The sequence below is a fragment of the Pelophylax lessonae genome (assembly GCF_965119305.1).
Source record: "Pelophylax lessonae genome assembly, chromosome: 4".
Taxonomy (NCBI): Eukaryota; Metazoa; Chordata; class Amphibia; order Anura; family Ranidae; genus Pelophylax; species Pelophylax lessonae.
Genome location: NC_138771.1, coordinates 501,899,900 through 502,044,078, shown reverse-complemented (window position 1 = coordinate 502,044,078; position 144,179 = coordinate 501,899,900). Strand labels below are relative to the sequence as shown.

Genomic DNA, 144,179 nt, shown 5'->3' with positions numbered 1-144,179 from the left:
AAGGGGTCACGCTGGTAATTCTGCATTGAAAGGGGTCACGCTGGTCATTCTGCATGGAAAGGGGGCACGCTGGTTTCTCTGCATTGAAGGGGGGCACGGCATGCTGGTCACTCTGCATTGAATGGGGGCACGGCACGCTGGTCACTCTGCATTGAAAGGGGGCACACTGATCATTCTGCATTGAAAGTGGTCACGCTGGTTATTTTGCATTGAAAGGGGGCACGCTGGTCTCTCTGCATTGAATGGGGGCACGGCATGCTGGTCACTCTGCATTGAATGGGGGCACGGCACGCTGGTCACTCTGCATTGAAAGGGGCACGCTGGTCTGTCTGCATTGAAGGGGGCACGCTGGTCATTCTGCATTGAAGGGGGCACGCTGGTCATTCTGCATTGAAGGGGGCACGCTGGTCTCTCTGCATTGAAAGGGAGCACGCTGGTCACTCTGCATTGAAGGGGGCACACTATACCTTGATTACTGATGGCCCCTTTCAAACTTTTGTGACCTCAAAGTCACGCAATTTTTTACAGCGTTTTTTGCCGCAAAGCAATGCCTATTACATTTTTCTGTTTGCGCCCCCCAAAAGGGGGCATTTGGGGTGGATGGAGCTGGGGTGGGCATATGGGGTGAATGGAGCTGGATGGGGGGGGGTGGATGGAGCTGGGGTGGGCATTTGGAGTGTTTGGAGGTTGGATGGGTGTTTGGGATAGATAGTGCTAGGGTGGGCATTTGGGGTGGATGGAGATAGGGTGGGCATTTGAGGTGGATAGAGCTGCTGGGGGCATTTGGGGTGTATGGGGGGGTGTATGGAGCTAGGTGGGCATTTGGGGTGTATAGAGCTGGGGGGGTGGATGGTGCAGAGTCCGACCCCTGCATTCTGTACATTACACACTCCTGTCTCCTGCATTCTGTACATTACATACTCCTGTCTCCTGCATTCTGTACATTACACAATCCTGCACTATATACACAATACTGTACATTATATACTTCTCACCAAAGTCTTCATTGTCTCAACAGTTGCTGGTTGCTATGCAGTCTCTGACTATTTTAATGAAGTTCTACTTTAAGGTAGACTGAGCAATCAAAGCATATTTTATGAGTACTAGGAAGTCTGGGTTTTGTTTACCCTATCCCCTATCCCTTAAGCCCCTCCCACTGCTAAGCAATTGGCCACACCCACAATTTGCTACGCGCGCCGCAGGTTTGCTTTTTATTATAGTGTCCCTCATTGCAAAGTTCAAAAGTTGGGAGGTATGCACGCATGTATATTGACCCCCCAAAATAATACCTTGCCACCCCTTTGCCACCCCTGTTTTAAAAGTCTAGCTCCGCCACTGTTCCTTGCAAGTTTAGGGCTGCATTTCTGCAAATGGAGTTTGAGGTTTGGTCAGGATCAGTTGTGTCCTCAATGCTGAGAAACACAAACAGTTACTTATCCATCATGCTATACCATTAGGGAGGAATGTGATTGGCCCCAAATTAATTCTGCACCAGGACAAGGACCCCAAACATACATCCAATGTCATTAACAACTATGTTCAGCATAAAGAAGAACAAGGAGTCCTGGAAGGGATGGTTTGGCCCCCACAGAGCCCTGATCCCAACATTATCAAGTCTGTATGGAATTACATGAAGAGACAGAAGGATTTGAGGCAGCCTAAATCCACAGAAGATCTGTGGTTAGTTCTCCAAGATGTCTGGAACAACCTACCCGCCGAGTTCCTTCAAAAACTGCGTGCATGTGTACCTATAAGAATTAATACCATTTTGAAGGCAAAAGGTGGTCATGCCAAATATTGATCTGATTTGAATTCCTCTTCTGTTCATTTACTTTTCATTTTGTTAGTTGATAAAAAAAAAAAATATTAACACTTCTATTTCTGAAAGCACGAAGAGACAGAAGGATTTGAGGCATCCTACATCCACAGAAAATCTGTGATTAGTTCTCCAAGGTGTTTGGAACAACTTACCTGCCAAGCTCCTTCAAAAACTGTGTGCAAGTGTACCTGGAAGAATTGATGCTGTTTTGGAGACAAAGGGGGGTCAGGCCAAATATTGATTTGATTTGGATTTTTTTTTTTTCTGTTCAATTACTTTCCATTTTGTTAATTGATAAAAATAATTTTTGTATGCTGATTTTTTTATGAAACAGGCAAAGGGTTGAGAAAGTAATAATCTCTTCAGCATCATATCATTTGAAATACTTGTCAACAGATTCTACAAAACCTATTGGCCATTAGCAGTGTCTACCTTTTATGGTATATCTGATTTTTGAAGGACTAAGCACATTTAACATGAGGATCTCTCTCTACCTCATGATAATAAATATATCTTAAAAAATATCTTACCAAGACGTGTCTGTCCATGGACAAAGCCAACGAAGGCGAGGAACAAGATGTAACCACTCATTTTCACCAAGGCAGTCTTTCAGTGGTATGAGGATAATTCCTACCTCACTTATGAAACCCTAGGTTTTTATATAACAATAAAAACAAGTTTTAATCTTGAACAGATAAGATATTTTGCAGCCTTGCATACAACACCTGCTAAACAGCCATGACATTAGATAAGTATTATTTCTGACTATGAAGGCAAGATTTAGCTATGTAAACACACAACACAGAAGCCGTTCATGCATAGGTTTTGTTGGACAGGTGTTTCAAACATTCTAGCTGAGAGTGAAGAAACCTTGAGATCATTTTCCCCTACATAAGCTTTAATAAGCTTTACAAGAAAATGTACAAATATGGTATGTGTGGACATCCAACCGTCAAACTCTTACAAAGAAGTAAAGATGGAGAGATAAAACATAATCTGTGTGAGTGAAATATAAGACATGGAGACCTCTCTTACACCTCGCCATAACCCCCAACCCTCTTTCCCCCTCCATTCCTATCCCATACCCCAATTCCTCCATAGACTCCCTCTACACTCCCCCATTTCTTCTTACTTCCTTAGTTCATATGTATCCCCCTCCCGGATTATGAAGCTGGCTATGAGCAGTCACTGAGATCTGCACATAGACCCAGAGGTGACTATGGGACGAGCCACAAGAGGGGACACTTTAGAGGCCTGGAACAGGTTATGAACTTTTTATTTAATACACCAAACATGTGCATGTTCTTTAGGCTAGGTGTTTCTGTTTTCTTCCCCTCCTTCTCCTACAAGTATCATTGATATACATTGATTATACTCAATTTTCAACAGAGAACTCTGTATACTCTTGGTTGTATGATTGTTAGGCAACAATAAACCCATAACAGAGGCACTAATAAACCTTTAATAAGGAAATAGAAAAATGTTTAATAAGGGTGTGCAGGTAAAGAGGGAACTCTTATAGCCCAGAAGAAAGCCAGAAAACAGAAAGCTCTTATAGCCCACCAGAAAGCCCAGCAGAAAGCCACCCTGGGCATGGGTAAATTCCAATTTTCCTAAAGCTTAGAAGATCTGGATTTATTCTTTAAGAATACAGTAAATCCCTGTTATATCGCGGTTCCGTTTTCACGGTTCCGGTATTTTGTGGGGCTTTTTTTTTTCTATAAGATCTATTACTATTGTTTTATTAATTAAATCATTGTTAATTCAATATTTTTGTGTTTTCCATTGCTCTTGCTCTGTCTCTCTGTGTCTTTTATGTGTTTAAATGTGTTTCTATTGTTTTAAAAGTGTGTTTAAAGACCATAAAATGCTTTTAAAAGTACAGGGAAAGTTATAAAAACATGCCTAGGGTGTATTTAAATAGGGTATTTCTATTTTGTTGAGTCTGGAACGTAACCCCCACGATGGAGGGGGGGGGGGTTAATGTATAGGCAATCAGTCCAGGGATACTAAACTCAAATACATTTTACATAGGAATCAGTTAACATAGCCATAAGTTTTTTGTTTATAAGAACACCAGTAAGCCTCTGTTTAACTTCCATGAAATTGATGATGAGCTGTTTCCATGATCTTGTTATTAACATTTGAAGCTTTTTATTTAAAAGAGCCTCCCCAGATTTTTTTGGAAGTCTGGTTGCTGTGCAGAAGGGTTCTAAGGAGATTATAAACTGAAATCCACAATTTCTGCACCTTGAAGCATGTCCACCAAAAATGTTGCATGGATCCAGGAGAGACACAACTCCTAAAGCAGTTGAAGGAAGCGTCAGTTATATATATTGCATTTTTGCAATTCTGTCCTGTGTCATTCTCCCTAAACCTGTTTTCCATTTTGTCATGTAAGTAATTTTTTAAGGGAGTTTACAGATATGAGGTCCTGGTATAGGGATGTGATTAGGCCTGCAGACTGGGGGTTGGCAGACAGCATCCATCCAAAATAATTTTTTAATAAATATTCTCTGGCTCCACATGTGACAAGGCAGCTGGAAGCTCTGGTTAGACTGAAAAACAAATATTTCCGCCTCTATAAAATATTTATTTGTATTCTCTGTGTTATTAAGCTGAAGTACAAAAAAAGCAAAAGCAGATCCAAGGATCTTTCATTGCTTTTTTTTGGAAAGTTGGGGTCTATCTGATTCCCATTGCAGTTGTTTTCAATGCCAGAGAAGAAAAAGTTATAAAACAGAAAAAATAACTCCTTTAGATCTTTGAGCCATTGAATAGGTTTTCCTCTAACTTCCGGCACTCTGGTTTCTTCCCGCACTCCAAAGACATGCAGGTAGGTTAACTGGCTTCTGTCTGAATTAGCCTTAGTATGAGTACGAATGCATATGCTTGTAAGCTTCTTGAAGGCACGGACTGATGTAAATTTACAATAAGTAAAGTGCTATGTAAATTGTCAGCACTATATGAGTACCTGTAATATATAAATAATTAAATACATTTTCACAGTCAACTTTTACCTGTTCTCTGCCCACTCACGTCACGATACATAAATTCCAAATAGTAACTGCACAACCATGAGTCTGAAGATACAAGAAATACTAAGCTTAATCCGGGACTCAACTTCACCAGTGGCCAAAATGTATGTAACTTCCTATCTACTTTAGGCCACAAATATACTTGTTTTGGTTATGAATTAACTAGTATTGCCTGCCCTCCAGTAGATAATCATCTGACAACTATAATCTTTGAAATAGCCACTTTAAAGCAATACAAAAGAGAAAACTGTACTTTAAAAAAAACCTACTTGTTAACTATGACAGATCGGCAAAAAGTAAATTCAGTGTAGGTCCATTCTAAACTGACGATATGCACATTTATTTAGAGTAGAAACCTGTAATCTTAGCCTCTATTTTAGGCCAGTACTTGAATTTCTAATGACTGTTGTCTTTGAAGATTTTTTTCCTAATTTTGATAAATCTATGTGTACTGCTTGAACTGCGAAATAGGGAACACCCCGAAAGCTCATCCTAAAAATTAACTGTTTTTAGGTAAGTGCTAATAAAAAAAGTATCATGAGTAGCACTTAACTGTGTTGTAGCAAACTATTCAGAGACAAGCAAATCAGAAGTTTTAAGGCAGGATTTACTTTTGTGAGATTTCATCATTTGATTTCATCATTTGTGTCTCTGGAAGAGCAAGTGAAGGGTAAACTCACCATCTGGACACAGACAAAAAAAATGACGAGGATAAAAACCTTTTCCCCACTCCATCGAAAACTAAAAAAAAGTTTTGACTGGAGATACACTTTAGAGAGTAATCAACGTGCACTTTATGATTGTACTCATTTTGAGCTTTTAGTACAAAATGTACCAAAATTTGTTTACATAGGTTGTGAAATTCCCTTGATTTCTGTAGCATATATCCATGATCATTTAATACTCAAATGTGTAGGTGCTCCCTCTGGTGCATGTATGTATTTTGAACAGTGCAGTCACCATTAATTCTCAATGCTACTGTGAAAAAAAATAGGGTTAATGACATCAGCCCCCCTAACACACTGTGGAGCAAGTAGAAACTGCAATACTGTTGAGAGCACAAAGATGAATATTATGCACACAACTATAATTCAGTAACAGGAAGTAGACACCAGACTGATTAATGGAACTTAGTATATCGTTATGGATTAAAGTATACTACAGTATGTTCATCAAAAAGTAAATAGAGAACTTTACAATTCGCTAGACAATAGGATCACTAGCTTGTAGCAGTTTGCGGTGGAGTTCTATATAATTGAATTGATCTATTCCTGGTAACTTCCTAATCAGCATAGAATTAAGACATGGATAACATTAACTGCAATAATGAACAGTGTTGTAATATCTTTCCTGCAACCAGTATACTATGCTGCCAGAATGCACTCTAGGGATGACTATGCTAAGACTCAGGTCTACTGTAATGCTACCCCCTACTATAGGTAGCGAGTAAAGTCCTTGCAGTGCAGCTTGTTCGCAAGAGACAGTCCTTTGCACTGTTTCTCCAGACAGCTAGCATTGGGGTCCAGTCTTTACGCTGGTGTATATAAGTACTATCCCAGAAAAGTCTAAATGCAGAGGTAAAGGCTGCTAGTCAAATTTCCAGTCTCTATTCTCTACCACATCAATGGCAGTACTGCCTTATCATCAACCCCAGCAATATGGCAACAACAGTCCAGTTATTCAGATGTGTTCTGGATCAGTCTGCAATAGCTCCGGTCCTTAGCCCACAGGTATATGACACTCTGATCTCTTTCCAGCAAAGGTCTTTGTCCCATCAATAGCTCAGTCCTCAACCACTGCGCACTCCGATCCAGTTTCTCTTCGGTCCCCAGCACACAAGAACCCAATTTCTGGATCAGCTCATGGGCTTGTGTCACGTGGGTACACACCCAGAAAGGCTGGCATTCACTCTAGCGTGTGCTAGCAGTGACCGCTTCCAGAGACCTGATCACTGCTAGCACACACTGGAGTGCACGCCAGCATGCTTGGCCTCCAAAGAAGATAAGTGTGCTGCCACGCAGCTTTAACTGTCTAGCAGTTGTTATTACATGTTATGTTATGCTATGTTATTGGTATCTTCCTAGCACCCCTGCTGTTTCTGGCTAGATGGTTTCTCCCATCTCCATTTTCCTGCTGTAACTGCCATTTTGTTTAGTTGTTATGAGGAGACTGCAGAGTGTGGAAGCTGTGTAACTTCATTGTAAATTTACCTATGGAAAAGCCTCTATGTTTATGCCTTTGCTAACTTGAAGCATAAAGAAGCATTGGAGAACACCTCTGGAGTCTTTATTCATTGAGTAAACTATCTGTTAAAGCCATCATTCAACCTGCTGCACACACTTAGAGACTGGGGGTCTACAAGAAGGTCACAGGTACAATCGATGCTGAGACAGAATAGTAAATTTACAGGAGTACACAGCTTCAAAAAGTAAATTTACAGGAGTACACAGCTTCAGAGAGTAAATTTACAGGAATACACAGCTTCAGAGAGTAAATTTACATGAAGAATTCATCACAGGTATCTCTGCAGCTTAAGAAAAGTAAATTTCCAAGACTCTGCAGCTTCAGAACAGTAAGTACCACACTTGTCTGTGAGTCACCAGAAGCATTACTCTGCATATGAAACCAGCCACCTACTGAATGCTTCATTACTGTTACAGCCTTCTGAGGTGATCCAGTTTGAACTAGTTCCAGCAATAGCTAGCTATTGTATCAAATACCCAGCACCTCAGCCAGCCTGCTTAATAACAGAAGTCACTACTTACAGAGCTGAGCTCTGGCAGATTTCTAACAAGACACCAGAAATACAGTACTTATTATGTCTGACAGAGATCTCACAGAATTACCTGCATTTAGTCAAGATAAAGCAGACTCCTTACTTCATTCTGCTCCTCCTGTCAGAGCCCCTCATCCATCCTTGAAGGCAAGGGAGGTTTATGAAGCAAGTAAGGAAGAAACATCTAGTAACCTGACTGCATTATGGGAAAAGACTTTAAGTTGTATAACAGCCACTAATGAAACTAGAAACAATTCTGAGCAATTGAACACTGCTCTCTCAAGGGTTAAGAAGGCATTTGAGAATTATAAAAGACTTTCTGAGAAGTACTATTCTCTATTGTCACATTCCAACATAGAGGAAGCTGCATTGGAATTAAAGGACTTTACTTCTACTGACCAGCAGAGGCATAGCACATATCTTGAAGCAAAGGCACAGATAGAAGGGAGATTGGCACAGATACATGAGACTACTTCCTGTAACTCTGCTTCTTCAAGACACTCAGGAAAATCTTCTAGGTCTGCCCGCTCATATCATAAATCTTCTTCTAAGTCATTGCGGTCCTGCTCTATAAGGTCAATACTGAGCGACCAAATACTCAAAGCTCGCCAAAAGGTTGCAGTAGCCCAGGTTCAAGCCGCCTGCTCTGAAAAAGAAGCAGCCATCAAGGCAGAAGCTAAATGCAAGGAAGCAGAAGCTAAACGCATTCAGGCAAGAATACAAGCAGAAACAGAGGCTCAGCTAGAAATTCTTCAGAAGAATAGAGAAAAGGAAGTAGCTTTAGCAGAGTTATCTGTCTTGGAACAAGCCCTATTGGAAGAAGAAGGAGCAGCTTGTACCAGCTTGCCTGCTTGTCAAGACCCTGTTGAAAGGACCCTACAGTTTGTCCTAACTCAGAACCACGACAATACAGTCCCACCTACAGTTGGAGATTCTTCTCATAATCATCCAGCAAGTGGATCAGAAGGCAATGTGTCGCCAAAGCAAGCTGGTCAACTAGACGCACCTACTAACAGAGACCCTCCACAACTACCGCACATCACAAAATCAAGTGAATCAACCTACGCAGCTCATGTGCCACCACAACCCTATGTGCATAGAGATTACAAGGGCACAGCAGAAGACTACAGAATGAACTATATACCCCCTTTGATACAGCTCTCTTTGACTTCAAATGCTCAGAGACCTTCAGTCGACAGACCCTTACCTAAATTAAACCCATCTGCAACACCTTTCTCTCTACCTACCAGCCAACATCAGATACCAACCATGGTCCAAGACGGCGCACCATCAGTAGACCCTGTGGCTATAAAAACTGAAAGCACTGACATTGCAGAGTTCAGCAAGTATATGATTCGACGAGAGTTGATTATAACTGGACTGTCTGGATTTGATGACTGCCCAGAGAACTACAGGAGTTGGAGATCTACATTTAAGGCGGTAACCAAGAACTTGGACATTGATCCTCAAGCAGAACTTGACTTACTAATAAAGTGGTTGGGGCATCAATCTTCAGAACAAGTAAAGAGACTTAAATCTGTCTACATTTATAACTTTAAAGCAGGCCTTGATGCTGCCTGGGAACGTCTAGAACAAGACTATGGGAGCCCCGAAGTCATTGAATCTGCCTTATTCCAGAGACTTAACGACTTTCCTAAAATCTCTTTTAAGGACAATCATAAGCTTAGAGAGTTAGGTGACCTCCTTCAAGAACTTGAAATTGCTAAGTTAGATCCTAGTTTACCAGGTCTTAGCTATTTAGACACTGCTCAGGGCGTAAATCCTATTGTAGCAAAGTTGCCTAGTTATCTTCAGGGAAAGTGGACTAGTGTAGGATCAAAGTATAAGTATGAGCATTGTGTTTCCTTCCCTCCCTTTTCTTATTTTTCAGAGTTCGTGCGGAAGGTTGCAAGATCCAAGAATGACCCAAGCTTCTTCTATCCAGATACAACCACCATTCCTTTAAGTACTTCAAGGGGTATTGCCACCAACGGTAAATTCAAGGATTTAAGGCATCCTATTGCAGTGGGGAAGACCGCGATAGCATCCAACGTCTTAGCTACAGACATCAAAGCTAGCAATCTTAATCAACAGTGTCCTATTCATAATGCGCCACACTCTCTCTCCAAATGTCGTGCATTTAAGGACAAGCCTATTGAAGAACGCAAGTCATTTCTCAAAGAGCATAATATCTGTTTTAAGTGTTGTGCATCCTCCGATCATTTAGCTAGAGACTGTAAGATCGCCATCAGATGTTCTCTCTGCAACAGTGACAAACATGTGGACGCTCTTCATTCAGATCTGTTCAAAAGGAAACCTTCACTCGGCAGCAACCCCAAGACTACATCAGATGATGACGGGGAGAGAACTGAGCAATATGCCGACCCCGTAACCACAAGGTGTACAGAGGTATGTGGAGAAGGGCTTCATAGCAAGTCTTGTACCAAGATATGTCTTGTAAGAGTTTTTCCTGAAGGATGTCCACAAAAATCCATAAAAATGTATGCCATACTCGATGATCAGAGCAATCGCTCATTGGCCAGTACAGAATTCTTTGACCTATTCAACATTCAAGGAGAGACCTGGTCTTATACCTTGCAGACATGTGCAGGAAAGGTCAATACTTCTGGAAGAAGAGCCCATGGCTTCGTAGTTGCATCAGAATATGAGGACACAGAGTTTCCTCTTCCAACGCTAATCGAATGTGATCAGCTACCGAACAACAGAGAAGAAATCCCCACACCAGAGGTTGCACGTCATCACCCTCATTTGAGTCACATTGCTAACTACATTCCACCACTTAATAAGGATGTTAAGATTTTGATTCTACTAGGGAGAGACATTCCTAGAGTTCATAAAATAAGAGAGTTATGTAACGGTCCAGATGATGCTCCTCAGGCCCAGAAACTTGATCTTGGATGGGTGATAATAGGAGAAGTCTGTTTAGACCAATCTCACAAGCTCTTGGATGTAGCTTCCTACAAAACTAATGTTACCTGTCAATTGAGGAAATGTCCATCGCACTATTATGTGAAGGAAAGACTTGATTTTAAAAACGAAGTTCCATATCAAGCACTCCAAGGTATTAACTGCAAGCTCACTTCTCAAAAGGACTTTGGTGATTCAGTGTACCAAACTACTCGTGATGACAACAAGATTGCCCATTCAGTCGAAGACAAGGAGTTCATCAAGATTATGGATGAAGAGTTCTTCAAGGACAATTCCAAGAGACCCAAGTTTTTAATGGACCAGTCTTCTACAAACTCAGAAGAAGATATCGATTTCCACCTGGAGGATCCAGATACTGATCCGGAAATCCGGCCTGAAGTTGTAGCATTGAGTTCCAACATCTGCTCAAGAAGAAATTTGGAGGATGAAGATGACTCCACAGATAAGGGGGATGGAACTGATGAATGGATGCAGGCCAAGACTCTGGTTAAGCCTCCGGACCAGCTGGAACTCAGCGAGGCTGAACTTAAGGAGGAATTCACTCGTATCCTGACTGCAAACAACCCTCATGCCCCCCAGAACATTGTGAGGTACAGTTTTAAGGAACGGGCCTACAAACCCATTAGCATCGTGGACCAGCTGACCGTACACTTCTCCCTGGATGGAAACATGTCACACAAAGACTCTAATGAAGCGCGGCGACAAGGGGCGAAGTTGGGAGTCATTGAAGAGACTCAGACCAACGACTCCACAGAGCCGGGAGACAAAGTTACAGATGGGAAGTCTGACGCTCAGGCTAGTGAAGAATGGACAGAAGGTGAGGAAATACCATCCAGGAACAAGAAGGAGAGAAAACTGACCAACCAGTTCAATTATAGCGAGAGAGCATCCCAGAGCATTAACAAACCCCTGCGGGAGCGAGCTTCTCAGACAGAGCCACCTCCAAGGGCCACCTTCTCTGCCACTGAAAACCAGTGGAAATTCAACCCACCACACGCTTCACACATGGGCGGAGCATGGGAACGTATGATTTGGATGGCAAGGCGCATATTGGATTCTATGTTGCTTGATGTGAGTTCTTCACGTCTTACCCATGAAGTACTTACTACATTCCTTGCTGAGGCTGCAGCAATAATCAACTCAAGACCGCTGACAGCTGTATCCACAGACCCAGCATGTCCAACTGTTTTAACTCCAGCTGCATTATTGAGCCGGAAAATTGGACAGATCCCAGCGCCAAAGAGCATCTTTGATGAAAAGGACATATATAAACGTCAATGGAGATATGCTCAATACCTTGCAGATTGTTTCTGGGACAGATGGAGGAGGGAATACCTCACACTTCTTCAAGGACGTAAAAAGTGGCAAACCCAGAAGCCTAACTTAAAGGAAGGGGACCTGGTTCTTCTAAAAGACAAGCAAACCAATCGGAACCAGTGGCCAGTTGGAGTTAATACAAAGGCCATTGCTAGTGATGATGGAAAGGTCCGAAGTGTGGAAGTCAGGATTGTAAAGGACGGGAGCCCAAAAACCTTCCTGAGACCAGTCACTGAGACAGTCCTAATTATGCCTGCTTCCAAAAATTCTGATTCAGTGTTATGCGAAGGAGTCACTTAGATGTCTAGCATAGTTAGCTTAGAGGAGAGGGCTACATAGCATTCTACTGTATGCAATGTTAATTGTATGTTTATGAAAAATAATTGTGTAGTGGTATCTCACGATACCAGGCGGGGAGTGTGCTGCCACGCAGCTTTAACTGTCTAGCAGTTGTTATTACATGTTATGTTATGCTATGTTATTGGTATCTTCCTAGCACCCCTGCTGTTTCTGGCTAGATGGTTTCTCCCATCTCCATTTTCCTGCTGTAACTGCCATTTTGTTTAGTTGTTATGAGGAGACTGCAGAGTGTGGAAGCTGTGTAACTTCATTGTAAATTTACCTATGGAAAAGCCTCTATGTTTATGCCTTTGCTAACTTGAAGCATAAAGAAGCATTGGAGAACACCTCTGGAGTCTTTATTCATTGAGTAAACTATCTGTTAAAGCCATCATTCAACCTGCTGCACACACTTAGAGACTGGGGGTCTACAAGAAGGTCACAGGTACAATCGATGCTGAGACAGAACAATAAGACATAACATACTGCAGCCAGGAGCCCAGGATCATCCAACAGTTATAACAAGTGTGCACACCTGCACTCCCACACAGCCTGCATGTCTCCAATGAGACATCATGAGGCTTCATCTCACCCAAGACTGTCTGAAGCCTTCAAGCTCCAGACCCCGGGATTAAAAAACCCAGAGAAAGCTGTAAAAACAGTTTTCTCCACTCATAATAAATACTCCAAAGTCCCAAACTCTTTGGGAGCTCTAACATGAACCATGGGTAAGACAGGCCTATGCATGAGTATGCTATGGGGGGGGGGGGGATCGGTTAAAGAACTGTGACTAGGGGGACGAGCTGAGATAAGTGGCCTATCACCTATACACATGGTCAAAGTGTGAGTTTAGCAGAAAAAAACAGATATGTGCCTGAGGCTCTGTTTGTTTAGTGAAATACTTTGCTGCACGTGCTCCTCATGTTTATGGTATAGAGTGGACCCACCTACATGCACATCTTCACTTTCCACTCCATCCTCCTTAGCCACTCTAGCTGGTGGGAAAGAGTGGGGCTGTTAGTTCAGAGGGGGCAGCATGATGGGCTGTATCACGTACCTGGTGATGGAGCCTGACATGGAGAGGTAGGCATCTCTTACCCCTCCAAATCAGGGTCCCTGGTCAGGTAACAGCGTAGAGTGGCATGACTGACTGACAGTCCTTGCAGTGATAAGTACAGATGAGTCATCTGTGTGTTTCCAGTTGTAGGCTCGACTGTGATTGCCGAGCAGCAGAGATGAAAGGCTGTGGAGAACATGGTAGAGGCCAGCAAGTCATCAATAGACAGACAGCAGGCACTGGCAAACTAGTAAGTAACCGAGTACAGATTGGCAGGTACAGGCTCTGAGCAGAGAGCAGAGTCTGATGGGCCGAATCAGTAACTTGCAGGCAGGTCAGGTGTAAATGTAAAACAGAAGAGTAGTCAGAGTCCAGGTCAGGGTCGGTAACAGTGAGGCAGATCAGCATTAGGAGATGCAGAGATGTAATCCAGAAACAATCCGGGGTAGTCAAGGACAGATTGGGACAGCAGCAGAAGGTCAGGCACAGTAACGGGTAGCAAATTGTGCAGGAAACATTATAGACCATACAGCAAGGATCCAGTGCATCAGTTCTGCCTAAATAGCACTCTTGGTACCTCTTTTAATGGTGGGCCCGCCCACACATATATACACAAGCACGCGCCCGTGCATGAGCAAGGCTCAATGTAATTCTGCGCTTGCACACATGTATGCACCTAGGCACACAATGCCTTTCCTGACAAGCTGTTCCCTGTCTATTCTGGGGATAAAGAAAAGGCAAATGTATTAAATACCTTCTTCAGCTGTGTATTTAAAGGGGCATGGGGGAGAATAAAGGTGAATGGACATCCACTTGCCCTAAAAGAGCTGAGCTCTGTTTTATCTAAGCCATTGTTTCTAGTTTTTTAGGGACCCTTTAATGACTGGCATAGTACCAATGGATTGGCATAAGGCCAGTGTGGTGCCTTTATTTAACCACTTGTGGACCCCGATATTTTATACATGGCGGGCGTTCCTCTTTCACAAAAAATGGTCCTAGCGGCAGATTCGCAACAGGATCACTTTTATGGGTCGCCCCCACCGCTTCCCAGTCATTTTCCCTGCTTACTGGAGCCGTCCATAGCGGGGAAAATTATCCGATCCTTTTCCTGCCCAGTTGGTCCCTGACTCAGCTTTATGGTCTTGGAGGACCAAAACAACACCATACGTCGCTTTCTCCCAATGGCCTTAAACGGCCCATTTTTTTTTTCTTTTTTTTTTTTCTTTTTTTTTTTGTTGCTTTTTAGTGTAAATGTGAGATCTGAGGTCTTTTTGACCCCAGATCTCACATTAAAGAGGACCTGTCCTGCTTTTTTCTATTACAATGGATGTTTACATTCCTTGTAATAGGAATAAAAGTGATCAAAAACATTTTTTTAAAGGGACAGTGTAAAAATAAAAGGTAAAGTAAATAAAAATAAATAAATAAATTTTAAAGCGCGCAGAAGCGAACGCATATGCAAGTCGCGCCCACTTATGTAAACGGTGTTCAAACCACACATGTGAGGTATCGACACGATCGTTAGGGTGAGAGCAATACTTCTAGCCCTAGACCTCCCCTGTAACTCTAAACTGGTAACCTGAAGAAATTTTTTAAGTGTCACCTACGGAGATTACCGACACCAATATTTGTCTCCATTCCACGAACGTGCGCAATTTTGAAGCATGACATGTTGGGTATCTATTTACTCGACGTAACATTATTTTTCACATTATAGAGAAAGTTTGGGCTATTTTTACTGTTTTTTTATGTTTAATTCAAAAAGTGTATTTTTTCCCAAAAAATTGCGTTTGTAAGACCGCTGCGCAAATACAGTGTGACATATACTCTAGGGTCTCTGCTAAAAAAAAAACATATATAATGTTTGGGGGTTCTACGTAATTTTCTAGCAAAAAATACTTTTAACTTGTAAACAACAAGTGTCAGAAATAGGCCTGGTCCTTAAGTGGTTAAAAATCATCACACTTGTACACAATTGTACACAAGAGCACATAAATACCTTTAACAGTTTAACAGTTATCATCACTGTTAGGGTCCTTTCACATGGCCGCTCCGTGTGTCCGCAAATCATCCCATCCGTTTGCGGATGATTTGCGGACATAATGTAAGTGAATGGCACTGCGGATGTCAGCGGAATACCATCCGCTGACATCCGATTTTCCTCCTGTCAGTTCCGTTTTTTCGAATGGAACAGAACCCCATTTTTTCTTCCGTTTAAAAAACGGAAAGGAAGGAAAATCTGATGTCAGCGGTGTCATCCGCTGACATCCGCAGTGCCATATACTTACATTATGTCCGCATATCATCCGCAAACGGATGGGATGATATGCGGGCACACGGAGCGGATGACAGAAATGTCATCCGCTCCGTGGAAAAAAAAAGTCCCGCAGCGGACCTTTCACACGGAGCGGCCGTGTGAAAGGACCCTTACAAGCAATCGTAGTGGAAAGAAAAATTTGAATCACCTCCCAGAGCTGTACAATGTCACTATGGTGACACTGTACTGCTGTGTTGACAGAATTAAAAAAAAAAAAAAAAAGGTGTAAAAAAAGAAAAAAGTAAAAACAAAAATTGAATAAAAATTATACATTTTTTTTTTTTTACACACTGTTACCATTTCATGTCCCTGATCTCTGCCACACCAAATAGTCAATACTGTAGTGTGATACTGTCTTGTTCTTGTGACAGTATGTAGAAAATAAATGTGAAAAAAACAAAGTTATTTTATGTGCATCATTTCGCACAAAATTTTGGCAAAAAATAACTAAAAGTGATTGTAAAGTCTGTTTTTTTTTTTTCAATAAAAATAACAAACATGTTATACTTACCTCCTCTGTGAAGTTGGTTTTGCACAGAGCAGCCTGGATCCTCCTCTTCTCGGGTCCCTCCTAGGCTCTCCTGGCCCCTCCCTCCCTTTGAGTGCCCCACAGAAACAGCTTGCTATGGGGGCACCCGAGCCGAGTCACAGCTCTGTGTATCCATTCAGACACGGAGCTGTGGTTCGGCTCTGCCCTCACTCTCTCCCCATTGGCTAACTGACTTTGATTGACGGCAGTGGGAGCCAAAAAAAGAGGGGAGTCCCGAAAGGCTGAGACAGTCATTGGCATTGCTGAATCGTGAGGGGGCTCAGATAAGCATTGGGCCGGGGGGGGGGGGACTGCTGCACACAGAGGGTTTTTTTATCTTAATGCAGAGAATGTATTAAGATAAAAAACCTTTTGACTTTACAACCCCTTTACAAAAACTCACAATGCCTCTTAATAAATACCTCAGACTATCTACACTACTGTGCAAAAGTGTTAATAGTATGTTTTTATCAATTAACAAAATGGAAATTAAATGAACGTGTAGCGGGGTCTTCCATTATACAAGTTCTAAAAGACTGCTGCTTGACATTTGAGAGGAACTCGGCTCCATCTAGTGGCCAAAAGGACACATTGCAGCGGCTATGGAATTTCTTTTGATGTTATTTTCCTTTCAGGAAGTTGATGAGCAGTCTTCATCGCCCATAGTGCTTTGAGAGTACCAGGGTGCACTGCTGCACCGCACAGCCTTCTGGGGGAAGCTTTATAAAGGAAGGGAGGAGCCAGGCTCACTCTCTTGGGAAAGACACAGTGAGACAAGCAGGATGCCAGCGCTGTGGGCTGATGCTGCATGCTAGGCCGAAACTCCTGGGCCTTAAGTGACTAAGTTGCAGTGTTTCATCTCCAGTAGAGGATCCCTCCTGGAGGTCCCATCGATGTTCTACAGAGACCAGACTCATCCACCCCAAATACCTAGCGCGGCTGGTGACAGAGGCCGGAGACTGAGACCGCAGCGGAGGCTTCCTGGGAGACAGTCCTGTTGGTGAGAGGGCACCTGCCCAAAAACTGACTCTATCTATCAAAGAAGTAACTTTAGTCAGGATTAGCCTTAGAGTAGTAGAAGGCAATTTACCAGGTGGCCCAGTACATCTCTCACAGAAGTTTTACCGCCAATCCTGCACAGACACCCCGCGGTGATTACTAACTGTTTGCTGCCATTCTCTCTATTGATCACCCATCCTCAATGTGGATTACAAATCGCGAGTGCACCAACGTTGCTAGCGAAGATATAGAGAAGAAACAGCGGACTCAGATAGGTCTGACATTCTGGTACTGTGTCTAACTGAATGCTGAGCCTTATTTCCAAAAGTATAATAGTGATTAAGATGGTGGTCCTATAGGCTCTGAGACATTTCCTGAAACAATTAATGTGCCCTTGAGGAGTGATATCACAGTATTTATCTTATCTTTGATTAATTGATCAGTATATCCTTTTACAAAGTCATATTTTACTGTATCGAAACAGTTTATTTGATTTACAGTAAATAACTTTCCTGTTTAAAAGCAAGCTTGTGTGTGGTCACCTTGTATTACCCAGAAGGACTGCAGCTGGAGAGAGGTAACAGGTCATTATTATTTATTGAAGTGTTATATTCCAATCTGTGTAGCCATTTGGTATTCCAGTCCTATTCTGGGTCAGTTGTGCCTAGGGAGGGTTCGAGCCAATTCTGTGGGTTGTTAGGCAGGACGTAGACCCAATAATCTAATCAGCAGCTCCTGCGGGGGTGGTGCTACACGTGGGGGCTCGTCCGGGATTTCTACAGTCCTGCAACACAACCCTCTCAGCCACAGAATCCCCCTCAACGCAGAAATGGATCCTACCGCTGCAGCCGAGTGGTGCAGGGAAGAGAATGTCATAGTGGAAAATGGCCTGGTGGTTGAAATCAAGGGAGAGGTCTGGACTGAGGAAAAACTTCTCCCAGTTTTAAGGGCACTGTCCACAGACAGGAAATTTTGGGTGACTGACATAAAGACAGACACCACCGTTCCACACACGTATGCATTGTGTGAGTGGAGGAAGGGGGTCCCTGATTACTTTAAGGGAACCAGTGTAAAGACTACTGACCAAACAGAACTTTTCTTAATACATCCAGAAGTCCTTACTGAAGGTCCCTCATCCACCACTCCTGGGGGATCCAGCAAAGAAAAAGGTGTCCAAGAAGGGAGTCCAGAGTCACCACCTTTGTCTACCTTTAGCTCAGAACTGTGTGCTGTTCTCGGGGAAATCGTAGCAAAATGTAGTAACGACTCCCCAAACTATCTGATGACTGGATATAGGAAGCTCAGGACATTCTCTGGGAAACAGCCTGTGCCTTCGACAGAAGATGGGTTTGAAGAGTGGTTAGATACCGCCACTCAGGCTTTGGAAGAGTGGGAGGTACCAGAACAGCACAAGAAACAGAGAATCACAGAAAGTTTAAGGGGACCTGCACTAGAGGCCGTACGTAATCTCAAGCTAAGCAAAAAGAACTGTACTGCACAGGATTATCTAGACATTCTACAAGATGTATTTGGTCGGACTGAGAACGTGGCTGAACTTCTTTACCAGTTAGACCACTGTTACCAAGAAGAGGAAGAGAAGTTGTCCGAATTTATTAGACGCCTGGATAAGATCATCCACCAGATCTTGTTAAAGAAAGGGATAGACCCCCGGAAGGTAGATGAGACTCGTGCACGGCAGGTGCTGAGAGGGGCTCAACCCTTAGATCCCATTGCCATACTGTTGCGAACTCGCCAAGATGGTGGCATTCTGGAATACCCTGACCTGATCCGAATGGTCAGAGAAGAAGAGGTCATGTTGGACAACAAGAGGAAGAGTCGGCAGTTTGACTCAACTGCTCGTGTCAGAGTGATAAGTGCAAAAGAAAGTGACTCGCAAGTTTAACTCCTAAAGACCCAGGTGTCCCAGTTGATAGAAATGGTGTCCATCCTGACTAGTCAGGCATCTACTCTACCTGATGGTAACACGTCAGAGAAGCCGGATAAACCTTCTAACCTTAGAGTAGACCCGGAACCGAGACCTAGGAGATCGCTAACTTGTTTCAACTGTGGGGGAGTAGGACATGTTAGAGGAGTATGTCCCAGCCCAGGAAATGTCGCCTCAGAACCTCGCAAGCCAGCGGAAAAACTTCAGAGGGCACCCGTGAAGGAGTCGACCGGGTGCCCGCCAGTTTCAAGGGAATCCAAGAGACTCAATGATTCAGGGAATCTGAGTCAGGGAGTCAGATCCAGGTACAATGCCCCTAGTTCTATACTCCAGGCTACTGAGAGGAGGAAAATCAATGCACACCGGGCCCAGAGGGGACTGAAGTCCAGAAGAAAAAAAAAGAAGAAAAGAGCCTGGGTGCAGAGAACTGAATCAGACAACAAGGCCACTTCAAGAGAATTCCCAACTAACTTGGTCGGGCCTTCCCCTGTAGTCTCTGTCCAGGTAGAAGGAATTTACACAAGAGCCCTCCTTGACACTGGGGCCCAAGTGACTCTTCTGTATAGAGACTTCTATGATAAACACCTTACCCATCTACCTCTGCAGAAGTTGGAAGATCTGGAGATATGGGGTATCGGGACTCAAAGTTTTCCCTATGACGGGTATCTGCCAATCAAGTTGACCTTTGACCCATCAGTGGCTGGTGAAGCTGAAACCTTCGACACCCTAGCGGTGGTCTGTCCTCGTCCGCCAGGGGCCAACAAAAGCTCTCTCATCGTAGGAACCAACACTGACCTAGTAAGGCGCCTCCTGACACAACTGGTCCAGGGACAGGATGCTCCAGCGCCAAGGATTCATCCCATGCTACGGCAGGCCTATCAACGATTAGTATTGGAGCAAGAGACTCCTGCAGAAGGAGTTGGAAGACTCTGGAAGTTGGACAGAACGGAAAAGGTCTTGCAGCCAGGAGAGGTGGCTTGTCTGAAAGCTTCCGTTAAACTCACATGGAAACAGCCGGGCCCTTTTATCATATTTGAATCAGGTCCACAGGAAGAGGAGAGAGGGATAGAAGTAATCCCTGAAGTGATCCCTTTGAAGGTGTTACAGGAAAACCATGGAAGGGTTTTAGTGAGTGTCAGAAATACCTCTACTACACCGGTGAAGGTACCGACCAGAGTGCTGTTGGGCCAAGTTAACCCGGCTACCCCAGTTGTCCCATCTGATCTTAAAGAGGAGGAAAGGGGTGAAGTTGTCATAGAAGTGCTCTGCTGTGGAAACGCTGCCCTCCCACCGGAATGGGTGAAGAGGGCCAAGGCACAACTTGCTCGATGGCGAGGAATATTTTCTAGGGATGAGTTCGACGTGGGATGCGCCAGGAGTGCCACTCATAAGATCCGCCTGAGTGAGGACAAACCTTTCCGAGAAAGAGTCCGGCGAGTTCCCTTAGGTGACTTAGAAGATCTACGTCAGCAGCTGGCGGAACTCAAGAAGACTGGGGTTATTCGAGAATCCAGGAGCCCATATGCTTCTCCGATAGTGGTAGTCCGGAAGAAAAACGGATCTCTGAGGCTTTGTATCGACTACCGAACCCTGAACAGAAGAACCATCCCAGACCAGTATACCACTCCTCGAATCGAAGACGCCCTACAGAGCCTGTCAGGGGCAAAGTGGTTCAGTGTGATGGACTTAAAGAGTGGGTATTATCAGATCCCCATGCACCCTGAAGATCGGGAGAAGACAGCCTTCATCACCCCTGTGGGGTTCTTTGAGTTCAATCGCATGCCTCAGGGGTTGTCAGGGGCCCCTGCTACCTTCCAAAGGCTGATGGAAAGGACCGTTGGAGATATGAATTTGATAGAGGTACTGGTATACTTGGATGATGTTATCGTGTTTGGCAGAACTTTGGAAGAACACGAGGAGAGGTTGGAAAAGGTCCTGAAGAGGCTACATGAAGAAGGCCTGAAACTTTCTCCTGAGAAGTGCCAATTCTATCAGTCATCGGTCCATTACCTGGGCCACATTGTGTCTGAAGAAGGGGTGGCCACCGACCCGGACAAGCTGAATGCTGTCGCCTCCTGGCCGAGACCTACAAATGTGACCGAACTTCGGTCGTTCCTGGGTTTTTGCTCCTATTACAGGAGGTTTGTAGAGGGGTTCGCCAAGATTGCCCGACCCCTCAATGAGTTACTAAAGAATGAAGAAGATGACGTTCCTGAACTGGTCAAGCCAGTGAAGTCCACCATGGGACCCCGGAAGGCCAAGGAGTCCATCCAGGATCAGTGGACCCCAGAATGTGAAGGGGCTTTCATTCAGTTGAAAAAGAATCTAACCACTGCCCCTGTGTTGGCCTACGCAGACCCCACGAAACCATATGAACTACATGTCGATGCCAGCCGAGATGGGCTGGGTGGGGTACTCTACCAGGAACACGAGGGTCACCTGCGACCCGTAGCCTACGTGAGCAGGAGTCTACTACCTGCTGAAAGGAATTATCCTACCCACAAACTTGAATTCCTGGCCTTAAAGTGGGCAGTGGTCGACAAACTGAAAGATTACCTGTACGGAGCTGAATTCATTGTCAAGACGGATAATAATCCCCTTACCTATCTGTTGACTACAGCCAAGCTGGATGCAACAGGACACAGATGGTTGGCTGCCCTCTCTAGCTTCCACTTCAGCCTGAAGTATCGGCCAGGAATCGGGAACAGGGATGCAGATGCCCTATCCAGAAGGTTGCATGCACCACACGAACCTGATGAAGAATGGACCCATTTGGCTCCAGAAGGGGTGCGTGCCCTATATCAGGGAACTGAACTTCGATCCAGAGGAGGATCAAGAGCCGAAGAGATTGGGATTTCGGCTGTCGGAGTACCCAAATACTATTGCAGGGTGACCCAGGTTGAAGGGGAAGATTTACCCCGGCTGTCCAAAAGGGACTTGAGGAAGGAGCAGCTGGAAGACCCTCTGGGAAAACTTCTTTTGGAAGCCTTGGAGATCCAGCGCCCTGAATTGCTTCTCACCGACTCTCCTCAGGGGGCCCGTCTGTTGCATAGAGAGTGGACCCGGTTACAGATCCGAGAAGGGGTGGCCTACCGAAGAGGCCAATCTGAAGATCTGGAGGAGAAGTGGCAACTGTTCTTACCAGCTAAATACAGGGAGAGAGTTCTGGCTGCTCTTCATGATAATCATGGCCATCTGGGACCTGAAAGAACTTTTCAGCTTGTCAGAGACAGGTTCTACTGGCCCTGTATGAGGGCCGAAGTTGAAGGGTACTGTCATTCTTGTGTCCGATGTATACAAAGGAAGACTCTGCCACGTCAAGCAGCCCCAATGGGCCATCTGCAAAGCCAGGGACCCATGGAACTGGTGTGCATTGATTTCCTTTGCCTAGAGCCTGATCTGAGTGGCCAAGGGAATGTCCTTGTGGTAACAGACCATTTTACCAGATACGCCCAAGCATTCCCAACAAGGGATCAGAAGGCCTCTACAGTAGCCAAAGTTCTTGTAGAAAAGTTCTTTGTACACTATGGGTTACCACAACGCCTCCATTCAGATCAGGGAAGAGACTTTGAAAGCAGACTGATCAAGAGACTGTTAGATCTGTTAGGCATCCAAAAGACTAGAACTACTCCCTACCATCCACAAGGGGATGCCCAGCCGGAACGATTTAACAGGACTCTTTTGGACATGTTGGGGACTTTAAGCTCAGAGAAGAAACAGCATTGGGGCAAACATGTAGCTGCCATTGTGCATGCCTACAACAGTACTGTCAGTGATGCTACTGGATATTCCCCTTATCGTCTAATGTTTGGACGAGAGGCTCGATTGCCAGTGGATTTGGCCTTTGGCATCTCGCCCGATCACACCTCTTCAGCATCGCACAAGGGATATGTGGACCGACTGCGGAAGAGTCTGAAATCGGCCTATGATAAAGCCCAGGCCACATCTGATAAACGTGGACTGAGGAATAAAAGGAATTTCGACTTAAAAGTTCGGATCCAAGACTTGCAACCAGGGGACAGGGTATTGTTGAGGAACTTGGGTGTCCCGGGAAAACACAAGTTGGCAGACCGCTGGAAGTCCCAACCTTATGTTATCTGTAAGCAACTACCAAACCTCCCTGTGTATCAAATTCGGCCTGAAGGAAGTGTGGGTCCATTGAAGACTTGGCATAGGAACCATTTACTGCCTCTCTCTGAAGCAGTTCGCATGCCTCCTGTCGTAGATTCGCCAGAGACCCCTTCGACCTCTCGCCTGTCCAGACCAGTCACCAGATCTCAGTCGACACTCCCAGATGTGAGGGAGGGAAATTCTCCATCTGAAGATCTGGAAGATGAAGAGGAGGTACCTGACTGGATGTGGTCGTCTCAGTTACCAGAACCCACACCTGCCTCCCTGTCTTCATCCGAATTGGCTGACAGAGGAACCCTTCGGGCGGAAGCCCCCGAATTCATACCTTTCCACATGCTTCCAGAAGAAGTAGTTGATGATGAAGATCCTGAGGAGGAGGTTGCACCTTTCTCTGAAGAAGAACTGACCGCTCTTGAAGCATCAGATTCCTGTGTGTTGGAACATGAGGAGGAGGACATTGAAGAATCCCCAGAAGTGGCTGGTCCTAGTACCTCTGAGATCGTGCATCCCAAAGAGCAGAGGGAAAGAAGAGTCATTCACCCACCCAAAAGACTGACCTATAACCAATTGGATGAATGCTCGGAAGAGGCTATCTTTACTTCCAAACGAACTCTTGATCAGCCTAGTTCTTCCACCGCAGATTTGGTGGAGGACAACCCTAGCTCACCCCCAGGCACATCTGTACAAGCCACTCAAGTGTCGGAGGTCTGTGAACAGAATTACCTTCCCTCTCCCAACAATTGGTGGGAGGTTCCTATGTCGAACCTGTGTTGTAATATGCAGTTGTTAAGTTTGAACTCTGCTTATGAAAAGGAAGATGATTCCCTGTTATGCATATGTTAATGTTTTTTTTTTGTGTACTGCCAACATATGCACTGGAGTACATGCTGTTGTCCTCTTTGGGGACCAAAGTTTCTCAAGTGGGGGGAGTGTGTAGCGGGGTCTTCCATTATACAAGTTCTAAAAGACTGCTGCTTGACATTTGAGAGGAACTCGGCTCCATCTAGTGGCCAAAAGGACACATTGCAGCGGCTATGGAATTTCTTTTGATGTTATTTTCCTTTCAGGAAGTTGATGAGCAGTCTTCATCGCCCATAGTGCTTTGAGAGTACCAGGGTGCACTGCTGCACCGCACAGCCTTCTGGGGGAAGCTTTATAAAGGAAGGGAGGAGCCAGGCTCACTCTCTTGGGAAAGACACAGTGAGACAAGCAGGATGCCAGCGCTGTGGGCTGATGCTGCATGCTAGGCCGAAACTCCTGGGCCTTAAGTGACTAAGTTGCAGTGTTTCATCTCCAGTAGAGGATCCCTCCTGGAGGTCCCATCGATGTTCTACAGAGACCAGACTCATCCACCCCAAATACCTAGCGCGGCTGGTGACAGAGGCCGGAGACTGAGACCGAAGCGGAGGCTTCCTGGGAGACAGTCCTGTTGGTGAGAGGGCACCTGCCCAAAAACTGACTCTATCTATCAAAGAAGTAACTTTAGTCAGGATTAGCCTTAGAGTAGTAGAAGGCAATTTACCAGGTGGCCCAGTACATCTCTCACAGAAGTTTTACCGCCAATCCTGCACAGACACCCCGCGGTGATTACTAACTGTTTGCTGCCATTCTCTCTATTGATCACCCATCCTCAATGTGGATTACAAATCGCGAGTGCACCAACGTTGCTAGCGAAGATATAGAGAAGAAACAGCGGACTCAGATAGGTCTGACATTCTGGTACTGTGTCTAACTGAATGCTGAGCCTTATTTCCAAAAGTATAATAGTGATTAAGATGGTGGTCCTATAGGCTCTGAGACATTTCCTGAAACAATTAATGTGCCCTTGAGGAGTGATATCACAGTATTTATCTTATCTTTGATTAATTAATCAGTATATCCTTTTACAAAGTCATATTTTACTGTATCGAAACAGTTTATTTGATTTACAGTAAATAACTTTCCTGTTTAAAAGCAAGCTTGTGTGTGGTCACCTTGTATTACCCAGAAGGACTGCAGCTGGAGAGAGGTAACAGGTCATTATTATTTATTGAAGTGTTATATTCCAATCTGTGTAGCCATTTGGTATTCCAGTCCTATTCTGGGTCAGTTGTGCCTAGGGAGGGTTCGAGCCAATTCTGTGGGTTGTTAGGCAGGACGTAGACCCAATAATCTAATCAGCAGCTCCTGCGGGGGTGGTGCTACAAACAGAAGAGAAATCCAAATCAAATCACTATTTGGTGTGACCACCGTTTGCCTTCAAAACAGAATCAATTTTTCTAGGCACACTTGCACACAGTTTTTGAGGGAACTCGGAAGGTAGGTTGTTCAAATATCTTGGAGAACTAACCACATATCTTCTGTGGACGAAGGCTGCCTCAAATCCTTCTGTCTCCTCATGTAATCCCAGACATACTTAGTAATGTGGAGATCTGGGCTCTGTGTGGGCCAAACCATCATTTCCAGGACTTTTTCTTCTTTATGCTGAAGATAGTTCTTAATGGCATTGGCTGTATGTCTTGGATCATTGTCCTGCTGAAGAATAAATATGGGGCCAATCACACACCTCCTTGATGGTAAGGCATGATGGCAGGGCCGGCGTTAGGGGGGGCAACCTGGGCAACTGCCCAGGGCCCTGAATGTCCAGGGGCCCCCGGGCCCCGTGCCGCCGGCCTTGGGGCCGCTTTCAGATGGAGCCGCTTTAAGATGCGGCCGCTTTAAACATTGGGACCGCTCGCGAGTCGCTGTGATGGCTGGCGGCCGCTGCAGCCCGGTCCCCGCTGCGCTCCAGTGACAGTCCCGGATATATTCATCTACGTCAGCCGCTATCAGCGACATGACGTCACATACGGCGGGAGCGGCTGCGCGGCGGTGGATCATCTGACTGCAAGACTGACCGTCCCACACAGATGCCACGCCAGCAGCAGCATGCATAATCGCAGGTCACTGAGGCTGAGACTGAAGGAGCGGAGCAGAGGCTGAGAAGTGAGCCAGGCAAGGCAAGAGTAAATGGGCTGGGGGGGACCTCGTCCTCTTGCATTTGGGGGGTAGAAGCAGCATATTAGGGCCCCTACTACAATGCTAACCTGCCCCCTCATACAATGCTTATCTGCCACCCCCTCCCTGGGGCCCCCTCCCCCTAATACAATGCTGACCCCCCCCTCGCCCCCCTAAATTTGGGGGGGGGGTCAGCATTGTATTAGGGGGAGGGGGGTTAGCATTGTATTAGGAGAAGGGGGCTGGGGGGGTCAGCAGTGTGTTAGGAGGAGGGGGGGAGTCAGCATTGTATTAGGGACAGTGGGGCGGGGGGGTCAGCATTGTATTAGGGACAGTGGGGCGGGGGGATCAGCATTGTATTAGGGGGGGTCAGGTATATTAGGGGGTGGGAGGGGGATCAGAAGTGCATTAGGGGGAAGGGGCCGGGGAACAGCATTGTATTAGGGGGAGAGTGCCGGGGGGGGTCAGCATTTTTTTAGGGGGAGAGGGCCGGGGGGGGGGACTGCATTGTATTAGGGGGATGGGGGATCAGCATTGTATTAGGGCCCCTAATACAATGCTGATCCCTCCCCCTAATACAATGCAGTTCCCGGCGCTCTCCCCCTAATACAGGGGTGGGGAACCTGCGCCCCCCCCCCCCCCCCGGCACTCTCCCCCTAATACAGGGGTGGGGAACCTGCGGCCCACGGGCCGCATGTGGCCCGCACGATCATTGTGTCGTCCCCCCCCCCCCGTGCCACTGAGCCTGTGTAGCTGTCAGGAGCCGATGGCTCCGTCCTGACAGTGTGAGCCACAGAAAAGCTTCAGAAAAGGGTGGACCACCCATTTGTGTGACAATAGCGAATGAAAATTCGCTATTGTCACACGGATCCTCCTCCTGGCCAATCAGGAAGCGGGTCCGAGACCCGCTCCCTGATTGGCCGAAAGGTGAACTCTTGCCATTGGTCGAAGAGGAGGCGGGAGGACTCGAGGAGAACTGCTGCAGATAAGTGCACTGGCTTTCTGCATTAAAAGGGGGCACGCTGTGGTCAGTCTGCATTAAAAAAGGGCACGCTGTGGTCTCTCTGCATTAAAAGGGGGCACGCTGTGGTCAGTCTGCATTGAAAGGGGGCACGCTGTGGTCAGTCTGCAATGAAAGGGGGCACGCTGTGGTCTCTCTGCATTGAAAGGGGGCACGCTGTGGTCTCTCTGCATTGAAAGGGGGCACGCTGTGGTCAGTCTGCATTGAAAGGGGGCATGCTGTGGTCAGTCTGCATTGAAAGGGGGCACGCTGTGGTCACTCTGCATTGAAAGGGGACACGCTGTGGTCAGTCTGCATTGAAAGGGGGCACGCTGTGGTCAGTCTGCATTAAAAAGGGGGCACGTTGTGGTCAGTCTGCATTGACGGGGCACGCACTGCATGATTTTACCTTTTATGAACAAGAAATCAAAGTTGTGCTGGTATGACGACGCAATGCTATGGGGCTGGTATGTAATTTTTTCCAGGGCTGGTTTTCATACCCAGTCCGGCCCTGGCCCCGTGTCACTGTCAGCAGCGGGCTCCATTTTACACTGTCAGGAGCCGGCTTCATCTTCCAAAGGGCCCCCAGCCGCCCTCTGTCAGTGTCACGCTGCCTCCGCTCCGCTATGTGCCGGCAGGCGGATACAATGCGCTGCGCAGCGCTGTGCTGCCTGTGGCCTTAAGGCCTTGTCTACACTGGATTTTTTCTCGATGAAAAATTCATAGTTGCATTGATTTTTTTATATTTTATTTATTCTATTTAATGGTATTTAATTAAAGCATATTTTCATGTAGTTGTATGTTTTATTTGGCTAAATTGATTAAATGCGTCTATATTTTGTTAGAATATAAAAAAATTTGGGGCCCCACTTTTAGGTTTGCCCAGGGCCACACTTTGTCTAAAACCGGCCCTGCATGATGGATAAGTACCTGCCTATATTTCTCAGCTTTGAGGACACCATTGATCCAAATCACCAACTCCATTTACAGAAATGCAGCCCCAAACTTGCAAGGAACCTCGACCATGCTTCACTGTTGCTTGCAGAGACTCATTATTGTACCGCTCCCCAGCCCTTCAGAGAACAAACTGCCTCCTGCTACAGCCAAATATTTCAAATTTCGACTCATCAGTCCAGAGCACCAGCTGCCATTTTTCTGCCAGAGTTCTTATGTTTTCACAAATAGTTGAGTCCCTTCCCCTTGTTTCCACATCAAAGGCAGGGCTTTTTTGCCGCAATTTTTCCATGAAGACCACTTCTCAGAACAGTAGATAGGTGTCGCTGGGTCCCACTGGTTTCTGCCAATTCTGTGCTGATGACACATCTGGACATCTTCTGATGTCCAAGGTAAGTAAGCATAATGTGTCTTTCATCGGCTGCATTGTTTCCTTGACTGACTGCTGTGTTTACGGACCTCAACGATGCCTGTTTCTTTGTGCTTCTTCAAAAGAGCTTGAACAGCACATCTTGAAACCCAAATATGCTTTGAAGTCATTGCTTGGGAGAGACCTTGCTGATGCAGTATAACTACCTTGTTTTTTTTATTGCCGTGCTCAATCTTGCCATGGTGTATGGCCTGTGACTTGAAACTGTCCTCCACAACCTCACCTTAGTAGCAGAGTTTGGCTGTCCCAGTTTTAAGCCTCCTATACAGCTGTTTCTATTTTATTAATGACTGTGTGTCAACCTACATATGAAATTGATGATCATTAGCACCTGCTTGGGATAATTGATTAATCATATACCTGACACTAATCCTACAAAATCCCTGACTTTGTGCAAGTGTACAAAGTGTGTAAATGTAAGAAATTATGCTGATTTGAAGCCAAATGGTAGTCACACCAAATCATGATTTGATTTAGCTTTTTCCTCTGTTCGCTCACTTTACATTTTGTAAATTGATTAAAAAAAATTAAGAAATAAAATATATATTTTTGAAAGCATTCATTCATTAATTTCAATATTCCTTCATACTAGACATGTGCAGAACAGAAAAAATTGTTTTGATTAGTCTCAGATAGATTCGGTATGTTACTAGTTTTGTTTTTTTGATTCGTTTCTGAATTCGTCTAGTTTAGTTGGGTTTCATGTAATTTAGTTTATTAATTTTCAAATGAATTCCACATTTTTGGAACAAATCGAATTCAGATTGGTCGAAAAATGATCAACCGATTCAAATTCTGTGTGAAGAATAGCTGGTTGTTAAGAAGCAGGCCCTTTGGGTCTGGTATGGATTTTAAGGGGAACCCCACCTCAAATAAAAAAAAAAACGGAGTGGAGTCCCCTTAAAATCTATACCAGACCCTTTTCTGAGCATGCAGCCCGGCAAGCCAGGAAAGGAGGGGGCGAGCGAGTGTCCCCCCTCCTGAACCATACCAAGTCACATGCCCTCAACATGGGGGGGGGCTTTGGGGGGGGGGGCTTTGGGGTGGGGGGCTTTCTCCCCCACTCCAGAGCCCCTTGTCCCCATGTTGATGGGGACAAGGGCCTCTTTCCTACAACCCTGGGCGGTGGTTGTGGGCGTCTGCAAGCGGGGGGAGGGGGAGGCTTATCGATATCTGGAAGACCTCTAACTTTTCACCAAAAAAGTGTAAAAAGTGAGTAAAGACAGAACATGCGTTTTTGATAATTCCTTTATTACAAAAGAAAAAAAAATGTCCCCCAGTGTAGCTCCATCATCAATTTTGCCGCACTGCCGGACCTGGAAAAAAAATGAAAGTCTCGTCGAAGGCTTCCACTGTCTGCCTGCTCCTCCGTCTGACATTTCCTAAATAACTTAGGGCGGAGTCACCCGATGATGGCAGCAAATGATGCCACCCCATTGTGACGTCATCGACCCAGCATGCCTCAGTCCATGACTTCGTAAGGGGCGGGACACCCGTTGACGTCATCAGTTGACACTGCTACTTAGCTATTTATGAAATGTCAGACGGCGGGAGCCTTCAACGACACCGGAGGTTTTTCTTTTTTCTCTTTTTTTCGTATCTGGCGGTGGTGGTGGGAGGCATGATTGACAATGGTTTTATGCCGGAGGGCATTTTCTTTCATTTTTTCTTTCTTTTTCATTTTTTAACCACTTCAATACAGGGCACTTTCACCCCCTTCATGCCCAGGCCAATTTTCAGGTTTCAGCGCTGTCAGACTTTGGATTAAACTTCCACGGTCAAGCATACTGTACCCAAATGACATTTTTTCATTTTTTTAATCATTTTTTCACACAAATAGAGCTTTCTTTTGGTGGTGTTTAATCACAGCTGGGTTTTTTATTTGTTGCTAAAAAAACGACACAAAAGACCGAAAATTTTGAAAACAAAAAGTTTTTTTAGTTTCTGTCAGAAATGTTTGTAAATAAGTAATTTTTCTTCTTCACTGATGTGCACTGATGAGGCGGCACTGATGGGCACTGATGAGGGGGCACTGATGAGGTGGCACTGATAAGCGCTGATGAGGCAGCACTGAAGGGCACTGATTAGGTGGCACTGATGAGGAGGCACTAATATGCCACAGTGATGAGTACTGATAGGCAGCACTGATGTGTAGGCACTGATGGGCACTGAAAGGCAGCACTGATTGGTGTCACTGATGGGCATTGATTGGTGTCACTAATGGACACAGACTGGCATCGCTTGCTGGACACTAATGGGGCTGCACTGTAATCAGGGCACTGATGATCAGTGTCCTGATTACCTGTACAGTTTCCCCTGCAAGGAGATGCCGCTGATCAGCTCTCCTCACCTCACACTCTGTCAGTGTGAGGCGAGGAGGGACGATAAACGGCACTTCTGTGTTTACATGTGTTTTCATGTGAATAGCTGGACATCATCGGCTCTTTACTGAGATTGGGGTCGCGCCGTGTCCCTGAGACCGCCGACACACGAGAGCAGTGACATTGGGGTGATGTCCCAGAATGAGAGAAGATCCCGCCCGCCATTATTTTAGTATACGGAGGGCGGGAGGAGGTTATTCAAGGTATTGTAAAAAAAACTTGTGTTGTATCTTTATTCACTTTTTACAATTTTTTGGTGAATGGGTAGGGGTACAATATACCCCATACTTATTCACATAGGGGGGCAGGGATCTGGGTGCCCCCTTTTTAAAGGGGGCTTCCAGATTCTGATAAGCCACTCGCTTAGAGACCCCCACAACCACTGCCCAGGGTTGTGGAAAAGAGGCCCTTGTCCCCAACATTGGGACAAGGTGCCTTGGGGTGGAGAGGGCAAAGCCCTCCCTGTCTCAATGCACCCCCCATTTTGAGGGCATGTGGCCTAGTATTGTTTAGGATGGGGGGGCAGCTGCCTGGCTGCAGCATGCTCGAATAAGGGTCTGGTGTGGATCTTGGGGGGACCCCACGCCATTTTTTTTTTTTATTTCCCCTTTTAACTTTTTCCTGAAAAACCATGTCTTGGGGGGACCCCCCGCAGTTCAATGGGGCCGTATATTTGCGTATCTGCCTTTGCCTCGCAGCACGCTCCCACCACAGAGACCAGGGTCTCCCTGAGAGCCCCGAGCCCTGTACTAACCATCAGGACCCAAAGCCTCTGATTACGGGTCATCTGAACGCTGATTGCCTCTGATTGGCTATCATAGTGATCAGTCACTTCTGTGAAGCCCACCCCTGTGTTTTCTCTCTCTGAATGGAGGAGAGAGAGAGAGACATTGTATCTCTCTCTCTCTCCTTGCAGAGAGAAAAAAAAACTGTGTGTAGGAAAAAAAATAATAATAATGTAGCAGGTTTTCCAGGCATTGGGCCTGATGTGAGTCTGCCATTGTTACCGGTGACACCTTCAGCCCATTCAATCTGAATACCCAAGTATAAGAGTTGAGACAATGACCATTCCGGCATCTTTGGTTTGTTTTGTTTATATGAAAATGGGGATGGGAGAACGGAATGAGTGGGATACTCCTCAGGCTCAACTAGGTACCAGTGGGAAACTTTGCAGAAAAATACCTGTTAGCGCTGTCATGACGCCAACTGGATGCCGACCAACGCTTACTGGCACTTGAAAAATGCTTTATTACTGAACTGTGCTAGAACTTGACTTGTAACCCGCTGGTTAACTCAGAAGATCCTGGACTGTATTGAGACTTGACACTCTGTTAAGCTCAAAAGTCCTGTGAACAGCTCCCTCCAGCCCTTCACTGACTGAGGTAGCTCCTTGCAACTGCCTGTGCTGCTGCAACTCTCAACACTGTACACTTGACTCTTCAGGGCCCAACCCGACATTTTTTTTTTCTTTCAGGATCTTCTACTAGGCACCCCCTCTGCACTTCAGGGTCCTCTCACTAGGCACCCCCTCTGACACTTCAGGGTCCTCTCGCTAGGCACCCCGTCTTACACCTTAGAGTCCTCTCAGTAGGCACCCCTTCTACCGCTAGCTAGCTCGTGGATCCCTTGGACCTTCATCGGAGCGGTCCCCTCTCAGCTAGGCAGACCCCCAGGGGCAGTTACAGTACTCACAAACTTGGAATGCTTTCCTGAAACTGGGCCCCCTCAACTCCGCTGGTCCTCGGCACACCGGATCCTCTCTGCAGCTCAGCTCAGCTCTCTCTGTACCCTCAGGCAAGCCGCCCGGGACACCTGATCCTTCTGACAGGAAGGAGAGATAGCTCTCCCTCCTGGGACTCTGCTTCCCGCCAAAGACGCTGCGTCATGTCCTCCCCTCAAACTTATACCCACTCCCAGAATGCTGTGCGGCAGAATCTGCCTTCCTTGGGTAGATACAATCTGAATGTGCCACTGATTGGGTTTCCTCCACTGCCCAATGAGAACCCTCTCGTGGAGCTAGTGGGGAGACTCCCCTCTCAATGACAGCACCTGGGAAATATGACAGCCCAGCTGAAAATCAGGGCCCTATTGGTAGGCAGCCAAGGCCCACTATACTTTTGCCTAGCACCTACCTTGTAGGGTGCTACATCAATAATAAAATGAACTAAAAAAATACCTAGATCAAGGTTTGATCCAGGTCAGTGCCACGGTTAGCGTTTGGGTCAGTGTCAAAGGTCAGGGTCAATATTTTGTGGGTGAAGGATTTTTTTTGTCAGTGTCAGTGTGTTTTAGGTAAGATAAAAGAAAATAAATAATAAAAAAAAAAGAAGCAAAATATGCACTATTGAAAATGTTAAAGAAGGGTGCGCTGATAGGTGAAAAGCTGCTACCAGAAATGTGTGGTAATAAATGAATAAAAAATTGGTGTGGTAATTCAAATACTGGTATACATTAAAAAATGTATTATTGTTATATAAAAAACCAACAAAGTGATAAATAAAATATATAACATCAAATGTGTATGGGTGACTCCAGTCACCCATACACATTTGATGTTATATATTTTATTTATCACTTTGTTGGTTTTTTATATAACAATAATACATTTTTTAATGTATACCAGTATTTGAATTAGCGCACCAATTTTTTATTCAAAATGTGCACTATTGTTTCTGGGCTTTAATACGGGTACAAACAACAGCTAACATACACATATGTGGTATGTGTTCATAAAGAGTAGGAGAATAATTTGTTTTGGTTTGTTCTTTGGTGGAAGGTTTTGGTAGTAGGTATACAGCTAAATTTAAAAAAAATATATATTTTTACTATTTTGGGCCAGTTTTCCTTTGATAACAGATAAAATCAGGAGATATCCTTTACCATTCACCACCAAATAAAAAGCCCAATTTCTCCTGAAATTGTTTACCGAAGCCATTGATCCTATAGAGCCTTCTAAAACACACAAATCAAAAGATTTTTCTCAGCTCTAGCAGATGGGGTTGGTATCTGATGTCACGCACACACTACAGAGATAGAGCATAGAGCTCAATGAAACCTGAAGTAAGGGAAAGGATACAGAACTCCTCTTTAAACATTCATATCTGTTACAGCAAAGAAGCTGCCATCTTAAGCCCCGTACACACATACCGATTGTCGGCCGTAAATATTCAGCCGACTACCGATCGGCCAATTGTAGGCTTGTTAGTATGATGCTTCCGACAGCCGACAGCGCATTTTCGGCCGAACAGAATCTGTCGTGCAGGCATTAAAATATTTGTTGGCCAACACCAGAACGGCCGATTGTTCGCCAGTCAGTACAGATTTCGGCCGACAGACAGCAGATTAGCAAGACTGGGCATGCTCAGAAAAGAAAAAAGACAAGGAAAGTTAACCATCACATGACATCACTTCTGCAGTCGGCTGTTGTTGGCCGACAAAATTTGTGTGCAGTCTTTTGCAGTTTTCAACAGACACGACAGCCCTGGACAAAAGACGGCCGATCGGTCGGTCGACGATCAGTACGTGTGTACGGGGCTTTAGTCTCTGTTGATCTGCAGTTGCCATGTACATATGATCAGCTTTGACACCAACCATTTGATGCTTGTCAGTTCTGTTGAGAGCTAACATAAGCACACTAGTAACTGTGCCAGTTATCATTCCAGACATGCCTTTAATGCGGAACTAAACCCATCATTTTAACTGTTTCCAAAAACATTTACATTCAAGGCATGCCATGAGTATTGACTGTCACAGTTGCTTGTACTCTTAACTGAACTGTCAAGCTATTCAAATGGCTGGTGTTATAACCGATCACACATGCAGTTCTATGGTAACTGCAGATCAACCAGAGTCTAGGATGTCAGCTTCCTTGGCTGTAAAGAATAGGGAAGCTTAGTTTAACTCTTCTAGGAAACAGTTGAATCCGTGGGTTTAGTTCCACTTTGCTTTAAAAATGAAAGCTAGAAGCTGATTGGTTGCACAGCTACTCTAGATTCTGCTTACTCCTGTATTTGTAAAAGAAGGATTTTTTATTTTACAAAAACAGTTTAAAAATGTAAATGACTCAAAATCATTTTAGTTTACCTTAAACTCCAATTTTAGCTTGGCCCATGACCCCCATTCACCCCTCCTTCCCCCAGCAGGGCACTCTCATGATATATTTTGCATATATTTTTTTTCTTTAGTTTTTTTTTCTAGAAGTCATCAAGCTGATCATGTGACCTCTTAACCACTTCAGTCCCGGAAGATTTTACCCCCTTCCTGACCAGGCCCTATTTTGCGATTCGGCACTGCGTTATTTTAACGGACAATTGCGCGTCGTGCGACGTTGTACCCAAACAAAATTGATGTCCTTTTTTTCCTGCAAATAGAACTTTCTTTTGGTGGTATTTGATCCCCTGTGCAATTTTTTTGCGCTATAAACAAAAAAACTGCGACAATAAAAAAATAAATTTTTCATATTCTGCTATATAACATTCCCAAAAAAAAAATTAAAAATCTAAAATTTTTAACATTTTAGGCCAATTTGTTTTCTGCTACATATTTTTGGTAAAAAAAAAAATTGCAATAAGCGTATTTTTATTGGTTTACGCAAAATTTATTGCGACTATTAACTTTTTATGTAATTTTTATTGGTTTTTTTTTTTACTAATAATGGCGGCGATCTGCGATTTTTTGCTGGACTGCAACATTGCGGCGGCCGGATCGGACCCCTGACTGACATTTTTGACACTTTTGGGGGTACCAGTGACATTACTACAGTAATCAGTGCTAAAAATATGCACTGTTACTGTAATACTGACACTGGCAAGTAAGGGGTTAACAGTATAGGTGATCAAGGGGTTGAATGTGACCCTGATTCTAACTTTGCGGGGGTGGTGGCAAAAAAGCCGCCCCTCCCTGCACGAACCCCCCCCCCAACCCGGGACCCGGGTACCGGCAATGTTCTGCATCCTTTCCGCGGCCGCCCTCCGCCGCACACAAGCAGTGACAGACAGTCCCAGGCGGCCGGCGGCTTGAAGAAGTAAACACACTTGCGGCTTGTTTCACTACAGTCTGCAGCTGCTGAATGGGCGGCGTTGCGGCGATGTACTTTGCCAGGGGGGGAGGGAGGGGAGGGACAGTGTCACGGTCCCCATAGATGCTTCTCCTAATTTAGGTGGTGGGGCGGAGCCTAATTCTCCCCCCACCCTTCTCCGCGCGGCCGCCATCCCTGCACATCCATTCCCGAGACGAGAGGACGAGGAGAGAGAGAGACAGCACTGCAGGGGTACAAACAGTACCCGGGGGTTTACAACCACTTTCAGGAAAAGCTATAACATAACCTTCAACAATTTGACCCTTTATTCATAAAGTAAAACCTTACAGAATGCCCACGTGCAACATACAAAATTCTCTTTTTATGATGGATAATTAGGTTTCGGGTTAAGATTTATGACAAATTCCAAGCCAGGGTTTCGTTCTTCAAAGCTTCTCGCTACGCCCAAAACCAAAGTGTTTCTCCAGAAATAGGTGATAGAAGAAGATATAACAGGGGGGATGGGGATTTTAATATTTTTTAATATGTACAATGAAATTTGTAACAGTCATTTCACTGGTGGGTGACTCCCCCACTCCAACGCAGCTGTAAAGACTTTAATACTGTCCGAAAGTCCTCAACATCATTCTTTCAACGCCGGTCATCTGGTAGCCATTCTTGTTAGCTGAAAAATGTGAACAGGGTTAGTATCACTGGAGAGTTACATTTTGCACATTTGCTATGTTTCTTGGTGTTTAGTTAGTAATTTGGCCAGAAACCTGAGTATTTGAAGCAGTTTAGATTTTTTTGTTTTCAGGCTTTCTTGAAAGTGTACCAGAAACTTCTATACTAGTAAAACTGTAGACACATGGACCTGTGGCCAAAATTTTTGTTTCATAAACAACTTTATTAAAAGTGTCAAAATGGACAAAATAAAAAATGCCATATATGATGCAGCCTTTCACTAGCATTAGCATATAATAGTGTCCTCCCATAACACAGTTTATTACCTGATGAACTTTCTAATAAATCTGTTAATTATACACTTCCTTTAATCACTTGCCGACCGCCACATGCAGATATACTGCGGCAGGGAGGCTCGGCTGCACAAAATCACGTAGATCTACGTGATTTTGTGCACGCGGTCTCGGCGGCGCGCGCGGCACCGTAGCCGAGCTCCTGCTGTGTTTAGACAGCCGGCCTCCCATGATCTTTAGAGAAACTGACAGAAGACCCGCCTGCTTATGTAAACAAAGCAGGCGAGTCTTCTGTCACACAGGCAGGGAGAGATCAGGAGTTTCAGCTAAGCTGAAACCCCAATCTCTCTGTGCCTGTCACAGAGCCCTTCCCCCCACAGTGAGTAAGCACAGTTAGGCATACATTAACCCCTTTGATCACCCCCAGTGTTAACCCCTTCCCTGCCAGTGTCATTGATACAGTAACAGTGCATATTATTTAGCACTGATTACTGTATTAATGTCACTGGTCCCCAAAAAGTGTCAAAAATGTCAGTTAGGGGTCCGATCTGTCTGACGCAATATCGCAGTCCCGCTAAAAATCGCTGATCGCCGCCATTACTAATAAAAGCAAAAAAATAAAATAAAAAGTCCAAAAATCTATCCTGTAGTTTGTAAACGCTATACCTTTTGCACAAACCAATTAAAATACGGTTTTTGGATTTTTTTTTACCAAAAATATGTAGCAGAATACAAATTGGCCAAAACTGATAAAAAATTTAGATTTTTAAAATTTTTGATTGGGAATGTTTTATAGCAGAAAGTAAAAAATATGGTGTTTTTTTTCAAAATTGATGCTCTTTTTTTGTTTATAGCGCAAAATCTAAAAACTGTGTGTGGGGGGGGGGGGGTTGGCATCAATTGTGTTTGGGTACAGCGTCGCACGATCATGCAATTTTTCTAAACGCAGTGCCGAAATTGCAAAAAATAGCCTGATCATTAAGGGGGTAAAACCTTCCTGGGCTGAAGTGGTTAATAGACCAAACTCTCCAGAAAAAAGTTACAGTTACAGGAGTTGTGACAAACCAAATAACTCTGACAGGGGTACCTTCAATGGTCAGAGAGTTCATTCATGTACTGCAGGTTCAATATTTTTCTAAAATAAAAAACCTTTTGCTGTAACTGCCTATAATCATGTGTTAGCTGGAGTTGGCGCTTTAATATGTTTATTGTTCACTTACAGTCCATGTACAAAGACCTGTCCATCTAAGACTATACTGTCCACAGGGTGGCAACACTGCTTGGTGATTTCACTGCAGAGCAAACAGCGTTGTCACCCTGAGGAAGTGAAAAAAAAAAAAAAACAGATCTATCGGGTGGATCAACTAATAATAAAACGATGTTACCAGGATGCAAAAAAAAAAAAAAACTTGCCATTGACAGGCTGCATCATATATGTCGTTTTTGATGTTGCCTAGAGTAACACTTTAACAGGTGCAGTTCACGATTAACATACCAATGCTTAACATTACTAATTGGACATAAGGGATACTTCATGAATACCAGCACAATTAAGTAGGTGATTGCAGTACGCTAAGTCACAGGGGGCGAGGTTTACAGCCCATCAGCCAATTTGATTGAAAGGGGGGGGGGGGACTGGGTGGACCTAAGGTCATAAAAGCTTTAGGCTCGGTTCACACTTATGCGATGCGGGAAGGCTGCGAATTAAAGAAAAGCAATGGCAGCCCCTATAGTTCACTAAACAATAGCTTCCATTATTTGTGTAAATGTAAAAAACATAAATATCTCACCATAGTATATGCTGCTGAATCCCCACCTGTCCAAGAAACAGAAAATATTCATTAGATTCATTCCTAGATCCTGCATAATATGTCTGTAATTATTTCATAATAAAAAGATGTTTTTTTTTTCTTCTGTTAAAGTGTATGTATAGTCCAAAAATGTTTTTGCTTCGGATAGAGTAGAGAAGAACTGAAAACCTCTCAGTTTATATTTTGCTGTGTGTGTCCCCTTGGAGAGATTTCTCTTCACTTCCTGCCCCAGAGACACCACAGGAAGAAAGAAAAGGCCTCTCCAAAATGAGGGGAATTCTGGAACTGATAGCCCCAAAAGAAGGGTTGATTCTGGTAATATCTGTAAAGTTTTGGATTCTTTATTACTTTCTGTTCCACTAACAGTGGTCACCAGGGTGAAGCTCGCCAGCAATACAAATCTGACAGGGGTTCTAATCCTTCCCTACTCAGCTATACAGTCATCTTCAGTTTGTTACATTTCTTTTCCAAAGCAGAATATATTATTAGTAGCATTACCAGTCCCAGCATCCATTTGGGTTAGACATGTTAGATTTGGCTTGAGGATAGAGGATGATGAGATTATTCAGATCGGCGACCTGGTTGTATCCGGTGTTTCTGGCGTACTTATCACCGAGTTTTTCCCTAAAAAAATAAAATTCATTGTTGAAAAAAAAAAAATCCTTAAAGAACATTGAAACCTTAACTAACAACAAATCAACAGTTGACAATTTTTAAATGGAAAACGTATGTTTTTTTTTTTTTAAGGCAGGTTTCCCGATGGTGACAAAAGTGGACTATGACTATGGCTGTGTGTTGTCCATTTAGGCTATATAGTCCATTTAGGCCCCTTTCACACTTGTGCAACTTGTCATGCGATTTGGGACTGCAAAATCGCATGACAAGCCGTTCTCCATTATTTCCAATCAGTACCATTCATATCTGTGCGACTTGAAGTCACACCGACTTCAAAGTAGTCCCTGCACTACTTTGGCATGATTTTGATGCGTTTTGAGGTCCAAAGACATTCAAGCCCAGTCAAACTTGTATCAAAATCGCGTCAAAATTGTACCAACAAAGCAGCACCAAAATCGCGATAAAATTGTGCGACTTTGAAGTCGCATAAGTGTGAAAGGGGCCTTAAAGAGGTTGTAAAGCCCCCTTAATGACTTGTGACTATAGGTAAGACTATAATAAGGCTTACCTATAGGTACTGTAAATATCTCCTATAACTCGCACCACTTAGGAGATATTTACATTGCATGCAGCTGATGACGTTATCGGCGCATGCGCTCTGAAGGAACGGCCACCTGTGCCGTTCCTTCAGAGCCCTGTGCCGTGAGCGGCGACTCCCGCGCGCATGCTTGGGAGTGATGTCATCGCGCCTCCAGCCATTCAGATGACCGCAGGATGCAAACCAGGAAGTAGGATGGCCGAAAATGTCTGCGGTGTTACAGGTGAGCGGGTCGCACCGTGGGGGCTTCGTTCTAAGGTAAGTATTTCATAATGAGCTAGTATGCGATGCATACTAGCTCATTATGCCTTTGTCTTTCAGGTTTTTCTTATTTAATTTTTTTTTCTGAGGTTTACAACCTCTTTACCATGGTTTCCTGTGGAACACGTTCACATCTATGTGTTTTTCAGCCGCTGTGTTTTTGGAAAGGGTCAGGAACTTTAATGCAACACGTGCATTTTTGGTTTAATAGACTTCAATAGACACGCTGTGGAAACACATGTAGTGCATTTTGCTTTTTTTATGTGTTTTTTAACTTTCCTAACAAAAACATCATGGGCTCTTTCCAGATCATACACCACCAACGCGTTTTGTCCCGCCAACGGGGCTCAATCATGGGGATTAAACTTGGGGTGGTGAAACATGCTGGAGGTGTAGCTTGGACAGAGCTCAGGCTGAGGCTGTTTTTACTTTTTACACACAGGGTTTTGTTGTGCTGCTTTTGGGACTTTTCTTTCATTGCATTGATATCCACAAAGCTGGGACGAGCTGGGTTCCTGCCTGCACTCCTAGTGGCTGACAGCAGATGAGGACCTGTCAGAGCCTTGAGCAATATTCTTAGTTTTGACATAGGTTCATAGATATGCGTGTTTAAATCTCCCTTGCCTCTGATCCAGATGCAGGTCGTATCCACTTCCGGCTTGCACTCCAAAAGCTACTAACAGGCGGCGAGGAAGCGACCTGTTTTAAGACCATTTATGCCAACATTCACGGCACGACCTTGTGAATTTTGCGCGATTGTGGGCGGTGCTTCCCCATTAACTTGCATGTGCAGTGTTCTGCGGGCTTGCCGCCCACTCATTGCTAGATGTCGGGTCAACTGAACCGCAGTTGCGAAGCTTTGCGGGTATGGCATGTAATTATTTCCCTCTGCTGTCTTTGGAAGCCAAAGGGGGCAGTTGGTGGGTGGCAAAAATGTGTCTCAACTACGCATCCACAAGTCTAAGGCTGGGTTTGCATATGTGCTGCGGTGGTTCCCAGCATGGGGTCCAGTGCGTCCCTGTTCGCCAGTTCAGGTGCGAATCAGGTCCAAATTTTTGCCTGAATTCGCACCTGAACCAGACCTAAAGACGCACAGAACCCTTTTGGAATGCAGACCGCAGCCGCCCTGGACCTGTGTGAGTAGATATATATTCGCCAGCACACCAAGGATCTTGCAAAAGCATATGTAAAAGGAAATGAGGTAATTGGCGCTGCCTAAAAGGTGTGTGGAAGATTAAGGTAAAACGAATAGCTTGTGTACAGGAGATCCTCTCAGATATAAAAATAATAATGTAGATATAAATATAAAGTGCAATAATACAAAGCAGTGCAATCACAAATCAATATACAGTGCCTTGCGAAAGTATTCGGCCCCCTTGAACTTTGCGACCTTTTCCCATATTTCATGCTTCAAACATAAAGATATAAAACTGTCATTTTTTTGAAGAATCAACAACAAGTGGGACACAATCATGAAGTGGAACGAAATTTATTGGATATTTCAAACTTTTTTAACAAATAAAAAACTGAAAAATTGGGCGTGCAAAATTATTCAGCCCTCTTAAGTTAATACTTTGTAGCTCCACATTTTGCTGCGATTACAGCTGTAAGTCGCTTGGGGTATGTCTCTATCAGTTTTGCACATCGAGAGACTGAAATGTTTGCCCATTCCTCCTTGCAAAACAGCTCGAGCTCAGTGAGGTTGGATGGAGAGAGTTTGTGAACAGCAGTTTTCAGTTCTTTCCACAGATTCTCGATTGGATTCAGGTCTGGACTTTGACTTGGCCATTCTAACACCTGGATATGTTTATTTGTGAACCATTCCATTGTAGATATTGCTTTATGTTTTGGATCATTGTTTTGTTGGAAGACAAATCTCCATCCCAGTCTCAGGTCTTTTGCAGACTCCATCAGGTTTTCTTCCAGAATGGTCCTGTATTTGGCTCCATCCATCTTCCCATCAATTTTAACCATCTTCCCTGTCCCTGCTGAAGAAAAGCAGGCCCAAACCATGATGCTGCCACCACCATGTTTGACAGTGGGGATGGTGTGTTCAGGGTGATGAGCTGTGTTGCTTTTACGCCAAACATAACGTTTTGCATTGTTGCCAAAAAGTTTGATTTTGGTTTCATCTGACCAGAGCACCTTCTTCCACATGTTTGGTGTGTCTCCCAGGTGACTTGTGACAAACTTTAAACGACAATTTTTATCGATATCTTTAAGAAATGGCTTTCTTCTTGCCACTCTTCCATAAAGGCCAGATTTGTGCAGTATACGACTGATTGTTGTCCTATGGACAGAGTCTCCCACCTCAGCTGTAGATCTCTGCAGTTCATCCAGAGTGATCATGGGCCTCTTGTCTGCATCTCTGATCAGTCTTCTCCTTGTATGAGCTGAAAGTTTAGAGGGACGGCCAGATCTTTGTAGATTTGCAGTGGTCTGATACTCCTTCCATTTCAATATTATCGCTTGCACAGTGCTCCTTGGGATGTTTAAAGCTTGGGAAATCTTTGTATCCAAATCCGGCTTTAAACTTCTCCACAACAGTATCTCGGACCTGCCTGGTGTGTTCCTTGTTCTTCATGATGCTCTCTGCGCTTTAAACGGACCTCTGAGACTATCACAGTGCAGGTGCATTTATACGGAGACTTGATTACACACAGGTGGATTCTATTTATCATCATTAGTCATTTAGGTCAACATTGGATCATTCAGAAATCGTCACTGAACTTCTGGAGAGTTTGCTGCACTGAAAGTAAAGGGGCTGAATAATTTTGCACGCCCAATTTTTCAGTTTTTTATTTGTTAACAAAGTTTGAAATATCCAATAAATTTCGTTCCGCTTCATGATTGTGTCCCACTTGTTGTTAATTCTTCACAAAAAATTACAGTTTTACATTTTTATGTTTGAAGCTTGAAATGTGGCAAATGGTCGCAAAGTTCAAGGGGGCTGAATACTTTCACAAGGCACTGTATATACATATATATATTCTATAAAAACATAAAGTGCAATAGTGCAATACCAGTGCGCACACCACCAAAAATATATATATTTGTTGTATATATAGAAAAAGTGATTGTGATGAGAATAGCCAGTTAAAGGATCTGGCCAGTGAACCAACAAAAAATTAATATAATCATTCCACTGAAATAAATTATTGTGAAACTGTATATTAAAAATAGATAATGAATAAAACAGTGCAATTAATATGGTGAAATCCAAAATAAATAGTGTAAGTGCAATATAATTCCAAACCGACCAAGGATTATGTATAATCAAAAAAGATGTAATAGTAAATAAGTGATACTAAAGTGCTATTAGTGCAAATAGCCCAGGTTTAAAAAGTGCTATTTTTAGGACCTGTGTTCTAAAAAAATATATATATAAGATTATAAGTTAGTCCGTGACAATAATCAGAAAATCAATCGATCAAATGAATAAAAAGAGTCCATCAAAAGTCCAAAGAAAGGTGAGCTGTGGCAATAATCCACTCTGTAGGTGATTTTTTGTAGTGCTCCAATTATTTAAGTGCCGGGTGTGGAGACAGTGCTCCCCTCTTATTCCCACTTTCTCCCGCACTCACCAGATAATAGCACCCCTACAGGGGTAATCAGCGTATAGGACCCAGATCCACCCAGATCCACTATCCGGTCATAAGGTGACGTCACTTCCGCATCGTTGGAACGCAGATCCGGTGGTTGGCTAACTCAGCGTCCCGGAAGCCACCGCTAAAGAGGGTCTTGCGGTCCCTACAGTACCTGTCGCCTGTTTTATCTGCCTAAATGTGAGTACATTATTGATGTTTAATAAAGGTTGTACCTTTCAAAACAATACATCACTATATGAGGCTCTTTTTCCCTATGATACCCTTGACATCTTCCCTATGAGTACATTTGATATACGATTTCCACACGGCTCCAAGAGTATTACACCAGAGGGATCAGCTCATACGAACACCTTATGACCGGATAGTGGATCTGGGTGGATCTGGGTCCTATACGCTGATTACCCCTGTAGGGGTGCTATTATCTGGAGAGTGCGGGAGAAATTGGGAATAAGAGGGGAGCACTGTCTCCACACCCGGCACTTAAATAATTGGAGCACTACAAAAAATTACCTACGGAGTGGATTATTGCCACAGCTCACCTTTCTTTGGACTTTTAATGGACTTTTTTTATTCATTTGATCGATTGATTTTCTGATTATTGTCATGGACTAATTTATAATCTTATATATATTTTTTTAGAACACAGATCCTAAAAATAGCACTTTTTAAACCTGGGCTATTTGCACTAATAGCACTTTAGTATGGTGATCTCATCACAAATTGCATCGATCTTGTATTAGAAATGATTGGGAATCCTCTGAGAGGTGAATAGGGTAATATGTGGAGGCAATGAGGGGAAGAAGAAAAGCAAGGTCACAGTAACAACCCTTAGAAAAGTAAAGCTACCCATACACAGCTCAAATTACTACGGTTTCCCTCTAAACAATGTCTTCTTACCTTGCCTGAAGACAGCCGTGGAATACAATGTGCAGTCTGCATCCTGAAATAAATATAAAAGAGGTCAACAGATTATAAAGATATACTGCACACAGGGCTGCTGTTAGAAATCGTGGGGCCCCGTACAGACTACCTGGCAGGGCCCCCCCAAGAAAATATTAAAGATATATTTAGCTAAAATTACAACAAAATCACTATTAGCAGACACAAATATAACATAACTCGCATAATTCCTGCTAAATCTAAAAAAAAAAACTATGTTGAATAAAAAAGATGAGATGAGAAAAATATACAGGCTGTGCAGTTGGAGCTCAGTGATCAGAGAGACAGAGAGAGAGAAACAAAGTTACAATTTACAAATAAACTCCTGAGCAGAGATAAGTGCTGGAAGGGGAGGGGAGGGGGGGCCCACACAGGGAGGGGGATTAGTGAGGGACAACTGTCTATTTCTCAACAGATAAAAGCTGATAGCAGGGAGACGGACAGATCAGATTCAGGTGCTGGAGGAAGATTTCTGTATTTGTTGTCCATCACTAATCCCCCTCTCTGTGTGGGCCCCCCCCCCGTGAGCTCGGGCCCCCTACAAGAGGGCTGGTGGTCCCCCCCCCTATCAGCGGCCCTGACTGCACGTTCTAAAGCCCCGTACACACGTACCGAATGTCGGCCGAACGATCGGCCGTCTTTTGTCCGGTGCCGTCCTGTCGGCTGAAAAGTGCTAAAGACTGCACACGAATTTTGTCGGCCAACAACAGCCGACTGCAGAAGTGATGTCATGTGATGGTTAACTTTCCGTGTGGTTTTTCTTCTCTGAGCATGCCCAGTCTTGCTAATCTGCTGTTTGTCGGCCGAATTCTGTACTGACTGGCGAACAATCGGCCGTTCTGGTGACGGCCAACAAATATTTTAAAGTCTGCACGACAGATTCTGTTCGGCCGAAAATGCGCTGTCGGCTGTCGGAAGCATCATACTAACAAGCCTACAATCGGCCGATCGGTTGGCGGCCGAATATTCACGGCCGACAATCGGTACGTGTGTACGGGGCTTAAGGCATGCCATAGAATTAGATGATGCAATTTTACTTCCTGCAACCAGTGCCAGGACAAGGTAATCAGGTCATCTAGGCCCAGGACAAACATGCCAAATTGCACCCCCCTCAAGATGTATGAGTATCATGTGTCGGCAATAATTCCACCACCCCCCCAAAAAAAAAAAACTTAGCATTACCCCGTAAGCATAAATTCCCCCTCATCCCAATATAAATCCACCCCATGCTGAAATCCCCTTCCCAGCATTAATCTGCCCCCAACCCCCCAGTTCAAATCCTCCTATTCCTCATATGTCCCCAGCACAAATCCACCCCCCCCCCCACCAAAAAATTCTCCCCAAATCCTCTACCCTTAAATTCCCACCTCAGAGCACAAATCCTCTCCCTCCCACTCGAGATACACCCCCCCCCCCCCAGCACAAATTCTCCTAAATTCCCCCACTTAGTACAAATCTTTCCCCTTCCCAACACAAATCTCCTCAAATCACTATTCCTAGCACATCTCCCCAAATTTTCCCTCTTAGAACAGTTCATATTTTCTGCCACCCCCCCCCCCCCCCAAATTCCCCCTACCAACACAAATCCCTTCCCCCAATTAACCCATGGTTAATTTTTTTCCTTCTTATTTATTTTCCTTTTTAATTTTTCATTTTTACTGTCCCTTTTTTTGTTGATCACTTATCTTCCTATTACAAGGAATGTAATCGTGTAATAGAAATAAACATGACAGGTCCTCTTTATTGAGAGATCTGGGGTCAAAAAGAACCCATATCTCTCATTTACCTTTAAAAGCAAAAGAAAATGATGTCAGAGGTCGTTCCAGTCCTCCAAGGGCATAGAGTGGGGGTCATCTTGCCCTCACTTGACTTCCTGCCCACTGATCGACTGCACCGGATCGTTTCTGGGCTTAACTCAAAAACTACAAGGAAGCAGCAGGAGCACCTCTCCCGCCACCTATAAAAGTGATCCCGTGGCGAATCCTCTGTTGGTAATGCTTCTATCGGAAAGCCAGCAGCCTAACTAAAAAAAGATAAGGGAGTTATGGCAGCTAGCTACTGCCAAAACCCTGATATTTAATGTCAAACTCATGATGTATATTTACAGGTGGTCGGAAAGTGTTCTAAAGATGTTTGAGCTACAGAGAATCTTATGACTCCTCTCATCAGCCTTCCAGTTTGACAGAGAGAGAATACAAGTAAATAGTAAAAAAAAAACTAGTAATTCCTGAGGGGTAAAACTACACAAATTCTACAGTGAACATTTGAATTATTACAGGTGCCCATTGATGGCTGCCTGGTTCTGTTTAGGTTGGCTTGATGGAAGTTGGCAGATTGAACCCTTACTTACTTGTGCCACTCTTGCAGGAAGCAGGAACGTATATATAACCAGCGGTGTCCATGCCATAGGTGGAAGGGACAGCCAGTTTAAAATATTCCGCCTGGTCAAAAAGGATCAGCTGGAAGAGAAACACAGGAGATGAGTGAACGCTATGGTGATAAACAGTAAAGGCTCCTTGTTCTGTCTTTCCCTCTCCCCGTCTGATCATTGCTGTAGACTGGTCAAATGCAGGGACTTACACTGCTTACATTTAACCACTTCTAGACCGGAAGGATTTGCCCCTAATGACCAGGCCATTTTTTGTGATTTTATGGACAATTGCACGGTTGTGCGACGTCGTACCTAAATAAAATCGATGTCCTTTTTTTCCCACAAATAGATCTTTCTTTTGGTGGTACAGTATTTGATCACCTGTGCGATTTTTTTTTTTTTTTTTTTTTTATAAACAAAAAGAGTGACAATGCTAAAAAAAAAAAAAAAAAAAAAAAACATTCAATTCTGCTATAAAACATTCCCAATAAAAAAAATTTCAAAATCAATTTTTTTCATCATTTTAGGCCAATTTGTATTCTGCTACATATTTTTGGTTAAAAAAAAAAACCCCGATAAGCGTATTTTATTGGTTTGTGCAAAAGTTATCGCGTCTACAAACTAGGGGAAAGATTTATGTCATTTTTATTTATTTATTTTTTTACTAGTAATGGCGGCAATCAGTGATTTTTAGCGGGACTGAGACATTGCGACGGAAAGATCAGACTCCTAACTGACATTTTTGACACTTTTGGGGGGACCAGTGACATTACTACAGTAATCAGTGCTAAAAATATGCACTGTTACTGTAATAATGACATTGACAGGGGTGATCAAACGGTTAAATGGGAGCCTAGGGGGTGTTTTCTAACTGTATGCGGGAGAGCTTGTGAAATGATCACAGAGACATGTTATCGTATATAGAATGATTACAGGTGCTCTGTGATCATTTCAGAGAGAACGGTCAGCTGTGTTGCTCTCTCTCAGCGGGGAGTGATCGCGGGTGCCCAGCGCTCCCGCGAGCCGCCGTACAGGTACGGCGATTCGCACAGCCAAGCCAGCCTGCCGCAGTATATATGCGGTGGGCGGTCGGCAAGTGGTTAAAAACAATACAAGTAATAATGTATGTATATATAAATCCTGTATGATAATGATAATGAATGAGTACAGAGTTGCATTAATGTGTGTCTTTTATATACGAGTAAGGCTAAGGCCGAAACGTGTTAGCATTTTACCATGTTGTACACTGCTTCATGCAGGAATAAATCGCATCCAGCATGAAGAATTCATGTGCCGGCTTTTCTTATTATTTGTCTTCTATATATGCCTGTGGTTTAGCTTTAAAAAATAACTCCAGCCAAAAACCTTTTCCTTTTGTTTTGAGCAGGGACATTTTAGATCCTCTGGTTTTTATTGCTATATGTGCCCCAATTCCTGTTCCAGTGGTCACCAAGACAGGATATTGATTTACTGGGGACACATTCAGCAATAAGAACACTTCTGTATACACTCACCGGCCATCTTATTAGGTACACCTGTTCAATTGCTTGGTAGCACAAATTGCTAATCAGCCAATCACAGGGCAGCAACTCAATGCATTTAGGCATCTAGATGCAGTGAAGTTCAAACTGAGCATCAGAATGGGGAAGAAAGGGGATTTAAGTGACTTGGAACGTGGCATGGTTGTTGGTGCCAGGCGGGCTGGTCTCAGTATTTAAAAAAATGCTGATCTACTGGGATTTTCATGCACAACTATCTCTAGAGTTTACAGAGAATGGTCTGAAAAAGAGAAAATATCCAGTGAGCGGCTGTTGTGTGGACGAAAAAGCCTTGTTGATGTCAGAGGTCAGAGAAAAATGGTCAGACTCAGGGCCGGATTAAGAGCATCATGGGCTTGGTGCTGAGGATTTTGAAGGGCCTTAAGGGCCGTGCCTTGCCATGCACCCAGAGGAGGAAGGGTGCAGCCATGCATGCCTAATTCAACATGGGATGCTGTCTCTGAAGCCCATAAACACATCCATGCATCGGCAACTGTCCCTCCTTGTCCGGCCTTCGTGCTGTGTGGGGAGGTTCTGAGGGAGCTGCCTGGGGAAGCGAGCATAGAAGCCAGACTTCTGTGTTTACAAGTGACAGAAGAGCGGTAACAGTGAATATGGCCAACCTGGGGCCTATATAAAGGTAGGGGCCTGGAGCTGCAGCTCCAATAGCCCCTACGTTAATCTGGCCCTGGTCAGACTGTTTGGAGATGATAGAAAGGCAATAGTAACTTATAGAACCACTCGGTACAACCAAGGTATGCAGAATACCATCCCTGAACGCACAACACATGGAACCTTGAAGCAGCAAAACCACACCAGGTGCCAGCCAAGAACAAGAAACTGAGGCTACACACAGGCTCACCAAAATTGGACAATAGAAGATTGGAAAAATGTTGCCTGTTCTGATGAGTCTCCATTTCAGCTGTGACATTCAGACTGTAGGGTCAGAATTTGGCATAAAGGACATGAAAGCATGGATCCTTCCTGCCTTGTATTAACGGTTCAGGCTGGTGGTGGTGGTGGTGTAATGGTGTAGGGAATATTTTCTTGGCACACTTTAGGCCCCTTAGTACCAATTGAGCATCATTTAAAGTATTGTGGCTGACCATGTCTATCTTTATGACTACAGTGCGCCCATCTTCTGATGGCTCCTTCCAGCAGGATAATGCACCATGTCACAAAGCTCCAATCATCTCACCACTGGTTTCTTGAACATGACAATGAGGTCACTGTACTCCAATGGCCTCCACACTCACCAGATCTCAATCCAATAGAGCACCTTTGGGATGTGGTGGAACGGGAGATTCGCATCATGGATGTGCAGCTGGCAAATCTGCAGCAACTGTGTGATGCTATCATGTCACTATGGACCAAAATCTCTGAGGAATGTTTCCAACACCTTGTTGAATCTATGCCACGAAGAATTAAGGCAGTTCTGAAGGCAAAAGGGGTTCCAACCCAGTACTAACAAGGTGTACCTAATTAAATGGCCGGTGAGTGTATACAGTACATGTCTTCACACAAGAGTCACACAACTTTCATTTAATATTCACATAATTGATTCAATTGGGAGATTGCATGATTTCTGGGAAAACATTTGTGTGAATATTGTGTGAAATATTGCGTGAAAACATTTATTAACAGACCCCTTCGAGTGAAAGAGTTGTCCTTTCTGTCAGGTTTTATTTAAAATCTGTGTCCCCATTGGGACATTCTCTCACTTCCTGTTGCTGTGACACTGGTCACTGGGACAAAGTCGGCAAAAAAGACCCAACACACAACAATAAAAACCCAAGATAGGTTGTAATCCTTCCTCGCTCCAAAGGCTCTGTTCACATCTAGGCGTTTTTGGGCAATTTTCTTAACCTTCTAAACCTTAGCTCTAAAAACCCCCAAAAAGACGAATCTTATTCATTTCAATGGCCCCTGTTCACATCTGAGCGTTCTGTCACCTTAGGCAAAATGCCACGCTCAAAAAAGTACATGAGCTTCTTTTTTTGGCAGAATACAGGCGTTTGTTTTTTTTCATTGGTCACTTGTCAACCAAAAAACGCATGCACAAAAACACCTGTAAAACGCCCAAAAAAACGACTGTAAAAATAGCAATGCCTAAATATGAACACTTGCCGACCGCTGCATGACTATTTACTGCGGTGGTCAGCCGCTCCTGGGCAAACCAACGTAGGGCTACGTCACTCGCCCAGGAGCCTGTAGGGGGCGAGCGCGCGCCGCCGGAGGTGCGCTCCCGCCCCCGCTCGTTCAGTGATCTCCGCGCGTGTGACCGGTGGCTCCGATGTCCGCCGGTCACTCGCGATCTCCCGCAGGAGAGGGAGAAAGGCAGACAGCTGATGTAAACAAAGCCACCTGTCATTCTCCCTGATGTAAGTGCAGAGACTATACAATCCTGCTATGTAGGATCGTATGTCTCTGTGGTTACATCACAAGCCACGCCCCCCCACAGTTAGAATCACGCCCCTATGGATACATTTAACCCACTGATCACCAATAAAGTTAACCCCTTCCCTGCAAGTGTCATTTTTACAGTAACAGTGCATATGTATAGCACTGATTACTGTAGTAATGTCACTGGTACTCCCAAAAGTGTCAGGGGTCCGATCTGTCCGCCGCAATGTCGCAGTCCCGCAAAAAAAAAAAAAATCGCAGATCGCCGCCAATACTAGTTAAAAAAAAACAATAAAAATTACATAAATCTTTCCCGTAGATAGTAAACACAATAACTTTTGCGCAAACCAATCCAAAAATGCTTATTGCGATTTTTTTTTTTACCAAAAATATGTAGCAAAAAACAAATTGGCCTAAAATGTTAAAAAATTTTGATTTTTACATTTTTTTTTGAGAATTTCATATAAAAAAATGTGAAAAATATTGTTATGTTTTCAAAATTGTCGCTCTTTTTTTGTTTATAGCGCAAAAATTAAAAATCGCACAGGTGATCAAATACCACCAAAAGAAAGCTCTGTTTGTGGGACATCAATTTAATTTGGGTACAGCATCGCACGACCGCGCAATTGTCCCTTAAACTCATGCAGTGCCGAATCGCAAAATAGGGCCTGATCTTTGAGCAGCCAAATCCTCCGGGGCTTAAGTGGTTAACATAAGCTGAGAAATCCCGATTTTTTTTTTTTGCTTTGTTTGTTTAGTGCGTAGATTACAATGTATCAGAACAGATTTTTAGGTAATTTGAAGCTTGAAATTTTCGCAACCTTCAGCTTCTCAGTATAGTTTGTTTGGTTTACAGTATGATAAGCGTTTTAAATATAGACGGTGAGGGAATCGCCTGGGGAGAGGACGCAAGACATGAGGGAGCTTGTTGTAGTTTAATACCTCTAATAGCATGGATTCTAATCATACAGTTTGGAATACGATTCTATGAAATTTATTTTATACAACCTGTTGGCAAACAGCAATACAAAGCGGATTCCAGACAGAATTTTCTAGCTCTGAGTAACTTTTAGGAAGAGTTAGATCCTTCTTACTGATTTCATTTGTGATATTTTTCTCAAGTCTTAAGGGCCGTACACACGATAAGAAAATTTAGTCCGATGAATGATCTGCTGATTTTCGCTAGCATAGTGCTTTCGACAGCCAATTATGAATTTTCCTATGACGAAAACTGAAGGTGCAGGCTATAAACTTTTTATTGTACGTGGACACAACGTCTGATTTTCGTTTAACCAGATGCCGACCGCCATGGGCGTCCGCAGAACTTTTTTCAGGGGGGGGGGGGCAACATTTTAAGGTCACCCGTCCCTTTTTCAACAATGTAATGAAGGGGAGGGGCTTATTCCGTATACTTATTTTGAGTATTCATTTTTAAAGAGCAAACAGGAGCATTTATTTTTAAAGCATTTGTTAACCTAAAAAAAAAATTGATCCTGTTCCCTTAAAGCATGTTATACAACACAGTGCTTGTGCTGTGTAATTTGGCCCCTTCTATCACCTAAAATACTTGATCCTGCCTGGCTATGTCCTCCTCTCTGTAAACTGACCACGGTATACCATGGTGACTAAGCCCTGACACTGTGGTCAGTTTACGTGCCTCCGTCATCCATAGCTCTCCTGTCCTCCTCTGTCCTCTCCACTGCAGGCAGATGTCAGATGGGGAGAGGAGCGAGACAACGGGTCACGTGAGCGGCCTCAGCCCTCTGAAAACTGGTAAAGAATGGCTTATTTTTTTAAAACACAGACTCTGGGGCAAACAGGATTATTAAAAAGACCAGACAGGATGGTATAAAGTGGCTTAACAATCACTTGAAAGGGGGAAGTTGAGATTCCAGGGGGGGGGGGGCATTTGTCCCCCCTTGCCCCTACCTGCGGACGCCCATGCCGACCGCCCCACGAAGATTTACTGCGGCTACTAGTACTACGTGATAATGAGCGAGCCGCCACAGTGGGAGTCAGGCAGCGGGAGGAGCAGCGGCGCCAGAGAAACTGACAGAAGCGACCCACTCCTGCTGTGATTGGACACAGTGGCTCGCCGGCACCCCACAATCGTTCCCGAGAGAGGCAGAATGGCGGTCTTCCTATGAAAACAAGGCAAATCGCTGTTCTGTGAGGGGGGAAGATGGATATCCTGTGCTTCTGCTAAGCAGGAACACTGATCACTGTATTGGTGTCACTGGTCCCCAAAAAGTGTCACCCAGTGTCAGATTTGTCCGCCGCAATGTCGCAGTCCCGCTATAAAGCGCTGATCACCACCATCACTAGTAAAAAAAATGTTTAAAATTAACAAGTCCATAAAGCTATCACATAGTTTGTAGACTATAACTTTTGCGCAAACCAATCAATATACACTTAATGGGATTTACATTTATCATCCACAATTATGCAGCAGAATATACTGTATATTGGCCTAAAATAATGAAGAAATTACATTTTTTAATTTTTTTTTTTTATTGGGTGGGTTTTATAGCATAAAGTAAAAAATATAGTTTTTTTTCACAATTGTCAGTCTTTTTTAGTTTTTAGCGCAAAAAATAAAAACCGCAGAGGTGATCAAATGCCACCATAGGAAAGCTCTATTTGTGGGGAAAAAAAGGACATCAATATTATTTGGGTACAGCGTGGCACATGCACACAATTGTCAGTTATAATAACACAGTGCCGTATCGCAAAAAATGGCCTGGTCATGAAGGGGGGGGGGCTGAACCTTCTGGGGCTGAAGTGGTTAAAACCAGCCAACATTCGGCCTGTGTGTATGTCAGCCAGTCCGACAGAAGTCTGTTTGTGGTATGAGCATGCTGGAAAACCAGCAGCCGGCCGGCGCTTGTTCAGCGCTCTCGGCCAATGGCTGAGAGTGCACTGCTGACTGAAGTGTTTTAGCGGGGGGGGGGGCAGTTACCCTGTCAGAATACAACAACTCAGTCAAGGGGTCATTAGCACAGGGGTTCTGACTGGAGCCGACAGCTTTTTTTCATTGAACGGAAATAATCTCATAGTGTATACCAGGCTTCAGGCTGGGAGTCTCAAAACTTTCTAAACAAAGGGCCAGTTTACCATCCTTTAGACATTTGTGGGGTTGGACTGTGGCCTGTGGGAGTGGATAATGCCTCAGGCTTGGCAGTGAGTTGAAGTAAAAAAATGACACAGCACCCCTGTTAGGAGGAGGAGGAATAGTGCCCCCCTTGTTGGTGTCAGCAGGGAGAATAGTGCCCCATTGTTGGTATCAGTAAAAGGAAAAGTGCCCCATTGTTAGTGTCAATGGGAGGAATAGCTCCCCGTTGTTGGTATCAGTGAGAGGAATAATGAATAATGCCCCATAGCTGGTGTCAGTGGAGGGAAAGTACCCCATTGCTGGTATCAATGGGAGAAATAGCTCCCAAATGTTGGTATCAGTAGGAGGAATAGTGCCCCCACCGTTGGTATCAGTGGAAGGAAAAGTGCCCCCATCGCTGGTGTCAATGGGAGGAATAGCTACCTATTGTTGGTATCAGTGGGAGGAATGGTGCCCCTTCATTGGTGTCAGTGGGAGGAATAGTATTCCATCATTGGTGTCAGTGGAAGGAATAGTGCCCCATCGTTGGTGTCAGTGGGAGGAATAGTGCCCCATCGTTGGTGTCAGTGGGAGGAATAGTGTCCCATCTTTGGTGTAAGTGGAAGGAACAGTGCCCCATCGTTGGTGTCAGTGGGAGGAATAGTGCCCCATCGTTGGTGTCAGTGGAAGGAACAGTGCCCCATCGTTGGTGTCAGTGGGAGGAATAGTGCCCCATCGTTGGTGTCAGTGGAAGGAATAGTGCCCCATCGTTGGTGTCAGTGGAAGGAATAGTGCCCCATCTTTGGTGTAAGTGGAAGGAACAGTGCCCCATTGTTGGTGTCAGTGGGAGGAATAGTGACCCATCTTTGGTGTCAGTGGAAGGAATTGTGTCCCATCTTTGTTGTTAGGGGAAGGAATAGTGCCCCATCAATGATGCTCATTGGTGTCAGTGGGAGGAATAATACCCTATTGTTAGTGTCCCAAGTACTGGATAAAGGCAAGCAAAGGGACGCATCTACAGTTCGGAGACCACTGTAGGGACAGAGACAGTTATAAAAATCTGGGTGAAAGGGGAGTTACAGTTCTTCTCCTACAGATATCTTTATACTCTATGATTTTTTTTTAATTAAATAAATTGATGTAGTAACTGGATACCTTGACTTCAAGATGCTTGGTGGATAGGGAAATCCACCCGTTAAAAACTCTCCTTTTCTCTGAATTGAAATTCGACCGATTCCTTCTGAACCAGCCAAATTTCAATCAATCTTTGGCTGGCTTAACCTTTCTCAATTTTAGCAACACATCTTTTTTACTAAATATTTAGAATGGCGTTCAACTTTAATTGTTTTGCCAATATTTCTCTTACCTCTCCAGTAAGAGCTGCTCCAGGGGTTGGTTTCTGCAAGTGAAAGAGAAGCGTAAATCTGTTACATTTAAAGAAGATCTTTTGCAACACAAAAGCCATCAGTTGCCCCATATATTATCTGTTTATTATATGTTTTTGGTTTGAGCACAAATCACCTGTGCTGACCTTTAAAGGTCCAATCCACACAAAGAATATTTCACTTTTGTACAGTTGCATGCTCAGATAGGATATTTCTCAATGATTGGTGACAGTGCCATCTTAAGAGCATTAAAAGGCCCTAGGCAATGCAGTGCACCGGGGCCCTGCCTACACAATCACCCATGAGAATAAAAATGCAAATTTCCAATAAGGCGATATTTATTGGTATAGCAGTGCCAGGCTAATGACAGCTTCCAAGTGCGGTGGCTGGGTCCGGTGAACACACACACGGACTGGAGTCAGACTTGACTGTCCTGTGTGTGCCTGTTCCTGTGGAGGCGGACAGGCATTCCTGCAGTTGTGGGCTTCCCCCTCCATGGCCCAAGTGGCCTGGCAGCAGCACAGGGCCAACAGGAGCTTGCCACCTGATAAGTTCAGCGGCAAGATGCACATGGGAATCGGTACTAATGCTTGGCTGGGGCTGGGTCCCTGGGCAGGTGGGGCCCCCGGGCAAGTGGGGTCCCCGGGCAACTGAGCAGTGCACCCATTCGGTAAGATGGCCCTGATTGGTGAGAGAAAACCTACTACAGCATCAGCCTTATAGTCACTTCCAGCTTTTAGTAAAATCTCATGGCGCTGGGGAGACCAAAGATTCATACTGAAATAACAGAAGCTATGAAGAACAGTCAGGAAGACTGACAACAGGAATCCAATCACATATACACTTCTATCTATGGAGGGATTGTATAGATTACTGGCACTGTATAGCAGCTGGCCTCCCACCTTACCTGCAGCCCACCATAGATGTGGTTCAAAGCCTCGTAGGCACCGTTGTAGTTGCAGTTGTTGATATAGTCGAGATTGGTGGTTCCGCAAGCCCCTCCATAATAATCAGTAGGCTGTAAAAAGAATGTGATTGTGTAATTGTACAGTAATCCATAAAACACCAGAAAATTGAATTGGTTATTGGTAAGAGACCCTCACCATGCCATGCTCTGCTGCTACATCATAGACAGTCTTAATGTTTGCAGCATTAGTATATTTGAGGTAGTACTCCTCCTGTTTCTTCACCACCCCTGTAAAGCACAGAAAACGGCATACAGATGTATGGATCTTATTTACAGTATGTATTTACTACATGTTACTGTATGTACTGCCCCTGGCAATGCCTTTATCAGAGACCCCTTACCGTTCAGTAAGTTTTTTAGATGTAGACACCTGGGGGTGCAGAGAGGAAAGTGCAACAGGAAAGAGGAGCCAAAAAGGTGAAGACACAGGGAGGAGGGGGTTCAGAAAATGGAGGACAAGGCGAAGTGGTGGAAAGAGACAAGGTAAGACATGCAGCCAGAAAAAAGGGGTTTAAGGAAGCGATCTTAGATCAGTGTGAGAATATAAAGGTGGTCAATCTCTCCAATTTAAACACAATATATAATCAGTGCAATATTAATTAAACCTAGTATGAGAAATCTATGCGCAAATCAAAATCAGTATGTGGTCAACACAATAAAAAAATTATGAACAATATAAATCACTCATTAGTTAAACAAAATTGCAAATTGTGGTTGCTGCCAACACTTATCAAAGTGTGTCCACCATTGACTTTAAATCAACAATAATATAACAAATCCAGTGTAGCGCAATTAAATATTATAAGTCCCAATTTATATATAAAAAAATTACACCGTTATGCGATTCTAAATAGTGTTCAAAAAATCATATAATCCAGTGACTTCAGTGAGCACCACCTCTAACTGGCATGTCTGCTTACCTCCAAGCAATGACCCCACTACAGAGTCACAATAGCCTGTTAATATGTCTCTCTGGATACCACTGGGATGCTCCTCCACAAGATGTTACTGGACCAGACTGGACTTTTCTAGGAATCTCAATCATTAAATGTAAGGCCAAAAAATAATGAGACACCATAGTGCTCTCTGCTTAGAATGATTTATTAAAACTATACACAGGTCAGTTTCCCTTACCGCTGCTAAACGGAAGATCTCTTGGATCATGGCCCAGGAAAAATGGTGGCAATCTTCCAGGACCGATTAGCTAAGTTTGAAGCTGTTTGGGATCCATGGGCTCAATACCTGCATATAACCTTGTAGACTTCCCTGACTTACCTACCACACCTACTGTACCCCCGGTGACTCTCCCTCCCTTCCTTCATCCTCGTCCTGCTTACTCTTCCCTTCTTCCTTACTTCTGTCTCTCTTACCCCGATCTTTCTACTCATTTCGTCTAATTTTTGCATTTTATTTTCCTTTTTTATTTATTGCTTTTAGGATTGGGGCTTCCCCCACTACTCCTTGTGGAGCCTTTTCTTATTGCACCTGCCTCCATTCCTGCTAAGGGTTTCTTCTGCTGAGAGCCCTGTTATGTCTTGGTGAGAGGCCTGGTCCCCAAATGTGTCGCAACCCTCCTGGGTGCTTGGGGCCAGGGTTTCCCTCACCGATTTGCTTTATGTTCACCCCTCCTCCCCACAAGATTCCGCTTGGCTCCCGGGGGGATCTGGGGAAGTCTCTCCATCACTGGTTCTCACACATCACACGTAATGGGCCTTTTCTTTGGTCGTCGTTCTTAGTTGGCCAGTAAATGCTCTTCTGTGTACTTTATTGTTATTATACATTGTTCAGATCGATCTCTTGTTTCATTGTTGATTGCTAGTGGCTGCATTTGACAGTTTGTATTGCTTTTGTTGTATTCAAAATAAAATATTTGAAAGTAAAAAAACTATACACAGGGATAAAAAATACTCACATAACAATGTGATACACAAGCATATCATCAGCTGATACCTACACGGAAAAAACGTCCTGAATAGTGACTCCTTCCACTTGTACGCGTTATGTTCCTTGGTGGTCACTGAAGTCACTGGATTATGATTTTTTTGAACACTATTTAGAATTGCACAATGGTGGCATTTTTTTATATTTAAGTTGGGACTTATAATATTGATTGTGCTACACTGGATTTGTTATACTGTTGTTTATTTAAAATTTCTCCAATTTTCCTCTGAAAAGGAGACATAATCTTCTACTAAAGTGGGGACTCTCTCACCCACGAGCCCAATGGAAGAGTTCACCATTCTTTAAAGATACTAATCTTTTTCTCCGGAAGGTCTTATTGAAACTATTGAAAAATGTGAAGGTAGCCTGGAGGTTTGTGATCTAGTGGAGGGGGACATAAAAGTGGTGGGTGATTTGTTGGATTTGACGGGTGAGGATGAACTCCTCTATGAGGAAGAGGAGGATGAGACTCTTTATGTTAGGATACTGATCTGAGAATTAGATCAGTTAAAATCGCCACCCTTTTAAAAAGAATAGACTTATTAGCCACTTTCTTAACAGTGTTCAGGATGATTTGAAAAAAGCGAACTGGGCAATTTATCCCAAGAAGAGAGGAGAGCTTTGAAAGAAAGAGCTTTGAAAGAACTAAGGGAGACGAAGGGGAAAAGCAATAAAGGAGGTAATATTGTCCACTTTAGTGAGGACTAGTATGAAAAAAGAAGCGAAGAGACAACTTAGTTGCCAGGAGAGTGGGACCTATCGCTGCCTAACTTCAAATCCCTTCCCTGAAGTGGTTAGAATCTTGAACCAAAAATTTGCACTAGCTAAGAAGGTGGGCCTTCTAACCAAAAGAGAAGTTTTTGAAGAGAGTATTTGAAGATCGGTGGATTTAATTCCCTGAATTTCTAAAATATTCCAAAGTTACATAAAAGCCTAACAGATTGAATGAGTAGGGAAATACAAAAGACAACCTACTTAAAGTCAAAGTACCTAACTTGCGGTTCTTTGTTAAGGACACCAAGGATTTTCCATCCAATATTGAAAATGTGGTTGTGGATGAAGCTTTTATCTTGGTGGGGTTTGACATGGAATTCCTGTACACGTCAATCCCCCATTAGTGGGTTGGAGGGGTTGGCATACGTTTTGAACCACTTCTTTCCACCAATGGGCCCACAAAACTAATTTTTGTTGGATTTGTTGAAGTTTATGCTATCTTTTTTTAATTTATGGGTACTAACTATTAGCGAATTACCAAGACTTCAATGGGAGTGCCATGGGCTCCTGCATATGCATGTTAGCATTTAGGTTTTTGGAAGCAGATGGTGCTGTATGTGATACCTGACTTAAATGCTGGGAGTTCTGTTTGGCTACACTATTTTGATGATGCATTGGCGGTCTGGAATGGTACAGAATAGGAGCTCCAACAATTTATGCAAATCCTAAATTGTAACAGTAGCAATAATAGGTTAATTTATACCTGTGATTTAGGTCTTTGGATTTGTTAATATGCAAAGAAATTGTGAGGTTGTTAGCGAAATCCACGGCTGCTTTATTTAAACTTTTCCTCCATTTATAGGGTTATAATGCTTTCATCTGCCTTTCTCTCCAGCAGGATGGCACGATTTTTATTCCAGCATCCTAAGTCACCATCCACTTCCTTCACTGAGATGCTGACTCAGAGATGTCACAATTATGTAAACTCCAGGTGTCTGTGCAGCTCTTGGCTGTAATCACACGCATGTCTGACATGGTTCATTTTCTGCTGCAGTCTCTCACCTTGTGACTTGCTACAATGTTACGATGTTGCAATCTGATCACTAGAGGAAAGGAGACTGAAGAAATGCTTCCATGTCCCAGCAGCAGACTGATGACATCATCTCAGCCTAGGCAAAGTCACTGACTGGAACTGGGAAAATCGTTTTTTTTTTTAATGCTAAAAAGTAGAGATATGCTGTTTTTCTATATTGTGATTTTTGTTTCTCATAGTTTTAAGGTTGTCAACAGAACAAGAGTAGAGGGGAAATCTTTCAATAGAGACAACTGTCTATGAGGGAATCCCTATCACTTTCTCTCTTTAGAACAGGAAGAAAGAGAACCCCCAAGGAGAAACAGACAGCCAGAAAAAATACACTATAGGTTGATATCTAAGGTGTAGTTTGAATTTGATTAAAATATTATCTTAGTATTTTCTGTAAACTTACCAGGAACCACTACGGAGTCTCGAGATCCAGAAAAGATGAAGACTTTATCATTGGCGAGGTTTGATACAGGATCGATAAGAGCACTGTTTGCATAATTCTGGGTCGTTGAGAAGAGGGAATTCACATTAATGCTTGTGGGCAATTTCATGCAGGCATTGGTTGCAGTGATCATGCTTCCTGCAGCGCAGTAATATGGTCCTGTGTGTGAAAAAAACTAAAGATGCATTAATGTTGCAAAGTACTTTGCTTAAAATTTTAGCAAGATTTTAGACTTTATTGTTTGAATGCGTAGCTTGTAATTTAAATAAATAAATGAAAAAGAGCTGACAATTAACTATACTGTAATGTAATTCAGCAATCCTTTTATTTAAGTTAGAAAGTTGTATAATATATTATTTTTATTCAGTATATTAAATGAATGTCAAGAATGACAATAACTACAGTAAGAAACAGAACCTGTGTTAGTTGACTGTTTTTGCTTGCATTATATCTGATCGCTGTGGTTTCATTCTTTCTACTATGTAATATACTACCATAAATAAAGTGAATTACAAAAAAAAAAAGAAACAGATGTGAACATTTTTAAAAGAGACAGAGGCTCTTTAATGTATGTACAGTTAAAAATAAAAATCTGAAATGCTTTTGGACATTTTTAAAGTAAATATTTGAATTTTCTTAAAAAGTAGAATGCAAAAATATGTCACAACTTAGCATTGGCTGCATGGAATTTCTTAGGGCGAGTTTGCTGATGGTGACAATGGTAACTCATGCATGCATAATATGTGTATAAACAGCCACTTTCTACAGTAGTCTCAATTGGAAGCCCATGTGACAGGGTGACAATTAGAGTTGGGCGAACGGTTCAGGAAGAGCAAAAGTTTGGCCCAAACATCACCTGTTCGCCCATTCGGCGAATACCTGAATTTGCGGGGTGCTTGGCAGGATGTTTGCCCGTTGAGCTCCCCACAATTCACTGTGTGCTGCACAGTGCATTCTAAGCCCTGGTTTGGCAAAGCTTTGCCCAATCAGAGCATAGGAAATATCTGGTTTTCATAGGTGTGCACAGTCTATTGCATTAGGGTGTGCACCTCAAAGCTCAAACACATATGTGTGTGCGTGTGTGTGTATATATATATATATACTGATGGTGTCAGTAAAGCAGTGAACAGTGTCAGTAAGGCAGAGATTGGTGTATTTTTTATTTGTATTATTTTATTTTTTATTCTTTCTTTACACTTTTTTTTTTTTTTAAATAATTTTCACACATTTTTTATGAGGCCCATTAGGGGACTTTGGTAAAATATAAGGGGTATAAGCAGGGGGAATCTGCGCAACCCAGAGTGATTAGGGTGTGCCCAGGCACACCTGGCACACCCTGTGTGCACCCCTATGCTGGTTTTAAAGGAGCAGGCTGGGAAGTCGGCCGCTGCGCCCTTAACAACGGATGAGTTATCAGCTGTCACTGGGCTTCCCCAAATAAAGAACGGCGTGGGGTTCCCCCCAAAATCTATACCAGACCCTTATCCAAGCATGCAGGCCAGGAAAGGTGGGGAGGAATGAGCGAGCGGCTCCCCTCTCCTGTACTATACCAGGCCATAAGTCCTCAAAGCCCTCAATATGGGGGATGCAGGTTGTGGGGTCTGTTTGCAGGGGGCTTATTGGAATCTTGAAGCCCCCTTTAACAAGGGGACCCCAAGATCCCAGCCCCCCTATGTGAATGAGTATGGGGTACAGTACCCCTACCCATTCACCAAAAAGGTGTCAAAAAGGAAAAAAAACACACAGAGCTTTTGAAAATTGCTTTATTAAAAATAATGATGCAATGTCTCCCAATGTCCATTCTCAATCACGATGCCTGCCACCACCGCCGGTCCCGACAAAAAAAAAACCTTCCGCCCGCAACGAAGGCTGAGCGCCATTTGCCTGCTCCGCCATCTGACAGCTCTTGAATAGGTAAGAGGTAGGGCCACCTGGTGACATCACCTGGTGGCAGCGTCCTCATGTGATGTCACCGACCCAGCATGCACCGGTCAGTGACGTCACATGGGGGCGGTGCCACTAGGTGACGTCCCCAGGTGGCTCCACCCCTTACCTATTTAACCAGTTCTGGACTGGAAGATTTTCCCTCTTAATGACCAGGCAATTTTATGGGATTCGGCACTGCATTCATTTAACGGACTACTGTGCGGTCATACGACGCTGTACCAAAATAAAAATTGATGTCCTTTTTTTCCCACAAATAGAGCTTTCTTGGTGGTATTTGATCACCTGGGCGATTTTTATTTTTTGCACTATAAACTAATTCTGAAAGAAAAAACAATATTTTTCACTTTCTGCTATATAACATTCCCCCCCAAAAAAATTAAAAATCAAATTTTTTCATCATTTTAGGCCAATTTGTATTCTGCTACATATTTTTGGTAAAAAAAAAATACCAAAAAGCATATTTTTATTGGTTTGCGCAAAAGTTATCGCGTCTACAAACTAGGGGAAAGATTTGTCCTTTTTATTTATTTATTACTAGTAATGGCGGCGATCAGCGATTTTTAGCAAGACTGCAACATTGCGGCGGACAGATCGGACCCCTAACTGACTTTTTTGACACTTTTGGGGGGGGGACCAGTGACATTACTATAGTAATCAGTGCTAAAAATATGTACTGTTACTATAATAATGACACTGGCAGGGAAGGGGTTAACCCATGTGAGCCTAGGGGGTGTTTTCTAACTGTGGGGGGGATGAGCTTGTGAAATCAATACAGAGACCTGTGTTCCTAAATAGGAGGAACACAGGAGCTCTGCATTGATTCCTGAGAGAACAACGGTCTGCTGTGTTTACAACAGCAGGCCGCCGCTCTCTCTTCACGGGGAGTGATCGCGGGTGCCCAGCTGCAATCGCGGCCGCCGGGCCCGTGGATCGGCTTCCACTTGGCAATTGGATTGGCAAGTGGGTGCGCACTTGCCCACAGAATCACTCCCGCGAACAGCTGTACAGGTACGGCGATTCGCGGGAACCTGCCGACCTGCTGCCGTATATAAGCGGTGGCTGGTCTGCAAGTGGTTACGAACACTCAGATGACGGAGTAGGCAGATGCCGGTTAGCTTCATCACGAACAAGGCTTTTTTTTTTTTAAACTTTTTTTGAATCTGGCAGTGGCTGGACGATGGATCTACATCAGGGGACACTGCTTTTTTTATTTTTAATAAAGGAATTTTCAAAAACGGTGTGTGTTTTTTTTTTCTTTTTTACACTCCTTTGGTGAATGGTTAGGGGCTCTACCCATTAACCCATGGGGGGGCCGGGATCTGGGGACCCCTTTGTTAAAGGGGGCTTCCAAATTTCCAATAAGCCCCTCTGTTTGCAGACCCCCAAAACTACAGCCCAGGGTTGTGGGGAAGAGGCCCTTGTACCCACAAACATGGGGACAAGGTGCTTTGGATTGGGGGGGACCCCCATGCCTTTTTTTAACATTTTTATATTGCCAGCAAAGGTATTGTATTGCCGGCAATTTAAATGGAATTTTTTTTATTTATAAATGTCAGTTTTGCTGCAGCAGGTTCTATACATGGTACAGATGCTCCACATTAGACTTCAATGGGATTCGGGTTTCGGGTTTGAACTTTTGCGATGTTCGAGAATTCTGGTGTTAACTGAACCGTGACAATACAGGACCAAAGTTGGGAGACAGGGAGTGCCGTCATCCCATAACAGGCAAAACAGAACAAATTAGCCGTGGGACTTTAAATGGGGTGAACACATGTGGCCATAGAATGTAGAATAGACATAATTTCAGGTTTAGAGTAGATAAAATTATCATAGTACATCAAATGCATATACAAAAATTGCCAAACCAATTGGTAATCACTACAATGTATATGATACATGATTATGGGTTACAGATGTTAATACATGATAATGAAAAGCATCTTAGTCTCTAAGTGAGCTGCAATGTATTATTAGTGAGGTCCCCTCCCTTGCTTTCCCTTCCCTTCCTTGTGACGGGCGGGACCACCTATACATCGGCGTCATGTCCTTCCGCTCGCTGTGCAAAGAATGCGCACAGCGTTATCACGCCGACGCGTAACATGTTGTCTCTGGGCTGCTGGAGGAAGCTCGTGCCTTGGCATTTTTGTCCCCTATGAGGTGGAAAATGCCGTTTATGGGCTGTTGTCTCTGGGCTGCTGGAGGAAACTCGTGCCTTGGCATTTTTGTCCCCAATGAGGTGGAAAATGCCGTTTATGGCCCTCACCTGTTCCTCCTCTCTCATCCTTACATGACGTTAGGGGCGGGACTGATGACGCCTACTTGGAGTACAAATGAGAGGGATGGTAGATGGAGGGGTTCTTTCTTCCCTTCACCACATGAAGACCATTTTCAGACTGTTAGCTTCTACACTACTCATGGTGGGTACATGTTCACTCACATATAGTGTTGAGCGAACACGGACTGTATTATTCGTGTTCGTACCGAATAATTGGATTTTTTTTACCCGAACACGGACACGGACACTTTACTGTATGTTCGGGTAAAAATCCGTGTTCGGTCGTTTTATTTCCGGGTTTTGCATGCTTTGGCGCTCTTTTCATGGCGGGCTTTCAACAGCCAATCAACAATCGTTTAACTGGTGTGCCTTAAGCCATCCCAGCCATGCCTGCAAATGTCTTAGTAGCTGTGATTGGCCGTCTGAAGCATGTGACCAAGTCTTTATAAGTTCGAGGCAGCCGCCGCAGCAGCGTCATTCTGCTGCTTAGCTAAGGGACAGAGCACACATCAATGTGCTGGCTGCTGATTAGGGAAAGATAGGCAGGAAAAAACCATTTGTGTCCGGATAGAATTGAGGGACAGGTCGGAGTGTTTAGGCAGGGCGAGTTGTAGGCATTTTAGGGATAGAGTCTGCTGAATTATAGGGTCAGTGTCTTCTACAAACTACAATCGATATTGCTGTGTGGGGGGTGGGGTGAATCTGCACTCAATCCTGATCTACGATCTCTTCTCAATCCTGTTAGGGACAGAGTCTGCTGAATTTTAGGGAAACTGTGTTCTACAAACTACAATCGATATTGCTGTGTGGTGTGGGATTGGAGATAGGCAGGTGTCAGTGATCCACATCCATTTTTCTGTGTGTGAGCTGCAGTGAACACAATCTTTTTGGGCTGCAGTGAACACAATCTTTTTGGGCTGCAGTGAACACAATCTTTTTGGGCTGCAGTGAACACAATCTTTTTGGGCTGCAGTGAACACAATCTTTTTGGGGTGCAGTGAACAAAATCTTTTTGGGGTGCAGTGAACACAATCCTTTTTGGTGTGCAGTGAACACAATCTTTGTGGGGTGCAGTGAACAAAATCCTTTGTGGGGTGCAGTGAACACAATCTTTTTGGGGTGCAGTGAACAAAATCCTTTTTGGGGTGCAGTGAACAACATCCTTTTTGGGGTGCAGTGAACACAATCTTTTTGGGGTGCAGTGAACAAAATCCTTTGTGGGGTGCAGTGAACACAATCTTTTTGGGGTGCAGTGAACACAATCTTTTTGGGGTGGAGTGAACAACATCCTTTTTGGGGTGCAGTGAACAAAATCCTTTTTGGGGTGCAGTGAACAAAATCATTTTTGGGGTGCAGTGAACACAATCTTTTTGGGGTGCAGTGAACACAATCTTTGTGGGGTGCAGTGAACACAATCTTTTTGGGGTGGAGTGAACAACATCCTTTTTGGGGTGCAGTGAACAACATCCTTTTTGGGGTGCAGTGAACACAATCTTTTTGGGGTGCAGTGAACACAATCTTTGTGGGGTACAGTGAACAGAATCTTTGTGGGGTGCAGTGAACACAATCTTTGGGGGGTACAGTGAACACAATCTTTTTGGGGTGCAGTGAACACAATCTTTGTGGGGTGCAGTGAACACAATCTTTTTGGGGTGGAGTGAACAAAATCATTTTTGGGGTGCAGTGAACAACATCCTTTTTGGGGTGCAGTGATCAAAATCCTTTTTGGGGTGCAGTGAACACAATCTTTTTGGGGTGCAGTGAACAAAATCCTTTGTGGGGTGCAGTGAACAGAATCTTTGTGGGGTGCAGTGAACACAATCTTTGGGGGGGTACAGTGAACACAATCTTTTTGGGGTGCAGTGAACACAATCTTTGTGGGGTACAGTGAACAGAATCTTTGTGGGGTGCAGTGAACACAATCTTTGGGGGGTACAGTGAACACAATCTTTTTGGGGTGCAGTGAACACAATCTTTGGGGGGTACAGTGAACACAATCTTTTTGGGGTGCAGTGAACACAATCTTTGTGGGGTGCAGTGAACACAATCTTTGGGGGGGTACAGTGAACACAATCTTTTTGGGGTGCAGTGAACAACATCCTTTTAGGGTGCAGTGAACACAATCTTTGTGGGGTGCAGTGAACAACATCCTTTTAGGGTGCAGTGAACACAATCTTTGTGGGGTACAGTGAACAGAATCTTTGTGGGGTGCAGTGAACACAATCTTTGGGGGGTACAGTGAACACAATCTTTGTGAGGTGCAGTGAACACAATCTTTGTGGGGTGCAGTGAACACAATCATTGTGGGGTGCAGTGAACTCAATCTTTGTGGGGTACAGTGAACACAATCTCATACTTCTGAAGATTTGAGGGTGCTGCCTGTTCCATACTCCCCCTACTCCTCATCTAGCCTTTTAGGGGTACAAACAATAGTAATTGGGGCCTAGTGTGGTTGTGTACGTGTGATATACATACACTTTTTTTGGATCATATTTTCTATTCCGCTATTTAATCAAAAACCTTTGGGGATCAGTTAAATTGGGGGATAGTCTGTGTTGGTACGTGTGAGAGAGATCCACCTTTCCAAGTTGTTGGGGTTCATCTCATACTTCTGAAGGTTTGAGGGTGCTGCCTGTTCCATACTCCCCCTACTCCTAGCCTTTTAGGGGTACAAACAATAGTAATTGGGGCCTAGTGTGGTTGTGTACGTGTGATATACATACACTTTTTTTGGATCATATTTTCTATTCCGCTATTTAATCAAAAACCTTTGGGGATCAGTTAAATTGGGGGATAGTCTGTGTTGGTACGTGTGAGAGAGATCCACCTTTCCAAGTTGTTGGGGTTCATCTCATACTTCTGAAGGTTTGAGGGTGCTGCCTGTTCCATACCCCCCCTACTCCTCATCTAGCCTTTTAGGGGTACAAACAATAGTAATAGGGGCCTAGTGTGGTTGTGTACGTGTGATATACATACACTTTTTTTGGATCATATTTTCTATTCCGCTATTTAATCAAAAACCTTTGGGGATCAGTTAAATTGGGGGATAGTCTGTGTTGGTACGTGTGAGAGAGATCCACCTTTCCAAGTTGTTGGGGTTCATCTCATACTTCTGAAGGTTTGAGGGTGCTGCCTGTTCCATACCCCCCCCTACTCCTCATCTAGCCTTTTAGGGGTACAAACAATAGTAATTGGGGCCTAGTGTGGTTGTGTACGTGTGATATACATACACTTTTTTTGGATCATATTTTCTATTCCGCTATTTAATCAAAAACCTTTGGGGATCAGTTAAATTGGGGGATAGTCTGTGTTGGTACGTGTGAGAGAGATCCACCTTTCCAAGTTGTTGGGGTTCATCTCATACTTCTGAAGGTTTGAGGGTGCTGCCTGTTCCATACCCCCCCTACTCCTCATCTAGCCTTTTAGGGGTACAAACAATAGTCATTGGGGCCTAGTGTGGTTGTGTACGTGTGATATACATACACTTTTTTTGGATCATATTTTCTATTCCGCTATTTAATCAAAAACCTTTGGGGATCAGTTAAATTGGGGGATAGTCTGTGTTGGTACGTGTGAGAGAGATCCACCTTTCCAAGTTGTTGGGGTTCATCTCATACTTCTGAAGGTTTGAGGGTGCTGCCTGTTCCATACCCCCCCTACTCCTCATCTAGCCTTTTAGGGGTACAAACAATAGTAATTGGGGCCTAGTGTGGTTGTGTACGTGTGATATACATACACTTTTTTTGGATCATATTTTCTATTCCGCTATTTAATCAAAAACCTTTGGGGATCAGTTAAATTGGGGGATAGTCTGTGTTGGTACGTGTGAGAGAGATCCACCTTTCCAAGTTGTTGGGGTTCATCTCATACTTCTGAAGGTTTGAGGGTGCTGCCTGTTCCATACCCCCCCTACTCCTCATCTAGCCTTTTAGGGGTACAAACAATAGTAATTGGGGCCTAGTGTGGTTGTGTACGTGTGATATACATACACTTTTTTTGGATCATATTTTCTATTCCGCTATTTAATCAAAAACCTTTGGGGATCAGTTAAATTGGGGGATAGTCTGTGTTGGTACGTGTGAGAGAGATCCACCTTTCCAAGTTGTTGGGGTTCATCTCATACTTCTGAAGGTTTGAGGGTGCTGCCTGTTCCATACCCCCCCTACTCCTCATCTAGCCTTTTAGGGGTACAAACAATAGTAATTGGGGCCTAGTGTGGTTGTGTACGTGTGATATACATACACTTTTTTTGGATCATATTTTCTATTCCGCTATTTAATCAAAAACCTTTGGGGATCAGTTAAATTGGGGGATAGTCTGTGTTGGTACGTGTGAGAGAGATCCACCTTTCCAAGTTGTTGGGGTTCATCTCATACTTCTGAAGGTTTGAGGGTGCTGCCTGTTCCATACTCCCCCTACTCCTCATCTAGCCTTTTAGGGGTACAAACAATAGTAATTGGGGCCTAGTGTGGTTGTGTACGTGTGATATACATACACTTTTTTTGGATCATATTTTCTATTCCGCTATTTAATCAAAAACCTTTGGGGATCAGTTAAATTGGGGGATAGTCTGTGTTGGTACGTGTGAGAGAGATCCACCTTTCCAAGTTGTTGGGGTTCATCTCATACTTCTGAAGGTTTGAGGGTGCTGCCTGTTCCATACTCCCCCTACTCCTCATCTAGCCTTTTAGGGGTACAAACAATAGTAATTGGGGCCTAGTGTGGTTGTGTACGTGTGATATACATACACTTTTTTTGGATCATATTTTCTATTCCGCTATTTAATCAAAAACCTTTGGGGATCAGTTAAATTGGGGGATAGTCTGTGTTGGTACGTGTGAGAGAGATCCACCTTTCCAAGTTGTTGGGGTTCATCTCATACTTCTGAAGGTTTGAGGGTGCTGCCTGTTCCATACTCCCCCTACTCCTAGCCTTTTAGGGGTACAAACAATAGTAATTGGGGCCTAGTGTGGTTGTGTACGTGTGATATACATACACTTTTTTTGGATCATATTTTCTATTCCGCTATTTAATCAAAAACCTTTGGGGATCAGTTAAATTGGGGGATAGTCTGTGTTGGTACGTGTGAGAGAGATCCACCTTTCCAAGTTGTTGGGGTTCATCTCATACTTCTGAAGGTTTGAGGGTGCTGCCTGTTCCATACCCCCCCTACTCCTCATCTAGCCTTTTAGGGGTACAAACAATAGTAATTGGGGCCTAGTGTGGTTGTGTACGTGTGATATACATACACTTTTTTTGGATCATATTTTCTATTCCGCTATTTAATCAAAAACCTTTGGGGATCAGTTAAATTGGGGGATAGTCTGTGTTGGTACGTGTGAGAGAGATCCACCTTTCCAAGTTGTTGGGGTTCATCTCATACTTCTGAAGGTTTGAGGGTGCTGCCTGTTCCATACCCCCCCTACTCCTCATCTAGCCTTTTAGGGGTACAAACAATAGTAATTGGGGCCTAGTGTGGTTGTGTACGTGTGATATACATACACTTTTTTTGGATCATATTTTCTATTCCGCTATTTAATCAAAAACCTTTGGGGATCAGTTAAATTGGGGGATAGTCTGTGTTGGTACGTGTGAGAGAGATCCACCTTTCCAAGTTGTTGGGGTTCATCTCATACTTCTGAAGGTTTGAGGGTGCTGCCTGTTCCATACCCCCCCTACTCCTCATCTAGCCTTTTAGGGGTACAAACAATAGTCATTGGGGCCTAGTGTGGTTGTGTACGTGTGATATACATACACTTTTTTTGGATCATATTTTCTATTCCGCTATTTAATCAAAAACCTTTGGGGATCAGTTAAATTGGGGGATAGTCTGTGTTGGTACGTGTGAGAGAGATCCACCTTTCCAAGTTGTTGGGGTTCATCTCATACTTCTGAAGGTTTGAGGGTGCTGCCTGTTCCATACCCCCCCTACTCCTCATCTAGCCTTTTAGGGGTACAAACAATAGTAATTGGGGCCTAGTGTGGTTGTGTACGTGTGATATACATACACTTTTTTTGGATCATATTTTCTATTCCGCTATTTAATCAAAAACCTTTGGGGATCAGTTAAATTGGGGGATAGTCTGTGTTGGTACGTGTGAGAGAGATCCACCTTTCCAAGTTTTTGGGGTTCATCTCATACTACTGAAGATTTGAGGGTGCTGCCTGTTCCATACTCCTCCTCCTACTGCTCAACCATCCTTTTAGGGGTACAAACAATAGTAGTTGGGGCCTAGTGTGGTGGTGTACGTGCGAGATTCATACACTTTCTTTTTGATCATATTTTCTATTCCGCTATTCAATTAAAACCTTTGGGGATCAATTCAATTGCGAGATAGTCTGTGTCGGTACGTGTGAGATCCACCTTTCCAAGTTGTTGGGGTTCATCTCATACTTCTGAAGATTTGAGGGTGCTGCCTGTTCCATACTCCTGCTCCTACTGCTCAACCATCCTTTTAGGGGTACAAACAATAGTAATTGGGGCCTAGTGTGGTTGTGTACGTGCGAGATACATACACTTTTTTTGATCATATTTCCTATTCCGCTATTCAATAAAAACCTTTGAGGATCAATTGAATTGCGGGATAGTCTGTGTCGGTACGTGTGAGATCCACCTTTCCAAGTTTTTGGGGTTCATCTCATACTTCTGAAGATTTGAGGGTGCTGCCTGTTCCATACTCCTCCTCCTACTCCTCATCCATCCTTTTAGGGGTACAAACAATAGTAATTGGGGCCTAGTGTGGTTGTGTACGTGCGAGATACATACACTTTTTTTGATCATATTTCCTATTCCGCTATTCAATAAAAACCTTTGAGGATCAATTGAATTGCGGGATAGTCTGTGTCGGTACGTGTGAGATCCACCTTTCCAAGTTTTTGGGGTTCATCTCATACTTCTGAAGATTTGAGGGTGCTGCCTGTTCCATACTCCTCCTCCTACTCCTCATCCATCCTTTTAGGGGTACAAACAATAGTAATTGGGGCCTAGTGTGGTTGTGTACGTGCGAGATACATACACTTTTTTTGATCATATTTCCTATTCCGCTATTCAATAAAAACCTTTGAGGATCAATTGAATTGCGGGATAGTCTGTGTCGGTACGTGTGAGATCCACCTTTCCAAGTTTTTGGGGTTCATCTCATACTTCTGAAGATTTGAGGGTGCTGTCTGTTCCATACTCCTCCTACTCCTCATCCATCCTTTTAGGGGTAGAAACAATAGTAATTGGGGCCTAGTGTGGTTTTGTACGTGCGAGATACATACACTTTTTTGGATCATATTTCCTATTCCGCTATTCAATAAAAACCTTTCTAGGGCAAGATCTTAAATTACAGAAATATGAGACCGTCAAATAAGGGCCGTGGCCTGGGTCGTGGTGCTGCTGGTAGAGCTCCTGTTGCAAGGAGAGGACGTGGTCGATCTGTGCCAGCTACACGCACAAGTGAAACACCTTCCTCAAGTGTGAGTAGGCGACAGAACCTGCATCAGTATTTGGTAGGGCATCAAACGCCCCTAGAAGTGATGAGGCCAGAACAAGTTGAGGCGATAGTAGATTGGTTTGCTGCTGACAGTGCCTCCAGTTCCTTCACATTGTCTCCCACCCAGTCTACTGCAGAAAGGTCAGAGTTGGCACCTGCAGCCAATGTCCAACCGTCTTTCACCTCACCCCCTTGCAAATCAGGCCAGCAGTCTGAGCCCCAAGCCATACAGCAGTCTCTTATTCTTTTTGAGGACTCTGTCAGCAGGGTTTCCCAGGGCCATCCACCTAGCCCTGCCCCAGAAGTGGAAGAGATTGAGTGCAGCGATGCCCAACCACTTATTTCTCAAGATGAGTACATGCAAGGATCATCGCAGCACGTCTCCGATGATGACGAAACGCAGGTGCCAACTGCTGCGGCGTTCAGCATTGTGGAGACCGACAAGGAGGGCAGGGGTGAAGACTGGGTGGAAGATGATGTGGAGGACGATGAGGTCCTCGACCCCACATGGAATGAACGTCATGCAGGTGACCTGAGTAGTTTGGAGGAAGAGGCGGTGGTCGCACAGAGCCACCAGCACAGCAGAAGAGGGAGCAGGGTGCAGAAGCGGAGCGGCCGTGCCCTAGACACTACGCCCGCTACTGCCCAACGCAGCAAGGGAACAAGCGCACCAAAGTCAGCTCAAAGGAGTTCTCTAGCGTGGAAGTTCTTTAGAAAATGTGCTGATGACAGGACACGAGTGGTTTGCACCCTGTGCAATCAGAGCTTGAAGCGAGGCATAAACCTTCTCAACCTGAGCACAACCTGCATGATCAGGCATCTAAGTGCAAAGCACGAGCTGCAGTGGAGTACACACCTTCAAAACCAAGAAACGTCTCTGGCTCATCCTGCTTCCTCTTCTGCTGCAGTCTCGGCCGCTCCAGCCACATCTGTAGTGATACCGGCACCTGCCACCCCGCAAACAGACGATCTGTCAGCAACACCACCACCTGGGTCACCAACAACCATCTCCACAATGTCCCGTGGAAGCGTTCAGCTTTCCATCTCCCAAACACTTGAGAGGAAGAGGAAGTACCCCCCTACCCACCCGCGATCCCTGGCCCTGAATGCCAGCATTTCAAAATTATTGGCCTTTGAAATGCTGTCATTCCGTCTGGTGGAGACGCACAGTTTTAAAAACCTTATGTCGGTGGCTGTCCCACAGTACGTCGTGCCCAGCCGCCACTACTTTTCCAGGCAAGCCATCCCTTCCCTGCACAACCAAGTGGGGGAAAATATCAGGTGTGCACTGCGCAACGCCATCTGTGCCAAGGTCCACCTAACTACGGATACGTGGACCAGTAAGCACGGTCAGGGGCGTTATATCTCCCTAACGGCACACTGGGTAAATGCAGTGGCGGATGGGCCTGAGGCGGATAGCAATTTGGCGCATGTCCTTCCACCACCGAGGATTGCAGGGCGCTTCAGTTTGCCTCCTGTTCCTAACTCCTCCTACTCCGCTTCCTCATCCTCTACCGCCTCCTCATCCGGACAGCGTAACACCTTCACCACCAACTTCAGCACGGCCAGGGGTAAACGACAGCAGGCAGTTTTACAACTTGCCTGTTTGGGGGACAAACCACACACCGCGCAGGAGTTGTGGAGGAGCATGGAACAGCAGACAAATGAGTGGTTGCTGCCAGCGAGCCTCAAGCCCGGCCTGGTGGTGTGCGATAACGGGCGAAATCTCATAGCAGCTCTGGGCCTAGCCGGTTTGACGCACATCCCTTGCCTGGCGCATGTGCTGAATTTGGTGGTGCAGAGGTTCCTTAAAAACTACCCCGATATGTCAGAGCTGCTGCAGAAAGTGCGGGCCGTTTGTGCGCACTTTCGGCGTTCTCACCCTGCTGCTGCTCGCCTGGCAGCGCTGCAGCGTAACTTCGGCCTTCCCGCTCACCGCCTCATATGTGACGTGCCCACAAGGTGGAACTCCACCTTGCACATGCTGGAAAGACTGTGCGAGCAGCAGCAGGCCATAGTGGAGTTTCAGCTGCAGCACGCACGCGTGAGTCGCTCTGCGGAACAGCACCACTTCACCACCAATAACTGGGCCTCCATGCGAGACCTGTGTGCCTTGTTGCGCTGTTTTGAGTACTCCACCAACATGGCCAGTGGCAATGACGCCGTTCTCAGCTTAACTATCCCACTTCTATGCCTCCTTGAAAAAACAATTCGGGCGATGATGGAAGAGGATGTGGCACAGGATGAGGAGGAGGAGGAGGATGAAGAGGTAACATTTCCAAGGCTTTCAGGGCAGTCATTCGCAAGGGGCTCCGAGGGTGGGTTCCTGCACACGCAAACGCCAGGGACGCAATTGTCCAGCAGGGGCACAGTTCTGGAGGATGAGGAGGATGAGGAGGAGGAGGAGCTGGAGGAGGAGATGGAACCATGTTCACAGCAGGGTGGCACCCAGGCCAGCTCATGGCCATCACTGGTGCGTGGCTGGGGGGATACAGAGGACACGGACGATACACCTCCCACAGAGGACAGCCTTTCGTTGCCTCTGGGCAGCCTGGCACACATGAGCGATTACATGCTGCAGTGTCTCCACAACGACCGCCGAGTTGCCCACATTCTAACTTGTGCTGATTACTGGGTGGCCACGCTGCTGGATCCCCGTTACAAGGACAACGTACCGTCCTTAATTCACTCACTGGAGCGCGATCGCAAGATGCGCGAGTACAAGCGCACGCTGGTAGACGCCATGCTGCTGGCATTCCCATCTGACAGCGGGGCCACAGTGGAAGCACAAGGCAGAGGAGGAGGAGGAGGAGGTCGCCAACGCAACCAGGGCACCGCCAGCACCTCAGAAGGCAGGGTTAGCATGGCCGAAATGTGGAAAAGCTTTGTCAGCACGCCACAACAAACAGCAGCACCAGCAGCTCAGATGGAACGTCTTAGCAGGAGGCAGCATTTTACCAACATGGTGGAGCAGTATGTGTGCACACGCCTACATGTAGTGAATGACGGGTCTGCCCCCTTCAACTTCTGGGTCTCCAAATTGGGCACATGGCCTGAGCTTGCCCTTTACGCCTTGGAGGTGCTGGCGTGCCCTGCAGCCAGTGTATTATCTGAACGGGTATTTAGCACGGCTGGGGGCGTTATAACAGACAAGCGCAGCCGCCTGTCCAGAGACAATGTGGACAAGCTCACGTTCATTAAAATGAACCAGGCATGGATCCCACGGGACTTTTCCGTACCTTATGCAGAATAGCAATGGATACCGACCTTACCCACCCATTGTTCCATTTTTGCTCTTTCTCACTCTTTTGGGGTGTACCCTCATTTAAAATTTTTGAAAAGAAGCAGTGTTGGCTACCTCGTCCTCCTCCTCAGGGCCAGATTAATGTAGGGGCTATTGGAGCTGCAGCTCCAGGCCCCTACCTTTTATATAGGCCCCGGGTTGGCCATATTCACTGTTACCGCTCTTCTGTCACTTGTAAACACAGAAGTCTGGCTTCTATGCTCGCTTCCCCAGGCAGCACCCTCAGAACCTCCCCACACAGCACGAAGGCCGGACAAGGAGGGACAGTTGGCGATGCATGGATGTGTTTATGGGCTTCAGAGACAGCATCCCATGTTGAATTAGGCATGCATGGCTGCACCCTTCCTCCTCTGGGTGCATGGCAAGGCACGGCCCTTAAGGCCCTTCAAAATCCTCAGCACCAAGCCCATGATGCTGTTAATCCGGCCCTGGTCCTCCTCCACCGCCGCTTCCACCTACACCGCCCATAGGTGTGCGCAGCCTATTGCATTAAGGTGTGCACCCCAAAGTTGAAATACACATGCATGTGTTTGCCAGCAGGGAGAGTAATGTATCGGGGCCATGTACCTGTAGGCAAGGAGAAATAGAGCAGAGCAGGTCCCAGGGAGATCTTTCCCATCTCCTCACTGGCAATGCTATGTGCCCTAGGTGATTAGGGTGTGCCCAGGCACACCCAGCACACCCTGTGCGCACGCCTATGTCACCGCCACATCCACCACCACCTCAACCTCCCTCCTACTCCATATGGGCCTCGTCCTTCAGAGATGAAGAAGAACATTGTTTTATTTTTCTGTTTTTTTTTGTTGTTTTAAGTTATTTCCCTATCCACATTTGTTTGCAGAGCACTTGCCATGCTCTTAATTACGTTTTGCTGCCATTTGCAGCACTCTAGCCCTTTCCTTTGGTGTTTTAGAGCCATTTTAGTGCCTTAAAGTTCGGGTCCCCATTGACTTCAATGGGGTTCGGTGTCCGGGAAAAGTTCGGTAAAAGTCCGGGACACGGACCCGGACTTTTTTTTAAAGTTCGGCCGAACCCGTCGAACACGGACATCTAGGTGTCCGCTCAACCCTACTCACATACACATTCTTACATCTCACTGACTACTCTGGGGTTTGGTGGTTCTGTGTTCCCTTTTTCACCAACACATTCCCATTTTGCTCCTATTCGGTCACTACCTTTTGTTTTTACTTTTTTATAATTTGCACAACCCTGGGCTCAATTTACGCTCCCAGCTTCCATCCATTATGTCACTGCAATACTCTGTCACACCAGATGTAGATATATATATACACTTTTGTTACAATAATTATCTTTTGATGACAGATATGGAAGGATACAAAATGATCCCACTTATACAACATCCATCCCCCATTCGATCTCCTGTGGGTCTCCACTGGTTCTGCCCCTTCAGCTTCCCGGACAGACTTACCTTACCGCCACCAGACAGAAATGCTACTATGCTATTCTGGCTCAGCCAATTTGTTTTACCTTTTAGACATGTTTTATATGCATCCACTCCTGAAGAAGTGAGCAGTAACTAACGAAACCCGTCGAGACTAAGATGCTTTTCATCATCATGTATTAACATAACATCTGTAACCCATAATCATGTATCATACATTGTAGTGATTACCAATCGGTTTGGCATTTTTTGTATACGCATTTAATGTACTATTATGATCATTTTATTTACTCTAATAAACCTGAAATGATATCTACTCTATATTATCTGGCCACATGTGTTCACCTCATTCAAAGTCCCAGGGCTAATTTGTTCTGTTTTGTATGTTGATATGGGGATGGAGGTGTGTTACTGGTGGCACCAGACCACTTTTTAATTTGTCATCCCATAACAGGAAGAACCTGAACAAACACCATCATGGCAGGATCAACATGGATTATTTTATTGAAAGCTGCCAATTTAACAGTATTGCATTTTGTTTTTGTAATTGCTATAACAGGTAATACTTATTTGAGATTTTAGTTATTATTTTTACAATCCCAAATTTGTTTTAATAATGGTTTATACAAAATTGGGAAGAAGAATTAGCAGTTTGTAAATTTCCCAGAAATGTATCTATTGACTTGATTTTCAACAAAGTGTAAAATAGATTTTGCATTTAATTAAGTTATTTTTAATGTTTATTACATTTTTTTGACAACCAGTAAAAGCATACCTCCAGCAAAAAGAGCTGCTCCAACGATCTTCTTAGATTGAGCAACATGGAACTGACTGGCCATATATGATCCTGATGATAGTCCGGACACTGAGATGGCGGAATCCAAATTGTAACTGCCTGCAAGAAAATTGATAGTTTGGATACATGGTAAGATCATCACTATCCTGTATTAAAGTATTAAAGGAAGTTTTTACAACAACAAAACTAATATGAATATTCAAAAAATTCTAAAATATGAAAACAATAGATTATATATATATAAATGTGCATCACAAAACATTTGAATATCATCAAAAAGGTCCTTTTTTTCAATAATTAAATAAAAAAAGTAAAACTCATATATTTTTTATAGATGCGTTACACACAGAGTGATATATTGCACGCATTTCTTTTTTTTAATTTTGAAGATTATTGCTTACAGCTAGAGATAACCCAAAATTCAGTATCTCAGAAAATTAGAATATTACATAAGACCAAACTAAAAAAAATATTTTTAATAAAGAAGTTTTGGCTTACTGAAAAGTATATCTACATATGGTATAGTATGCACCATACCAATACTTGTTCGTGGCCCCTTTTGCATGAATTACTGCATCAAAGAGGCGTGGCATAGAGGCAATCAGCCTGTGGCACTGCTGAGGTGTTATGGAAGACCAGGTTGCTTTGATAGCGGCCTTGAGCTCGTCTGCATTGTTGGGTCTGGTGTCTCTTGTCCTCCTCTTGACAATATCCCACAGATTCTCTATGGGGTTTAGGTCAGACAAGTTTGCTGGCCAATCAAGCACAGTGATACCATGATCATTAAACCAGGTATTGGTACTTTCAGTGTGGGCAGGTACCAAGTCCTGCTGGAAAATGAAATCAGCATCTCTATAAAGCTGGTCAGCAGAAGGAAGCATGAAGTGCTCTAGAATTTCCTGGTAGAGGGTTGCGCTGACTTTGGACTTGATAAAACACAGTGGACCAACACCAGCATATGACATGGCTCCCCAAGTCATCACCGACTGTGGAAAATTTGCATTTAATTTGGAAATCAAGATCCCAGAGTCTAGATGAAGAGTGGAGAGTCACAGAATCCAAGTTGCATGAGGTCCAGTGTGAAGTTTCCAGTCAGTGATGATTTGGGGAGCCAGGTCATCAGCTGGTGTTCGTATACAGTTTGCTTAGCAGACTAAGGACATGGATTACTGGAACCATGTCCTGTGGTCTGATGAAACCAAGATAAACTTATTTTGTTCAGATGAAGTCAAGCGTGTGTTGGGGCAACCAGGTGAGGAGTACAAAGACAAGTGTGTCTTGCCTACAGTCAAGCATGGTGGTGGGAGTGTCATGGTCTGGGGCTGCATGAGTGCTGCCAGTACTGGGGAGCTACAGTTCATTGAGGGAACCATGAATGCCAACATGTACTGTGACATACTGAAGCAGAGCATGATCCCATCCCTTTCGGAGACTGGGCACTATTCCAACATGATAACAACCCCAAACACACCTCCAAGATGACTGCCTTGCTAAAGAAGCTGAGGGTAAAGGTGATGGACTGGCCAAGCATGTCTCCAGACCTAAACCCTATTGAGCATCTGTGGGGCATCCTCAAATGGAAGGTGGAGTAGCGCAAGGTCTCTAACATCCACTGACTCTGTGATGTCGTCATGGAGGAGTGGAAGACTCCAGTGGCAACCTGTGAAGCTCTGGTGAACTCCACGCCCAAGAGGATTAAGGTAGTGCTGGAAAATAATGGTGGCCACACAAAATATTGACATTTTGGGCCCAATTTGGACATTTTGACTTAGGGGTATACTCACTTTCATTGCCAGCGGTTTAGACATTAATGGTTGAGAGTTTAGTTTTTTTGAGGGGACAGCAAATGTACACTGCTATACAAGCTGTACACTCACTACTTTACATTGTAGCAAAGTGTCATTTCTTCAGTGTTGTCACATGAAAATATATAATAAAATATTTACAAAAATGTGAGGGGGTGTACTCACTTTTGTGAGATACTGTAGATATATATATATATATTTTTTTTTTTAAGCCCCTGCCAAACAATCTACCTGAATCTGTACAACAATTTTACTCAAATGCATGTTCAATACATTAATACTCCAGAGAACTCTCGCAGCATGGTCTCTCCCTGCCTCAGTTCTTGTCTACATTGGACTCTTGGGTGTTCCTACCCACCTTGAGGTGTTTCCACATCGCCATTAACCACATAACGACCACCAGCCGCAGTTTTACTACTGCAGGCAGCCGCTCCTGGGCAAAGTGACGTAGTACTACGTCGCTCGCTCAGGAGGCTGTAGGGGGCAAGCGCGCGCCGGTGGCGGCACGCTCCCGCCCCCGCTCGTTAGCTAGGGAGCCAGCGCGTGTGACCGGTGGCTCTGATGGCCGCCGGTCACTCACGATCTCCCGCAGCTGAGGGAAAAAGAGAGACGGCTGATGTAAACACAGCTGTCTGTCATTCTCCCTTAGATTATCACAGAGGCTATGTGATCCTGCTGTATAGGATCGCATGTCTCTGTGATGATCTCACAAGCCACGCCCCCTGACAGTTAGAATCATGCCCCTAGGGACACACTTAACCCCTTGATCACCAGTAAAGTTAACCCCTCCCCTGCCAGTGTCATTTTTACCGTAACAGTGCATATTTCTATCACTGATTACTGTTGTAATGTCACTGGTACCCGCAAAAGTGTCAAAAATGTCCGTTAGGGGTCCGATCTGTCTGCCTCAATGTCGCAGTCCCGCAAAAAAAAATCACAGATCGCCGCCATTACTAGTTAATAAAAAACATAAAAAAATGATGTAAATCTTTCCCGTAGTTAGTAAACGCAATAAATTTTGCGCAAACCAATCAAAATATGCTTTTGTGATTTTTTTTACCAAAAATATGTAGCAGAAAACAAATTGGCCTAAAATGTTAAAAAAAAATGTTTTTTACATTTTTTTTTTTGAGAATTTCATATAAAAAATTGTCAATCAAAATTGTCGCTCTATTTTTTTTATAGCGCAAAAAATAAAAATCGCACAGGTGATCAAATATCACCAAAAGAAAGCTCTGTTTGTGGGAAAAAAAGGACGTCAATTTCATTTGCGTACAGCGTCGCACGTCCACGCAATTGTCCGTTAAAGTCACGCAGTGCCGAATCGCAAAATAGGGCCTTGTCATTGAGCAGCCAAATCCTCCGGTCTGTAAGTGGTTAAAATAAATATATAAAAATGGGAGAACGTAACTCAAGAAAGATGTGCAGAACATTGAACAAAGAGATCTCATAAGGGAAATCCCCAAGAGACATAAGAGACCATAAGGTAGGTTGAGACTTAAGGTTCTACCAAACACCCAAAAACTATAAAATCATTTTTTTAAAGGACTGACTTCTTAAGAAACAGGCAAAGGGATAAGAAAGTAATATTTTACTGTTAAGCCAGGCCATAGATGGTTTCGAACCATCTATGGGCAGGCTGAATGTACCCAAGTTGATCTTGGCATAGGTGTGTGCAGCCTATTGCATTAAGGTGTGCACCCCAAAGCTCAAACAGACATGTCTTTCCCTGCAGCCTCAGCTGCACTGGACAGTGAATGAATGGAAAGTGCTCTGTGCTGAGCGGCTTCCTGTTCCTTCACAAACTGAAGCATAGTAAACCTAGTTGTGTTCACAATGTTCATTTGGAAAAAGGAAGGCACCAGTAAATTACATATTTACTAGCCCCTTTCCCCACTCTCCATCCTCCAGCGTAGTGATTAGGGGGTGCCCAGGCCTATGGATCTTGGGTACAACCTGTTTGCTCGAATTTACATGCAATTATTGCTAGCGGTTGTAATAGCCACTAGCAGTAATCAATTTTTTCTCCCGACAGGGACTGCTTCCCCTGTCCCCCAGGAGAACACACTAGCTCCATAGGAGGGATTCTCCTGTCAACATTGTCTGTCTGATTATTGATTGACTCAGGTACAACCAGCGTGTCAAATTTTTCATCCGATATTGGCCAGCAGCTTCAGTCACTAGCAATAATCCGTGTGTGTTCTCCTAGCAAGAATGGATCCCCACCTTGCGGGGAGAACACAATAGCACCACAGGAAGGATTCCCCCATCAACACTGACCGTGTTGATGGGGGAATCAAGCTATTTTCTTTCCTGCAACCCGTGGTTGCAGGAAATAAAATCACACCATCTATGACCAGCTTTACACTCTTCAACATAAGATCAGTTGATATTTATACTTATCATCAGACTCTACAAAACCTACAGGTAACTAGAAGTGTCTGTTTTAATGCTATAATATCTGATATATGAAGGACTAAATACATTCACCCTCTGGATCTCCGCTTCATGATAATAAATATATCGTAATAATATCTGATATCTTACCGAGACGTGTCTGTCCATGGACAAAGCCTACAAAAGCGAGGAACAAGATGTAACCACTCATTTTCACCAAGGCAGTCTTTCAGTGGTATGAGGATAATTCCTACCTCACTTATGAAACCCTAGGTTTTTATATAACAGTAAAAACAAGTTTTAATCTTGAACAAATAAGGTGTTTTGTAGCTGTGTGAAAAACATCTGCTAAACAGCCATGACATTTGATAAAAACTATTTCTGAATATGGAGGCAAGATTTAGCAAAATACACAAACAACACAGAAGCTGCTCAAGCATTTTTTTTTTTTTTTTTTTTTTGACAGGTGCTTCAAATATTCCAGCAGAGAGTGAAAATAATTATTTTCTAATGAAGATTCTCTAATCTTACTTCCAATTGTTTACACTAGTTACATCTGCTTTAATATTATACTTTGTATATAATAAATATTTTCTGTGTTAATAGAACTGGTAAAAAGTACACAAATACAAAGCATAAACAGATTCAGGATCTTTGTATTTTCTTTGAAAGTTGGGGTTTAGTTGGTACCCATTGTAGTCCCTTTCAAACTATTGTGTCTGCAAGTGTTTTCTTTTGCTATGTGAAAGAATAAAAAGGTTATAAAACAGAATAACTTTGTATTTTACTTCAAGTCTGATTCCTGGTCTCCTTTAGATCTGTATAGCATTTCTTCTATCATTTGCAAAGTCCATTTTTTATCTGTTCTGTGCCTAGTCATGATACATCAATTCATAATATTAACTGCACAGCCTTTAGTCTAAAAAGGCAAAAAAGGCAAAAAATTCAACCTGAGATCTAACTTTATTAGTGGCCAAAATTTTCTTTATGTCACTTCCTTCCTCCTTCCGGCCACAAATATACTTGCTTTAATTATAAATTAACTAGTACCAATACAGGCGAGCACCGGGGGAGGAGCCTACATGGCGACCGAGTGAGAGCTCGATAGGGAGCAGCTGTACCATTCTGCTATGAGGCGGCAGATCTCTGCGCCTTTGCCATCCCGCCTCTTCTACCCCCAACATGGCGTGGCCCCCTGCCGAGACGGAGCCTGGCTTACTGCCACGACCAGCCGCGGTACAGGAGTTGCCGGAACTGACAGCAGTGGCGCCAGCAACCTGTCCTGATCCCGACCTGATCCATCTGTCATCTGCCGGCCAGCACCTCCGACTGCCAGGGACCTGCAGCCGGACCAGATGCGGCCAAGTGGTGCCATAGCGGTGCAGGAGTACATTATACCACCGACTAGGAAGGAAGCAGAAGTGTGTAACATCAGAGCCTGGAGTCTGAAGGAGGCAGGGAGAGTCCCTGGGACAAAGGAGGGCTGGAGCAGCGGCTAAGAGCAATCAGGAGGGACATTTAGAAAAATCAGACCTTAATCTGATCAACAACTATATTCCCACTGACCCCATCAACATAGCGGTGAGATCACTCCAGTTCTCTCTTCTTTTTATCTTTTGCTGTTCTCCATAAATCACAGTTGCTGATTTTGCTTTACACTGACTGCATTAAGTGACTGCCTGTTGATTCTGATCTTGTTTGACTGTACTCCTGCTAAGGAGCTTGTGAGTCTTAGGGGGGGGGTCAGAAAACAAAGTTTGAAAACATGAGAGGTAAATCAGCAAGAGCCGGTGCAACCTTAAAGTCCCCTTAAAGGGAGTTGTAGCCCCGGTACAATTAAGAAGTTTATGATACAAGAAGACACCCTGGACAAACAGACCCTATTGAAATCACATAGAGCCTGTATAAAACAAAAGCAAGGGAAAAAAGCAGCCAAAACAGGCGTTTATCAGGCTTAGATACTACAGGGTAATCAAGACCAGAACAAGACTTAGAAGCTGACGCAGGGCTGGATCGCAACGCAGAGGACAAAGGGGGAAATGGCGAATATGCTTGCAGCATTAGAAAAAGCTTTAAAAACAGAATTGTCAACAATCCACAATGACTTGGGTCATCTATTAACACAAGTGGAAGACCTAGAAAAGAGACAAGACAGTTCAATTCAAACAATAAAATATCTAAAAATAGAGACGAAAGATTTAAAAATGGAATACAGAAGAAAACTGGAGTAGGAGGAGGAATCTGAGGATACAAGGCTTGCCAGAACCGTCACATGGTGAGGACAAAATTAGGAAAATTTTCAATCCACTTCTGGGAAGAGGAGAAGTGGAACAGATAAAGGTTGAGAGAGTACATCGGGTCAGAAGACCAAAAGGCATATCAGTAGGCGCCCCCAGAGATGTCATTATAAGATTCCAGAGCTACACAGAAAAGGCCCAGATCTGGGAGGGTCTGAAAGGGAAGCCATCCATAAATTATGAAAGTGCCAATATTCAGATCTTTCGCAGACTTATCACAAGCCACATTAGGAAGAAGGAGATTATTGAAACCATTTGTGGAATCGATGCAAAAGCAAAGAGTGCGGCATAACTGGGGCTTCCCAGCCTGTCTGATAGGTAGGAGGGATGGCCGCATGGCAAGATTAAGATTCCCCGAGGAGATGCGGGGCTTCTGTGGAAAACTGGAACTCCCCATCCCAAAGATGCCAGGCTGGCCCGAAAAAATAGCAATAGAAGAAACAACACAAAAAGAAGAACAGTGGTGGCTGTCCTCAAAGAAAAGAAATTGAACTATGGAGTTGTCCACAATGGGCATAGAAAAGCCATGAGGGGGCACTGCGGGTCAGGGGAGGAGGGGAGGGGCGGGAGGGGGAAGGAAGGTGTCAGAGAACACGGGATGGTAACCTAGCTGGGCCCTGACCCTCTTTTAGATAGGGAGAATAGGGTTCACCAGTGGGCAAGCAGAGCATCACCCAAAGGTAAAGAAGTAGAAGGGCAGGGAGTGCCCAAGAGTTAGATTTCTAACTACAAAGTACTTCAGGACCATGAGTTGGTCAAATCAACATCTTGCCAAGTGAAGTGGTAGAGAGGAGGTGGGTGGGGGAGGGGAGGAGAACTCTTGTGGGAAGATGAGGGATAGGGCAGGGGGTGGGAAGATAAGGGTTGGGAGGGGAACTAAGGGGAAAAAAATGTTGTGCTGATTCCTCGATAATCCTCGTTGATGTCGCCTCCCCAGAATTTAGGTTTAAATCCCCGCAGAGGACTTCTGAAGGAGGCCTCTATTCCCGCAGCCGGCCTGGGCTGGGTGGGGGAAGGAGAGGCAATAAATTTCATGAGGCGAGGGGAGAAGGAAAGACGAAATAAACTCCCTAAATTTGTTGACATACAATTTTAGAGAATTAAATACGCCAACTAAAAGGCACAAGGTATTAGAAGAGCTTAGATGAAACTCTGCTGGTATAGTATTTTTACAGGAGACATACATTGCACAGGATATAAATGTGAAAATATACTCAAAATATTACCCGGTCTGGTATTATGGAGACTCACCAACCAAGAGAGCAAAGGGGGTAGCAATGGGCCTCGCGAAGGACATGAGGTTCTCGTTAGAGGAAAGCTTGGTTGACACAGAAGGACAATATATCTTCCTGAAATGACAACTAAAGGGAATGGATTGCACTTTGGCAAATGTTTATTGCCCAAATAAAAACCCAAGAGAATATTTGAAAAAAATATTAGACAAGCTGACTTTTTTTCAAAAAAGGTAATTTGTTCCTAGCAGGTGACTTCAACTTCTGCATGGACCCGCCTCTGGACTGTACATCGAGTGCACAGGTGACAGGAGGACATCAACTCAGGATGGCAAGAAACAAGCTATTTCTTCGCCAACTGGTAGACGCTTGGAAACACCCTAAGGGGAGGGATTATTCCTTCCATTCCCCTGTGCACTCTATGTACTCAAGATTAGACTATATTATCATAGAACACAGGCTGATAGAAGCAGTTGTCAGTACCTCGATAGGGACAATGACCATATCCGATCATGCCCCAGTCACTATGAAAAAAAACTTCCAGGATCTCAGAGAAAGGTAAATTTACAAATGGGGAAATAACCCAGGAAAATACTTAGCAAGAATACTAAAGAGCAAAAAGTTGAACAACTACATTGAAAAAATAAAAAATAATAGGAGGGAAATGGTCCACTCAACAACAGATATAGCAAAAGCACTTCAAAGTTACCATGACGCTTTATATACACTGCGGCAATAGGAATTATATAAAGCAGAACAAAATAGAAAACAAAGGATACATAAATATATAAAGGAATCAAAATTATCTAAATTATCAACTGACAAACTATTAGCTCTAGAGACACCAAGAAGAAGAAAATGGAGGCACTAAAAAAGCCCAGTACCAGATGGGTATACTACCCGCTACTACAGAAGGTTCAAGGAAATATTAGTATCAAAACTTTGCACATATATGAATGGGATAGAAGAAACCCTACGGCTTACGGCTAAGATCCTAAACAGACCCCAGCCACTCCCCACCTAGGAATCTACCTCTAGCACAGGACCACCATAGACGTCCAATCCCAGGACCCGCAGAGGACACCAGGAGCCATATATTGGATTTCCACTCATACCCGCTCTATACCCCTGTGTGGGGTGGGTATCTCTGGTGAGTGCGTTATTCACTAGAGGGGTCACCAAGTACCTCACTGCCCACCATGGGGTCACTCACCGTACGTTTACGTTTGAAGATTGTCACCTGCTGCTATTAACAGACTTTTTCAATATCCCTTATTTATATTGATATTTATATTTCCACATGGTCACTGGTCCCAGCTTGGACACTTCTGTCAACGTCTAATTATCTATTTGTCACCAACACTCATCTAATTAATTTATTCATTTGTCACTAACACTTGGGCACAGACCGCTTTATACACTTAGCACTTTATATTAATGTATGCTTCACATTGCCTTATTTTATAATTCTATTCAGATATCGTGTGATTTTATTAGTTTTGAATATCATATTTTATGGTTATTTATGCATTTAACCCCTTGAGCTACAGGCGCTTATTTATTGGACTGCATATATTTATTATTTTCTTCACGTACTTTTCACACTAGTTCAGGGTACATGTGCACACGTCACTTTATTTATGCACATTGTATCCCTGTGACACTACGTGTTACACTGATTTTTTGATTTTTTGTTTATACTACACAATTTTTCCTAGTGGTTTTTTCTACACTGAATCATAGTGTATCACATTTACTTTAACACTATATACTGCCTGTTTTGCCACTAGGTAGCAACACCCCCCTTTTCCTTTTTCCCTAGTGCATCATATTTTGCTTAGCACATCTGCACTTTAGTAGCATCCCACTACATCTTTCCCTACCAGGCAGCGCCATTCCCCTACTTTTTCCTTTAACCCTCACAAATGTTATTAAAGAGTTAACCACTCCAGCCCTGGAAGGTTTTACCCCCTTAATGACCAGGCCATTTTTTCCGATTGTTACTGTAACAGAAAATTGCGCGGTCATGCAACGCTGTACCCAAATACAATTGATGTACTTTTTTTCCCCACAAATAGAGATTTCTTTTGGTGGTATTTGATCACCTCTGCGATTTTTAGATTTTGCGCTATAAACAAAAAAAAGAACGACGATTTTGAAAAAAACGCCATATTTTTTACTTTCTGCTATAAAACATTTCCAATAAAAAATTGTTAATTTTTTTTTTATCAGTTTAGGCCAATTTGTATTCTGCTACATATTTTTGGTAAAAAAAATCCCAAAAAGCGTATTTTAATTGGTTTGCGCAAAAGTTATTGCGTTTACAAACTACGGGATAGATTTTTGGACTTTTTATTTATTTATTTATTTATTTATGTGTTTTAGTAATGGCGGCGATCAGCATTTTAGTGGGACTTCGACATTGAGGCGGACAGATCGGACCCCCAACTGACATTTTTGACACTTTTTGGAGACCAGTGACATTAATACAGTAATCAGTGCTAAATAATATGCACAGTTACTGTATAAATGTGAAAGGATATATACAAAGTATATTCCCTGCGCCAAAGTTTAGGGTAACCGGTAGGTGTGAGAGATGGTATAGGCAATATATGATATATATTATATAAATTAATTAAAATTATTAAAATTATTACAATGGGCTAAATAAGCAGCTGTCTCGGCCCCCCCCCGCGGCCCGGCCTCCTGGAGCTCCCCCCGACGCCTCCCCCTCCCGGGGGACCTGGGGTCTAGGGGGACTATGGATTATTGAGGCCCTGTAGCTAATTCTGTATCTATGGATGAAGGCCAGTATCGATGTCTGTTCAATTACCATGTCTATCATTATTGTGCATTTGCTCTCTTTGGATCGTTTGTTCTTATTTTTACTTCCTGTGTATCCACACCTTGTTGGCACTGTTCATTTAATATATGTGTTATATCAATAAAACGTTTCTGTTAAAAAAAAAAAAAAAGGGGAGGATATGTCACAGAAATGGTCTCTAAGAGGACCAACTACAGCGCTTGCTAAATATTGGTTTAAACAACTAATCCTCTGAATTTTGAATTACCAATGAAGTTATAAAGTGCCGATGTGTCTCCATAAATATCATTTGATATCTAAACAAAAATTATACCATACATTAATTATTTAAATATCATAAAACATTGCGGTGGGTTATATGCTTGGTAAACTTTTGACTGTAATAAATAAATAACATAAAAACAACACGGTCTATAAAAGGGGACAAATTAATAAATATAAAAGTCTATCAATCAGTAGTGATTATATTCAGGCAATGGATGTCCTCAATAAATAGTTATCCACATGGTGCACTCATGCTGTTATGGCAACTCAGAGGTGTTCTGTAAAGTAACAGCGCCCATTGTAATCTCCTTCTCTGTTTGTGTGATTGGTTCACTGAGCTACAAGTCAAATTTCAGGCATTCCCTGCAAAAGAGGGATCTAAAGCAATGCATGCACTGCACCTTTTCTCATATCAACAGTTGTTCATGTGGTTATAATGAGGCTGACCCTCCTATTTGGAAATCAGTTTGAACAGGGGAGCCATTATTTAACCCGCAGGACCGTACAGAGGGGAAAGCCACTTGGCCCAGAGGGCAACCTAAGCCTGAATGGTCTTAGTGTCGTATGACACATAAGACCCACGTTGTCTGGTAAGTGACCCATCTTATTCACTTTTGGAACCAGTCAGTGATATCTTGAACATTCAAGCCACTTGCACTTTTTGTGGATAACTATTTATTGAGGACATCCATTGCCTGAATATAATCACCACTGATTGATGGACTTTTATATTTATTAATTTGTCCCCTTTTATAGACCGTGTTGTTTAATGTTATTTATTTATTACAGTCAAACGTTTACCAAGCATATAACCCACCGCTATGTTTTATGATATTTAAATAATTAATGTATGGTATAATTTTTGTTTAGATATCAAATGATATTTATGGCGACACATCGGCACTTTATAACTTCATTGGTAATTCAAAATTCATAGGATTAGTTGTTTAAACCAATATTTAGCAAGCGCTGTATTTGGTCCTCTTAGAGACCATTTCTGTGACATACTGTATAAATGACTCTGGCAGGGAAGGGGTTAATACTGGGGGTGATTAAAGGGGTTAAATGTATGTCTAAAGTGCTTGCTCACTGTGTGGGGTGATGGTTCGGTGACAGGCAAAGACAGATCGCGGTTTCAGCTTAGCTGAAACTGCTGATCTCTCTCTGCCTGTCTGACAGAAGATCCGCCTGCTTTGTTTACATAAGCAGGCGGGTCTTCAGTCAGTTTCCCTGACGATCTGGGGAGGGCAGCGGCAAAACCTCTTGCACGAAAACGCTTAGTACTATGTGATTTTGCACAGCCAAGCCGCCCTGCCGCAGTAATACTACGGGGGGCGGTCGCCAAGAGGTTAAAGAAATATGTGGAATTATCAAATTTTAAGATCAACCAAATAAAGTCAGAAATTTTGAACATCAGGCTAGTAAAGTAAAGTAAAGAAGAACAGGCACTACAGAGGGAATTCCCATTTACCTGGGCAAAAACAAAATTGAAATATCTTGGGATAAATTTAACCCCATCATTAGAAAACCTCTACTATGCTAATTATATACCCATGTTAAACAAGATAAAAACAGATTTTAAAAAGATATTGAGTCGCCACTCTCTTGGTTGGGGAGAATAAACATAATCAAGATGATAATATTGCCCAAAATCCCATATAGATTTCAAATGCTACCAATTGCTATCCCATCGGAATATTTTAAAATAATAAAAACAATGATATGAAAGTTCATCTGGCAGGAGAAAATGCCTAGATTACAATATACGGCTCTCAGTAAAGATAAATCAGAGGGGGGATTAGCGGCACCAGACAATAAAAGATATTATCCTGCAGTTATAATGACACGTATGTTAGAGTGGACAAACATAAATCTAGACAAAAGATGGGTTAAGATTGAAACCACACTAAGGGTCCTTTCACACGGGCGGTTCGCATGTCCGTTTTTCATCTAATTTTTTTGCGAATGAAAAACTGACATAATGCATGTCAATGGGATTGCTGTGTCAGCGGATGACTATCCGCTGACATCCGATTTGCGTCCTTTCCTATCAGTTCCGTTTTTTGGAACGGAAGAGAACCCTATTTTTCTTCCGTTCAAAAAAACGGAACAGACGTAAAAACGGATGTCAGCGGTGTCATCCGCTGACATCCGCAATCCCATTGACATACATTATCTCCGTTTATCATCCGCAAACAGATGGGATGACAAACGGACATACGGACCGGATGACACAAGTGTCACCCGTGTCCGTAAAAAAAAAAAAGTGCCGGAGCGGATCAAAAAACAGTCCACCCCGTGTGAAAGGACCCTAAGTAAGGACACAATTAAAAAGAATATTTGGATTCCACCAAAATATAGGGAAATGCATGGAGATACACATGAAATGACGAGAGTTGTATATAAATATGGGACACGATTCACAGACAAGCTAAATGGGAATATAATTCTCCTTTAATATCACTAGAAGGCACAAAATATTTTGCACCTGGGAATGAGACACAATTTGGTAACTGGCTAAAAAACACGCAGTTAAAAGATATAACACAAGGTGGAAAGATTAGGTCATATCACAAACTCAACACTAGGGGAGGAAATAGGATATTGAATGAATGGAGTTATCTTCAGTTAAAACAGGGGTGGGGAACCTTTTTTCTGCCAAGGGCCATTTGGGTATTTATAAAATCATTCGGGGGCCGTACAAAATTATCAACTTAAAAATATGCCTGTTATATTTGGTCAAACATTTAATTAACTCACCCCTAATGTGATGGCTGCAACTGCTTCTCTTTGGTGAGGTGTGTGATGTTAGCTGGTATTGATGATGTTGCTACTCGCAACTGGTTTTCCAGGTTTGCGTCAGTCAGTCTGGAGCGCAGTTCGACTTTGTGGTGGTAAGTTTTGAAAAGAACTGCTGGCAGGAAATGCTGGTGGGCATAGCTGGCTGGTACTGCTGGTGGGTACAGCTGGCTGGTACTGCTGTGGGTACTGCTGGCTCAGGCTGGTACTGCTGGCTTGTACTGTGCTGTGGGTACTGCTGGCTGGTACTGCTGTGGGTACTGCTGGCTCAGGCTGGTACTGCTGGCTTGTACTGTGCTGTGGGTACTGCTGGCTGGTACTGCTGTGGGTACTGCTGGCTCAGGCTGGTACTGCTGTGGGTATTGCTGATTCATCCTGGTACTGTGCTGTAGGTACTGCTGGCTGGTACTGCCTTAGGTACTGCTGGCTCAGGCTGGTACTGCTGGCTGGTACTGTGCTGTGGGCACTGCTGGGTGGTACTGCTGGCTGGAACTGCTGGCTAGTACTGCTGGCTGGTACTGCTGGCTCAGGCTGGTTCTGCTGTGGGTACTGCTGGCTGGCTGGTACTGTGCTGTAGGTACTGCTGGCTGGTACTGTTGTGGGTACTGCTGACTCTGGCTGGTACTACTGTGAGTACTACTGGCTCTGGCTGGTACTGCTTTGGGTACTGCTGGTTCTGCTGTGGGTACTGCTGACTCTGGCTGTTACTGCTGTGGGTACTGCTGGTTCTGGCTGGTACTGCTGGCTCTGGCTTATACTGCTGTGAGTACTACTGGTTCTGGCTGGTACTGCTGTCTCTGGCTGGTACTGCTGGTTCTGGCTGGTACTGCTGTGAGTACTGCTGGCTCTGGCTGGTACTGTACTGCTGGTTCTGGCTGGTACTGCTGTGAGTACTGCTGGCTCTGGCTGATACTGCTGGCTCTGGCTGGTACTGCTGTGTGTGCTGCTGGCGGGAAATGCTGGCTAGCAGCGGTGCCGCACTGGAGGAAGAGGCGATGTTTCCTGTATTGGTCACAGGCGGAGTGCATTTGATATCACTCCGCCTGTGACTCACTCAGACTGTCACAACGGAGCTGGAACTATACAGGAAGCATTGGCTCCATTCTGACAGATCAGCTGAGAGACACAGACTCTGCTGCACAGGGGGCCGGACCAAATGACTTCGAGGGCCGCATACGGCCCCCGGGACAGAGGTTCCCCACCCCTGAGTTAAAACAATTTGTGAGATCCCTGCCTCAACCCATCAGATCCAAGAAGGACCTGAATCTAGTGGAAAAACTTTGTAACCCACTAACAAAAATAAAACATAGTATATCTCAGATATACAAAATGTTAACTGAGATGGCGGGCCTGAGGAAACCTTCATTCATAGAAACGTGGGAAAAAAGATCATGTTTAAAAGAGCACAAAGTGAATGCTTTACTGAGAGCCATACATCACTCTTCAATAGATGTGAACACCATTGAAATGAACTGCAAATGCTTATCGAGATGATATATAACGCTGGTAAAATCACATAAATGCCATCCGGAGAAATCAAAATTTTGCTGGAGGAGCTGTAATGCGCGGGGCACAATGTTTCATATCTGGTGGGTATGCCCCAAGATCTGTGATTCCTAGCAGAAGGTACAACAGTATATCAGGGAAATTACAGGAGTGAGCATCATTGATGACCCATGGACGTGCTTATTTCACAAAACAGATAAATCACAAAAGCAGTTTAAAAACACGATTGTTCCAAACCTGATAAATGCAGCAAAGGGGGCAATACCAAAGAAATGGCAGAAAGATGCATAAAGCCCCACCCTTGGAGATTGGTTCAATAGAACCGAATACATATATAACATGGAGTACCTTGGCAGTAGACACGAGGAACAGGCAGAGAGTTTTTCAAATAAATGAAGAAAATGGGCAGATTTCAAAATGACCAACAAATACATAGAAGTATGGGTAGATTAGGGGTGTGATTGAAGAGCTAGGTAAATGTAAATGGAGATGTAGGAGAAGAGGCACAATAAAGGAACAGAGGGATGAAAGAATTGGGAAGGGAGGGTTTACGGGTTTTGGGATATTCAGGGAAAAGATTTTTACTGTATTCTGTAAAGTATTTTTTTTTTTTTTTTTTGTTCATACTGTATTGAAAACTATTAAAATCTATATATATATATATATATATATATGTATACAGGGCCGCCATCAGGGGGGTACAGCCCATACACATGTAGGGGGCCCAGGCGTCCAGAGGGGCCCCAAACAGGGTAGGGTCGCCACCTGTCCTTGCAATACCATTCAATTGTAAGCTCTGCTATTCCCTTGCAGACTAGGGGTCCTGCCCCTCACTTGCCCGCACACACAGCTGTAGGCCCAGCCCTCCCCAATTCTCCAGCTGTTCATGCCTGGGGGGCATTTACTAGAACCGTTCACCTTTATTTTCTTGGAATGGAGGAGATGGGACTGGAGGAGGACATGGGACCGGAGGAGGATAACGACATGGTAGGCGGGACCTGGGGAATGTTGGTGGTCAGGTCAGGCCCGAGGGGGGGGGGGCAGGCCTAAAACTGTGTAAGGGGCCCCAAAATTTCTGATGGCTGCCCTGTATATATATATATATATATATATATATACAAAAAATTAACTACTACCACCTGCCCTCAGTTAGATAATCATCTGAGAATTGTAATCCTTGAAAAAACAATTTCAAAGCAATGCAAAAGAGATAATTGTACTTTAAAAAACACCAAAGTGTTACCATGATAGACGATTTGACAAAAAAGAAAAAAAAAGCGAATTTAGGCTAGGTTCACACCTATGCGTTTTTTTGCTGTGTTTTGTATTTTGCAGAAACACACTATAGTTTATTTAACAGGGTTTCCTATGGATGTATTTTACATCTGTGCCTTTTGTGGAAAGAGTCAGGGACTTTTTTTCCGGCAGCAGATTGCATTTTGCGTGTAATAGACATCAAAGGAGCGGCACCAAAAACGCAAGAGTTGCGTTTTTGATGAGTTTATTTTTATGCGTTTTGTGTTTTTTTTTCTCTTTAACACACTGTGTGTAGCTGGTTGCTAAAGAGCAGCCTGGGAAGCCAGCTGCCGTGTCCTTAACAACCGATGAGTCGTTAGCGGGCTACCCCGCTTTCAGCAGAATGTAAAAAAAAACATTGCCAGTAATAAAAAAATAGTCAAAAAATGCCAAAATTAAAAAACAAAATGGTGCGGAGTCCCCCCAAAATCCATACCAGACCCTTATCCAGCAAGTCAGGAAAGGGAAGGGACGAGCGATTTTCACCTCCCCCCCCCCCTCGAACCATACCAGGCTGCATGCTCTTAACATTGGGGGGTTCTTCGGGGCAAGGGGGAATCTGCCCCCCCCCCACCCAAAGCACCTTGTCCCCATGCTGATAGGGACAAGTGCCTCTTCCCCACAATCCTGGGCGGTGGTTTTGGGGGTCTTGTTGGGGTCTTATCGGAATCTGGAAGCCCCCTTTAACAAGGGAACCCCCTGATCCTAGCCCCCCCATGCGAATGAGTATGCGGTACAATGTACCCCTACTCATTCACCAAAAAAGTGTCAAAGAGAAATAAAAAAAAAAAACAGGCGAGTTTAACTTTATTAGTGGCCAAGATTTTCTTTGTGTCACTTCCTTCCTGCTTCAGGCCACAAATATGCTTGCTTTGTTTATAAATTAACTGGTACCTCATTGACCGGTGCATGCTGGCCAACTGATGCCCTCAGGTGACGTTGCCGAGTGGCCCCACCCCTTACCTATTGAGGAGCAGGCAGTCGGCAGTTAACCTTTGTCGTGGGCAGAGCTTTTTTTTCTTTTTTTGGGTCCAGCGGTGCGACCGATGTCGTGATTGATGGTGGATCTACATCAGGAAACATTGTTTTTTATTTTAAATAAAGGAATTGTAAAAAAACTGCATTTGTGTTTTTATTTTTTTTTTACACTTTTTTTGGTGAATGAGTAGGGGTACAATGTGCCCCATACTCTTTCACATGTGGGAAGCAGGATCTTGCGCCCCCCTTGTAAAAGGGGGCTTCCATATTCCGATAAGCCCCCTGCCCGCAGATCCCCACAACCACTGTCCAGGGTTGTCAGGTAGAGGCCCTTGTCCTCATCAACATGGGGAGCTTCCTGTTGAACAAAAAATAGGCAGCTTTAGAAATGTGTTAAAAACATTTACCATCTTCCTCCTTTGAATTTTCTCATTACTACAGTGAAAAGTGCTGTTGATTTGACCCTACTAACAATTTGAAAAACAAATTAACATTCTAAGAATCTTCTAAAAACATTCTATTAGTGCATGGCCTGCTTAAATACAGACATTCTTTTTTTGGATAGAGTGGGGAAGAGTCAAAAATTCTGTCAAGTTTTTGTTTCTGTCTGTGACCTCTATTGTAGCACCTGTTCCTCTAGAAATGGGGGATTTGCCACAAAAAAAATGTCAGGCATTACAGATCTTCTGTATATGTTTCTACTCAAGTAAAATCTCCCTAACAGGGACACAAACAGTAAAGAAAAAAAGAAACTCACGGCGCCTCTCACCTTTTGCTGCTCTATATAAAATAAAACATTTTAGCTAGAGCTGAGCTATAGAGAAATGCAGATAAGATTGAGATCAGCTTTACAAAAAAAAATCTAGGTGCTGACATGATTGCTCCCATTGACTACTTTGAGTCACTTGGCAATGGAAGGTTGTTGGCCTCATTCAGCTTGCTTGCTCTTTATCTCTCTCTTCAACCCCCCCCCCCTCCTTTTTGTCCCATATGCTTGCTAAAAAAAAAGAAAAAAAGAACACTGTCATGAATGGTACTCTGGGATGCATAGTTCCATAAAGGGGGCAGCTATGCCATGTAAAGCAAGAAAAAGACTACAACTACCAAAAAAACACAGGGCAGTAAGGGGGGGGGGGTGTGTGGAAGGATTCATACCAGGCTTCCCAGGAAAGGTTGGGGCAGTGAGCATCTCCAGAGCAGTGCACCTAGCCGTATTACCATATTTACCTTACAACTTAACCAAAGACCAGATAAGCCCTCCTGTATGACATAATTGGATGCAGGTATTAAAGGCACTCTTAAAGTACACCAACGCTTCAAAAAGGGCCCCAATGGTATCCGGCAGAAGATACTACTCAATGACTGCCCCTGGTTTATGTATGCTGTCCAAATTACATCTCCTGTTTTCCTATTGGGGGTCACTTGAGTCAGGACTGTATCCTTCAGGCAACCTTAGGTATAGCATAGCCCCCCTTGTGCACAAGGGTAGCGTGGCCCTCGGGATTTAGACATATCCATTTCTTCTGCTGCTCCCTGTTGCACCCTGTGTGACAGTATTACTGTTTAGGCTGACCTGGGTGGCTGGTCAAACTTTAAGATGTGTGGTGTTGCTAACTGCTTTACGCCCTAAGTGAACTGTTATCTCTGCTATTTAACCCTTTTACTGCCAGGTCCGTAAGCCATACTCACCTAATTCCCCCCCCCCCCTACTATAAGCTCATGGTCACTTCAATGACCATGAACTTATGACAGAATTGTTATAAGTTCCCAGCTTCTCCACCTCCCGCCGCTCCTTTTCATTTAAAACTACTCCCCCCGCCATCCTTTCCTATCCCCTTCATCCCCCTTCCTGCCCCCCAGCACTAATTTACCCGATCCGACCCCCCGCAAACCCGATCTCCTGCAGCTACCTTTAGAAGCCTGCATCCCTCCTCTGCCGCTCCTGTTGGCTACAGGTGCTGCTGGGCCTTGGGGAGAGATCACAGAATGTCCCCCCGGCAGGTCAATTTCCCCCCCCCCCCGTACCGACCCTCGCACCCCCTATCCATTCATTCCTCTGGTGGCATCCCTCCCTTTCCCTCCCCCGGCCTGCAGCTGCTGACTGGCACTGTGTCCAGCCAGCTGTCTTGCTGAGCAGGGGGGGGGGGGTTGCTGGTGAAGCTGGGGGGGGCTTGGTAAACATGTGTTTACCAGTCCCCCTCCCTCCCTGTAGTGCAGTGGACTGAGGCAGCCATCGCTGCCGATGGCTTCTGTGTCTACTGACAGCTCAGCTGATCAGCTGATCATAGTAAACCGAGAGTTTACTATGTCAAACTGACAGTTTTTGAATGGATAAGGAGTCTCTATACAGACTCCTTATTCGGTCATGTAAAGTGCTGCAGAGAAAGGGACTGTTTAGACCTCCGATATCTCACCAAAGCCCCCCCCCCACAAAATAAATAAATAGATTAAAAAATATAATTGTAAAAAAATAAAAAACAAAACAAAAAAAAAAAACATGGAGCGGACTCTGTCAAGCAGATCCACCTGCTCAGCGAGGCATCCCTCTACTGATCCCCGCTGAGCAGACGGAGGACAGGTCCACGTCCGTTCCGCTGATGCAGAACGGACACGGACACAGCCCACCTGTCCATTTCCATCTGATCTACTAGATGGATGGGGAATGGGATCCCCATCAGTCTATTTTTAGTGGACCGGATCGGTGTAAGCAGACACATGTCCATTTACATTAGCCTCTCCATAGAAAACAATGGTTGGTCCAATTGGGCCCACTTAAAAATGGACAGGCAGACCAGATCGGTCTGCTTGTGTGAAACGGGCCTAAGGCCTTGTTCACAGCGGGCATACATAGCCTACTTTTACGTGGATGCACAGGTGATCCGTGCATTTCTGTGCAGGCAGTTCCATTGATGTCATTTGGGATGTAGAAACTGCACAAACAGAGCCGACACTTCCAATTTGACATACATGTAGGTCCGTGTGCATGTCCCTGAGCTCACACTTTCTGCGTTCAGGGTTGTGCACCCACACCCACACCCACACGGATGTCAGATTGGGAACAGCAGCTATGCCTGTTCATCCCTGTGCAGGTAAACATGGCCCTCCATGGGCATACACTTTAGTATGCCACATGTGAACAATGCTTTAGTAGTAATTTTGCAGGAATTTTGCAAGTTATATTGTGTTTATGTGCACTATTAATGATTTTAGTGTTTTTTTTGTGAAAACAACGATATGATGAACATTTGCGCAATTATTGCGTGCCCAAAAAAAAAAATCGGCAGCACTTTTTTTTATTCTACAGGTCATGTGCTTTCAGAAAATGTCTGGTTTGAGGGCCGGTTCACACTGGTGCAATGCCAGACATTCAAATTCTGAAAGCTGTAAGTGAAAAATGGTAACCTCTGGATTTTTAGAGGAAATTGTTTTTATTTACAATTTTGGGAACATTCAGTTTTCACCATTTCACAAAAAGGTGCAATTTAAAATGTACAAATATTTGTTATTTATTAACTCAATAAAGTCTTAACTTTTATATTTAGTAGGAATTTTGTACATTTTGTCATGTATGAATCCACTATTAATGATTTAAGTGTATTTTTAGCAAAAATATTGGTTTGATAAACATTTGCACAAATATTGCGGTGCCTTAAAAATCAGTAGCACCTTCTTTTTATTCTACTGGCCATGTTCTTTCAGAAAATATATGGTTAAGGTGGTCTTTTATAAACTGTGATTTCCAGATTTTTAGAGAAATCTTTGCGTACGTCAGATTTTCACTATTTCTCAAAAAGGCACAATTTAAAATGTACAAATATTTGTTTTTTATTAACTTAATACAGGTTAATCTTTTATATTTAGAAGGAACTTATCAGGGATTTTGAAAAATTAGCTGTTTTTGTGTCTGCTAATAATGATTTTAGTGCATTTTTAGCGAAAATTTTGTTTTGACAAACATTTGCAAAAATATTGTGGAGCCTTAAAAATCAGTAGCGCCTTCCATTTTTTTTCTACTGGCCCTTTGCTTTCAGAAAATGTATAGTTTGGGGGGTCTTTTAAAAACTCTGAAAGCTGAAAGTGAAAAATTAGGTGAGAAATTTGGTTATTTACAGTTTTGTGTACGTTCAGTTTTCACCATTTCGCAAAAAGGTGCAATTAAAAATGTACAAATATTTGTTATTTATTATCTCAATACAGGTTAAGCTTTTATATTTAGTAGGAATTTAGCAGTAATTTTGTAAAATGTGCTGTGTTTGTATCTGCTATTAAACGATTTTATATTTTTAGCGAAAATATTGATTTAGTAAACATTTATGCAAATATCGTGGGACCTTATAAAATCAGTAGCACCTTCTTTTTATTCTCATGGTCCTATGCTTTCAGAAAACATATGGTTTAGGGAGTCTTTAACAAAACTATGAAAGCTGTAAGGGAAAAATTAAAACTTTCAGATTTTTAGAAAAATGGGGTTATTTACATTTTTGCGTATGTTCACATTTCACCATTTTGCAAAAAGGCGTAATTTAAAAATTACAAATATTTGTTATTTATTAATTCAATACAGGTTAGGCTTTTATATTTAGTAGGAATTTAGCAGGAATTTTGTGAAATTTGCTGTGCTTATATCTGCTAAAAATGAATTTAGAGATTTCTTAGCAAATATATAGATAAACATAGATAGCTAAACAGATAAAATAACAAACAGAGATAGATAAACATTTGCACTAACATCGCACGGTGTCAAAATCAGTAACAGACTGTTGTAAAGGATGCTATAAATAATATTTGAGGCAAAAGACATGAAAACATGTTTTTTTGCATATGAATTATTGAGTTATGGCTGAATGCTGGTCGGTGAATAATCAACTTACTCCGTGGACCACTAACTGACTCTATCAATGGGCTCTTCCATCTAAGTAATGCATGGTATTTTTAATATATTTCTCTTAATATTCTTATTTTTTTATCATTATATTTTCTTTTTAACAGGTAAATATATAATATTGCATAGGAATATTTCATATTCATTACTTGCATCAAGCAAGTGGTAAGCTCAAAATGGTAACCAGCTCTCTGGTGACCAGAAAACAGCTTTGGTTCAAATAGATCGAAAGATCTATTTAGAGCAGGAGAGATCAGTTTATATACAGATATGGCTCAGAGAAAGGATACCAACTTCACCTCCCCTATTAGAGACAAGGCCATATAGTAATCAGCTATCTATGGATTGCCAATGATCACAAAAGCAGTGCTTTGCAAACTGAATATCATCATAGATAAAATCATGAGAGATTATTATTTTGCTGGTAAACATTTTTTTTTTTGAATAGAAAAAATCCAGTAAGTGCTATAAATGAAACTGTAGGTGTCATCAGAAATATATCCATTTATTGAATTTGTCCTATTTTAATAGCCTTCAATTCTACCTGAATGGTGTGAATGATCGCTGATGTGTACAAATCAATAACAGGTGGATTCATGTACAGATGATAAGAGTTTATGTTTAGTTACATACATTAAAATCTTATCTAACAGCCTTGACATTTTCATTAATATACTGCAAACCAAACATAAAGGTGACCTTGACTTTCCAAATCTCCAAAGGGCAATTCAGAGCTTCATAATAACCATCGAGGGCACAAGTTGGAAAAATAAACTGCAAAAACACAACATTTTGAAAGAAAATGTGGGTGTTGACCAGTATAACCAGTCAGGTGTTATGTTTTTAACTGGAAGAATTTAAAGTAGAACCTATTTTTTTTTTTTTGTATTACCAAGAAGAACACACAATGTCATTGCTGTTTTTCTTTTTTTTTTTTTTTTTAGTCCAACATGAATGGATCTTGACAAGTAAAATTTGTATACCCTAAACAAAGTATGTAAAGAGGTGACATGACCTCTTTAGGAACAAAGGCACTCATTTATACCCAGAAATGTATCCTAGCATGTGAGATGTAAAGGAAGGAACAAACCTGGAGCTTGAACTGTTCATCAAGGTAAAAAGGTAAATAGTGATACTGTATCGACTTAGCTAGTCATGCCATACACCACACCCCAGAAGGTAAATAGTAACAATGTGAAGATAAAAAGAGGGGGCTTTTAGGGTTTTGGCTATCCCATTCAATAAAAAGATTTCACTCAGACCTAAAAAAATATACATTTTATTCACACTTGTATAAAGTACTCGAAAACCCATACTTGAGTAAAAGTACAAGAGCTTGATCAAAAAGTGACTTGAGTAGAAGGGGAAGTGCTCTATCAAAAAGTGACTTGAGTAGAAGTACTAAAGTATTCAACATTTTTTGTACTTAAGTATTGCAAGTAGTTTTTTTTTTTAAATTTTGCTACTCAAGTACTGAAAGTAAAAGTACCAGTAGTTTTTTAAAAAAAATGTGCTACTCAAGTACTGAAAGTAAAAGTACAAGTATTGTGTTATGTAGTTATTAAAGAAAGAAGTCAAAAGTTTGAACATCATATTGTTTTTTATTATTCCAAATGATTAACCTAAAGGACAATCACAATTCCTTTGGCTGTAACTTTTTGTAAACAAAAACAGATAAAGTATGTCCCTCCCTTCCATCCCTCCTTCTCTTCCCTGCATGTTTTTTTTTCTCCACAGCTTATTGGTGCGCAAAATCATATATAAACCAATGTGATATACAACAATATAATCCAATAATGAAATAAAGGAAGAGTGTATGAAATCAAAGTCAATAAAAAGTCCATATATATAATGCCATAATACCATATATATGTGACAAAACAAGATGAATGTATTTTCAAAGATGCAGGAATCAAACAGGTGCTATTCCAAATAATAGGTGCAGACTCCCACCACCTTGTGGATTTCCCCCTTACCCGGCGGATGAAGGCAAGTGCAAAATAATATCCAAATAGACTCTTCCAGTGAAACAAAACTGCAAAACCTGTGCTCTCAACTTCCAGTGAAAAAAGCAAAATCAGCCTCTTACCAGAAAAAAGGTCTATGTACGCTTGTGACTCTCCTTGGTTGGGGGAGGTTCTCTTTCCCCTTAACAGCAGATATGTAGACCATTTTATTTATACATACAGTAGCATTTATTTTCGTATGCGCTGATTTACACATGACATTATACACATTTTTTTGAACTTCATGAAACCTGCCATCTACTGTTCTGGCAGTGGTAATTTTTAGAATAGTAACGAGTAACTATGCAGCACAAAAAAAAAAAAATATATTGGAGTAGAAGTATTGATATCCTCGAAAAAATGTAGAAGTAAAAGTGGAAGTAGGAGAAAAAAATTATACTCCAGGAAAGTACAGATACCGCCTTTCGATACTTAAGTACAGTAGTGAAGTAGTTCTACTTAGTTACTATACATCTCTGATTTTATTCAACAAAACAGTAAAAAGCACTCCTCATTCCAAAAAAATAGGTATAGTGGCTATACAACAGTGTATACATGTACTGAATAACAATTCAATGAAATACAAAAAAATTGCAAGAAAAAGCAAATCACCCCCCTTGTTATACAAATTGAAGAAGCTGACCACCCAGGAATTGAGCGGATATATCCCTGATCCAGTAAAACTAGATGTGCTGCAGATTGCGGTGTCATTTGGAAGCACAGGGCAGCTCTTACCTGGAATTTGGAGATGGAGTCACCCAATTGAACCCTTCTATCTAAACTCCCCTAAGGAAGCCTCACAGGCGAAATGCGTTGGAAGTAGCTCTTTCCTCCTATGTGCACAGTGACACAGTGCACACACAGCGAATCTGTGGGAGAAATTTGAGCTTCTTCAATTTGTATAACAAGGGTGGTGATTTTCTTTTGTATTTCATTGAATTGTTTTTAAACATATCCACTGTTGTATAGCCACTATACCTATTTTTTTGGTATGAGGAGTGCTTTTTACTGTTTTGATGAACAAAATGTAAATTTTTTAGATCTTAATGAAATCTTTTTATTGAAAGGGATAGACAACATCCTAAAAGAGCCCCCTTTTTCATGTTCACAATGTTACTGTAAAAAGGTACATAGGAAAGAAAACATGCTGTGTGCTATGCAAAGGTATGCAATGCCCAGATCACTGTGACTCCAATGAAAAGCCTTTACTCAAAAGCACAATAGAAAAAAGTGAGTGACATTTTGGGGAACGCAGAACGCAGATCTCTTTTATCAAGATGTCAGACATGGATATAGGACTAGCTAACAGACATTAGTTTATACTGACCCCAACCAATTACATTAATTCAGGTCCACAAGGAACCATGGAAACATACTGTATATACAGTCATACAGAGTGTGGTTGCTGGCTATCTCTGTGCGTAAAGAGCTGAAGATCCTCTTAAGTCAACTCAGCTCCTGGGCGAAAAAAGCATTTTAGGATTAGTAACAAAGAAAGGTTTTAGTGGCTGCCTGCATCTACCCGAAGTTCCTGTGACACCAGTATTTGGAATTTGGCCACTAGTGAACCCTATAATAAGGGATGAGCCAAATATACCTGGGTTTGGTTAAAGCAGGGTTGGGGGAACATGAGTAGTTTGGGCGCCAAATCCAAATCCTATTGACGTCATAAGAAGCTGAATGTTAAAAATCAGTTGAGGCCTTTTTTTATGCTAATAGGCAAGGGATCAAACAAATTTAAAGGAACAGGGCACTGTCCTCTGGGACATGTATAAAAGCAAAAAAAAAAAAAAAAAAAAAAAAAAACTATGCTTCAAGTGGAACATTAAAGAAGCAAATTATTTTAAATAACAAGGGAGGTGCTCTTAACCTGGCCATGAAGTGATGTATCTGTACGATGTGTGTAGCCTACTGCAAAACTGACATTTACAAAGAAAAAAAAATGCTGTTTAAACTGCAGCAATTGACAGCTTTACATGGTTTGCTTCTTTTTGTAAACCCATGGCTCTGAATGGGATTACCTTCACCTACAGTATACCAGACCCTTATCTTAGAAAACAGTCTGGTACAGATTATGGTCTTGATTTTAAGGGGGGACCACATGCAAAAATTTAAGAGAAAAAAGGTTTGGGCCAACCTAAAAATCCACACCAGACACGTATCCGAGCATGCAGCCTGACAGGCCAGGAAATGAGAGGGACCCTAACCATACAAGGACATATGCCTAAAACAAGATGAGTTCCCCCTGGCAAAGCACCTTGTCCCCCATGGTAATGAGGACATGAGCCCCTTCCCTTGGCCTGGTGGTTGTGAGAGTCTGGGTGGGGGGGGGGCTTATTGGAAACTGGAATCCCCCTTTAACATTAAGAAGGCACCCAGATCCCCCCCCCCCCCGTTCCCATGTGAATAGGTAAGGGGTATAAAGTACCCCTACTTGTTGACAAAAAAAAAAAAGAACGAGTAAATAGAAACACACAAAAATTTTTAAGAATCCAAATAAATAAAATGTCTCAAAATTTAGGTTTAAGTCTACCATCAATCACATCATCAAGTGGTGCAGGTTCAGTGAATCACAATGGACAGTGCTTGCCAGAAAAGAAAAATGCAAACACAATATAATACTATATATGATATGTGAGAACTGAACTGGGAGCTTATCCCTACCCATGATGTGGCAGAGTGCATCAAATTAAGGAGAAGTACAGCCAAAGCTCATTTGGCTGTACTTCTGTGGATCACAGGAGTGCAGTTTGCTCTGCCACTCCAGACCTCCTGGATGCCACTTTTTAGAAAGCTGGATTCTGATCAGTGGCGGCTGGTGCACCATAGCCCATTCCCCTGGACCACACCAGCTCGCACACCAAATCACCCCCCCCCCTCCGTTGGCGGCGGCTTCCCCCGGCGGCGGCAGTGGCTTCCCCTGCGTCTCCTCCCTCCTCCTCGGCCAATAGCATGGCCTCTCCTTTCGGCCAATCGGGAAACGGGTCTTCCTGATTGGCTGGGAGGAGAATCAGTGTGAAAAGAGCGAATATTCATTCGCTATTGTCACACAACTGGGTGGGCTCGGGGTGCAGTGCTCTTTCCCCCGAGCCCACCCTTTTTTGAAGCTTATTAGAGCCTCTGACTCTAATCACGTGCTTCAAAAAAAGAACCCCCATTGGAATCTGTGCGTCCTGCATGTAGATTAAGGGGCCAGACGCATGGATGGGGGGGCGGCGCCCCTGCGACCGCAATGGACGGGCCGTCACTGATTTTGATTATATCATTTGTATAGATGATTTCAACGCAGTCCCTAATGTTGTGATGGATAGGATGGGTGGAATGTCTATTCAAACCTCAAAATTTACTGACTGGATTGGGAAATATGATTTGACTGATGATTGGAAGTGCAAGCACCCAGATACCAAGATGTATTCATGTCACTCAGACACTCACAGGAACCTTCTACCACATCGATCTAGGCCTCTGCCTCTGGGTGGATTCCTCTCTAGAGGTATGTCTGACCATGCCCTCCTTCTGTCTCCTTATAAAAAAAAAAATGGAAGACCCAGCAAAGGTCTCATGAACTTTTTTCTCTTTTCTCAAACAAAGAAAAACTGTTTAAATCCAAAAAATTATATCTTTAAAATTGGCAATGGAGCAGGTCGTCGCATAGTGTAATTCCCCAAACCAGATAACACTCCTTTAGCTATTCCTTGAAGGTTGGATGGCGAAGGATGTTGCTATCCTCTCATCTACCAACTCATAAAATGCCAGGGCCAGATATCTTCCTGGCCATATACATATCTACTAGTATCCCCTTACACCTGCGAGACGGACAGCCCTCCTATTTTTTATAAAGCTTATTTATTTTCAAAGGCATGCGTATAGGGTGTGCCTGGGCACACTCTAATCATTCCGTTCACATTAGCATTATCGCTCTGTGTGCCAGTGGGGAGATTGGAAAGATCTCCCACTGAGCAGGTCTGCTTATAAGAGAAGTGTGGAACTTTGAATCTGCAGGCAAGGGGATAATGTGTCGGCGGGGCAGAGTGCCGCAAGGAAGAGTGTACAGTGGTACAGTGAATCCGAAAAGTATTCACAGTGCTTCATTTTTTCCACATTTTGTTAGGTTACAGCCTTATTCCAAATGGATTACATTCTTTTTTTTCTCAACATTCTACAAACAATACCCCATAATGACAATGTAAAAGAAGTTTGTTTGAAATCTTTGCAAATTTATTAAAAAAAAAAAAAAAAATCACATGTACATAAGTATTTACAGCGTTTGCCATGGCACTCAAAATTGAGCTCAGGTGCATCCTGATTCCACTGATCATCTTTGAGATGTTTCTACAACTCCCCCTGTGGTAAACTCAGTTGATTGGACATGATTTGGAAATGCACAGACCTGTCTATATAAGGTCCCACAGTGAACAGGGCTTTTCAGAGCTAAAATCAAGCCATGAAGCCCAAGGAATTGTCTGTAGACCTCTGAGACAGGATTGTATGGAGAAAAATTTCTGCAGCATTGAAGGTCCCAATGAGCACAGTGGCCTCCATCACCCATAAATGGGAGACGTTTGGAACCACCAGGACTCTTTCTAGAGTGGGCCGCCCATCCATACTAAAGCCCCGTACACACGTACCGAATGTCGGCTGAACGATCGGCTGTCTTTTGTCCGGTACTGTCCTGTCGGTTGAAAAGGGCTAAAGACTGCACACGAATTTTGTCGGCCAACAACAGCCGACTGCAGAAGTGATGCCATGTGATGGTTAACTTTCCGTGTGTTTTTTCTTCTTTGAGCATGCCCAGTCTTGCTCATCTGCTGTTAGTCGGCCGAATTCTGTACTAACTGACGAACAATCGGCCGTTCTGGTGACGGCCAACAAAAATTTTAGCCACTCCTCAGAAAACGGCACATGGCAGCCCACCTAGAGTTTGCCAAATGGTACCTGAAGGACTCTTAGACCATGCAAAACAAAATTCTCTAGTCTGATGAAACAAAGATTGAACCTTTTGGCCTGAACCTTATGGCCTGAATGGCAAGCGTCATGTTTGGAGGAACCCAGGCACCGCTCATCACCTGGCCAATACCATCTCTACAGTGATTTATTCTGGATTGATCTATTCTACAAAAACAAACATTGGACACCTTTTTCAGAATCTGCAATATCCACACATCTACCTGTGTACTGTCCTAAGGCTTCTTAGGTTTGGCTAGAAGATCTTTATTAGACTCAGTTATTATACAAAGACCCAGTAAGACTACAGGCGTAGGCAAGGTGCCTCAATAGTATTGGTGCACTAAACATGAATGGGTTCAGGTTTACTAACTTAAGGATTATTGGGTGCTGTGGTGCAAACTTCCCTCTACGTGTACCTTCCTGTTTTGAGGGGATATATGTTAGGAAGTTGGGTCTAGTGGTTTCTTTTGGCCTTTTGGAAATTAGGAGCTGGACCATACATGCCAGATGTAATCATTTGACCAGGTTTGGTGCTACCCTGGGGCGGGACCCTGATATAGGTCTACGGAATTAACTTATTTGACCATTTTATGGAAAACAAGTTATCGCAAAGGTGTGGACATTACAGCACAACATAGCCACAGCACCTAAAAAAAAGAGGAATTTGTAAGCACCGTGTTTGGCTGGAACTTGTTTTATTCTATGATCTTTGATGCAAATGTTAAAGCGGTAGTATCCCGCTTTTTGACACTTTTACCTACAGGTAAGCCTATAATAAGGCTTACCTGTAGGTACAAATAATATCTCCTAAACCGGCATGGTTTAGGAGATATTTACAGTGCATGCAGCCACTCGCGCGAGCGGCGCATGCGCTCTGAAGGTCCGGGGGGACCTGCAATTTATTTGCCGGGAGCTTGCCGGAAAATCACTCCCGCGCGGCCAATCATCGCGCTGGAGCCGTCTCTTCCGGCCAATCACTGCGCCGGAGCCGCAGAACCCGGAAGAGACGGCGAGGGATCATGGCAGCGCCCGCAGCGATGTCCGGGGGTCCGTGTCGGGGCTTCTCTTCTAAGGTAAGTTACACATAATGGGCTAGTATGCGATGCATACTAGCTCATTATGCCTTTGTCTTGCAGGTTATTTATTTTTTTTTTTTTTTGTTTACAACCGCTTTAAAGCTGTATGAATGACAAAATTCTTCAGTTAAAGAAGTTACTGGTTAATAAAAATGTCTGGTCTGAATTACTTTAGGAAGAGAGAATGAGAGTGCGCTCTTACAGTGAGTTACAATGGGGAAAAGAGTGAAAACCTTCATGTCAACCTCCTGGGTAGAGAAAAGTGTAAAGTAAAGGGAAGGAGGAGCCTGCTCAGGAGAGGAGATGGTCGTGGTTGGAGACGGAAGTTCTCCTTGGGGGGGGGGGTGAACTAGTGGCTGTATGGTTTGTTTCTTTTAACAGCAGGATCCCTATTTTAGGGCCCGTTGCTTAGTATAACCCTCCTTGGCCTTGCAAAGTATACAGCAACTTCTCTCCATGCCTTTGGGCTGAAACAAATAAAGTGTATCATGGAATGTGCATAAAGTGGCTGGTGGAGAGAATCTGTGCTTAATGCGATATCTCTCCAAATGTCCGATGGATGACCTCCTCTATAAATTTGATGGGTCTTTAGCTTCTCTATCTCCTATTGTATTTTTGTGCCCGTCTGCTTTTATCCCATTGTTGTTAGGGAAATATTGTTGTGTGTTTGTTAGCTCAAGTAAGCGCAATAAAAATGATCTTTAAAAAAGGTCTATAATGATTTGTGCAATTCATTTTTTTTAATATATGTGGCAATCGAAATGCATACTAACAGCAAATTGTGTGGATAAAATTGCTTTATACAAATTGCTGCATTTCTCACTTCCATTATGTATTATAATTATTATTCTTTCATCGTCTGATAAACAAGCACTTTAGTGGAGGATTCGCTTGATTAAACATTACACTTGGACAATGACCATATGACACAAAGAAGCTGGAGGATGCTTGGGGCTGCTGAAGGGCAACTGCTGCACAGATTTTAGCAGTTTAAGTTTTAGTGGGGGGTATAAACTGGGACAGTGAAAGAAAAGGGTTGGAGCTGAACTCCAGGATAAACAAGCATTGTCTAAATAAAAAGAAACATTTGTATTCTTTCTTGAATCTTGGTGTGCTTTGTGTATTTCTTCCAGATCAGTGCAGTATTCAAGTATGAGACTTTGCCTCTGTGCAGGAGCTTTTTGTTTAAAAAAAAAAAAAAAAAAAAAAAAAGACCAGTCACTGCTACTCTCTGCTTCTGCAGGATGACTAGTCTTGTCTCCACCCCTTTCTGTAGTTTTCTGCAGGCAGCCTGTAGTGGGTGTGGCCTGATGGCCCCTCCCACAGCTCTGCTCTCTGTGCAGTATAGTGATGATGTCACTGCCACTTTTACAAGGTAAAACCTTGGTGTGAAACAGCATTTGGTGCGCACAAAGTTGTGGCTGTTAAGGAAATTTGAAATGTTAATGAGTTTTTGAGCCTGCAGTTCAGCTTTAACCTGACTGCCTCTTTAAAATATATGCAAACCTAAGAACAAAAATGCCATGTATTACAGCTTACATGTCCTTAGATGTGGTGGCTGCATTTGTTTCCTTTTTTCAGGCATTTATTTCCACCCCCCTTTATTCCCCCCCCCCCCATTTCATTTTGGCAGCTCCTCCCACTGTGAAACTGATAAGTAACTTCAGCCTGTGTTCAGAGGTGGGAAATTATTAACCACTTGCCGACCGCTCACGTTGAGCCTACTGCGGCAAAGTGGTTCGATATCGTCCAGCGACGTAGACCTACGTCGCTGGACTCCTCCCCTCGTGGGCGGCGCGCGCCGCCGGAGGCTCGCTCCCGCTGTATTCAGTCACAGCGGACATTGGGCCAGGGGAGGAGCGGCGGTGATCACCGCCGCTCTTCCCCGATCGTCAGGGATCGAGTGTGGAGATCCGCCCGCTTGTGTAAACAAAGCAGGCGGATCTCCTAAGTGACAGGCAGGGACAGATTGCAGGATTCAGCATAGCTGAACCTGCGATCTGTCCCTGTGTCACTCAGTCACCTCCCCCCACACACATCAGTAAGCACCAGGCATACATTAACCCCTTCATCACCAATAAAAGTTAACCCCTTCCCTGCCAGTGTCATTTTTACAGTAACAGTGCATATTTATAGCACTGATTACTGTAGTAATGTCACTCGTATCCCAAAGTGTCAAAAATGTCAGTCAAGGGTCCAATCTGTCCGCTGCAATCCCGCAAAATAAACGCAGATCGCCGCCATTACTAGTTAAAAAAAAAAAAAACAAATAATGACATAAATTTCCCCTAGTTAGTAGCTGCAATAACTTTTGCGCAAACCAATCAAAATACGCTTATTGCGATTTTTTTTTTTACCAAAAATACGTAGCAGAAAACAAATTGGCCTAAAATGTTAAAAAATTTTGATTTTTACATTTTTTTGGGGGGGAATTTCACATTAAAAAAAAATGTGAAAACTATTGATATTTTTTCAAAATTGTCGCTCTTTTTTTGTTTATAGCGCAAAAATTAAAAAAAAAAAAAAAAACGCACAGGTGATCAAATACCACCAAAAGAAAGCTCTATTTGTGGGGGAAAAAAAAAAAAAAGGACATCAATTTAATTTCTGTACAGCATCACACGACCGCGCAATTGTCCGTTAAATTAATGCAGTGCAGAATCGCAAAATATGGCCTGGTCGGGAATGTGTTAAAATCTTTTCCGGTCTTAAAGCGGTTAAAAATACGCTCATCGAGAATTTTTTTGTCAAAGACATGTAGCTAAATACATTTTGGCCTAAATATATGACAAAAATTGAATATATTGGATATTTAACTGTCAAAGTAGAAAAATATTGTTATTTTTTCAAAATTGTTACTTTTTTTATTAATATCGCAAAAAATGAAAAGCGCAGAGGTGATCAAATACCACCAAAAGAAAGCTCTGTTTGTGGGGAAAAAAGGACGTAAATTTCGTTTGGGTACGGCGTTGCATGACCGCGCAATTGTCAGTTAAATTCGCACAGTGCCGAATTGCAAAAAGTGGCCTGGACGTAAAGCAGGAAAATCCTCCGGTGGTAAAGTGGTTAATAATAACACATCTAAAATGTTATGTTGTGTTGCTGTACTAAAGTAGGCCATTTAAAGAAATGAGGTTCCAGAATACATTTGTGTCTCCATTCATTACATTGATTTAGGGAAAAATATGTAATTGAGGCTACAGAATGATGGCAAACTGATTGTTGATGTACCACACACTGATTCTCATGATGATATAGTACAATTTTTTCCATGTTTTTGAAAAGTGCCACAGCATTTAGTAAACTACAGGACTGAAAAACATCCCCCCCATTGCCACATTCTTACACTTGGGTATTAAGTGCTTTGTTTTGGGAGAATGAACAACATGCTTCCTCATACCTATATTAACTGGGTATTTAACTTCATTTTAAAGTTCTTAAAAAGATAAAAACAAAGACTCGTGGATAATACTACTTTTATCAATATTTATTAAAGTTATTGCAAAAGAAAATTTGAAGATGATCTATACAAGACAATTGTTGTATTGGGCCCTGAGAACTTCTTACAAACTTTAAACACCCCCAAAAATGTTCAAACTTTCAGAACTCAGTATGTAAATATCGGTGTTCATCGCTGAAGTCAACTTCTGGCAAACTCCCCTACAATATGTGCCTATCTATAGGTTGGTTAAATTTGTTTCATTGGACTGGGGAAATTGGGAGTGGATGTGAATGAGCTCCAATTTTGTTACTCGGAGAATGCATTTGCTTTTTGAGCATCTGAGTTAAGGGGTTTTATGAAATTCAGAATAAGAATGGTTAACGTAAACACCTCCGATTTCAAGTTTTTAAAGTCAATTTGAATGGAATGTAACAGGTCTCCTTAAATGTTTTTTAAATAAGCACTAAGAACATTTCAATTAATTGTCTGATTGTGTAATCTGGTTTTTACCACACATTCACATCTTGTAATATTAGCTTGTGGTGGAGACTAAAGTGATAAGATGGCAGGCCTGACCTCCGCACTCATTTTCCAAGACCATACTTACAATGTATATTAAAAAAAAGGGGTTGCTATGTTAGTATGTGTCATATACGAATCCTAGAAAACATAACATATATAAAGAGATTTAATTTTATTTGTACATAGATTATTTAAGGTGCAGTAAAACATCCACCATATACAAGTACCAAATATCTAAACCCAAGATATAACCCAAGATATTTAATCCATTTACATCTAAATATTATTACTATTGCTGTATGAACTTACTGAATATTTTGATTGTTATTCAACTGAACATTGAATTCTTAAGGACAACTGCTATTTTGTCATAATTAATAGTGACGCCAGAGTCCGTGAAATGCATTGGTGGCTGGAGCGCCTGGTTTTAAACTTGAACAACAAAGTACATTGGAATGCAATAGCTACTGCGTGAAATGTCTTGGGTTTTTAGATAATGGTTATCTGTATATGGTTGAAGTTTTATGCCACTTTTTTTAAACAAATTGTACAAATAAAATTTTCTACATGTTCTGTATTTTAAAACATGACGTGACATTCTGGCATATAAACCCCCTTTTTTTTCTATACATCATAAATATGGCCTTGGACATTCAAGTCTTAGCAATCTTTGACAACTTGGCAGAAAATACAATTACATTACCTTCACAAACTGAAAATGTGTTTGGTGATCATTTGGTCATCTCACTTGGAAATTCATTTATAATATTTATTGAACAAGGACATCACATAAAGCAAAGCGTTTCGAGGGATGGGTCTCCCACCTTCTTTAGGGCAGCCAACAGGGCTCCTTTTGGCTATTTTGGTTAAGTGACCATGACACTCAGCCCTAATACAGCTCCACTCTAGACTTTACAAAATCCACCTTGATCAACTCCCAACAATCGGTATATAAACCTTGAAGGGGGAGACTAGTCTATGAAATTAATTGGTTGTATGTCATTTTTGCTATGTGGCTATTAAAGATGAATTTCCATGCAAGAAGACATTATAGATGCTCCCCAAACACATCTTCAATTTGATGTTTAGATGAGCGATTCTTCCCTCATGATCAGAGAGGCAGCAGCCTAGGAGTTGAATCAGGCCAGAGCTCTCCACTTTCACAATGGGTCCACCTCCTCTAAAGAGAACACCTCTTTTGAACAATAAAACCAATTCTCATTTCTACTAGTCTAGCGCTACCACACATCTACCAATTGCCTTTACAAAGGAAGTCAGCTGTTTAATGGAGACAGTTAGAAAACAGAATTGAACCTGTATTTTATAATTTCCAGGTATCCGTGTTGTTTGCTTATATTTTAGAACCCTAAAAATTATGGTTTGGGTGGAAATTATTGAAATATTGTACATAGTCCTAGGTAGATTTTACATGCCGTAAATAGTCATATTATCATTTTTATAACTGGGGTCAATCAACAGGACAATCAGTGTCTAGAGAAGAAATCCACAAAGTGCCTAATACTGTCCCTGAGTCCTCCGCAGCATCCTGTCCACTCCAGATATCTGGAAGCTATCCTTGGTAGCTGCAAAGGAAAATGCAGATGGGTAAGTTAAAGGACACTCCATGTAAACTGGTAAATATATTGGAGAAACTTTTTTTTATCTAACCACAATTTTTAAAAAGCAATGTATTTTTATGTTTTATCCAGCTTTTATATGAAATAAGTTTCATAGCATAATTACAATGAAAGCACTTTTTAATGTTTGCAATTCTGCAGACTGTGGGGTTGATTTACTAAAACTGGAGAGTGCAAAATATGATGCAGTTGTGCATAATAGCCAATCAGAATCTGACTTTGGCTTGTTCAATCAAGCTTTGACAATAAAAACTGGAAGCCGATTGGTTTCTATGCAGAACTGCACCAGATTTTGCACTCTTCAGGTTTAGTAAATCAACCTCACTGTCACAGCCCCACCTTAGCTCTCCTAAAGCCCACGTAAGTAACTCCTTCTCTTGTCCATCACCTTACATCACAGCCACTCCCCCTGAAAGTCTACTTCCAGCTTGTTTGCAGGAACTATTATGAAGATGAATTTCAGGTTCTTCTTACACTTGGCCAAACTACAGCAGTATAAAGTCTCCTGTGCAAAGTGTACGCACCCCACACTGAACTCTTACAGCCTTTATTCTTTGGGGCTAAACACAAGTGAACCACATAGGGGATTCAAATGCATCTGATGAACATTACAAAACATATTTTCCTGTAAAAAGTTGAGTTTGGCCACACCCCTTTTAAACTGCTGGTCCTCCCAAATGGTCTTTAAAGAAATGGACAGTCTCACCAACAAACTTGAGTGGCTAGGGAGTTATTAGAGTTCACTGCTTTTATTTACTAGTTTACCATTTTACATTGCTCAGTTTTCTTACCATTTTCCCCAATCAGTTGAATTTATACAGTTTTGAAATTGAACTTTGTGAATTAAACTGCAGGATCAGTTTGGCACTGTAGCAGTGGCAACGTTACAATAGAAGCCCCTCCCTCTTCCTTTGTAGATAATACAAGCCCCACCCTCTTTGTAAATACTACAAGCTTCTGCCTCTTTACATATATGTTTTAAGGGTTTTGCTCAACTTCAACACTTTTGCAGTTCATAGATTTTTTGTTTTAGTTTTTCCTCCCAAAGTTCAGCAATTTTGCTTGCGATTTTTAAATGCCAGTTTTACTGTATTTAGCTCACAAACCTGAAGATGGCTGCTATATAAAAACAGTGGAAAGCCAACAGCGGCAGAAAAATGGATTTGTAGCCCAAATAGGTTGATGTAATACATCCCTTGTTTTCGAAGGTGTACTTACCATAGTAAATGCCTGTGTATCCCCACCTACAAGTATACAGAATATTAAGAATTAATAACAAACGTTTTAACATAAACTGCTGTTTCAAAAGACTAAGCTGAAAACTTAAAGCGGAACTATAGGCAAAACTCCCCCCCCCCCCCCCCCATTTTGGATAGAGTAAGGAAGGGTCAAACCCCTGGCAAAAAAAAAATTCCGACACCTGTGTCCCATTGCGGATATTTTCCTTCACTTCCTGTCTCATAGCCAAACATGAAGTAAGAGGAAATCCCTACAAATTAGGAGAATTCCTTGGGGACCCCCAGGTCACCAGAACTAGTGTCCCCATTGGAAGATATCCCCACTAAATCTCCTTAACTGGGGCACAGACGGCAATAAACTGACAGGTGTTCTAATCCCTCTGCACTATCCAAAACTAACAAAAAAAAGTTTTAGTTATACTTTAATCTCAGAAACAATTGGAATTGGGCTAAATGTTAATGTCTCGAATATGAAGACTAGCTGCCCTGCCCAATGCTTGCATAAACAAAGCAGGCAAACTTTCAGCCCAGACCAGGATGGGTATGGGTTAGAACTTCTATTGAGTTTGAATTACTACCCGTTTCCCCATTTACCCTAAATTCCTGCCCCAGTGACATCAGAGAATGACAGGCGATGGATGTCAAACAGAACAGGATATGAGGGGAAATCTCCCCAAAAGTGACACAGCCAGGAATAAGAACTCAACAGAAGTTCTAAATCTCCTGTACTCTATCTGCTAAATTAATGTTTGGGTTGAGTTTAAACAATTTATAGAAACAAAACTAACTCAGCAAAATGCAGGTAACAAAATATAGAGCACTTACCAGTCCCAGCATCCGTTAGGGTTGGTTACCATAGACCTGGCTTGAGGATAGAGGATGATCAAATTATTCAGATCGGCGACTTGGTTGTAACCGGCGTATCTGGCAAACCTATCACCAACCTTCTCTCTGTAATACAACAAGGTTGTAAAACAATCCATTGTAAATATTTGGCAGGCTTTGGATGGAAATAACAGTTTTGCACCACAGTGAGCAAGCCTTATGTAAAGAAGCCAAATTATAGGCCCAAGTTCATGGAGAAACATGACTGCTAATTTGTCATTTATCAGTGTTCTTCCTTCTCTGTAGGCTCATGTTACTCCCTTCCCCAACCTCAAAACCAACATCAGAAACAAGTAATGCTTTTGCATCATCAATAAGTGGCTGATGTGGTGTTCAAATAACTAAGCTGACTCCTCCATGGGATGATGCTGGGGCTATGGCAGGAGTAGCTGTGGACAAGGAGGAAGAATAAGGGCGCTCAGGCAGCTGTGGTGGACTGCGCAATCGTCTGTGCTTGGGTGATAGAGGATGAGGATCGTTTAGTAAGGCAAAATCACTAAACAGAGGAAATGCCATGGCTAAGGACAGACTACGCTCACCTTTGCCTGTGGACACAGAGGCTTCTGGCTCCTCACAGTGCCATAGGAACGTCTGCCTCTCCATGTTGGCCTCCCAGAAATAATGGGGGGGGGGGGGGGGGATTTACCAGAATGTAATAGAGAAGGGAAAATGTGTATTTGAATGCACTTTACTCACTGAAAAGTGGTGTTTGGTGCAATTTAACTTGAGGACTCACTACACAGACACTCAAATATACTGCAGTGAAAGTGCAGTAACTCACTTCAATATATTGCAGCAAAAGTGCAATAACACAATTCAGTATATTGCAGTAAAGGTGCTGATGCACTTCAATATACTACAGGAAAAGTGCACTAATATATTTCAATATACTGCAGGAAAAGTGCCCTGACGCACAAAACTGATAGTTTTACTGCAGTATATTAAAATGTGACACACTAAACTGACACTAAAGGAAAAAAAAAAAAAAAAAAAAAAAAAAAGGAAGGTCGCACTACATTCACGCTGCACTATCACTATATTTACTCTTGCACTGTACAATCACAATAGCACACTATAGCCTACTAACTCACTAGTAGTAATGAACAGAGCCCTGTTCTATCTATCTCCAATTGAATATCACACTGCAAATGGCTGCTCTGGGAAGGAAGCATTTATACTGTGGGGTGGGTCTATGAGCAATGAGCCATGATTGGACACAGTCATTATTACTTTCTCCAATCATGGCTCTGACAGTGCTCTGTGCACTGAATGAGCAAAGCCTTAATTGCTTCAGCAAAACACGGATTCCAACGCACTGTGTGGCGCTTGTTGCATTGTGGGCCGAACAAACTGTTGAACGCCCTAACAATTCAGCTGGGCGAACACCCAAGAGCAGAAATAAGGGTATTACCTGCCCTGGAGACATCCATGGAATGCAATATGAAGCCTGCATCCTAAGATAATTAAATAAAAAATGTTTAAGGCCACCATGTTTTATATACAACCATGGAGTAGAAAGTTCAATGTTTTGTCTACAAAAGCTCCTAATCACTTACTTGCTCCACTTGCACATGCTGAAGGAACATAGATGTATCCTGCTGAATCCATGCCATAGGTGATAGGAGGGGCCAAGTTGAAAAATTCTGATTGGTTAAACAGGATCAGCTGGGGATATGAGATATAAAAAACACACTGACACTGAAGGTCTCAGAGCACTAAAACACAGACACTGAATGTCTCACAATAATAATAATAATACACTGACACTGGAGGTCTCAGAACAATGATATACTGACATTGAAGGTCTTAGTACAATGACACAGACACTGAATGTCTCAGCACAATAGCACACTGAGACTAGAGGTCTCTTTTTGGGATCAAAGAAGAAAAATACCAATATATGTAGAATCTCAGAACATTTAAAGTGGTTGTAAAGGCTGATTTTTTTTTTTTTTACCTTTATGCATAAAAGGTAAAAAAACCTTCAGTGTGCACCCCCCCCCCCCTTCCCTACCTTATACTCATCTGAGCCCAGTCTGGAGAGTAGAAGCTCTCCAGGGTCTCCCCCTTATTGACTGAGGCACAGCAGCAGAAACCATTGGCTCCTGCCAATCAAAGCCAGTGAGCGGGGGGGGGGGGGGGCCAAGCCACGCTCTGTATGTCTCAGACACAGAGGCGGCTCGGGAGCGAGCGTGTATGTGTGCCCCCAGAGCAAGCAGCTTGCTATGGGGCACTCAGAGGGAGGGGCCTGGAGTGCGGACCAGAAAAGAGGAGAATCCTTTTCTCAGGTATAAGCACTATCACATAGAGGGGACATTGTTCCGACTAAGGTCTGACACCAGCCAACAACAGGTTTTATGCAGTGATTGTAGCACAGATGAGGACAGAAGAACAGCAGAGCACTGTGAAGGTAAGTATATTTCATTCAAAGGGTGATGAAAGGTGACAGGGTTGGTTTAGTCCCATAAGTTTTAAATATACCCTATTTTATGCAACAACGGTCCTAACAATCTGCAATTCTCCGTGTTCTTATAAAAAAAAAACGTTATGTAGAACTATGTCACAAACATTACCTGTCCAGATTGTCCGGCACTGCTGCTGGGTTTCTGAAACGAAGGGAGATGAAGTCAGTCTAAGAATCATTTATGGGCTTCAAAAATACTGGAATCAATTCTCAGCTCACCTGCAGTCCACCATAGAGATGATTTAGAGCTTCATAAGCACCATTGTAGTTGCAGTTATTTATATAGTCATTGTTCGTTGTTCCACAGGATCCTCCATAGTTGTCGGTAGGCTGGAGGAAAAAAAAGAAATTCTCCAGAGTTCAAAAGTTCCAAATTAAAGTGGTTGTGAACCTTTGACATGAAAAGTGAATTCGCCATATCCTTCTTTAATGTATATTTTCCTCAACCCAAAGCACTTTCTCAATCCAAAGATTTTTATCTGCAGTCTGGTTCCTCTATCTGCATAAGTAACTTTTAACAAGGTGATTCCAATCGGATTGAGGGGGGAGGGGAGCTCCAATGCAGCACGTGTGATTGACAGCCTCAACTGTGTGTTTCCCTTTGATCTGTGTAGAGGGGGTGTGTCCCTTCCCTCCACTCAGGTCTCAAATTACACACATCTCTCCTCTTTCCTGTGCAGTGTGTGACATTATATTTCTGCCACAGCTCTGAAAGCTGTGTAAATTCTGGCCTTTAAACTGATAGAGAGAGGGCTGCAGATAAACCGGTACTTATGTAGAAGGGATTGGTTTCATTTTTGTGTATCGCCTGAGGCCAGTCACTTGTAAGGGTTCACAACCACTTTATTGCTGAAGATATTTAACATACAGGACAAAGATGACTGAACCATTTAGATCAGTCTCTGTACCAGAGGAGTTTACACTCCAATGTCCCACCACAGCCACATACCATTATATACAGTGCCTTAAATAAGGAATTCATACCTGTTGAAATGTTCCACATTTTGTCATGGTTCAACCAAAAACGTAAATGTCTTTTATTGGGATTTTATGTGATAGACCAACACAAAGTGGCACATAATTGTGTTGTGGAAGGAAAATGATAAAATGGTTTTAAAAAGGTTTAAAACTAAATATCTGAAAAGTGTGGCATGCATTTGTAGTCAGTCAATACTTTGTAGAACCCCCTTTTGCTGCAATTACAGCTGCAAGTTTTTTTTTGGGGTATGTCTCTACCAGCTTTGCACATCTAGAGTGAAATATTTGCCCATTCTTCTTTGGAATATAGCTAAAGCTCTGTCAGATTGGATGGAGAGCATCTGAACAGCATTTTATAAGTCTAGTCACATATTCTCAATTGGATTTATGTCTGGATCATTCTAAACAAATGAATATGCTTTGATCTAAAGTAAACCATTTCATTGCAGCTCTGGTTGTAGGTTTAGGGTCGCTGTCTTGCTGGGGGGGGGGGGGGGGGTTGAACCTCCACCTCCCCAGTCTCAAGTCTTTGCAGACTCTAACAGGTTTTCTTTGAAGATTTCCCTGTATTTAGCTCCATCCATCTTCTCATCAACTCTGACCAGCTTCCCTGTCCCTGTTGAAGAAAAGCATCCCCACAACATGATGCTGCCACCACCATGTTTCACGATAGGGGTGGGGTGTTCAGGGTGATGGGCAGTGTTAGTTTTCCGCCACACATAACGTTCTGTTTTTAGGCCAAAAAGTTTGATATTAGTCTCATCTGACCAGAGCACCTTCTTCCACATGTTTTCTGTGTCCCCCACATGGCTTCTCGCAAACTGCAAACGGGACTTCTTATAGCTTTTTAACAATGGCTTTCTTCTTGCCACTCTTCCATAAAGGCCATATTTGTGGTGAGCACGTAATAGTTGCCCTGTGGAGAGATTCTCCCACCTGAGCTGTGGATCTCTGCAGCTCCTTCAGTTACCATGGGCCTCTTGGCTGCTTCTCTGATTAATGCTCTCCTTGCTCGGCCTGTCAGTTCAGGTGGACGGCCATGTCTTGGTAGGTTTGCAGTTGTGCCATACTTTCTATTTTTATATGATAGATTGAACAGTGCTTCATGAGATGTTTAAAGCTTGGGATATTTTTTTTTTTTTTGTATAACCTACTTTAACCTTCTCCACAACTTTATCCCTGACCCGTCTGGTGTGTTCACTAAGGTTCTCTAACAAACCTCAGAGGGCTTCACAGAACAGCTGTCTATATACTGAAATGAAATTACACACAGGTTGACTATTTACTGATTAGGTGACTTCGGAAGGCAATTGGTTCCACTAGATTTTAGTTCGGGGTATCAGAGTAAAGGGGGCTGAATACAAATGCACACCACACTTTTAATAAATTTGTAAAAAAAATGTTAACACCATTTATCATTTGCCTTCCACTTCACAATTATGTGCCACTTTGTGTTGGGCTATCACATAAAATCCCCATAAATACATTTATGTTTTTTGGTTGTAACATGACAAAATGTAGAAAATTTCAAGGGGTATGAATACTTTTTCAAGGCACTGTATTTATACACATGGCTTTGACATACTTTGGTAGTGCTGTATAGAAAACACGGAGCCATTTACATCAGTCTCTGCACCAGAAGAAATGACACCCCAGTTCCACACCATTATAATTACACATTTATATAGCTCTGACATATTTAGCAGTATTGTACAGAGAGCTGAGCTAGTCACATCAGCCTCTGCACAAGAGGAGCTTACACTTTAATGTCTGCCCACAGTCAAACACTATTATTATACCTTTATATACATTGGTTATTTGCCAATTTTGAATAGAGAAAACTGAGCCATTCACATCGATCTTTGAAAAAACAGAACTTACATTCTAATGTCCCACCACAGTCAACACACTATTATGATTGATCTTTTTTTTCCCTCTCATTACATTTTTTATTAAAATGTATTAATACAGGAAACTATGAATAGTTGTTAACAATGATATATTCATTTCAACACAGGAAAGTACTGGAAGAGAGTTTATAGATGTCTTGATGTTCAGTCCAGCCCACCCCTAATGGGACCAAACTGTGGGCATAGACTGGGCATCAAGGGGAACATAGAGTTGCATATACATGGATGAGAAAAAAAAAAAAGGGAGTATAATATGGGTAACTACACAGAAAGTGTCAAACCTAAGATCAACATTAAAGATTATACTCCTTTAAGTATTGAGAAGCTTTATGGTGAGATTTGCCATCTATTTTTATTAGGTAGTGGTGGAATAGTTCTTATATGCCAAAAGCAATTTGTATTGTGTTTGAGTATTTAGTATTAATATTGTTAATAATATTATACATTTGTATAGCTCTGACATATTGTGCAGTGCTGTACAGAAAACAAAACATTTACATCAATCTCTGCATCAGAGGAGCTTGCACTCTAATGGGTCACCACAGTCACACTAGTATACATTTATATAGCTCTGACATTCAGCAGTGCTGTACAGAGAACACTAAGCCAGTCATACCAATTTCTGCACCAGATGAGCTTACACTCTAATGCCCCCCAACCCAGCCCCATACTATTATTAATATACTGTATATTTCTATAGCTCTGAAATATTCCACTGTGCTATACAGAGAGCACTCTGAGTCATTCATCTCAGTCTTTATTCCTAACTAAACAGGGAACATGTCCTGTAGATGGGTGATTGGACTGAGAAGCCTGGGAATAAAAAGATAAATCAGGGGTGACTCACCATTCCGTGTTCAGCAGCCACAGTGTATACAGTTTTTACATTTCCAGAGCCGATATACCCTGTGTAGAACTCCTGCAGCTTCTGGGCCACCCCTGTGAGCAACAGAAAATAGAAAATCACCTTGGAACACAGCGTACAGTAGACTGCATTTAATAATTTAAAACAAAAAATGCAATCTTTACACCAAATCAATATCCCACGTCTGTGAAGATCTAAATTTAAATAGGATATAAAATATTGTATTACATACATACACATAATAAAACATAGATAATTAGACATGTGCGATTTGTTTCATTACAAATCGAAATTCAGACAAAATTTCCTAGATTTGGAGATCGGATGTATTGGAATCTCTGAATCACAATAGTAACGAATTTCAACTAAACCAGGATGTTAAAAAAAAAAAAAAAAGAGTTGTTGCTCTACATACAGATGGCCTAGGCTATAAGAAGATTGCCAAGACCCTGAAACTGAGCTGCAGCATGGTGGCCAAGACCATACAGCGGTTTAACAGGACAGGTTCCACTCAGAATAGGCCTTGGCCATGGTCCACCAAAGAGGTTGAGTGCATGTGCTCAGCGTCATATCCAGAGGATGTCTTTGGGAAATGTATGAGTGCTGCCAGCATTGCTGCAAGCCATTGAAGGGGTGGGGATGGGGGGGGGGGGGTGACTAAACTCTGCATACTGCATCAAATTGGTCTGCATGGCTGTCGTCTCAGAAGGAAGTCTCTTCTAAAGACTATGCACAAGAAAGCCCGCAAATAGTTCAGCAGACTAAGGACATGGATTACTGGAACGATGTCCTGTGGTCTGATGAGACCAAGATAAACTTATTTGGTTCAAATGGTGTCAAGTGTGTGGCGGCAACCAGGTGAGGAGTACAAAGACAAGGGTGTCTTGCCTACAGTCAAGCATGGTGGTGAGAGTGTCATGGTCTGGAGCTGCATGAGTGCTGCCAACACTGGGAAGCTACAGTTCATTGAGGGAAATATGAAGGCCAACATGTACCGTGACATACTGAAGCACAGCATGATCCCCTCCCTTTGGAGACTGGCACCTGGGCAGTATTCCAACATGATAACAACCCCAAAGACACCTCCATGATGGCCACTGCCTTGCTAAAGAAGCTGAGGGTAAGGGTCCATGTACACAGGACGCTGGAAATGGCCGTTTAGGAGCAGTTGGGCGTTTTTTTCAGAAGCCCCTGAACCCATCTACATTTTATCTTATCTGTCCATGTACACATGGTCGTTTACAGTCATATGCAGGCAGTTGCGTTCAGGGACTTTTTTTAGAACGCAATTATTTGCGTTCGAACGTGTGTTTCCCGGCGTTTCAAATGCACAAACGCGTCCGAACACGATGACCCGCGTTTAGCGTTCGCGTTTTTCCATTTTAAAGGGGAATATTTTTTTTGACCTCTAGGAACGCTTCTAAATGCAAACGCCCGCTAAACGCGGGTACAAACGCAACCGAACGGATGTTTCAAACATCCTAAAAATTCCAGCATTCAAAAGGGACTTTTAATAACGTCCCGTGTACATAGAGCCTAAGATGATGGACTGGCAAAGCATGTGTCCAGACCTAAACCCTATTGACCATCTGTGGGGCATCCTCAAACATAAGGTGGAGGAGCGCAAGGTCTCCACCAGCTCTGTGATGTCATCATGGAGGAGTGGAAGAGGACTCCAGTGGCAGCCTGTGAAGCTCTGGTGAACTCTATGCCCAAGAGGGTTAAGGCAGTGCTGGAAAATAATGGTGGGCACACAAAATATTGACACTTTGAGCCCAATTTGCATATGTTCACTTAGGGGTGTACTCACTTTGGTTGCCAGTGGTTTAGACATTGGCTGTGTGTTGAGATATTTTGAGGGGACAGCAAATTTACACTGTTATACAAGCTGTACACTCACTACTTTACATTGTAGCACAGTGTCATTTCTTCAGTGTTGTCACATGAAAAGATATAATAAAATATTTACAAAAATGTGAGGGGTGTACTCACTTTTGTGAGATACTGTACTTCAGTGGTGGTTTACTACCCCTTTAAATAACATCTAATTATTATTAGGAGGTTTTATCACACCAGAATTTCAGCACTGATGAGACAGTTGCACTGTATACTCACATCAGATGGTGTTGGAAAACAGTTTTGTTTGATTATTTTTTTAAGGTCCAGGCACCCCTCCAAAAAATTAGTCAGCAGCAACAAATACTGTAGCTGCTGACTTTTAATATTAGGACACTTACCTGTCCAGTCACCCAGCAGTGAAATGAGCCGGAAGTGGGAGCGGGTACCTATCAAAACCATTTACTTGCACCCCCCTCCCCCTCAAAAGGTGCCAAATAGGAAGGACAGGTGGAGCTTCCTATTTTGGGTGGAGCTCTGCTTTCATTTTGAAAGATTTAAGCAGCTGCAAAGAACCCCACCATGCATGATATATAATGATTTTTGGGAAGAGTTTTCAGTAAAAAATGAATAGAGAATCTTTGTAATGTATATGTTTGATCTTAACGGCTAGGTTCACCTTTATGGGTGCTGCCACATTGAAAATGGGGATGTGGCTACCAGCAGAGGAACTTTTCAGGCTCTATTAGAGCTAGGAGGATGAGCTATCCTAACAGATGAGGCACCATTAGGGCCCACAATGCAACACCCACCTTTGTAAAAAAAATTCTTAACTGCTAAAAGCACAATTGTACAAATTAGAAAACATATGAGCCTATAGAAGCAAGAAAAAAATAAATAAATATAAAAAAAAAAAAAAAAAGAACATAAATAACAAAATCACCTTGTACGAGGACACTATCTTTTGTTCCAGAAAAGATGAAGACACGTCCACGGCCCAGGTTAGACAAGGGGTCAATGAATCCTGTGTTTGCAGCCGTTTGTGTATACGTTCTTATTGCAATAAGACTGATGGAAGAAGGGATTTTCATACATGTAGTGGTGGCTGTTACCATGTTTCCCAACGCACAATAATAGGGACCTGTAAGTACATAGAACAGAAAGACCTATGACTTCTCTACCATCTCTCCTCTCCTGAAATACTCTGCACTGCTGGAAGACTCTGCTCCTTCCTCTATCCAACTCTCCTCTCCTGAAATATTCTGCACTGCTGGAGGATTCTGCTCCTTCCTCTATCTAACTCTCCTCTCCTGAAATATTCTGCACTGCTGGAGGACTCTGCTTCTTCCTCTATCTAACTTTCCCCTACTGAAATATTCTGCACTGCTGGAGGATTCTGCTCCTTCCTCTATCTAACTCTCCTCTCCTGAAATATTCTGCACTGCTGGAAGACTCTGCTCCTTCCTCTATCTCAGTGTTTCTCAACCTTTTTTCCAGTTGGGGCGCCCTTGAAAACTATTCAGTCTTGAGGCACCCCTGTCCAAGGTTCAGATCACGTTACTGTGTCGCAGAACACGTGCAATGTCACGCTCATTCCTGACACAGACAAATGCTCTGCTCTTTAGGGTGCCAATAATTCTTAATGGTCCCCCACACATTGGAAAACATGGGGTGCTTTTGGTGCGGCGTAATTAAAAAAAAAAAAAAAAAAAGGGTCAGAGACTTCTTTCCCTGCATTTCTGCGGGTAGGGAAGTCTATTGAAATGAATGGGCTGCCCTACATGCAGCCATGCAGATGTTAACCAAGGGCTTGTTCACATGTCAGGTTGGAGGGGTGGTAAAACCAAATGGCTGAGCTGTTTTTACCATCCCCAAATTGTCTACCTTTAGCTGCAGAGGCAGCAGCTGCGGGTGTACACATGCTGTGGCTGCAGCTGGAGGTGTACCCAGGGTGAATGGGGCTGCACTGCAACCACCCCGCAACTGTGTGCAGTGCACAGTTGCGTGTAGTGATTTACGGGTTTAAAACAGGATTAAAAGTAACATACATACACACAAACATGTATATATGCGCACATACAGACATGTGTACATGTATATACAAATACAGACACATGTGCACACATACAGACACATGTATAAAGCCCTTTTAAATGTTGTAGCACAGTACCCTTTTCTCATTTAGCTGGGTACTGCACTGTAGGGGGAAGCAGTGAGCACAGCACACTCCTCCCTTTACTTTAACTTTTGAAGCTGAAGGTGCTCCGCGAAGTACCGATGTACAGTTCAGCAGGGGATCTGGCTCATCTGACAGCCCTTCTCTCCCATGATTCCGCGGCACACCTCAGGACCTCTGGTGTCACACCAGTGTGCCGCGGCACACTGGTTGAGAAAGGCTGCTCTATCTAACTCTCCTCTTCTGAAATACTCTGTACTGCTGAAGGACTCTGCTCCTTCCTCTATCCAACACTCTCCTCTCCTGAAATACTTTGCTCCTTCCTCTAACTTTCCTCACATGAAATACTCTGCATTGCTGGATGACTCTGCTCCTTCCTCTAACACTTCTTTTCTAAAATACTCTGCACTGCTGGAGGACTTTTCTATACCTCTCCTGAAATACTCTGCACTGCTGGATGACTTTTTTCCTTCCTCTGTCTAACTCTCCTCTCCTAAAATACTCTGCACTGCTGGAGGACTTTTCTATACCTCTCCTGAAATACTCTGCACTGCTGGATGACTTTTTTCCTTCCTCTGTCTAACTCTCCTCTCCTAAAATACTCTGCACTGCTGGAGGACTTTTCTATACCTCTCCTGAAATACTCTGCACTGCTGGATGACTTTTTTCCTTCCTCTGTCTAACTCTCCTCTCCTAAAATACTCTGCACTGCTGGAGGACTTTCCTCCTTCCACTAATCTCATGATCTGTTCTTCTGCTTCAAAATATGTTACATCTGAGCATACCATGAAGGACTAGCCACTCTGCAGCTGTTTGCTCTATAGTTCTACTTACCTCCTGCAAAGATAGCGGCTCCTGTGACCTTTCCGGAGTGCGCCACGTGAAACTGATTGGCCATGTAGGCCCCGGAGGACAATCCAGAAACTGTCACAGCGCTATCCAAATTGTAGCTGCCTATAAAAAAAAAAAAGTGTAGCATAATCGGCAACACATACTTCATCAAACAATAATACTCTTTGATTGGCAGATAGAACTTGACCAATAGTTTGTTGAGCCTCTCCCTGTTCTCGCTGATGCAAAACTGTCCTGCCGCGGACCAATTTTTTTTTTTTTCAAGAAATAAGGGACTGCAGTTGATATAGCAGGTTAAAACTGCCCATCAGCTGGACATTTTTGATTAGGGAGAGTTGGCCGAAATGCACTGGGGACAATACCAGTAGGTGTTTTACTACGGGAATAGAGACCATAGAGGACACAGCAGGGTAAAATTATCCGGCAGCAGGTAGATTTTAACAAACAAGGCTCGGCCCAAATGTGTTAGGGACAAAGCACAGGCAGGGACTTTACAAGATAAGAAGATACTGCAGAGGATAGGGCAGAGTAAAACTGGCCAATATACTAAATACAACAAAACAAAAGAAAAAAAAAAAAAGTTTTGCTTTGTTTTAGACTCGGTTCACACTGGGGTGACTTGTTAGGCCACTTAGCTGCATAACAAGTCATGCTCATTTAAGTGCAATGGAACCATTCTAATCAGAGCAACTCATTGACTTCTATTAAAGAAGTCATTTGCAAGCCGCGCTGAGGTCGCGGCTTTAGAGTCGGGCAACTTTGAAGCCGCCCCAGTGTGACCTGAGCCCTAGTGTTCATTATATTTATATTTGGATGTTCTTGTATAAGAGTGATTTAAGATGGTATTTGGATAATTACATTTCTGGAAGGTTTATAATTATATTGACATTTAGGTCCCTTTCAGACTTGTGCGACTTGTCCTGCAAAATCGCATGACAAGTCGTTCATTATTTCCAATGAGTACCGTTCATATCTGTGCGACTCGCACTGACTTCAAAAGTAGTCCCTGCACTACTTTGGCCCAATTTTAATGTGTTTTGAGGTCCAAAGACATAGGCATTGCTTCAAGCACAGTCAAGTCACATCAAAATCGCATGACTTTTTAAGTCGCACAAGTCTGAAAGGGGCCTTAACTAACTTAGAGACTGGATTGTAGGTATTGTAAAAGAACAAATAAAAAATTACAGATAAAAAAAATTGGCCATCAGTAAGACAATCAGGAATATGCTAGGGGATGTTATGGGGATAAGGGGTGTGATTAATTTGAGTGATAAAAATATAAGTTGGTTTCTATGCACTCTTGCACTTTTTTCCCCTTTCAAATAGTGTTATGAACTAATGACAGTTAAGCTCTATCTCAAATAAATGAAGAAAAAAAAAAAAAAAAAAAACACACCCTCACAAAAGAAATGAAAACCCCTTAAAAAACAAACACCCCACAAGTTTTTTTCGTTAAATAGAAAAGTTGCAGCAAAAAAAAAAATATAAACGCAACATAAAAAGATTATACCCTCCAAAGAAAGTTTAAACCCCAAGATACCACCCCTGAAACAAAATTCCCTTACAGCTATAAAGTGATCAATGACCTCAAATCAATCACAAAATAAAAAAGACAAAAAAAAGCACCCAATAAAAATGTAAAGGCAGCAAAGGTGTTACCCAAATAGTTAGCAATCAGAATTAGAGCAGGTTCCAAACTGACCCGGAACTTGCCCAATGCAGTTTGTCAGCTTTCTCTACAAGTAGTAAATTAATTGGCACCTATTTAGTGAGGGGGTTGACTTATCCAAAAAGCCCCCTTATTGGGCATTTTAAGCCTGCTGGCCATAGTTCAAAGGCCATGAAGTGCATTATAGTTTAAAAAAAAATAAAAAATATGTTTGGCAAAAATGCACAAAATTATTAGAACAAGGAATTTTGAAACCCCACAAATCCATTGTAGTAGAGAACCCGAACCCCTATTTTCAAATGCACCGGCCATTGGTATTAATTAGGTAATAACACTGGAGATTGTTAATCCAGGGAATATCTAATTATTTTAGGAAATACATATTAGAAGGGTTTGTTTTGCCTTCATCTGTGGATTCTGGACCTTGTAGATGCAGTTTTTTTCAATGTATTAATGCCTTTTGGTTGAACTCAGACGTGTCTTTTTTTCAAGACTTTCAAGTGTGCCTTTAGCATTATCTAAGCATGTCAATATGGAAGTCACAAACAATGCACAGTCCCAGCACTACGGACAATAGGTAGGTCACTTACTGACCTTAGCAGGAAAAATCTTCCCTTCCCTGAAAAGACAAGGCATAGATATCAACTGCCACAAATTTTCTGCAACAGACCGACATCTCGATCTTCAGTCCCAATGATGCCAAGTCCCAGACGGTTTCAGAATCCAAGCATCACCTCTTGCACAGCAACTCAAAAAAGTGTAATAACTGAGGGGATCGTGGCCACCAGAGGGCAATTTGAACATATTCAGGGATGGGACTGCCCAGAAGGTGGGCATGTCAAATGTGGCTCATGAATTGGAGATGATAGATTTATTGGTAACTATGACAAGGCTATTTATAAAATTTAATAAGGGGATTTATTCTCTTGTAAGAATCACTCCCCATGCACTGATGTGCACCATCCAGGCACTCCCACCAGAGTGCCACATGCAAACCCTGAGTACACTTTGTGCCTATTGGTGTCAGGGTTGACCTCTTCCTTGTCATGCAACAGTGTCTAGACCTGGTGACGGACTGTTCAGACCCGAACGCTACATCTTAGGATGAGGTCACACGCTCTTCCATAATAGGAAGATCTGTGTATTTTCTAAATGCTCCAAAACTGAGCAGTAGTGCTGTGTGCATGACCAGGTGGGGGTTGGTCTTACAAGAGAACCTGTCACTTATCTCTGAATGGCCAGATTCTATTTTTGTGTATGTGTGACCGTGAGCGGCTAGCTCATTTGAAATGAAGGGGCTGCAGATAAGCACAAAAATTTGCGCTTGCCAAATACTCAAGGGTTAAGCTTTCAATTACTGGAAAGATGAATATAGGTAGAAGTTAGTTGATCTTACCGAGCCGGGACTGGGCGCTGCAGAGCCCAAGGAGGGCAAGAAGAAGGAGGTACCCCATCATTTTAGCAGGCTGGAGAAGTGATGGCTGGGATGCTGCGCCTGCCCTCTTCCACTGGGATTTATATATCCTGAGCAGCCGATAATCTGAAAGGCAGGTGACGGAAACATCGTGTGAAGGCCAGCTGCTGAGCAACCTTGGTTGGGTATAAGTAATTATTAACCTTAATGAAAAGGACCCCCCCCTCCCAAAATCTGATATGTCAGTCTGGCAAAGTTTCTTCCAAGGTAAATCACATTCTGGTCTATTACAGTTATCCATACTAGAACAAAAACAAAAAACAGTGCTTACCAACTCTCATAGCTACCAAAAAGCCAAAGGTTGGAGCCCCTGAATAATAAAGAGAACCAGTATTATTAGAGGGACCCTTCCATTATAGGCCTGCTACAAAAAGGCAAAAACTGCCCAAAAAAAAAAAAAAAAACCTAAGTCCGCTACTCGGTACCACTCATACAAAGTCTTATTTTTCTTGATCCTGTTTAAATATATCTGACATAAGAACTTATACATACTTTCTGTAACAAAGACTACCTCACTGTTAACCACTTAAGCCCCGGAAGATTTTACCCCCTTCCTGACCAGGGGGTATTTTGCGATTCGGCACTGCGTGACTTTAACGGACAATTGCGCGGTCGTGCGACGCTGTATCTAAACAAATTTGGCGTCCTTTTTTTTTCCCACAAACAGAGCTTTCTTTTGGTGGCATTTGATCACCTGTGTGATTTTTTGATCACGCGCTATAAACAAAAAAAAAGAGCGTAAATTTTGCAAAAATAGCAATATTTTTCACATTTTTTTATATGAAATTCCCCCCCCCCCCCCCAAAAAAAAATGTAAAAATCAAAATTTTTTAACATTTTCGGCCAATTTGTTTTATGCTACATATGTTTGGTAAAAAAACAAAAAAACAAAGGGAAAGATTTTTGTCATTTTTGTTGTTTTTTTTTTAACGCGTAATGGCGGCGATCTGCGATTTTTTTTGCGGTACTGCGACATTGTGGCGGACAGATCGGACCCTTGACTGACATTTTTGCCACTTTTGGGGTTACCAGTGACATTTCTACAGTAATCAGTGCTATACATATGCACTATTACTGTAAAAATACACTGGCAGTGAAGGGGTTAACTTTTTTTTGAAAGGGAGGGGCTATGTGTGTCCCTAGGGGCGTGCTTTCTACTGTGATTGGCTGTGGCTTCAGATGTATGAAGAGTGATCAGCGGTTCTACATAGTAGAACCGTATGATCATCCTTCATACACAGGGGAGAATGACAGGCAGCTTGTTTACACAAGCCGCCTGACTTTCTCCCTCTCCCCCGCCGATCGCAGAGTGACCGGCGGACATCGGGTCCACCAGTCACATGCGCGGCGGGGTCCGTGACCACGCGGGAGCGCGCCTCCGGCGGCGCGCGCTCACTCCCTAGACCCTCACAAGCTAGTGACGTAGCCCTACGTCACTTTGCCTGTGAGGGGCTGACCGCCGACGTAGATAGTCGTGCGGCGGTCGGCGAGTGGTTAATATACGCTTTTGTACCACCATTTTTTCACCCTAATAAAAAAGTTTGTATATAAAAAAAAAAAAATCAATAAATGGTGTATTACATGCTGTTCATACTTACTCTGTCACAATGCAAATTATTTTCTGTAGTCTGCAAAAAACCTGGTTGATCCTGCTGCTTCCCCTTCTGTTCATGCCCACAATTCAGCTTGGGATTTTGCAGCTGTGCTGGCAACTCTGCACATGCTCAGTTTTCAGCGAGTTTCTGTGCAAAGCATTTCCTCCCTATCACATCTGAGCAGCCCATGTGTTTATAGAGTCACACATGTGGGCGTATACACAGTAGTAAATGACAGCCCACTCCCTCCCTCCTCCATGCCCACTAACCAACTGAACACAATAGAGGCGGGATATTACATGTAGATTAATGATGGCTTCACCTCCCTCTTATTCAACACAGGCTGCAGGGGCGTGACCACCATGTTATTGGCAAAAAAAATAAAAATAAAGATTTAATTTCAAATACATACTTGTATGACAATTTAAAACAGTTTATTGATATTAATTATGTATTTTTACTCTGTATTCCAAAGGCTTTTTTTTGAACATGTGACCAGCAGCAGAGGACTAGAAGCTCCCCCTGCATATGTTTCCCTGCAGACAGGCTGGGAAAGATCTGGGTCACATGACAGCTGTACATTTACCTTTTTCCTAATCATTTAATTATTTTATTTTAAAAAATCTCAGTGCCATCATTCACATACAGAAATATTCAGCATTGCCCCATTGAGGACTGCTGGATATTACACATTGGGGGTTTCCCTGGGTTACCGTTAGCAACTGCAGCATGCATAATTTAACTATTTTCTTCCTGGCTCAGTTAATAAACAGTCAAGGGGTTGTAGTCGTTTTTGTGGTTTTATTTTAAATAGGGATAGGAGAAGGGAAGAGTGGGATACTCCAGAATTGAACTATTCACAAAAGATGACGACTCCGGTCTGTAGATGCAGCCAGGCTGCTGGTTCACCTTGCTACTAGATCTTTAAGATTAAGACTTGATTGAGTAACTATCTTCAGGGTACTCACCTAGCACCTCCTTTCACTCCACCAGTTGACACCCATCCTCTGACTATTCTACCCCGGGGTGGCCCCCTCAGGTCAGGCCCCTAGACATGATCCCCTGTACTCACAATACTGTTTTTCCAGGGTCTCCAGTGTCTCAACCCCTCCAGTCAGTTCACCTGGACCGCTGGGTTCAGCTCCTTTCTTCTGGTCCACCAGGCTGACCGCCTGCGACCCCACACCAACAGCTGCAGAGGAGGAGGCAGCCACCACCCTTCAGGGACTCTGCTCACCAGCCAAAGACCCCGAGCACATGTGCTCCTGGCTTTTATATCACACCCCAGAATGCACCGAGACAACCAGTCTGTGCCAATCACTGAGGCTGTATCAAAGCCTGTATGCCCATTGGCCTGGTTTCCTCCACTGTCCAATATGCCCTCCCCTAGACCAGATGAAATACACACACACAGCACCAACTCACAGATCCTGCTCCCTGTGAAGCAAAGAGCAATATAGAATTTGCCTGCTGCTCCTCTGATAGCTAGACAGAGCCAAAACAATACTCTCTACAGCAGCTAGCTAGGAGGGTGCTACAAATAAAAGAGACAATGTAAATTAAACAGTGTGTGTTTAGTTTTACATAGAGTATGAAGAAGTTAAGACCACTGTAAGGTTTTTTTTTTTTGCCTCATTTAAGAGATTTCTCTTTAGCTCCTGTACTGGAGACACAACATAACGTTTATTCAGACATTGTTTAAAACCCTTCAAAATAAGGAACTATAAGTTAAAGCGGTTGTATACTTGAAAAAATTAGATCAAAAAAAAAAAAAAAAAAAAACCCTGCAAGACAAAGGCATAATGAGCTAGTATGCATCGCATACTAGCCCATTATGAAATACTTACCTTAGAACGAACCCCCGACACGGACCCCCGGACACCGCTGTGGGAGCTGACATGATCCCTCGGCGTCTCTTCTGGGTTCGGCGGCTCTGGCGCGGTGATTGGCCGGAGCCGCGATGACGTCACTCCCGCGAATGCGCGTGGGAGTCATTTTTTCGGCAAGTTCCAGGCAAGGAACGCTGAAAGTCCGCCGGACCTTCAGAGCGTATGCGCCGCTCGCGTGAGCGGCTGCATGCAGTGCAAATATCTCCTAAACCGTGCCGGTTTAGGAGATATTAATTTTACCTACAGGTAAGCCTTATTATAGGCTTACCTGTAGTTAAAAGTCGCAAAAGCGGTATACTACCGCTTTAATTAAACATTAGATCACACAAGGTACCAAAATAGCAATACAAAAGGGGTGGACCCTAATACATAAAGGGTGATGCTGAAATTGGTGGGCACATAGACCGACACGACACAGTTCAACAAAGTCATCCACTTGGCAGAGATATCTAAAAACAGGTATACAAAAACACTGAACAAAATTATAAGCGCAAAACTTTTGTTTTGCCCCCATTTTTCATGAGCTGAACTCAAAGATCGAAGACTTTCTATGTACACAAAATGCCTAATTTTTTCAAATATTGTTCACAAATCTGTTAGTGAGCACTTCTTTGCCGAGATAATCCATCCACCTCACAGGTGTGATATATCAAGTTGCTGATTAGACAGCATGATTATTGCACAGGTGTGCCTTAGGCTGCCCACAATAAGAGGCCACTCTAAAATGTGCAGTTTTATCACACAGCACAATGCCACAGATTTCTCCAAGTTTTGAGGGAGCGTGGAATTGACATGCTGACTGCAGGAATGCCCACCAGAGCTGTTGCCCGTGAATTGAACTTTCATTTCTCTACCATAAGCCATCCCCAAAGGAGACTCAGAGAATTTGGCAGTACATGCAACCGGCCTCACAACCGCAGACCACGTGTAACCACACCAGCCCAGGACCTCCACATCCAGCATCTTCACCTCCAAGATCATCTGAGACCAGCCACCCGGACAGCTGCTGCAACAATCAGTTTACATAACCAAAGAATTTCTGCACAAACTGTCAGAACCCGTCTCAGGGAAGCTCCTCTGCATGCTCGTCATCCTCATCGTGGACTCGACCTGACTGCAGTTTGTCGCCACAACCAAAGGCTCACATTAGATGGCGTCTGGCACTTTGGAGAGGTGTTCTCTTCCCGTATGAATCCCGGTTTTCACTGTACAGGGCAGATGGCAGACAGCGTATATGGCGTTGTGTGGGTGAACAATTTGCTGATGTCAACGTTGTGGATCGGGTGACCCATGGTGGCGGTGGGGTTATGGTATGGGCAAGCGTATGTACAACAAACACCGGTGCATTTTATTGATGGCATTTTTGAATGCACAGAGATACCATGACGAGATCCTGAGGCCCATTGTTGTGCCATTCTTCCATGACCATCACCTCATGTTGCAGCATGATAATGCACGGCCCCGTGTTGCAAGGATCTGTACACAATTCCTGGAAGCTGAAAACATCCCAGTTCTTGCATGGCCAGCATACTCACCGGACATATCACCCATTGAGCATATTTGGGATGTTCTGGATTGGTGTATACGACAGCGTGTTCCAGGTCCTGCCAATATCCAGCAACTTTGCACAGCCATTGAAGAGGAATAGACCAACATTCCACAATCAACAACCTGATCAACTCTATGCAAAGGAGATGTGTTGCACTGCGTGAGGCAAACGGTGGTCACACCAGATACTGACTGGTTTTTGGACCCCATGCCCACCCCCCATACAGTGAAACTGCACATTTAGGGCTCTTTCACACAGCCGCTCCGTATATCACCCCATCCGTTTGCAGATGATATAAGGACATAAATGCATGTCAATGGGATTGCAGATGTCAGCGGATGACCATCCACTGACATCCGATTTTCGTCCTTTCAGTTCTGTTCCGTTCTTTGGAACGGAACAGAACCCTATTTTTCTTCCATTAAAAAAACGGAAAGGAAGCAAAATCGGATGTCAGCGGTGTCATCCGCTGACATCCGCAATCCCCATAGATTACATTATGTCCATATATCATCCGCAAACGGATGGGATGATATGCGGACATACGGAGCGAATGACACAAGAGTCATCCGTGTCCGTCAAAAAAAAAAAAAAAAAGTGCCGCAGCGGAAGAAGAAATCGGAGCGGCTGTGTGAAAGAGCCCTTAAGAGTGGCCTTTTATTTTGGCCAGTCTAAGGCACACCTGTGCAAAAATCATGCTGTAATCAGCATCTTGATATGCCACACCCATGAGGTGGATGGATTATCTCGGCAAAGGAGAAGTGCTCACCAACACAGATCTGTGAATAATATTTGAGAGAAATAGGCCTTTTGTGTATATAGAAAAAGTCTTAGATCTTTGAGTTCAGCTCATGAAAAATGGGGGCAAACACAAGTGTTGCGTTTATAACTTTGTTCAGTGTACATATCAGCAATAACATAAGCACAAAAGATTGAGTACAAACCCCAAATGACAATGTATACATTAAAAAAAAAAAAGGCATATAGATGCTTTCAGTCAAAGGCCCAGTATTTCGGCAAAGATGGACAAGAGCCTATAGGAAAAATATAAATTAACATATAGGCACAAAAAAAAAAAATTTTTATTTAGCCAAGCCATACCTGCAATTAACCAGAGTCTGACAAACCGACTGTGAGTCTTCCCCACATCAGGAAATAATGAGGCTGGTATCTAGAGGCAGGTATATATGGCTGTGCCCAAAGGTCACATGGGAATAAGATGACCAATCCGAACATAAGGGCAATCAAACACACCTGTAATCCAATTGATATTCCCCACCTGCCAAAGGAGACACGGGAGCCTAATTCACTAAAAGAAAGGAGTAGAAATGCTCACTTCCCATTTAACTACTCCCAGCTAGAGTAATTAACACCTCAACTAGGTGAACCTGCAAATGTAAAATTACGGCTAGATAGTGAATTCCGATTAGAGTATACCAACTGGTAGTCGCGTTTTTTAATCACTTAAGCCCTGGAAGATTTTACCCCCTTCCTGACCAGGCCCTATTTTGTGATTCGTCACTGCGTGACTTTAACGGACAATTGCGTGGTCGTGCGATGCTATACCCAAATGAAATTGACGTCCTTTTTTTCTCACAAACAGAGCTTTCTTTTGGTGGTATTTGATCACCTGTGCGATTTTTACTTTTTGCGCTTTAAACAAAAAAAGTGCGACAATTTTGAAAAAATAACAATATTTTTCACATTTTTATATGAAATTCCCCAAAATTTTTTTTTTTTAACATTTTAGGCCAATTTGTTTTCTGCTACATATGTTTGGTAAAAAAATCGCAATAAGCGATTTTTTAACGAGTAATGGCGGTGATCTGCGATTTTTTTTTGCAGGACTGCGACATTGCGGCGGACAGATTGGACCCTTGACTGACATTTTTTTTACACTTTTGGGGGGTACCAGTGACATTACTGCAGTAATCAGTGCTATACATATGCACTGTTACTGTAAAAATGACACTGGCAGGGAAGGGGTTAACTTTATTGGTGATGCAGGGGTTAAGTGTGTCCCTAGGGGCGTTGGACCACGAGTGACGTCGTGATGGCACGCCTCCTTGCTGACGCGTTTCCTCCAATAGGACTTCGACAGAGATAGATCATAGGGGATCTCCTATCTCTGTCTAAGTCCTATTGGAGGAAACGTGTCAGCAAGGAGGCGTGCCGTCACAACGTCATTCGCGGTCCGTGCTGCAGCCGGACGCGAGTATCTTTGGAAAATCCTCTCTGGTACTAATAACTTTCCAGCCTGAATATTTTTTCTGTCATGTAAGTGCAACACTATTATAAATAAAAGAATGTTTAAAGGGTAATGCACTATCAGCCTTCATTCATTTTATGTCTCCGCGGTGGATACAATATATGTGAGGACCCATTTGAGAAAGCCGCCCTGCCTATTTTGAAGGAGAAGGGAGCAGCAGCCTTTTTATCACAGTGGTTTTCAAGCACATATATGATTTATTTCTGGTAAGAGGCCATTTTTGTCTTTACATCGGTGGTGAATCACGTGGTTGGAGGGGAATATCACGTGAAGAGTATTGTTTGGATTTTATTAATTGCACCTACCTTATTTCCGCCGGGTAAGGAGGAGTTTCACCAGGTGGAGGGACATCACAGTTGTCTATTAATTCCGTTTGTTGTTTTCTGCACCTTGTTATTGCATCAATCTGACCACAGATTTTGAGGATATTTCACTTTGGACTGTTGGACTATTGATTTATGCACCAATTTTATTATTATTTGCACATATTTATATGTTTATTACTGTTGGATTACAGTGCCTTGCGAAAGTATTTGGCCCCCTTGAACTTTGCGACCTTTTGCCACATTTCAGGCTTCAAACATAAAGACATAAAACTGTAATTTTTTGTGAAGAATCAGCAACAAGTGGGACACAATCATGAAGTGGAACAAAATTTATTGGATATTTCAAACTTTGTTAACAAAAAAAAAAAACTGAAAAATTGGGCGTGCAAAATTATTCAGCCCCTTTACTTTCAGCCTGAAATGTGGCAAAAGGTCGAAAAGTTAAAGGGGGCCGAATACTTTCGCAATGCACTGTATATATTCACCTTTACCACCTTTTTTGCATATACTTATATGCATTTTACATTTTGAATTAGCGCACTTTTATTCTATTCAATCAAAATACAAGGGCTGGTCAGCAGAAGGTCCAACCCCAAATTGTCGCTCCAAACATTGGATGCGGCGGATGGCCCACCGCAGCATCTCCCTCATCCCTCATCCCTCGAGGGGTCCGTCAACACTGGGGAGAAAAAGAAACAAGATAATTACCTGGAGGAAAAATGCATAAACAAAGGATTCACAAAACCACTACATCAAAAACTAGGCACTGTAGCATATTTGCCCTGTTTTACATACTTTCTTGCTCAAACATAACAGCTTGCTGGTCTACATAGTCAGATTCAAATGCTTAATCCCAAAAAATGTTTAGGGCGCGTGTAAGGAGAATTCCTTGGCCATCAAGATGACATTTTTACGTTCAATATCCATGGATATATCCACAGTATCTCACAAAAGTGAGTACACCCCTCACATTTTTGTAAATATTTTATTATATCTTTTCATGTGACAACACTGAAGAAATTACACTTTGCTACAATGTAAAATAGTAAATTTGCTGTCCCCTCAAAATAACTCAACACACAGCCATTAATGTCTAAACCGCTGGCAACAAAAGTGAGTACACCCCTAAGTGAAGATGTCCAAATTGGGCCCAAAGTGTCAATATTTTGTGTGGCCACCATTATTTTCCAGCACTGCCTTAACCCTCTTGGGAATGGAGTTCATCAGAGCTTCACAGGTTGCCAATGGAGTCCTCTTCCACTCCTTCATGGTGACATCACGGAGCTGGTGGATGTTAGAGACCTTGCGCTCCTCCACCTTCCATTTGAGGATGCCCCACAGATGCTCGATAGGGTTAAGGTCTGGAGACATGCTTGGCCAGTACATTACCTTTACCCTCAGCTTCTTTAGCAAGGCAATGGTTGTCATGGAGGTGTGTTTGGGGTAGTTATCATGTTGGAATATTGCCCTGTGGCCCAGTCTCTGGAAGGGAGGGGATCATGCTCTGCTTCAGTATGTCACAGTACATGTTGAAATTCATGGCTCCCTCGATGAACTGTAGCTCCTCTGTGCTGGCAGCACTCATGCAGCCCCAGACCATGATACTCCCACCAAAATGCTTGACTGTAGGCAAGACCCACATGTGTTTGTACTCCTCACCTGGTTGCCACCACACACGCTTGATACCATCTGAACCAAATATGTTTATTTTGGTCTCATCAGACCACAGGACATGGTTCCAGTAATCCAAGTCCTTAGTCTGCTTGTCTTCAGCAAACTGTTTGCGGGCTTTCTTGTGCATCATCTTTAAAGGGGCTTCCTTCTGGGAAGACAACCTCTGGATATGACGCTGAGCATGTGCACTCAACTTCTTTGATGGAGGCCTGTTCTGAGTAGAACCTGTCCTGTTAAACCGCTGTATGGTCTTGGCCACCGTGCTGCAGCTCAGTTTCAGGGTCTTGGCAATCTTCCTATATCTTAGGCCCTCTTTATGTTGAGCAACAATTCTTTTTTTCAGATCCTCAGAGTTCTTTGCCATTTGGTGCCATGTTGATAACACCAAATTTAACCACTTGCCAACTGCTAACTTTATATTTACGAAGGCAAAGTGGCAGTCCCAGGCAGAATCATGTTAATAAACGTCATCTGCCGGGGAGGAGCTAGGGGGCGAGCGAGCGCCGCAGGCGGCGCGCTCCTGCCCTGATCATCATCGGGGAAGCCAGTGCGGGTGTCAGGCGGCTATGATTGCCGCCTGACACCGGCGATCTCTCCCCGCTGACAGAGCCGTCTCTTCTCCCTCGGATGATCACAGGGCTATGCGTTCCTGCTATATAGGATCGCAGGTCTCTGTGTTCATCTCACAAGCCCAACCCCCCCCCCCCACAGTTAGAATCACTCCCCTAGGCTTACGTTTAACCCCTTGATCACTAATAATGTTCCCCTTCCCTGCCAGTGTCATTATTACAGTAACAGTGCATGTTTTTAGCACTGATTACTGTAGTAATGTCACTGGTCCGCCCAAAAGTGTAAAAAAATGTCAGTTAGGGGCCCGATCTGTCCGCCGCAATGTCGCAGTCCCGCAAAAAATCGCAGATCGCCGCCATTACTAGTAAAAATAATAAATAATTAAATAAAAATGACATAAATCTTTTTTACCGTAGTTAGTAGATGCGATAGCTTTTGCGCAAACCAATCAAAATACGCTTATTGCGATTTTTTTTTACCAAAAATATGTAGCAGAAAATAAATTGGTAATAAAGGTATATGCTCCAATATATCTATATATTCTTTGCGCCTCTGGATGACCTAATCTATAGGGGGAGTGTGTAATAAATAGGTGAGGGAAAGAAGCAGCTGCTATAGGTTACAAAGTGTCTAGTAAGAAAAACCCCAAAATAGTTGGGATTAACATAGCGCTTGCTACTAATATCCAGGGATAAATAATTGCTTATTAACAACCCGGATAAGAATGTGTGGGGCAAATGTAAATAAATTCTAAATGTGATATAAATATATAAATAATACCAGTTTTAAACTCAATAAGTGACATATGCTGAATCACACAAATAAACAATCAATCAATATCCATAAGTGCCTTAAGTGCAAAAATATGTGCCAAAAAAGTCCAATATAAAGTTCAAAGGTGACTTTTGTGCATATAAATGACTTCAGTGCCAAAAAAGGGAAAGAAAGTGCGAGTGCTTATGCCGGGTCTACCAATGGTCCAGCTGTTGGTGTTTGTGATGTGGCTTTAAGAAATAATGGGGATTGCGCACTCACCAGAGGTTTTAGGTCTTAATTGCCGTATAGCAAAAAGACCATAAGAGGCTTGGAGGAACGCACGCTGCATGCCCTGTAGCCTGGTGGAACGCAAGCCGGCAGTCGCCGCTCTCCACGTACAGGCTTAGCATAGCAGGCGCGATTTTTGAATTTTTGGATCTTATTGTCTGTATTATCCTCTTTTATTTAATAAAAATACTTTTAATGGTACTGCACTATTGGGAGCTTATTTTTTACCCCCATTGGACCTTGAGGACCCAGTTCATTGAGGAAGGAGATCCCGGACCATAGGGGACTACAAAGCCCAGCCGTCACCATCTCTTTGGCCAGGGTGGCCAGAAAGCTCTTATGGTCTTTTCGCTATACGGCAATTAAGACCCCATTATTTCTTAGGGCTCTTTCACACACTCCGTCCGCTGGACGGAGTCCGTTTTTCTCAGCGGGGAATCGAGCCGCCGATCCCCCGCTGAGCAGCAGGAGGACAGCTGTGTCTCCGTGCTGCGTGCGGAGACACAGCTGACAGTTCCCCATGCATCTCTATGGGGGAAATCAGATGTCAACGGACCGTCAGTCCGTTCTCACCCGATCCCATCCGATCCGATCCGCTGGACGGATGGAAAATAGGGTTTTCATCCGTCCAGACATTCTTATCCGGGTTGTTAATAAGCAATTATTTATCCCTGGATATTAGTAGCAAGTGCTATATTAATCCCAACTATTTTAGGGTTTTTCTTACTAGAAAATAAATTGGCATAAAATGTTAAAACATTTTGATTTTTAATTTTTTTTTTGGGAATGTTATATAGCAGAAAGTGAAAAATATTGTTTTTTTTGCAAAATTGTCGCAAAAAATAAAAATCGCACAGGTGATCAAATACCACCAAAAGAAAGCTATATTTGTGGGAAAAAAAGGACATCAATTTTATTTAGGTACAGCATCACATGACCGTGCAATTGTCCATTAAAGTAACGCAGTGCCAAATCGCAAAATAGGGCCTGGTCATTAAGGGGGAAAATCCTCCGGTCTGAAAGTGGTTAACACACCTGCTCCCCATTCACACCTGAAACCTTGTAACACTAAGGAGTCACATCACACCGGGGAGGGAAAATGGCTAATTGGGCCCAATTTGGACATTTCCACTTAGGGATTTACTCACTTTTGTTGCCAGCGGTATAGACATTAATGGCTGTGTGTCAAGTTATTTTGAGGGGACAGCAAATTTACACTGTTATACAAGCTGTACACCCACTACTTTACAATATAGCAAAGTGTCATTTCTTCAGTGTTGTCACATGAAAAAATATAATAAAATATTTACAAAAATGTGAGGGGTGTACTCACTGTTGTGAGATACTGTATGTTGGGAATGCTGTCCAATTCAATCCACACAGCATCAGAGTTTCCTATTAACCTAATGGTTTGATTAATCAGGTGCGGTGGAAGGGAGGAGGCCCAGCTCCTAGTAAGCTGAGGTGTGGTCTTTCATCTCTGAGCATTGGAGGAAGCACTTTGTTTGGCCTACCAGGTATATACTCACTAGATTCTCCAGTTTTTTTTATTATTCTCCCAAATGTGGATCAACGTTAAGGGGCCATAAGCATAGACAATAAGCTGTCCATGGGAAAGTGTTATAAAGGTTCAACAAGATGACTTCTGACTTTATTAGCTGTTCCCCAAAAACAATGTAAAAGGCTTGCACTTCTCAGCTAATCCTGAAGGCTGAAGTGATGTCTCAGCTCTCTTCCTCCTTTCCGATTGGCAGTCTGTGGGTGCCAACCCTGCTCACAACTCCAGACTAGCTGACTCTCTGGCAGTGGCTCCTCCTCATTATGCAGATCTCTTCAGCGCACGCTTTCCCGCGTGATGCAGTAACCTCTTCGCTGCTGCCGCAACTCTGCCTAGCCAGCACGAATGTCACTGCTTGGCAGATTGTGTTCACCGACACACACACCAAACCAGCTGACCTCCCATACTGTTTAGGAAAATTGTCCCGCTGTCAGCATTTTTCTTCACAGTACTTGTACAGACATGACCCCCGACCCCTGTGTCCCGGGTCACCACTCTCCACTTCCACACTTGCACCGATTACTCCTTCTCTATAATACAGTGCATTGCTTCTCCATCAACTCTCCTGAATCTTACTTGAGAACACATACTGTTTCTTGGGTAAATGTCCATTCGTTGCCCAGGGCAACCACTTTTACTAGCTTAAAATGTCAGCGCACTTTTACTGATCACTGTAAAGCAGACATTATCCTCTTCACTGACACTCCAGTACATTACTTGGGAAAGCATGGTGTTACTTGGCGGGGTTTCTCAGCCGTTGCCACTAGCAACTGTTGCAGTAACCCAGGGGTACATCCCGGACTAGCCCCCAAATGTAGCACTGCCCCTTGAGGACTGCTGGATATTACACTTTCGGGTCCCCCTGGGTTACCGTTAGCAATACTGGCATTCACAATTTAACACTTTTACTTCTTGGCTCAATCAATGGTCAGTCCAAGGATATGTAGATGTTTTTGGTGTATCATTTAGCCACTGTGCTGCCATACGCATGGAACCTCCATCTCTGTGGTGTAAAACATTCCTAAGTCCCTGGGGTGCCTAAAGTTAACCAATGCAGATGTACTCTGGAAGTCCTAAGTGCCATTGACTCGCAACCGGTTTCTGTGATATGCCATCTAGGGCCAAGGCTGCGTTTGTCTGATTACTGTCAACATGCTCCTATAGGCCCATCTCTTATTTTGCGGCCTTTTTGATTGGTAAGAGGCTGCAATTGGTGCTGGTGAGGAATTCACAAGGCTGCTTCTTGTCCTTCCTCGTGAAACACATATGGCAAAATTTGCAATGGTGGTGGAACCCTCCTACAACAAAAAATCAAATTTATTGGGGCATTTACCTATAGGTGGTGTAATTACATCCGTCAGGCGTTCTGTTTCTTGATTTACTCTGTGGTGTTTTTTGAATATTGGTGTGTGAGCGTAGAATAGTGATGTTTTGAATTGTATGAATGACATTTTGAATTGTATGGAAAGGGAGAGAGGGAGAAAGAGAGAGAGCGAGAGAGAGAATAATATTGGTTGCAAAAACATA

General features: G+C 43.1%; 4 protein-coding genes across 4 annotated transcripts in view; 1 reads left to right on the top strand and 3 right to left on the bottom strand.

The window, feature by feature from the left end:
• Window positions 1–2,410, bottom strand: part of LOC309553865 (poly(3-hydroxybutyrate) depolymerase-like) — a gene marked incomplete at its 5' end in the record, with an annotated part of 61,697 nt that extends 59,287 nt beyond the window's left edge. The window contains one exon of the mRNA XM_082255344.1: window positions 2,350–2,410. Within this exon, the coding sequence (XP_082111470.1) occupies window positions 2,350–2,410 (61 nt within the window). The remainder of the gene's footprint in view (window positions 1–2,349) is intronic.
• A 5,265-nt stretch (window positions 2,411–7,675) lies between these two features.
• LOC309552728 (uncharacterized protein) lies at window positions 7,676–12,959 on the top strand (the record flags this gene model as incomplete). The annotated part of the gene is made up of 3 exons (XM_082253651.1): window positions 7,676–8,296; window positions 8,375–8,468; window positions 12,790–12,959. 3 exons carry the CDS (start codon window positions 7,676–7,678, stop codon window positions 12,957–12,959), a joined length of 885 nt encoding a protein of 294 aa, XP_082109777.1.
• A 23,632-nt stretch (window positions 12,960–36,591) lies between these two features.
• Window positions 36,592–82,337, bottom strand: LOC309553866 (poly(3-hydroxybutyrate) depolymerase-like; the record flags this gene model as incomplete). Its single annotated transcript, XM_082255345.1, has 11 exons — window positions 82,274–82,337; window positions 77,901–78,020; window positions 60,681–60,878; window positions 56,675–56,766; window positions 56,479–56,589; window positions 55,553–55,585; window positions 47,134–47,242; window positions 44,742–44,784; window positions 39,261–39,386; window positions 38,742–38,767; window positions 36,592–36,659 (listed from the first exon to the last, which is right to left on the bottom strand). Exons 1-11 carry the CDS (start codon window positions 82,332–82,334, stop codon window positions 36,592–36,594), a joined length of 987 nt encoding a protein of 328 aa, XP_082111471.1. The 5' UTR covers window positions 82,335–82,337.
• Window positions 82,338–113,568: 31,231 nt separating this feature from the next.
• Window positions 113,569–127,129, bottom strand: LOC309553868 (poly(3-hydroxybutyrate) depolymerase-like). Its single transcript, XM_082255347.1, has 9 exons — window positions 127,018–127,129; window positions 124,951–125,148; window positions 122,154–122,245; window positions 118,638–118,748; window positions 117,511–117,619; window positions 117,366–117,408; window positions 115,895–116,020; window positions 115,050–115,075; window positions 113,569–113,777 (listed from the first exon to the last, which is right to left on the bottom strand). Exons 1-9 carry the CDS (start codon window positions 127,079–127,081, stop codon window positions 113,710–113,712), a joined length of 837 nt encoding a protein of 278 aa, XP_082111473.1. The 5' UTR covers window positions 127,082–127,129; the 3' UTR covers window positions 113,569–113,709.
• Window positions 127,130–144,179: the final 17,050 nt, after the last annotated feature.

Excerpts from the sequence above, each read along its gene's own strand:
- LOC309553868 (XM_082255347.1), bottom strand. The coding sequence starts at position 127,081 with ATGGCCAATCAGTTTCACGTGGCGCACTCCGGAAAGGTCACAGGAGCC. Across the intron at positions 125,149-127,017 it reads AGCCGCTATCTTTGCAGGAG|GTCCCTATTATTGTGCGTTG; the intron begins GTAAGTAGAACT and ends ATGTACTTACAG. Across the intron at positions 113,778-115,049 it reads ATACACAGGCATTTACTATG|CTACCAAGGATAGCTTCCAG; the intron begins GTAAGTACACCT and ends TTTCCTTTGCAG.